General features: G+C 38.1%; 3 protein-coding genes across 6 annotated transcripts in view; 2 read left to right on the top strand and 1 right to left on the bottom strand.

Moving 5' to 3' along the window:
* Positions 1 to 4035: 4035 nt before the first annotated feature.
* park7 (parkinson protein 7) lies at positions 4036 to 10724 on the top strand. The gene is made up of 6 exons (XM_079242395.1): positions 4036 to 4224; positions 4640 to 4741; positions 4911 to 4970; positions 7110 to 7179; positions 9782 to 9868; positions 10215 to 10724. The coding sequence occupies exons 1-6, from the start codon at positions 4135 to 4137 to the stop codon at positions 10373 to 10375; spliced, it is 570 nt and encodes a 189-aa protein (XP_079098521.1). The 5' UTR covers positions 4036 to 4134; the 3' UTR covers positions 10376 to 10724.
* Positions 10725 to 10962: 238 nt separating this feature from the next.
* kcnab2a (potassium voltage-gated channel subfamily A regulatory beta subunit 2a) lies at positions 10963 to 101764 on the top strand (the record flags this gene model as incomplete). 4 transcript variants are annotated; one of them, XM_079243000.1, is made up of 16 exons in its annotated part: positions 10963 to 11058; positions 55153 to 55322; positions 57544 to 57585; positions 86723 to 86766; positions 87020 to 87057; positions 87353 to 87432; positions 92893 to 92937; positions 93470 to 93514; positions 93719 to 93762; positions 94032 to 94118; positions 95560 to 95645; positions 95792 to 95912; positions 96474 to 96568; positions 97767 to 97887; positions 99607 to 99695; positions 101523 to 101764. In XM_079243000.1, the coding sequence occupies 15 exons, from the start codon at positions 55246 to 55248 to the stop codon at positions 101610 to 101612; spliced, it is 1104 nt and encodes a 367-aa protein (XP_079099126.1). In that variant the 3' UTR covers positions 101613 to 101764. The 4 variants fall into 4 exon arrangements, with proteins under 4 accessions (XP_079099126.1, XP_079099127.1, XP_079099124.1 ...); XM_079243001.1 differs by lacking the exon at positions 57544 to 57585; XM_079242998.1 differs by lacking the exons at positions 10963 to 11058; positions 55153 to 55322; positions 57544 to 57585 and adding an exon at positions 62174 to 62544.
* A 4316-nt stretch (positions 101765 to 106080) lies between these two features.
* megf6b (multiple EGF-like-domains 6b) overlaps positions 106081 to 117500 on the bottom strand; it is a gene marked incomplete at its 5' end in the record, with an annotated part of 58526 nt that continues 47106 nt past the window's right edge. The window contains 18 exons of the mRNA XM_079242670.1: positions 106081 to 106698; positions 106979 to 107107; positions 108332 to 108460; positions 108572 to 108700; positions 111248 to 111376; positions 111467 to 111595; positions 111707 to 111835; positions 111921 to 112049; positions 112137 to 112268; positions 112455 to 112583; positions 113781 to 113909; positions 114028 to 114156; positions 115269 to 115397; positions 115482 to 115610; positions 115920 to 116048; positions 116121 to 116249; positions 116876 to 117007; positions 117122 to 117250. Of these exons, the coding sequence (XP_079098796.1) occupies positions 106634 to 106698; positions 106979 to 107107; positions 108332 to 108460; positions 108572 to 108700; positions 111248 to 111376; positions 111467 to 111595; positions 111707 to 111835; positions 111921 to 112049; positions 112137 to 112268; positions 112455 to 112583; positions 113781 to 113909; positions 114028 to 114156; positions 115269 to 115397; positions 115482 to 115610; positions 115920 to 116048; positions 116121 to 116249; positions 116876 to 117007; positions 117122 to 117250 (2264 nt within the window). The 3' untranslated portion in view covers positions 106081 to 106633. The remainder of the gene's footprint in view (positions 106699 to 106978; positions 107108 to 108331; positions 108461 to 108571; positions 108701 to 111247; positions 111377 to 111466; positions 111596 to 111706; positions 111836 to 111920; positions 112050 to 112136; positions 112269 to 112454; positions 112584 to 113780; positions 113910 to 114027; positions 114157 to 115268; positions 115398 to 115481; positions 115611 to 115919; positions 116049 to 116120; positions 116250 to 116875; positions 117008 to 117121; positions 117251 to 117500) is intronic.

Here is a 117500-nt window from a genome sequence, read left to right as displayed (position 1 = left end):
GCCCCCTCTCCTCATCCTCCTCCTTGGGTGGGGGGCATAATTTGAGAAGAGGCAGATTATTTGAAATCAGAAATGACTGTGAGGCAATTCTAGTCCATGTTGTTACATACACTCAATAAGCTAAACAACACATTAATGTGCTGCTTTAATTTATAATACACCCTCTGTGGTTGAAAACAATTTGTCATGGGTTGGATTTGCAGGAATCTCATTTTGGATACTCTAAAGCATTGAACACAAATTGTTTAATGAATGTTGTGACATACTGTAAACTTAAATGTATATGTATATGGGTTTTTTTTTTAGCTTCTGATTAGTTAGTGAATGACAAAATGCCTGGAAACTCACACTGATTTCAGCAAGAAATCACTGAGAGTTCACCTCACAAACACAACTTTTGTTTAATTTTCTTCTGATTCTTTGCAGGGAACTCTGCAGACTTGTCCTCACTCAACTGGCGCCATCTTGTGTCTGCAAGCTGTAGCTGCCTGCAGACGCAGGTGCATAAAATTCAATGTCACCTTTTCCCCTCCAGATCTCCTCACTGTCTCCCAGCTGTCACCTGAGCGCTTGGCAGCATAAGGTAATAGCATCAAGATGAGATCAAGATTATATGCTTGTCACTCATTCCATGCACTCAGAGGCTTACAGTGTGTGAAACAGACACAAGATAAAGCCTGTGCACAGATGGGAAGATAAAATGCTCCTAAATATTCATCAGTTTTCTCAGTGCAGAAATGCAAACGCTGAATGCTGCCATTAGATCACTAAGAGCGGAAACTGGTTAGAAAAGGGTAGCACGAAAATGAGCTCAAATTAAGTAGCGCAAAGAATAAAGATATTTTTTTATCTCAGTGTGTGGAGGCAAATTTTTCTCTATAACCACTTTGAAATTTGTGGCACTCCTCCGTGCCTGGGATCTGAATAGGTTTGCTGCCATATATCTCAAATGAACAGAGCTTCTGCTTGTAAGCTACATCCATATTAGCAGTTCATCTCCATGTTTACACCGTTTCATATTCTTTGCAATAGTAACAGGATTACTTTGTGACAAACGGTAATTTGTGGAATTCCCTCATTTCAGTTTGAGGATTTTCTTTTTTATCTGTACCCGTCTTATATAAATATATATAACAAAATGTTTCTGCACCCCCTCCCCCTGAGGTTTGATTCCAGAAGCCCTTCAGGTTTCTCTGCAGACCTCTGTGAAGACCCAGATAAAGCCGAGCAGAAACAGGCCTTCTGATGCAGGCGTGAGGGAGCATGGGAGAAATAATAACATGCCAAGGCATCCATTGATGAAGATGCCTTTTATTCCACAGGCTAATGATATTTCCAAACATAAAAAACATACAATACTTACACACTCTGCATACTGAGGATAATAATTTGCTGTCATGTCACAGTGAGAAGTCAAGACAGTTTACATATTTTCCCCACAGCTTCATACCTAACAACTTCTGACTGTCAAAAATCGTAGAAAGCACCACAACAAAGCTTGCTCTGTGCTACTTTAGTTTCAACATCCTTCCCAACTTTTTCACACTAAAATTTAGGAAACAGACAGCTTTATTAAAAGTTGCACTCATGGTGGGCAGTGTCATTTTGAGCTAATTGCAATACAGAAAACAAAGAGCAGAAGGTGGAAACTATTCTGCCATGGCTCAATAGTAAATAATGTGGACCACAACATGGACCAACTTTAAGAGCATGTCAGTGAAGCTCATTTATGAGTTTTCATTGTTTCAGATCAAAACATAAAGGAAACAGAAAATTGCACTCCCAGACCATTACTTTATTGTAGTTTTGGAAGTTTTGTATCCAATGTAAAAATTGGGTTTGTGGGCTGTCTTATGTAATAACCATTTGTTGTTTCCAAAGCATTGTTTTTAGTCACTTACAAAGACTTGACCCTTGATATGAGAGGATAAAACCCTGTGCAAACACTCGGAATAGTATTCATCAGATGTTAGTCAGATCGTTTCTCCTTGTTCCAGCTTCTGCGTCACAAGTCACTTTGAAACATTTTCCTAGTATAATCATGCACTTGATGATAACATACTGAAGGGAATTAGTAAATGTACATAAGTGAATTAATGTATGGAAATTAGCTCGAGTGCCATCGCGGGTCTGGTTCAGCTGATCCCCAAGCTACATATGCTGGTAATCACCGCTGCTTCTTGAATTCACTTGCAGGCACGCAATAAACAACCTGCTGCCAGCTCCCCCTACGCTTTTGTCTAATCCGCCATTTCACTGGGCTCTAGTTTGTTGTACAAATGTGACAGTGAATCTCAGTAGCAGAATGCAAGGAGGCACATTAACTAGGATGTACGCCTGCACACTAAAGCCCCAGACATGAAGTCTAGGATTTACACTGGAATATGAGTGCCTAAGTCTTTCAAAAGATTGGTGCAAAACTTTTTAGACAGATCCCAAAAGACTTTCTCATCCTGAAGATCTGTTTTCAAAACCAAACTCACTTAGTTTTCAGAGTTAGCCTTGTAAAAGTTTAAAAAAAAAAAAAAAAAAAAAAACGTGTGACAAAGTATAACTAAGGAAAAATGTAATATATATATATATATATATATATATATATATATATATATATATATATATATATATATATATATATATATATATATATATATATATATATATATATATATATGTATCTTAAGTATATTTTCCTTAGTGTCCAAGTCAAAGTTGCTTCTTAGTCCTTGTATTTCAGAACGTAGTAAAAATATTTAGATACACAAACCTTACAGAGCATTCTTTTTTCTGGTTAATGTCTCCATCTGGTTAATGTCTCCACCTACTGGAAGAAAGAGTGTATTGCCTTGTTACTAGAAGCTGATGAGCATATTGGATTAATAGAATCTTCTAGTTTTAGTCGAGTTTTTGCATTTTTCACATGTATGAAACATTTTAATATTTTTTACTGTAAAATAATGAAGCTGGATATCGTTTTTTATGAGGTTAAAAATGTTTCCAGCACAGTAAAAATTATTAACTTGAGTTGCAGACATTTATACCACTGTGGTGCACTGGCAACTTTTGGTAAATGGGTTTTGGTTAATTCTGAGGATTGGCTGGAGTTCTTATGCATGCATTTAGTTTGCATTTTCTGTACACATGTCTTAAGTTTATTGATGACTCTAAATTGAAAGTAATTATCGTCATCATAGCATTTGTTTCTCTTGGTTGATTCTCTGCTGCCTGTCCAGGTATTTACTCTGCTGGGCTCTGCTGTGTCCTCTGAACTCTTGAACAGGATAAAAAGGATGTTGATTGCATGGATTCACTTTTTTTTTTTTTTTTTTTTTTCCTTTTCTTTTTTTAACAAAGCGTGATTCCAAATGACCATTTAAAGCACAGAACTGGTTGGGAATTATTTTGATAGGAGTATGTCTCCACCATTTTCAAAATTATGTGCCCAGATTGTTTCCAATCTTGGATTCCATAATTTACAATTGACCTCAAGAATACAATGTAATGTAGAGCTCTATCAGTGTGTTATCATTTATTCAGGAGACAAATAAGATTTAAAGATTGATAAAGAAACTGATCAGAGTTTCAGGATACTGGGTCTTAAATTTGTTGCCATGATTGTGCCTCATGATTTACTCATTTAATTTAGTCACAGATTTAAAACATTCTGACAAAATGCAAAGTGGTTCAAAATGGCAACAATTAAGATATGCAATAGTGCATATTCTCAGTTAAACTAAAATTCAAGCTACACTTTTTATAGCTGATAATTTTGTATTTTCTGAGGCCAGAAACATATTCACCTCACCAAGGAGGTCATGTTTTTATTCATGTTATGTCCTCATAGTGATTGCAGTTGTATCTATTACTTATATTATTGTCATGCAATTTTAATCCAAAGATTTGTTTCATAATTTATGACAAGACTGTCATTCCTCATCTGGAAAAATGAAGATTCATGAAGTGAGTTCTGAGGGGCACGAACCTGGAGGTAGATTGTGTCCACAAAGGGGGATAGAGAGACGAAATCTGGCAAGCCACCTTGTCGGGCATGCCTGGCGCTCAGTGCCTGAATTTTCTCTCCTGCGCACTGAAGTTATAGCGTCTTTGCACCTGCAGAATCACAGGCTCAAGCTAACCATGGCAGGAAAGAGGGCATTAGTGATATTGTCTAAAGGTGCAGAAGAAATGGAAACGGTTATTCCTATCGACATAATGCGCAGAGCTGGGGTTTGTACTCGTCTGCAGCCTTGATGACATGCTATATGCTAGCAGTTAGCAACTTAGCCTGCTAGCTTTAAATAAAATAGGCTGCCCCATGGTCGCTGGATCGCTACACCATTATGATTTTAACTTTATCATTTAAATACTATTTTAATGGTGTATTTACCACACTGAAAATGGAGACAATCATGTAGAACAGTATTTGAGTTTGCAATATGCTAAAGTTACACAGTACTAGCATAACTCAACTAACGAACAATATAGTTTCAACAACCTTTTCTCTGTAGGAAAAAAGTCAGTCTGCTATTTGTTCATAGGTTTGCTAACTGCAGACGGTCTAATAACCTTTGCAGCGAGTGCAGATAGAGACCAAGTTAAATGTCAAAGTCCAGCTCAACACTATTTCTTTTTATATCCGCAGATAGCGGTGACAGTGGCAGGTCTGACGGGAAAAGAGCCAGTCCAGTGCAGCAGAAACGTCGTCATCTGTCCCGATGCTAGTCTGGAGGAAGCCAGCAAACAGGTGGGGTGAAAATAGCCACAAGCAGTGACACAATAAATCAAAACCTCAACTACTGATGTAACTAATTTGCACCATTATTATGTAGTGAGATGATAGTTTGGGGACTCTTTGGAAGAGACAAATTTCTGTGATGTCAAAGCTTGGCTGTCGTCTGTTTTGTGTTTTCAAGGGCCCATATGATGTAGTGCTTCTGCCTGGAGGGATGCCAGGGGCACAGAATCTGGCTGAGGTGAGAAATACTTATTCATGCTCTTATTTGTTGACAATGCACGTATCTGTCTTTTGACAACTTGTTCTATGGAGGAGGTTCAGGCTTTCCTCAAAAGTCCACAGTAATGAGTCCACACCAATAACAATGATAAAGTTTAAATATATAAAATAAAAATGAGTGTATGGATGGATGGATGGATGGATATAATGTGTGTGTGTGAGCTGGAACTCGATCTAAAAAATGTAGCTAATTAATTACAGATTCTGTAATTGGTGATTCTTGATTAAAGGCATTTTAATCACATAACGAAATTTGCCCTAAAAAGTAGCATTTAAATGGATTTTAAACAATTATTAAATCAAATAACTGTAAAAGATATTAATATAATAAACTCAAACTCTATTAATGTCTGGATAAATGAATTTAACTTTGAAACAGTAAAAAGAAACCCCCCCCCCTGGCCAAAAGTGAACAGACCCAACTTTAAAGTGCCATTTTCAATAACTAGCAACTGCAGCTCCAGTTATTCTCTTATTAAGAGTCTACAGCCTGTTACAGTAATTTTAACCATATAAATGTTTAATCCACACTCTTCATTAATAGACATTAATATCAGACAGTAAGCCAGGACGAATTAACCAGCGTAAACTTCAGTCTGATCATGCAACAGAGGTGATCACCTCCTGCTTTGACTGCAGCTTGGAGCTGCAAGAGGACTGAGCTACGTGTGTTCGTTAGGAGGGGGGATAGAGGGCTTCGCAGCTGCTGCTAACGGAGTAGAGAAAACTACATGTTCCTTCATTGTTACTCACCAGAGGTTCCTGAAAAGATGCTAGACTTGTTGATGCTCATTTTGTCTTTAGATAAACTCACTGAAGGGTCTGAAACATCTCTAAATATAGCACCAATGCGGTTAAGTTAATAGTGGAAGTAGTGTGTGCATCAGTATAATCGGCGTACTTGGAATTTGTGCTCTGACAAAGGTTCCGCATTTAAATGCATTATATTTTCAACACATAAATGTTTCTGTAATTGTAATTAACGCATTAAAGTCTCACCCCAATATATATATAATATATATAAAACCCTGAAATATTTGTATAGCGATTGACAGTTAAAGACCTCTGCACACTATGCACCTCAGCATCTCTTGACACCACTCTCATTTTTGCTGAGCTGCTGCTGTTTTCAATGGCTTGAGTTTGCTATAATACTGCTGACAGTTGACTGTGGAGTGTACTTACTTGACTGGGCTTGTTGCACAGAAAACATCCTTAAAAAAGCAGTTTGTAGAAGCAGTCTGTATGTCAATGTGCTTGATTTAATACACCTGTGGCCTTGGAAGCGATCAGTACATCTGAATACAATTATTTGGATAGTTGAGTGAATACTTCTGGCAATATAATGTGTGTGTTTCTGTACATGTCTGTGTGGCATCATGACAGAATGCCGCGATGGACAGAGATCATCTGTGACATGCCGTCATGTGAATCAGATAAATTTGAAGGAAAGAACACAGTATAACCCTGTTGTAGAGGAAAGGTTTCTTGAAATTACTTCTGTTGTGACTTGGTGCTGTACAGAAAACGAGATAAAGATAAATGAACTTGTCTGTGTAGAGTGGGTGGTGGGTTTTGACAGGAGACCCCACTATATGTAAAGTAATGTAGAGGAAACACTGCTGCTTTACACCCAGTGCAAAACGGGAAGAGCTACAGTCTCTCTGTCAATGCAAAACATGATTGGTTAACCGTGGATGGTTTTAAAGTAAGTTATCCTGAAGGATAAAAATGTATATGAATAATTTAAGTACATTTTCAATACTTATTTTGTACTTTTGAAGTGCAGATCTCTATCCTTTCACATTTCTACTTATAATCTTTTTAGAGTTGTATTAAATTGAATATGAAAGATTAGTAATTCAGTTAAAATATATATGTGATTGAAATAATGTTATGCATTTTATTTAATGAACCTGTTTGTACTGGAACATTTTCTCTCTCTCGTTTCATTTTTCTTATTTTCTCATCTGTGTGATGGGTATTAAACACATTGCCAGTCTGTTTATGTTAAAATTATACAGCACGTAAATGCACAGTGAAATCACGTGGCCTGCAAATGACTCGCTGTTCCTCTGATTTCCATGCTCTCTTGCAGTCTCCCGCTGTGAAGGAGGTGTTGAAGGATCAAGATGGTAGGAAAGGCCTGATTGCAGCCATCTGTGCAGGTACCATTTGCAAAAACAAACTGGTGCTAATTATGCAGAGCCAGTCTGTGTTACAGATGTCTTTATATGGAATGAAGCTTGAATAATATGACCTTTTAACTTGAACATCTTGTTTTTTAATGTGATATGATGTAGGCGGTCAAGAAAAATGCACGTTTATTGTGTTTTTTTTAAGAACATATTCAAGTTACAGTTGCATAATAAGTGTGAACATAGAAAACACACTTTTAGCTTCATTTGAGGGTAATTTCATCTAAATTTCTGGAAAAGTTTACACATTTTAGCTGTCTGTCTTTCAGTTTTTTGGGGGCTCAAATGAAATGTAATTAAAATATTTTGTGGATCAATTTGTAAATTTTGTTCAGAGTTGTAGCTGTTGGTGAACAACATGTAGTAGAAAGAAGAGCAAGTAAAACAGGTCCTTCACACAGTGAAAGAAGAAATGAAAATAGTCATTTTGGGACATTTGTTGTGATCACAAGTTTCAGACTCCTGTGTGATCCATTTTTCCATTACAGGACAAGTCAGTATAGAGAGCAGTGGTAAATAATTATGATTCTTTCCTGAAAAAAATGGTAAAGAAAACTCCATTCTCAACATCATTTTAGGTGTACAACACTGTTCAGGAGGTTTCTATTTTATTATCTGAAACAGACTGCTTGGCAGGACCAAATTCAGAGGATTTTCCACAAGTGCAAACAATTACTAACCCTGAAGATTGGGCAAAGTCTCTTAAAAAAAACAAATAGTCAAATGACATTCTATACACAGATTAATTTAATCATTTTTCATTATGATAATGCAGTGGAATGAAATGGAGGATCTCAAATGATTTTTTTGTAAACCACATGGAGATGGTGCAATGGCTTTAGTCTGCATGATGTACAATGGCCTGGATCAGCACTACTTTGATGCGGTGCAATGGAAGCAGCCAATGAATTGTGAAGTGTACAGGAGTGTACTACCTGCTCAGACTCAGCCAAATACTCCAAGGATGATTAGACAGCATCTTACTGCACAGATGGACAAAGACCCAAAACACCCTGAAAAAGCAACCCAGAGGATTGTTTGTGCTGGTGATTGATCAAGGACGTTTTCTAGTGTTTTTGTAGCTAGCTGTATTCTAAACATGCTTATCACACACCTTAAAGAGGCAGTGTGTAACCTTGCAACCTTAAAACACTACATTTGCAACTTGCTTTGTTTGCATGGTCACATAAATGTACTGCATGCATTTCTGGAGCTGTCGCTGCCCAGCAGTGTCCTAAGGCTGAGAAAGCACATGGCAGATGTAAAAGAGAAGTGTGCAGATATAAACACACCAGCTGTTTTGAATGCACAGCACTGCTGATTCAGCAAACACAAAAGGACTTTATTAGAGGAAGAGGGGAAAAAGAAAGAGCGGAAGGGACAGAGGAAGAGGTAAGACGAGAGCCAACATACGACTGACTTTCACCGGCGAGCGAGGGCTCCGTACAGGGCAGGTTACATAGGATGGATGCTGAATTAGCTATTGTTTGTGGATGTGTCATTGAGAAAATCTGCCAAAGCTCCATAGTGTCTCTAACCACATTCTGAAAATATAAGTCAATAAATGCCATGTGTGACATGTTTATGATCATTTGTGAATCCTACTTGACCCTGGAGTGAAAGATTGTTTACTTGTATGTTTGAAAAAAATAAACCCGGTAGCACTTACAGTAGATTTTATTTGACAGGTTCTGTAAGTGGAGAAAGGACATGAGAAGGACAGGTAGAATAGGGACAGGAAAACCACTGCAGCAAAGTAGATTGAAGGGTGTCCTAGAAATGACTGGAATCCTCAGAGGAATATACAATTTAATGAACCTCTATTCACAAGAGCCTAATGCAAGACCTTTCTGCCAAAACGTGAAATGTGTCATCTCCAAAGATGATATATAATAACTGAAAAAGAATTTAAATGCTGAAATTTCCCTGCATATTAATCACACCATCAGAAAAATAGTCATCACCTCCTTTATTTTCTGCATCTACCCTTCTCACTCTGAAACTGGCGTCTTCTGGGTGGGGACTTGTAACAGGAGTAGCTCGTCTTTAACCGGCAGTCTGCTGTTCTGCCAGGGAGAAGTGGGATCTTTAGACTGCTCGGGAAGACAGCCAAAGGAGCATGATCAATAACTTTCTATTTATTAACAGATTTTGGATGAGCTCACTGCAGAGCTAGGACATTACCAAAGTTAATGCAGCAGCAGTCAATGTTCTCAGCCCGAGCCCCCCCCCCTCTCTTTTTCGATCTGCTGCAGTCTTTAGAGAGAAAGTGAAACTGTATACTGTACAAGTGTATTCTTAGAAACAATGCCAGGGTTGAGAACATCTTTATGACACAGCGTTATAAGATATTTTGTACATGTGTCATTAATTTATTATTAATTGAAATCCAAAATGAAAGGTGCTTCATTTGCTGTATTTTTATTTAATTTGCTGTGTGAGCTTCAAGAAGGGCTTCCTGCTGCTGCATAAAGATGAAAACCAGCACTGACATGAGCAACGTTGCTCTTTAGTGTGCCTTTACTGCAGGAAAGTATCAAACAAAACATTTATCAGCTCTGCCCTTCTGCAGGTCCTACTGCTCTTCTTGCACATGGCATTGGCTATGGTAGTACAGTCACCACACATCCTGCCATGAAGGACAAGATGATGACTGGAGGTAAAGAAAATATACCTAATATAAAGCATGTGTTTGTAGGATTATTTATTTCTTTTTAAATTGTACACTGTTGTAATTATTTGTAAAATGCAGCAGATGGAGCTGCACTAGCTCTTCCTCTGCCTGTAGGTTAAAATGCTACTCTGCAGTAGCAGAGCACACCACTCAGAGGTGAAAAGGGATGCAGGAATTTGACAGAACATACTAGAACTGGGTCAATTGAAATGTTGATGGATAATCTGTGCATGTGCTTGCAGTGCTTTTAAATCACATATGGCTGCTAGTTAGTAGCTTTAAACTCTTAAATTGTCATTATCTTTATGGTATGCTCTTTGTCTTTTTTTAGACCACTATAAATATTCAGAGGCTCGAGTACAGAAGGATGGACATTACATCACTAGCCGTGGGCCAGGAACCAGTTTCGAGTTTGCCCTGACAATTGTAGAGGAACTTATGGGGGCTGACGTTGCAGCTCAAGTTAAGGCTCCGCTTATTATGAAAGACTGACTCCTGCGATGTTCACCGACAATCCTGCACACTGCCACCCTGCCCTCTTCACAGTTCTGGATTTACTCAGAGCTAATTATTGGATCTTGAACCAACAGTATAAATTATTATTTCAGTGACTGTCAAGTGCTGTCAGGTTATGGTTCCCTTTATTTTAGTTGCTTATCTAAGATGGTTATGAATAAAAATATAACATAGATAATTGGTTCACATTTATTTTTTTTTTTTACAATAAAGCTTAATTTTTTTTTATTTTTTTTTTGCTTATTATGGGTTATTACACAAATTGCCTCATTGATTTGACAGCTTTGCTTGCCCCACCAGTCAAAAATAAACGTGACTAAATCTGTTTGTCTTTCTCTATTGTATATTATTACTGGAGGTCACACTGACTTGTTTTCACATTCATAGGCGTTTGTTGACGTCTAATTATAGGCTGCATATTCTAATGTCTTATGAAGCGCTATCCTGGACGCGGGAACTGAAATACGAATAGATTGGCAAGTAAACTGGCCAATGAGAAGCCTCTACTCGGCTGCAGTTATGTTGTAACCAACGAATGATTGCTCATCCATAGTCAGTGGGTGGGGCCAAGGTGCGGCGCGTGGTAGCTGTGTCGGAGCAACAAAATTCGGAGGGGGTCTTCACTACAGTTGAGAAGGAAGAGAAGGATTTCGTGAAAGGTAAGCCTATTGGGCTTTCCTCATTAATTTTCGATGGTGTATAGGTCGTTTAGACTTTTATTAAGGGTTATGCTCTTCTTACATGAATTTAACTGCGCCGGGGTCTTTGTGAAAGACTGCCATTTAATGTTAACGCAAGCTTAATGACGGTAAATAGCTATCAATTGGTGCAAATTTTACACAATACGGAGACGGTAATAACACTACGGCAATCTGGACAGGTGTTGTATGATTAAAATAGTAGTTGTTTGCAAGTGGAACTCTTTGTATTAGCCATGATTAGCTTGCTAAGTGAGCTGAGTGGTGAGCCCCAAGTTCTCTGCAATCCGTGGGCATAATGAATTGACATCAGCGTCTCAAATTGGCTGGGCAGAGTAAAATTAGCCCCGAGGTAAGATTTAGTACATGCTCACTGAGAAGAGATGCGTTCACACAGAGGGCTCATGAGCGAGAGAAACCAGCGAAACATCGTATGTTAACAGTGAAAGATCGCTTTGCAGATGTGACCCGACATGGAGACGTCAGTTCTCCATCCTCAGCAACTGCAGTCAGACTGTGCTGCATACGCTGACTGTGGCTGACAGTGCGGCACAGGCCAGGTTAAGTCCTCCATCAGACCGAGATGGAAACCCTGACGACACGGAAACTCATAATATCACAATCTAAAAATCGTTTGACCTAAAATCTTAACAATGACTACTTGAAATAGTGTACTCTGAAACGGTCAATTAAGAAATCACTACTTGCTGCAGCATTTTGCAGAATGACTTTGCGTCACCGTAGTCTCTCATTGATAGATCTATCAAGATGATGCCCGACCGCATCTTAACTTTGACACTTAGAACTGGAGGTGCTATTTTCATCTTTCATTTTACATAAGCAGGAAATTGTAAAGATCTGTTCTGGTAGACCGCCTGTTAACTGCCAAGAAACTGACTCTTGAACCACTTCCAGTCAATGTTAGCAAAGGAGGAACACACGTCAGCCAAAAATGACTGATGCTTTGTTCCTAGTGCATTGCATCAGGACATTTGAACTTTTAAAATGACATATCAAAATCACATGTGCCTATATGACCATTTCTTCGAGGTGCATTTTGGGTGAAAGTCAGCCTCGTTGCATTGCTGTTTATTTTAATGATCAACCATTTAATACATAATGTTCCTGTCATTTAGAGGAAACATCATTACATGACCTGTTTGAGTTACAGAAGTAATCTTTGCCACACCCTGAAGGACAAACAACACAGCTTAAAGAGTGTCTTGATGACAATTATGTAGCACGGTCTCATTAATGTTGTTTTTCTGTTAGATATTTCTGGAACGCTAACATTTTGCGCTGTTGCACATAACATGTAAGATTTATTCTGCTTGAGCAGCTGTACAGTAAAGGGCTTGAGGCCTGACTCCCTATTTCTGGATGGGGCAGGGGAGGGTGAGGTGGGGGTAGGGTGAAGCTGAAGTCTCTGTGACTGAGTCATTGGTTTAGCTAATGATGCAATTAGGCTGCTGCACTTTGCATCTCCTGATTAGATCCTTTATTTGCTTTGGCCTGCAGACGTTGAAGATGTAAATTGATGGCCTAAGGACTTTTTTTTAAAAGATAGATTTCAAGGGGTAATAGTTTTCAACCAACAGCAGTATCGACAGGTTATATTTTTCCTGTTATCAGTAACAAATAGATATCACTGGCACTAAGATCTAAATTATAAATGTTCCTAGAGTTTGGAACCACAGTGGTTTTGGATTAATTTTAGTTTTTAAATGTTGTCACTCTATTAATATCCTAAGTATGTATACAGTCCACAATATGAGACTCATTTATGAATCTTAGGAGCTTATATTTCTGGTGCCATTGGCATAGTTTGAGTGTGTGACACAAAGATGGATTTGCATAAAAAACTACCACAGGAAGAACATGGTCCTATTTAGAAAGGAGTTACATTTAATGTAGACATGGGTACACACATATATATTTATGCACACTTCAACTTTTTTTCTTTGAAAGAAAGACAGATCCACAAAAATTACACACAGTATTGCGTAATACTGTACCAAACAGAAATGTGGCAGTATGTTATCCAGTTATATGGAGTAGCTAACTTGGTGAACCTTGCTAGGGTTAATGATGAAGTGCTACAACAGTTTATGCAAAATTTAGTTTGAAACACATATGCACCAATCAACATATGTGATGGTCACTGTGCCAACAATATGTTTTATGCCATTAAAATGTTTTATGGTTTAAAATATGGTACATCATTGAAATGGGGGAATAAATATGAAAGGTGAACTAAAGTACCATAAAACAAAAACTGGTGGACCGTGGGAATCATCCCCCCCTCATATGGCCCCCTGAACGCTCAAAACCTGCTAGAGGGACAGTGGGAACTAAACTGTATACAGGTTGTTTTCAGCTTTGCTATTCCTTAAATTCATTAAACCTCACTTTTAATGCCAAGTGTGAGAACACTGCATTTATTCCAAAGATGACTATAAATCAAGGATGCAAATCAGGTTTGCTGCTAATTCAGCAAACCCGAAAATGGCTCCCTAACTAAGCAGTGGGTATAAGATGGCCAGGACCTTCCACAAACAAGTGCTGTTCCAGTCTAAAAGGAACTGCTCCATAGACAGATTTACTATGGTGAATGAAAGTGATTGAAACAGCAGTGTGTTCATGCAATCATGAACTGTCACTACAAAAACAGTGAAGATGACCAATTGTTGAGCAAAAAAATCTGATATTGCCATGTTGGATTTTTATTTTTAATTAAATCAAGTACATTTTTTCTGCATTTTCTTCTTCTTCTTCTTATTGTTGCCATTTAGCACGCCATACCACCTGATACTGTTGTATCTCTACAGCTCATATACCAGACTCTAGATTATACAGTATGCTTTAAGTAGAACAGAAAGAGGTGTTTTTAGCAGTCATTTTTCCCAGTTAATTACTCCGGGGAACTTTGTTTGCCAGTGACACAGTTTTTAAAAAAAAAAAAAAAAAAAAAAAAACTTCCCCTGCCATTAGCTACAAAATGTGAACTACAGGCTGATGTTCACTATTTTCAGAGCAGAAAGTGACAAGGTTATTGCACAAACACGAAACATTTTTTCTCTTTTTAAATCTACAACATTCATAAATGCAAAGGTTAATGAGGAACAGTGAAGTCAGCCATCCAGACTTCCACTTATCACCATGTTGTAATTAATGTTTCTGTGCACAAATAAAGTTTAAACAACTCTGTAGGGACAAGCACATTGGCTTATCATGTACCAAAGAGAATTTTGAGTCAAACAGGAAGACCATTGTTTTTGTTAGCTTGTTTGCTGAATGGAATATTGTATTTCTTTGTGAGCTGTGTGTAAATTAAAAGAAATACACTAAATAGTGCTGATGCTGTGCATTTTCATGAACAATGACTAGTTGCGCATTTACTGTTTGTGGTTGCAGAAGTTCCTTTAGTTCCTTCCTTTTTATGGTTAGAATAAATAGTGTATTTTATCACTTGATTGATACATTCTGCCATTAAGAAAAACTTACATTGAATATGATATCATTATATCTTTCTCACCAGTACATGTCTCTTAACCTCAACAGTCTGGGCTATAATTCCTGAATTGTGTTGTCATTTTTAGATATCTGTTAAAACCATATGTTTATATTCACATTTATAAGGTCAAAAGTTGCTGAATGAGAAATTGTGGGTATTTTTGCTCATACAAAAGGGCTTAAATATAAAAGTTTACTGGCCTTCTGATTGAGTTATGATTCACCTGGTAATGATGCAAAGCATCACAATGGCTCATATACTCAAATTAATGTGTAACCATTCATCACTAATTATATCTGGGATTCCTCATAATCTATTTTTTAAGAGGACATAAGTCATGGTTAGTTGATCATTTTAATATGGGTTGTAGTAATTTCTTTAAAGGTTCTGATCTGAACTTTCTTATAGTTTCATAATCTAATATAGCTGATGAGAGCTAGACTTCTCTCTAAAATCAAATTGTTTTAGTGATTTTTTTCCCCTCCCTCTGAGTGAGATGACAACCGTAGTTGACCGTGCAGCATTAATTTTTGGCTCATTACTCAATCTGACTATGTTCCCTGAGGCTGCAGACATACAGGTCAGTGTGTGGAACACTAACGTGGTTTCTTATACCAGTCATATTCAGGAATTACATTTTTGCACAATATAATTTACATAGCTTGTAAATGTAATCCAAATTGTACTATCTGGTAAGTGTGTAGGATTTGAAATGTGATGAGATGTCCTCTTTCATAATAAATGTCCAGCTGAGTTTTGTGTTCTTCTGCCATGTCACCTCTTACACCCATAATGCTCAAACTAGAGGGAGCATGGTGACATGGCAGGGGCTTGCATTAGATGCAACAGAGAACAGACTTTACTGGAACAAACCAAATCTGTTGGTAGAAACAGGGCATAAAGCGCTGCTTACATGCTTTTTGGGCTTTAAAAAACAAATCACTCTTCAATGGTAAAAAGACTGAACACAGAAAAAGAGGGAGAAATGGGTAACTGGGATAAAAAGTGGATATCTTGTTTTTTGTTTTGCATTAAATGTGTTAAGACATTTTCTTATTATACCTAACACACATCACTAAGTGAGTCCTGTTTTGCGACCACAAAACCTGCTTGGTTACCACAAGCAGGAAGTGTAGTTAAATAAAAAGACCTGGACTAGAAAAGATGATGTGAAATTGGCTCATCTCTGCCATGTAGTTGGGATGAATTAATGAATTAATTCTGCAACTTCGGACAGAGTCCTGCATGGGTCCAATTTTTTTCAATCTGAACTTACGCGCATCTGTTATGGTAATTACCATACAATCCATTACCCACGGTTGTCTCCCAGCCAAATCTTGACATGAACAGTTGATATATAACCACTAACCCAAACTGTGGCACAGAGATAACACAGTAATGACTTTTTGGAGGTGGTTTATTATCAGTTGTATCTGCTCTTAACATACTTCATGTAACTCTAATCATGTTGCACTGAATCACATAATTCTGAAATATTGCTGTGCACAGGACGATAATCGTGAAAAGGAGGTTGTTTTGCAAAAACAAAACACCTATAGTCTTCCGGTTTAAACTGTGTTTTTTGTTCGTTAATCACAAATCCGGTTCTGTATAGGAAACCACTGCGCCAAATACTTTGGACTAAACTATTTAAATTCCCAAAACACTGCATGATTTTTTATTAATAGAGATACTTTCTTGCAAATCGGTTACATGAAGACATGCTGGCCAGATTGAACTGTAGTTTCTAGTATCAGAACTCCTTTTCAGCGGAAATGAACCCCCTGTGCCCATACTGCAGACCACAATCTGAGATACTGTCAGACTTTCTAGGGTTCCCAGATTACTACAAACATTTTATATTAGAAGTTTTCTTTTATTATTGAATTTTTTTATATATTCTTTTCTTTTTCATTCAGTCTGTCAAACCATTTCTGTGACTTAAAGAATCCAACATTTATTCAATAGAAATGGTTTTATCTTGCTTCAGCTGTAAACATGTTACAGTGAGAGACTATAAGCTGTCCCCATATCCTCGGTCTGTAATTTTGTTTACTTAATGCATTCACTTGCACTGTGTGTTTTTTCTTCTCTTTCTTTCTTTTTTTTTTTTTTTTTTTTTTTGCGGTAATCCCAGTGAGACCAGACAGACTGTAGTAATGAAAGCCTAATGGCCTTCTCCTCTGAAACACCCAAAGGACACCAGATTCAATTGCTGAAAGAATAACTAGCCTCATGGTACAGTGTTTTGAAAAAAAAAAGAAAGAAAAAAAAAACAGTTTGCAAGTATTTTTTCTCTACATACATTTTGCAGTTATTGTGAGTGTTTTTATCTATGTTCAGTGTTTTTGCTGTTAACATCAAAGACCAGTTCATGATACTTTAGGGATGGGATAATATATATGGAGCTATTTAAGAATTTTTTATTTAAATCACCAATTACCACTGTATTTATAACTATTACTGGTAATCTGCCCATACCAGTGATTCAAGTGCATCACGTGTGTTGTGACTTTATTTATTTATTTATTTATTTATTTATTTATTTATTTATTTATTTATTTATTTATTTATTTATTGGGGTGTGAAAGTCTCTGAATCTGTCAACTATGCCCCCTTTCTGCCAGTAAGGTAGTAAATTGCTACAGTAACTTATGCAGTCCTGAACTACAATGCTGGCAGGATTTTAACATCTGCATAAACACAGTGCTGCTTAAATGTATCTGCCAGGATCATAGTAGGTACAGCTTAATATGATTTGTAAAGTATTGCTCATTCTGAAGAATGCTCTAATGTATCTATAAACCAAATGAACTGTTATTACATCAAGTAGAATTTTAGCCTTTCATTCGATGACTACAGAAACTAAGCTGTAGGTTTACATTAATGGCCTGAGTGTTTCTTAAACAGCTGAGCAGGTTGAAAGAAGAGGCAGACGTGCAAGCATCTGGCATGGTTGCAGGAGAATCACTTTCTTTTCCTTATGTAATTGTCTGGCAAAGCTCCAGAGCATTTACACACAGAGTACATGCAGGCTGCACCTCCAGATGTACATAGAACAGAGCCAGTCCTTACACCACTCAGCACGATGATAGGTTAAAAGTATTTGAAGATAACTTTTGTGAGTAGTTGGGTTGTTGCAAAGCTAAAATTTTAAACTCAATGCTGACACTAATATTCAATACTATTTTTGATACTAAAGAGAGGAAAAACCAAATGCTTTTTTTTTTTTATATAAACCAAAGGAAGAACACTGCTAAAAACAATCACATCCCATATAATGAAATATATTAATAGATAACAAAAGACATTAACGTACAATAAATGTGTTAATTGAAAGCTATGGTATTTTCAAATAGCTCACGGTAGTATAAAAAATATAAAACTAAAAAATTTTAACCAATACTTAGTGTATTTGTTAACATAGATGTCCTTCTCTTCACCATACTTGTGAACAAATGAAGTAATTAGAACAAAATAGTTAAGATGACCATGCTCTTACCTTTTGCTAACATTTATTGGTCTATTTGTCTTTTTGGCAACTTCACAGAAAACTACCAGACAGACTTTCATGATTTTATTTTTGGTTGTTTTTGGTCTTTCCTAGATTCCATTAAGTTTTGGGAGTGATCTGGATCACCTTCTTCATCTGAGAATTTTTGAAGAATATCATTATCATTGCAAGATAGGAACATTTTTATTATGTATGTATATAACTCCACAGTAAATGGTCAGGGTGCTTGGCCAAAAAATACAGGAGAAGTTCCCAACAGGTTTTCATAAATGATCAAAAATATATCCGGATCCCAACAGAATTCTGGGTACTACGATGCAGAAAAATTCACTACAAGAGAACTAACTGAGATATAAACATGCACTATGGATTCAGTATCCGTGTATCTAAGAATCTAAAAATGTATACATATAAAATAAATGTATAACTATAATGTAGAAATAACAGTATGAGTGGAATTGAACCACTTGGCAGATTTCTGCATTCTTGAGTGTTTTCTAGTTAAAATTGTATTTTTCATTTATATTTTGAGGAAGCTTGAGGATAAAGTCCACATAATGTATGAGACAGAGACCTGTTCAATAGAAATGTCCTCCGCACCAGTCCTTTTAAGCTGTTGCGTGTCTGGGAATTTAGTGTCTATTTCCATTGTTCTTGGCATGGTGAGGTTGCATTTGTAGTTGTTTAGATTTGGCTGTTGGAGCCCTTCTCTCAGTCTCAACCTGAGACTATAGGAGGTTGTCAGATACCAACAACTGAGTTATGCAAGTCTGGCAGCATAGCTATATTGCTATAACTACACATGCTACAAATGCTAGCAACATAGCTTTATCATTTACTATGGATGCAAGCTGTATGACTATATCACTGTTACTACAAATTCATGCGCCATTTGAGGTACCTTACGATTCAATTATGAAACAATTTTTAGTGCATATTTTTTCACTATTCAGATTTTTTTTTCAGTCTGTGGATACTTTTTATACTACTTTGTACTCTGTTCAGTATCCAATAATTGACGTGACCAAGCAAAATTAATTAATTCGTTTATTTTCTGAACTGCTTAGTCTGATTAAGGGTTGTTGGAAGCTGGAGCCTATCCCAGCAATCTTTGGGCAAGAGGCAGGTGCACCCTGGACAGGTCACCAGTCTATTGCCGAACCCAAGCAAAATGATCTACGGTATTTTTATTTATACCAAACCATAAATACATCCAAGACATATCAAATGTATTTTTCATAGTATGTTCTAATTTTTCAATAAAATCTACCGTAGAAAAAATGTGTTATTAGTAGTTAGGAACAACAACCAACAGCCTTTTCTCTCTATGAGGTGCTGTTGCATGTTTGTTGTATTACTATTATTTTTTATTTTTGCTTTAAACATTTTAAATATGGAAGTCTTGTCCGGGCCTTGACCGTTCTCATTTCCATAAAATCATAAATATTTCCAAATGCTAGCCTTCAAACCCGATAAGTAAATTTCATTGTCAGTAACAGCGTCTGGAAGGTTAGCTGCTACCTTTTTTGTTTCTCCTGCAATTTTTGTTCCTGCTACACTTTGCAGCTGCGTTCCTGTCATTTAATTAAATTGAAAAATAGATTGACAAAAATTTATGTATCGTACTTGAATTGGCAAGTGGCATATTTATTCATTTATGGGCTGATGTCCAATTAGAGATGCTTTAAAATCACTAACTGTGATTAGATCATTGCTATAAATAAGTAAAAAATGAATGGTTTTAATTAACAAATTCTCAGTTCTCAGACATTTTTCACACTTTTGGTTATGATTTAAAATAAACCATTACTTAAATAGAGTTAAACTATATTGATATTTATACTCCTCGTACAACTTTTCAGTCGCAAATTCTTCAAATAATCCAGATATGTCTACATGAACATTTCCCACATGGGCACATTTTGGGGAGGAGGACAGTCTCATTTTAACAGATACAACATTAAAAGCTCTCATTTGAATGTAGATAAAAAAAAAAATGCAATGGCACCATCTTATTATGTCACAAATCTGCAATGGTTGGTGTCATTACTGGAGAGAACAATCTGTGGAGCTGGAGTCTAGCTGGAAGAAATTGATGCTGTGAATGGGCTTGAGTGCACAGAGAAAGGCCAGAGACAGTGGTGCGCAACAGTGAAGCTGTAGCTGTTCCCTCAGGCTCTAGGGAACAGAACTGCTACATATATATCTATATACATTGGGGGAGGCAGATCCTTAACATAAATTAAAAGGAAGCTGGTCTGAATCAAACTGAAAACAAACCCAAAACTGAGCAGGGCTCTAGAGTGCAACCATTTTGTTGAGTGTGACTAACCTTTTTTCTTGGTTGTTCTGCTGCGCCTTATATTTCAAAGATCTAGGAGGAGAACTTTTATTATCATGCTATTGGTCACACCTTACCCATGGAAGTTCACAGAAGAATAACACAGTGACAAAAAAACTATAATAAAGTATGGGTCTTGACCTCCGATTGGCTCTGATCCAAAGTTGTATATGGTGTTGTGTGTTGGTTTGAAATTAAGATCCTAGACATCCTGTGTGGAGAAGAACAACAGGTGAAATTTGCGGACTGGAATTAGTTGTCAGACATGGAATAGGGTGGAATTTGCTTGTACCTGAGAAAAATGAACAGAAAGGTTTACTGCGTTAAGAGCTCCACAGCCTCCCCGTCTGTGTATGTCACCTGAACTGACTGGGATCAAGTCTCCCCAGAAGAGGTTATATACATTTTTAAAAAAAATTGTAACTATTTGTAGCTCAAGAAAAACTAAGAAAGTGGAATCTGTTTCTGTTGAAGCGTTGGTGATCCTATCCTGGCGAATAAACATGGCCAAACAACAATGACAACTTTCCTAGAATATAAATGTAAATTGGTGGACTCTGCCAAGGCTGCCGTTTATCACCAATTCTGTTCATAACTTATATGGCACAACCTTAAACATTTTAAGAGTTTGAAATGTTCACTTTCAGTAAAGCTAGCACTTTGATTTTCTTTTTCTATTTAACATTCATGCTTCAAAAAAAATTTTTTTTCTAAACCTTGTTAAATTAGATCTATTAACACTGTGGTGGAAGAACCGCAACTCCCTTCAGATCTAATTTCTAGGTCAAGTCTCTGTTGTATGGTTTTACTGAGTGCACTAAAGGAAATTATATTTATATATATATATATATATATATATATATATATATATATATATATATATATATATATATATATAATCTTGTACAGCATCAGCCTTTTCAGATCTCTGATAGCAGAATGATTACATGATTTCACACAGCAGCTGATAGTTTCCTTCTACTGATCTATAAAGTGAAATAAAAGGATTTAAGTAGAATAAAAATTCCACAGCGTTCTAAACCACCGTTATTGAATGGTATCTAGACGTGGACACACAGCAGTTACCTCACTCCAATCGATCTCAGTGGCAATGTGTCCAGGCAAAGACACACACAAACAGCGCAAGCGTGAAGTAATTCAACATATCAGACCTTCACGCACAGGGGAAAACTGGCTTGGGTAATACAAGAAAGAAGGTTACTACATTATAGTAGGGCTGGGCGATTAATTGGATTTTAATCTCAATTACGATCTGGGTTTTCAACAATCATGAAAATAAATGGTGCGATTATTTTTTTTTCTTTGCAGTTCACTCTTATGCTGTCTTCAGTTGCTAATCGAGTGTTACTGGCATTTCAGCGCTGTGCTGTAAACTCCTCTCACTGCCACTTTGGTTTCATTCAGCCACTGTTGCAAATTTTGCGACTTTCCAAACCCCCTTGGAAACTTTTTTTTTGTTGTTGAAAGCGACTAGTGACTTTTACTGAACTTATTAGAGACTTTTCTGGTGTTTTGGCGACTGACTTAAAGACACCTATTGTTCTGCAGTTACTGTAACGAATGAGCAGCGAGAGTCCCTCCCGTCCTAAAGCACTCCCAGGCGGCCAGTCTCAGTCGGCTCCGGCTGCAGGTCAATGTAGAATAACTGCAGTAGGTTGTGAAAGTTCGCTACAACATACCATGGTCAGTGACAACTGGCTGCATTATTTTTGTGTAAACACACATGTATTTTGGCAAGTTAAATCACTATAATATCCCTACCTTGTGGGGCATCACCGTAGCAACCCGTTAATCAGCTGTTTCAGATCAGCTGTCTTTCAACAGGTGAATCAGAGAAACGCGCTATAGCCAGACAGCGGTTGTTTGGCATAAAACCTACATCCAGGCCAACATGAAATAGTTTGTATAATTTAGTATATCTAGCAAATGTTGTAAAAAAATGAATACAAATTTGTTATATGTTTACTTTGTGGTATAAGTGGATTAAACAACTTGGAACCGTGCATTGGACGGATATAATGCCCAACGCCATGACGCACAACATTGCTTAATCCTTACTTATATTTATCTATTCAGTTTACATTAGTATTTGCACTTTGTCAAGACAAAGCTTCATGTTATTTGTTTGTTTTCTAAAATTTGTGGAATCATAAATGCATTGTTTAAAAGCCACAGTTTTATGTTAACTATATTCATGTTGTTAAAGATAATGGATAATCGTGTTAGATAATCAAGATCTCAATTTCAGTCAAAATAATCGTGATTATAATATTTGCCATAATCGAGCAGCCCTACATTATAGTAAAGTAATTTTGTTACTAATATTCTAAGTGTAATTCATTACTTTACTTAATTACCCAAAAAGGTAAAGTAGTGTTTGGGGTAATGCATTAAATTAAGTTAAATTGGAGTAAGACCCAAACACCATTTGTCACTATAACTAAAATAACCGTTAATGTCTTTGTGTAATCCTTGTGTAACAGTCCTTAAAATATATCAAAATGAGCTGCAGAGATTGAAACAGTAAAAAATTGGGAGAACTTGATTTAAAAAGTCAAGTTCATTGGGAGAACAAAATTTAAGTTTGATGCAGCCAATGCAAAGATGTTAGTCTGGAACCCTGCAGACGTATCTGGAACCCTATCTTCCTAGTAGCATGGGGGGAATCTTGGGTTGCTATTAACCTTAATGCCAGAATACCTCCTTTGCACGTTCATTTACGCTTTCATCTTTTTATAAAGAGTTGTTAGGTTGTCAGTTTCATAAACATTGTTTTAAACATCAACACAATCAAGTTCAGTCTCCTTTGGCTGTGTGGGAGCTGTGGTTTTATAAGCCATTGATTTATGCTAGCATTACTTACAAATGCTATCAGTAAAGTGGAATCACTTTCTTTGAAAGTGTAGTTGTTAAAATTTGCTTTCTGCTTCAAACAATGTCCAGGAGAAAAAATACATTTGATATTCAGAAGTATATATTATAAGAAATGATTGATTATTGTGGGAAGCTAACGAATTACTTGGCGTCTGTGTAAAGTTGAGTGGCCTGGCCAAAAAAAAAAGATGCTGGACCTGAAATGGATTGATGGTTTAAAGACATTTTTAGCAAGCAGGGGGATGCATAGAGGATTTTTGGTTGGATGGCAGGTTTGGCCTATCTTACTTTTTTTGTTCTAGAGCTTGCCAACACCTGTAAACCTCCTTCTCCCTGAGTTAGTTATCTTGCAAAGCTTTCTTCACAAACTACTCGTTCAATTAAACATGAACCAACTTTAGCCTAAAACCTGAAAATTATCTTGTCAGCATGTAAAGAATTAATATTCAGGTTTGCTTGTGATCATCCTGTCCACCCTTAATTTCACTTACCTCTTACATGGCGGTCTGATTCACTGAATGCATACTTTTCAAATGCTGAAAGTGCAAATGGAGGTGTGTGTGTGAGAGTGTGTGTAACACTGACAAGAGGAATAAGGGAGGGACATTTCCTTTATCTACTCTGTTCAGTGACTCCAAGCCTGCACATTTATTTTGTCATTTTCCATCCTTGTAACCTTGGTTACATTGGATCTTGCATTTTCCAGTCTTTTGTCATCCCTCTCTTCTCTCTGTTCTCTGTTTTCCTGCCCGTCTCAGATTTAGACTGCTGGTCCAAACTGTGTTCTGCATTTTAGCCCCAATTTCTGCTCACTGCGTCAGGAATCAGCCATAGTCTGAGGTGGGTGTGTTTGAGAGCATTGTCGCTCGCTCTGATTCTACATGTCTTTGGCATCTTTATTTCTCCTCTCCTCTCCTCTCCTCTCCTCTCCTCTCCTCTCCTCTCCTCTCCTCTCCTCTCCTCTCCTCTCCTCTCCTCTCCTCTTGTTCCATCAGAGTGAGGTTCCATCAGAGTGAGTCAGGATGATCATGCTCGTCTCTTCCAACAGGCGAGCAAGTACCCTACTATCTGTTTGCAGCAGCAGGATTTAACATCGTCTCACATTATGCTAGTGAGGTAGCATATCTAACTCTCCAGATTTTTGTCTGAGAACTGTCAATGCGATTGATAGTGCCACTGCAATGAAAACCATCTTTGCATACCTTATTATACTGGCTAGTATTTTTGCTCTTCTCTCTTTTCTGTCTGTACTCCATTACTCTCCTTTGTCTGCGTGTCTGTCATGTTTTATGCATGCTCTGTCCTTTTGAGTATTTGCCTAAGACTTGGCAATGCCCAAAGATTGATAAAGAACTATCTTTGGAATGGTTAGGTTGAAAGACCTTGTTTCAGGCTTCTGCTAAAATACACACGCACAGTCTCGCAGTAGGTTTGGCTGTGTTTCACCTTACCTGCCCTGCTGCTGCAGCAGTTCCATCTGTTGCAGTTGTCACCAAGAGCAACACCACGAAAAAAAGCTTAAACTGTTGTCCTAGCATTGTGATGTATGTTGCTGAGAGATTGTGACAGTCATCTGTGGCTGGCCGAACATGTTATCATGTGCTTGTGTGGGTGTTCATGCTGAGTCTGATCATTGTAGGCTCGTATCTTTGCATGCGTATGTGTGCTTGAACATGTGTGTAGGTGTGTGCGTGTTGCATTCTCATACAGTGTGTGCATTTGAATACCCGTGGGCTCTAGTCCAAGAAGAAAGCACAAGAGAGGGATGCTGCAGGGATGCAGTTTGGTGCAGTAAGCTGTTGAATGCTCCGTATCGAGCAGAAAAACACAGACCTAGGCAAAAAAGAAGTTGCGATACTGCCGGCTTCCGCAAGGAGCATAGCAAATGATGATACACGTGGCGGGCTCGATGCCAAGCCGTAGAAGATTAAACAAACAAGAGGGGGAATACATGATGGAGAGATTACTGAAGAAGTCCTCAAGAAGTTCCAGGTGGAGCTATTTTAAAAAAAAACAAAAAACAAAAAAACGGGTGAAACAGAGGTATAGTGTAAACTCTGAGGCAAAGTTTACTTATCACAGGTCAATGACAACCATGCACTCTCATTTGAGGGTGAAAACGGCAGGCCGTCGTCACATCAACTGTCAATTGCCAGCTTTGCCATTAGAAAATGTGCATGTAATAACAGACGTGCGGAGCAAATGGCGTCCCTCATCTCACATATTATTGCAAAAGTCATGCTCCCCATCATCTTCATTGAAAGTGAGGGTTTTTGGAGTTTGAAGGCATTTGTTGAGCCAGAGTTCTCATAATATAGTTGTTATGCTAAATTATGCTAAAAACAAAGTCAATGTTGCTTCGCTGACATTGCGTCAGTTCTGCTGGACCTGCAAGTTTCTGACTCTAAAGTAAACTATTTAAAGCAGTTACAGAATGAATAAACCAATTAGAAATGAAATGCAAATTTTTAGTCCATGCTTCATTCATGCCAGCCACTTCTTAAACTGCAGTGTTAAATGCATGGGATATCTAAAAAGGTATCTTTGAGGTTATTGATAGCACTTTTAACAGAACTTGGCGAACAACTGATGTCCAGTAAAGACTGCACAAAAGACAGAGTTTACATGCAACTTGATTTGGGTAACTTGCATTATGTAATATTCAAATGAAGTGCAACTCACTGCAGTAAGTTGTCAGAATGTGCCAAAGAAATATTGATGAAAATGTGAGCTATGTAAGGGATGTTAGGGAAGAAGTTTTGATGTTGACCAGTGGAAAAACATTGATGTCATTTAGCCTGATCCATAATTTTGGAACAGTTTTTAATACTAAGATGCTGGTTACACCAGTAGGGATGTTTTTGTAAATTGAGCTTAGTAATTATTTCAGATTTAGTGGTCTGTCTAGCGTCATTAGCCTAATTTTTTGGAACTCCCAGGAGGCAGTGCATTCCAGACACACATGTACACAAGAATTTTATGATGCTGTACAATTACAGGATACAGCTATGGAGCAGGTATGTTGGCATCATCAATCCCATGGTTCTTATGTACTTTAGAAAAAGAGGAGACAGACTACTGTGTTTTATTTACCTGTGGTGAAATCTAAATTAAAAATAAAAAAGACCACCTTTTTATTTGTAGAGGGTACAGTCAAGACTTTTAAACATATTTGGTAACCACCGATTTAGATGTGTATAACGATAGCTGTTGCTAAAGTTTAATTCATTGCTGTGTGTAGATGTGTTACTATTTTTCCAAGGAGGCAACTTTATCATAATATTGTAATACCACAGTAATTTGATATTTGAAATTAAATTATTCAGTAACATTAAAATAATTGTAACATATTTGACTTTTGTAAAATAAATAGATTGACCATGTTTTCATTTGACTACAAGGTTTTGGTTGGCTTCCATGTTACCCTTGAAATTAACAAGCGTGTATCTCAGAGAACTAACATGACGCAGCAGTACACAGCTGGATTTTTGCTGCCAATACAAGGCTAAGGTGAAGTGTTGCTCCTATACAAACTGCTTCTATTCTCTTTTCTGGTCACTGTCACTCAAACTCAGATGGCCTGATATATTTCAGTTCCAATCTTCAATTTTTTTTTTCTTCGTCATAATACATAACTCTATTTCCAAATTTTTGCTTTATTATTATGATATTAAAGCCACATAATTCCTGAAAATAATAAGTGTTTTTTATGTTTATTCGAAATATTCTTTTGAAACATTGTTTTTAAAGTATAGCTTATTTTTTTAAGTTCTATTCATATTTATAAAACTTCATTTTTAACAACTTTATAAATCCCATTGGATTATGGGAAAGTTCGTTCAAACTTTTGACTGATCAATCAGTTTTACTCCCCTTTATCGAGAGTCATGATTTCTGAACATTCATTTCATTTTAAGAAATCAAATTTTTTTTAAACCACTGTCTCGATAAGTGCTTATCTTATAACATGCACCTATCAGTAATGGACAGAGTGCATGGGGTGGACGACAAGTTAACAAACTGAAAATCCAACTAACGTATTAGTTTATTAAGAAATTCTATCAGGGAAGTGAAGATGGACACACTTTTGCTCTAGTAAGGAGCCGGACTGTTTCTTCTGCTCCATTGTAACACCAGTAGTAACACTGGACAGTGTCCACCCTGAGAATGCACACAGCTAAACAAGCTTAATCTACTGTCATTGAAGGTATTTCTGAGTCGGATTATGTTTTAACATTAATCCGAAAATCTTTATCGGTTTTGCAAATGCAAAACTGTTATATGAGATCGGAACATTAATAAGATTTAGTGACTCAGATAAATGAAACGGTTTTATCAGAATATTTTAAATAACTTGTTTTCTGTGCAAAGTGTTTTTTCTTTCTTTCTTTCTTTCTTTATCTAAGCATTTCTAGCTGTGAATCCATAAGAATAAACTGAAAATCTTTGAAAGTTGAGGCATAAATGCCAAAATATGGGACCTTGTTATTAATAGTAAAACAAAGAACATTTAAATATTAATGTAGGGAAGATGTGCTTTACCATTGTTATTTTTCAGTTTACTCACACCAAAATAGCACCATTAGATCAATGCTCTTGATGGATAAAGAGGCTCAGATTACTCAGCCTTGTGCAGTTGTAAATTCCCCCCTGTTGATTTGGGTCCTTTGGCAGGCTTTTTAAAGCTAATAGTCTCAAAGTTGGGTTTTAATATGGACAGTGATTTTAAATTGGAACGGCAAATAAGCTCTGTAGTGAAGTCAAGCTTTTTCCAAATTAGACACCTGGCTAAAGTCAAACCTATTCCTGCACAACAGCGCTTTGAAACAGTAATCCATACCTTCATTCATTTTGGCTGGATTATTTTGGGGTGAGGTAGTACACCCTTGCACGTCTCCACTTGGTGTAAAATGCTATCCTAACTGGAATATGTAAGAGGGAGCACATTACACCTGTTCTGGCCTCCCGCCATTGGCTGCCAGTGCACTATAGAATTAATTTTAAAACTCTTTTATATGTTTTTAAACCTTTAAATGTTTGGCCTCTCCTTAACTCTCTGAGCTTCTCCATCTCCACACTCCTGCTTGGTGCCTCAGGTCAGCTGACATGCTTCTCCTGGACATACTGAGGTCCAAATGGAAGCTCAAAGGGGACACAGCTTTTTCAGTTGCTGGTCCAAAACTGTGGAATGAGCTCCCCCTTCACATTAGACAAGCTTCCTCACGGTCCATTTTTAAAACTTATCTTAAAACCATTTTTATTCCTTGGCTTTTAGCCCAGTGTGACACTGCCTCTGTTCAATGTGCTATTGTTTGGTTTTAGTTATTAGTTTTACTGGTTTTATTAACTATTTATTTTATTTTTGTTTCTTATTCCTTAGAAATGCTTATTGTTTGTAAACTGTTTTAGAAGTACTATCAATTGTTTTACTGTGTTATTTATCTCTCTTTTAATTGCTTTATTCTCTTGTATTTTTTGGCTGGTTGTGTACGTTGTTTTGAACAGCTTATAGATAAAGTTTAGTTGATTTGTGAAAAATATCTACAATTGAAGCTTTGTATCTCGTCTAAAAATCCTTGTCAGTAACCATCCAAGTGTATCTATGTTAATGTGAACTCCTGACAGAATTTGATTTTCATTATTCAGCTTCTCTTTGGCTGAATTGCTCTACACAACCTCTCTGCACGTATTGTAATAGATTTCTCACACAATGTAAAAAATATTCATGCAGTCTCATAAATTACTTCCTTCTGCTGTTGCCTAGCAACCAGGGTAACTTTCCTTCCTCATATGGTAGCATCTATATTCTATTTTTCAATAATAATTTCTTCTTACAAGTTATAATTTAAAACAAAAAATTTAACTGAATAATGAAAAAGCTGTTTTAACACCTGTTGGTTCAACAATACAGAAACACCTTTTGTAGAAATATAGCCTTTTATTATGAAGTAATCTATTTTATCAATACTAAAATCTTGAAATGAATAAATATCCCATAAAATGAATACAATTTAAATAAAATGTAATAAAATGTATTATTGGCACTTAATTATTTGCTAAATGTTATCTATTTGATAGGTTTTATGGTATTGACACTTCTCAGAGAGCTTTCAACTGTCTAGCAATTACTTTGTCATTCTTAAGCAGCAAGTGAACAAAAAAAAAAAATTCTCAGTGTAAATGTGACTGTGGTTGGATATTTTAGCAATTGTAACCTTTACCATGGTGTAAATGTGAAATAATGTGAGCAGTACTGAAAAGTTACATACTTCAATTTTTATCTGAAAACTTGCAAGCTTTTAAATATCCCATGAAGTGTGACTATCACTTGACTAAGTAAAAAAATGCTGTATATATGTATAATGTGTGTGTGTGTGTGTGTGTGTGTGTATATATATATATATATATATATATATACATATATAAAATGTGTATAAATATTTTTTTTATTTTGTTTTCTTTTTGAGGCAAATTCTGTATAGTTTGGGTATGACAATATAGCTAAATTTGAATGTTTCAATAGAAATTTTTATGAAGCTGTAAAGCTTAAATTTTATATCCAACTGGTTCAGGAGTCATTCTTTTAACTTACTAAAGGACATTGATGCAAATGAAAAGAGTGAGGTAAAACATACTGGAATCTCTTTAAAAAAAAAAAAAAAAAAAAAAATCTGCGCCAACCAGGAACAGATTAGTTGACTATCAAAATAATCATTACTTGCAGCCCTATTATATATACCTATCTATACTTATCTCCAGCTTTTTTTTTATAGCTACTTTTTTTTTTTTTTTTAATCTATCCCAAAAAAAGTCCATATTTCAGATTGGTCTGTTTCTCAGCTCTTTATATGCACTTGTATTAGAGTTGTTAATGTAAAGTGGAGTTGTTTTTCTACTAGATTTTGTCTTCTATATCTGGTCTTAGAGATTTAGTGTGATAACAGTGAATAACGGTGCTATGTTTGGCAGAGGTTTAGGTAAATTGCATGCATGAAATTTGATTTGTGAGTGTAGATGCAATTGACAAAGACAAAGCCATATTAATCATGATAAAGTGCTACTATGTGTATACCTTCCATGTGAATAATGGCAGTGACCTCGCGGGTGTAAATAACAGCTTAGTGCTTATTGTTATGGTTGATATGTGCATGTGATTTATGAGACATCATCTTGTATGCAATGGTTGAGCTACTGGGGTCATGTCTATGTTTGCTGTAAATTTTTTAGATTGATGTGTCCCAAGATTGAACACCGTATGCGGCTTTGTGCTAATTCTTGGCTGCTACTTATCTAGTGGACCTCCAGCTTTCAGTGGCCTGTTTAGCATACAAATCACTTATATGTCCTTGATTGTGTTATGTATTTATCTTAGGGTAACATAATCCATTTTAGGTAAAACCACATTTTTTTCAGCTTCTGTTTCTTTTGGACACTACTGGAAGTGTTTGGAGAGGGCAGATTCATTGATTGGTGTTACAACTTTTTTATTCCTTACTATTTCTGACCAGCACTTTGTGTTCCTTCTGCTGCTTCTTTTACACGTGTTGCTGACTAAATAAAGGCCTCGTGTTATTTTTCTGTTGATAAATGAGATTATAGGAATCAAAGTTATTTGATTTTGCTCTTACAAGACAAAGGTGATGTGGATGAATAAGCACAAGTGTAATGTTGTAAGATCAGGCTCACATGAGTAAAGTTCTATTATTAATGGAAACAGCAGCTAAAGATGAATAAATTAAATGTCCTTCTGTTAGAGGTTTGTCTGTTCTAATGTGCATATGCTGCAATGAGAAAAGAGGCATGGCAGACCTGGCACTTTATTCTGAGTCTAAGGGAAGAGAGTAAAAATGGATCACTGGAAAGAAAATTGTAGAGAAAAAGAACAAAAAAGATGAGGCAAGTCTTCCAATCAGCAAAATGTTGAGCACTTAAAGTGCCCCCATTAAATGGTGGCCTTACAAGTCCAGAATGGATTCATTTGCAGAAAGAAATACTTAAAAACCCACTAGGTTTAGGTTATAAATTGATCAGTGCCTCTTTAAAAAATCTATTTTGAAGGCCTGCCCTATTCAACACAAGACTGGTTGTGTTTATAAAATATAGGTATCACCATGCCCAGATTTAGAGAGGAGAGGAAAAATTAACTTGACCCTCTTAAGAGGGTGTGGGTTGTCATTTGGGGTGGCAGGGCACCCCCTAATATGATGGTAGGAAGAACACTGGATTAAGATTATGAAGCAGCTAAATTTCCTTCAAATAAAGCTGCAACGATTTGTCAACAAAGTCGACAACGTTGACAATGAAAATTCATAGACGTGAAATTTCATTTTTGATGCATTGCATTATAAACGTCTTTAACGGCTTTGCTAATAAAACACTGTGCCAGGCAACTTAACGCCATTTACCAACCACAGATTTTCAAATTACGCAAAGCACCATAGGAAGTGCTGGGGGCAGTATTGTCATTTTGTGCAGTGTCTTTGTTAAAACAACAAAGACTAAACTGACAGTGGTGGGACCTATATCCAAAGTTTGAGGATATTTCACGCTAAACAAAGTATCAAACAGGTAAAATTTGTAGTCTGCCATGTAGAGTTGGCATACCACGGCAGCACGACAGTCATGCATGAGCATCTGAAATGAAAGCATCCCAGGGTCATGGTTTCCAGCATTACGGATGACAAGTTAGCATTACCGAGTAGTGATGTGCTGATGTTACCTCTGCCAAAGAGGTTATGTTTTTCTTTTTACCAGCGTTTATCTGTTCATTTGTGTTCAAGATAACTCAAAAGGTGATTGATAGATTTTCATGAAATTTTCAGGAGTTGGTGGAAATGTGAAAAGAAAGAAGTGATTTAATTTTGATGGTGATCCGGATCACCATTTGGATTCAGGATTTTTTTAAAAAAAGGATATTTGCCCTTGTTTACCTTACAAAATGGGCTTTTTCAAGATGTAAATAATCATTTTAATGCAATTCTACGAAAATTAAGATGTTAAAATATTTAGTATATTTTGTTTTTCTTTTGAGGCTAATTCTGTATAGCATGGATATGACACTATAGATAAGTTTGAATGTTTAAAAAAAATGGTAGTAAGCTGTTAAGCTTAAATTTAATATTCAACTGGTTCAGGAGTCATTCTTTTGACTTACTAAAGGACATTATGTTGTGACTGACTGGGACTCAGGGTGACATTCATATGATGCAATTAAAGAGAGTGGGATAAAAACATACTGGAGCCTGTAAAATGAGCTGCGTCAACTGGAAGCACAGATGGTGGTTGTGAGAGAAATAATCGTGACTAATCGACTAATCAAAAAAATTATTTACAGGTTAGTCAACAATTAAAATAATTGTTAGTTGCAGCCCTGCCTTCAAAGGTTTTTTGTCATGTATATGTATAGGTCACACACAACCGGTGAAAGGAACAAACCAGAGGAGAAAAAAAAGTAGAAGAGAAGCAGAGGTCACGGAATTTGGGAAAAATTAAAACGGTATTGGGGAAAATGATAAAAATGGATTTTGTAGGACCTTACAAGTTACATGCTTAGCTTGATTGAAATCAGGTCACTTATTCAGGCAATTGGAGATATTATTCTCTTGAATAATAATTTTGGTGTTTTAAAAGTATGGTAATGTGGAGTAGTGTATAGAGAGAGTCATCCTAGACACCTGCGATCTTACTTATGGTAGACAGCAGTCTGAGGTCCCTGTTTAGGAAATCAGAAGAGTTTTTGATGGATAACTGGTCAGATGGGACATGAAGTCTACTGCCAATAAGACAATCACTACCCATAAGTACACAAACCTACTCTTCTAGGAAAAAAAGTTCTCTAGCTGCCTCCATCTCAAATAAATGGCCAATGTGGCAGTGTGTTCAGGAAAGTTATAATGTATTGAATTAAAAAACAAAACAAATTTATTTTTCTGTTTAGATTTTATTTTAGGTTGTATAGCTAGCAAACTAAAACATACAAAGAAAAAGAGTTTTTTAACTTCATCAAGTATTCTTTACACTCCGTCATCCTGTCACTGGTCTGGTTGATCATACAGTATGGTACTTGAGGTGTGCTTTAATTATTCACCTTTATTTTCTTTTTTGTCAAGGCCTTTACAACTATGGCAATTAGTATTATTAACAATTGCTATGAACAGCTTTTCTGTTGTATCAGTAAGGGTTTCTTTAGATCCATTTTATCCAATTTGTTGTGTATTTTATCATGCTACTGGGGCCTCTGTTGTTAATGCAAAAAAACAAAAAAACAAAACATCTACAGTAGAATATACTTGACACGTTTGATCCTCAACAACAGGAGAAGTTTAATTGAAAACATCAATAGTAGAAAGTACTTGACTTGTTTGATCACCGACAACAGGAGAAGCTTAATTAAAAAAAATCTTTTTTGTAACAAAATTTCAGTTATCCCAATAAGCAAGCAAAGCGTCATTCATTGGAGCAATAAATCAGTACATACATTTGTATATTACTACCAAAGAAATGTAGAAGCAGCTAAAGCAGCTTGAGAGACAGATGGACTGCACTGTGGGAGGCAATGCGACAGTCCATAAGAGATGCATACACATTCCGATATCAGGTATGTAGGTAATAAATTTGCAAAATGTGACACTTTGATCCATTATTTGTTTTTTTTTAAACAGTATTAACACATAAAGATAATAATAGATGGAGTGAAGTGAATGGTGAATGGACTAAAATTGTATGGCATCTTTCTAGTATTGTTGACAATTCAAAGTACTTTTACATAACATTCCATTTGGACATTTACAAAACACTCCATTGTATGTTTTATTTTTATAAACTTACACAGTGCTTTTTATCTATCATATTAGTCTCTGGCCCCTCAAATTGAATTTCAAACTGTCTGTCAGATGACAATGGGGGTCAAATCTAGAGCAATGGCAATGCCAGTTATGTGCTGTAAAACCAGCCTTGCTAAGTAGTTGCTAGTTTAGCATCATTACCATAGCAACATGATGATGGGTTAGTTGTGTTCACAAGCACAAATCAAATTTAGTTATTTGCAATTAATTAAGATCCATGACCTGCTTTACTGAAGCTTAACGATGACATAATAATACACAAGAGGCTTTCCTATCAGATTACATATAAATTTACATTATCCTGAACTTTTAAATCAATGTGTTTATGAGCTTGTGTCAGTCATCTTCCATGAGCAATGTTTCAATTGTAAAACATAGATACCTAATCAAATGCTAAAACAGATCTGAATTTCATACGCACCTCTCTCTCACACCATCGGCCCCTGAGTGAAAAGGACAGACCGGGACTAAAAGGACGGACACGTCACAAAATGATCATTCTGCTAATTTTGAAATGCATAATGTTGCTGTGATGTTGCAGGATTCAGGAAATTTTGGCTAAACAAATATTCAGTTATCAAAATTGGTCAATGTCAAACATGATATGAGCCATGATTGAAGAATTTCTGATCAGATAATCAATGTCATAGCTCTTCACATGGAGCACATTGTAGATACCTCGCTGGCTGCTTAGCACTAGAACCGCCTTGGGGGTGATTTTTTACAATTTTGCATTTTCAACCTCATGTAACTCTAAATTTGACTTTATAGTTTACGGTATCACAATTTTTGTTCTACTGTAAAATTTTGAGGCATCTGTGATTCAGAATATAAAGGTTATGATAATTTGTGCCTAGAACATCTGAGGTGGTCATTTTTATCCCATAAAAAACAATGTCAAACTCTGAGACTAGCCACAGTATCTCAGCGTCAGTGTTGCTTGGTGACTGTGCTCTGGCACCAGAGGACAGATAGAACATGACTTATTTAATTCAGCCTTGTGTTATAACTTGCAAATCCAGACAGATAAAATGATTTATCAACATAAACTTTTAAGAACTGGATAAAACTATAATAGCATATTATATAGTTTAGTCCCAGATAGATTGTACTTATTGAATAATGTTATAGAGTATCTAGTACGAATGAAGAGTAAACAAAGAAAAATGAATGCAAAAGAAAGTTTGCTACTCTTCAACAAATGAATGAGGAAGTGGAATATGTGGGAAAATGATCTTTTCCTCCTACTAGAACATCACCAACCATGGAGATCATTGACAAGAAGCCGAGGCGGTTTATATCTCGAGCTGCAACTAGAAGATGGTCTGTTCGGTGCTTTATGGTGTTTTGGACATTGCTGCACTGAATGCGCTGGTCCTTTACTGGAGCTGCATCAATGATATGACTGTGTGTTCATTATTCAGATCTGTCAGCAGCTGTGCAGCGTGTGCGTCCCAAAGCCATCACCGCCACTAAGTAGGTTCAGTGTGCCAATGATGCTGAGTCATGGAAAGACAGCAAACTGTGGCCACACACTGAATTGTGCAAACAGAAAAACTAAAATAATATTTATGAAATGCTAGCATGCAGTGTGGGCATCATACAGTGTGTGTCTGTGGAGCATGTGTGTACAGCGTATGTGCGAAGGAGAGGAGTAAATCAGTGCTCCACGTTTTCCTTATTCATTTGAAATATTTTGTCAAACACACCACATTAATTAGTGTTAATTAAGTATTATTTAATTGATTCTCAGTCATAGTTTAAATGTAAGGTTTTCACTGCATTTTTGTCTCTCATTTTCTCATGTGCAATACAACAAATCACTCTGCTAATTGATGTGCTTCAGTGTTACACAATTTCTTTTTTGTTTGATTTTGGCTGATTTGTGAATGTAAGATGGCTTAAATTTAACATTTAGTCATTCATAAAAAAGCTCAACGACCTGCTAATCAAGTAATTAATTTACTGCGGCTTCTTCAACTTCTGAATGATATTCAAAAGAAAAAAAAGACTTCTGTAAACATCACCTTTTACACTTTTGATTGTGTGTTAGCAGGTGGTAAAATGATCTCATCTGCTGGTTTTAGGGGTACTGGAATGTTGTTCCACCTACTCCAGCCAGCTCATCAATCAAAATTAATAATCAACCTTATACAGACGAAGGGAATTAACAAAGTCCAGATATAAGTAGTTTAGCAGCTCTTGAACAATAATTATACTCTGTCTTCACATTTGGAGTGCTCAAAATACAAGGCTATCTTTCAACCATTTTTTATCTATGTGTGTCTTAGCTAAATGTTTTTTTTTTTTAAAGAAGTTGATTGTTTAAACATGATAAATAACTAAAGAGTTGTAAGGGATCAATGCTTCTTAGACTACTTCCTACCATAAAGAATTACTGAGATACTTTCAATTGAGCAGTCAGAGTTGAATGTAGGTATGTTGATGGTCAGATGTTTTGCTGTTTCTTTTCTGTCCAGACAGAGTGATTTATTGAGAAAACTTTGCCTAAGTATGTTTGTAGTGTATTTTTGTGCTCACTGTTTTCAGCCGTAAAGGCCTGTTTTAGATCTAACAGACAATTTTATTATAAAGATCCTGATTTCAGACAGAAATCTTAAAATATTGCCTGCAGTATGAACATAGACATATAATGAAATGACAAGGGAGCAGAAACCCAACAGAAACCATAAGTGAAATCTCTTGAAGAAAGTGGTCACATATTTGAGTTTTGAGCAATAAAAGGGTTATAAAAAGATCAAAACTAACCCCAGATTAACACACACAAATTACTGTTGTTGTTAGACGTTTTTTAAATCTTCATGGAAGCAATTAGCTTCACTGTTTACCACAGCTAATATAAGAGTACAGATGGCATGTTGATTTACTGCAGCACTTGAACACATTTCACTGACATACAGGATCAAAACAGGAGTTTTCACATCCACCAAATCTTCTCTCTTTAGAGTGTAGCTGCTGTTGCCTGAGGGCCGCAGTGAACCAGCATTTGAACTTCAGCAATTATTGCCTGTGACACAGACTTAGGGCAGATATGTGGAACTAAATAAGGTGTATGTTAACCATTTGTGCTTCAGGAAACCTCACATTAGGGATATGCTTGATGGTGCAAGTACTATGCATTTTTTATGTACAGGATAAGAAAGAGGATTGACATTGGTATTAAACATCTTTCTGTATAAGCGTCTCTAGATGGATTCATACACTACCATACAGTCATTGTGTGGACACTTGCATATGGCCATTAAGGTTGTCCTACTTTCAGAAGCAAGCTTAGTATGTTTTATACGTCCTCTGCAATGCAAGTCTTGCAATGGCCCTCAGAGCAGTTGTCTTTTTCCACAATATTAAAGAAAAAGAGGACAACAACCAGATGTGTAAGCTCTCTGATTTTGCTTTACAATAAACATATTCAATTATATGTGAACATTGGCAACTTTTTCAAGCAATTAGTTGCAGTGTCTTCTGCAGTTCAAATGCTCTAGTCATAAAGTGAATGATGTGTCCACTCTGAAACAACAATAAGGAGCAGTATGTTGTTATTAAAGTGCAGATGCCCTTGTGCCCTGAGGTGGTCTGTGTATGAGGAAAGTGACCTTGCCAAGTCATCCATGAGTGTGTCAGGTCTGTGCACATGTATGTCATTAGACGGATGGAAGCCTGGGCACTTAAAGCTGATCTGAAGAAGGATTTTATCTGCAGTCCGCTTCTGATCCTGGAGTTACAATTATGGCCAGGAACATAATGGTGCAGACTGTTTTTGTCTCACAGCTGATAGCCACAGCAGAGGTCATAACCTCCCTCAGCTGGCATTTAAAGCATGTTTGAATCAAAAGCATTATGTCAGACAGGGGGATTGTTTATGTTCCAGAAATCTTCAGGCTTTGACTGCCAGCACAGTATAATGGAGTTCAGCTCCACTTCACTAGTCTTAATTCCTTGTCTGTGCCAGCAGCTTTTCTTGCAGTTCCTTGTGTTGACATTAGTCTATTTTATTTTTAAAAGAATGTTTTCATCATTAGGGTTCTTTCCAAACAGCAACCCCTGAGTGTTGCTACAGCCATAGTCAACATTTGTCTAAATAAAACAAAACAGTTTAAAGTGGATTTTCCAAATCCAGTTTGTTCCAGAATAGAATTGGAGTGGACATAAAAAAGAAAAGGGGGGAAAACATAACCCCACCTCAAGAATGTGCAATTTGTTGGAAATTTCCAACTTGATTTTTTAACCATTTCACACTTTTTGGAATTAGATGTTACAAAAAAAAGTAGCACAGATATGCCCAGCAATGAAGTGCTGTGTCCTTAAGTAATCCCTCACATTTTCATGAATGATTGCATTGTGCACGATACAAAATATCACTGGTAAAACAAAGCTTCTTGCCCTGAGCAGCAATCTCTATTAAGATGAAAGCTTAACTGCGAATCTGCCTTAAGCATAGTAACAAAACAAATTCAGCTTTTTTCTGTAATAGAATATATCACTTGAGTGGGGAAAACAGGTTTGCCACACTATCCAAAAAACTGTTAATTATCCAAGATTTTATTTTGTGCTTAACGATTGTAGCACTTTATCTACCAGTTTTTAAAATCCTGAATATTTTCTTCTGATTAATACCAACTAAAACATTGTCTCACTGGGATGCTGTGTTAAATATTTAACATAAAAAACAATTTAACATTGTGCACATGTAGTTCGAAACATCCTGTTTGAATGTAGTTCAAAAGGGATGTTGTTGGCTTTGCAATGCTTCAGTTGGTCAGTAATTTTTATAGTTACAACTGTTTTTCCGAGTTTTATAACCACAGCCACCTTGTATGTTTGTATCTTAGACTTTGCTGCTAAAACCAGAGAAAAATAAAGACATGATTCACTGAATTTAAAGTTCATTGTACAGAAATGGTCCACGTGAACATAATTTTATTCTTACCTGAACCTTTTGATCAAAAATGGTTTATGAATGCACATTTTAACAGCTAGAGGGTCACTTCTAAGACTCAAATTGAAACGGTATAGTCTGAGCAGGTCAGCAATTAAAATATGAGCTGAATTGGTCATAGTCAGTATATTTGTTAACTTTATGTTTTTGGATCTGAATATTTGGAATAACTAAACCAGTGTTTACCAATGCTGATCTTCAAGTACAACTGCACTCCATGTTTTAGACATGTTCCTACTTCAACACAACAGATTCAGATTAATGAACTTCCTCATTAAGTTCTTAGTAAACCTGTTAATTGGCCATTGATTTCATTTAGGTATGTTAAAGTAGAGTTGCCTCAAAAACATGCAGGGCAGCAGCACTGGAATTCTGGGAAGCACTGATAACATTATGAATGAGAATAAACCATTTATAATAACATACAAAATATTTTGTTAATTTCTGTCGTAAATTATATTTCAGTATTTCTTATCAGTAGTGTTTAGACCCAAAGAAATTGACATATCCTTTTGTGTTTTTTGTTTTTCTGTGTGTTTGTGTGTGTTATGAAAATTGCCTATAGCACATTCATCAACACATTTAATTAATTGAATCCATATATTGGAAACTGCTCGTTATCAATTTGCAAGATGCACACTTTGATTTGTGTGCGGCTGAGTGTACAGATTGTCCTTGTCAAAGTATCATGGACTCTCTCTGTGAGTGAGGAATGCTGCTGAGTGGGTGGTTAGACTGTACTTGTAGTTTGTTTGTCACTATGTCTCAGAACAATGCTGTGATATCTTGACAGCATGGAGGGGACACTGTAGCTGTGACAGAAGATGTTACGAATTAGCTCAGGTAGGGGTTGTGACAATATACATGTCTGACCAATACAAAATAATTATCCACTTATTTATCTGTTGTCTGGTTTTTTACCCTTGTGACAATTGAATTTCAGCAGATTTATTGTACTGTATCATCTTCAGAAAAAGTCACACAGTGTTCTCTGTACACTAGAGTTAACTACATTTTGTAACCAAGTTAAGATTGTTTAAAAAATTAAAAGTAAAACTACTGAAAGTTGGCACAGTCTCTTCCTCTTAACAATTTTGTAGAGAAGAAAGAGAAGGATGTCAATTTTTTATTTTTTTTATTTTTTGTAGTTGTTTTAATTTATTTTTCAAATATGAATCATATAAATAACCTTCTTTGTGTTGAGTACACTAATGTCGAAGGAACAAAATACGATTTAAAATGTAAATTGAACATAGTATGAAAATAAATGTGAATTTTTTTTTTTAATTGTTTGACAAAGTTCATATGTAGTCAAAACAAAAGCTCTCAGCCAAATGCAAATATAAATTGCGTTAGTAATCATCACCAGTGTTCCAGGAAACCATATGATAGGCATCTGATTGGCACTCTAAACCAAAAGCACAAATGTACACACAATGTTCAGTACATGACCGTGGTTCACAAAGGGCTTTATGCAGGAAGAAGGGTGGAGAGGGTGGGGGAGTTCCCTCTTGTGCAATGCTCAATCACATTAACGCCATAGCAGGACTAGAAATGTGTGAAAGCACATTTACCACAGTTTGAAATGTTGGTGCAAGATAACACCCCAGACACATCACCTCCCTCGGTTCTTTAGTCAGACTGACCCACAGAAGAAAAGTAAAGTCATGTTTTGTTCAAGCACAAGCCATCATCTTGTTATTTGCTTAAACAATGCACTTCTGATTATTAAAAAGGATTATGTAATATAATTTAAGTAGGTTATTTTCATAATTTATATTATAATTGTCAAATGCCTAAAGGTTATATTTAGTGATGCACGATAATGCATTTTTCAGCCAATTTTGATAATCAATCATTTTCTCCTTCTAGAGGCCGATAGCCAATAATGTCTAATTGATATTTGCAATACTGTGTACACTGTGTAAAGCACTGTACATATAGCTTAACAAAACAAGTTGAATCTGTAAAAAAAAAAACAGAATTTCATTTTTAATTAATTTTTCATATCAATAAATATCTGGAAGTCGGCATAACCAACAGATTGTGATCGGGGAAGTTCTTGTGAATGTAGAGTTGTTTTGTGCATGTTGAAATCTTTTAACCATTTCGCAGTCAGACTCAGCATGCTGACTTGGCTGACATCACTTGTCCATATGTCTGTGGTAAAACTAATGTAGTCTGCTAGCTTTTCACTGAGAAACGTGCGAATGTAGTTTGCAATGTGATCATACAGCGCAGGTAAGCACGAGTCTGAAAAATAACGTTAGTGTTAGCATTTGACTTTGCGCCAGCTGCCGCTTGAAAGTCTTTCCACAGTTCCTGATGGTGAAGCTTTAAATGGCTTCTCAGGTTTGTAGTATTAAAGCATTTTGACTTCCTTCCTCCCCGCGAACTTCTATAGAGCAGGATTTGCAAATGGCAAGTGAATTGTCAGTCTCCGACACTGAAAAGTATGCCCAAACTGGTGACTGCCCCGCCATGTCTTCTTCATTGTCGCCGTGTATGTTTTACATCACAGGTGCGCGACAAGAGATTCTGATAGGGGAGAGGGTTCCAGCACCAGGATGGGTGCTTAGCTGCGTTTGCATGTGTGATGAAATTGGGAAAAAAACTATGCGTTTTATTATCGGAAAAAACTATCGGTAGATTTCTTAATCATCAGATTTATCGGCACAACATCATAATGTTGTAATAATAATCGCCCACCAATATTATTGGGCATCACTAGTTATATTAGAAATTTTAGATATATATCCTTTAATTCTACAAAGAGATACAGACACACACATTTTAAAATCTTTATATTATTGGTAATGGTAAACTACATATGTAGCCTCAGATGTCCCAGGATACGCAGAAACATGGCAGCCAATCCACACGAATAGCCTATTTTACCACCACCTAACATTCATACACATTAATATACCAGCAATGCCAGCACTTGAAGCAAGGTGGGGGAAATCTCTTTCCAAATGACATAAGGACAGATTGACTGAAATCAAGCAGGATTCAAACTGCCGTCTGATTATTGGATGTCATTCTACCAGCTGAGCCATTGCCATATTGTCTGATAGACCAACATTTGTATTTGTGAAAGCTTTGCTGCCTTAAATAACCAGGATATTTCTTCTTCTGCTTAGAAGATGAATGTGGTGACAGAACTGCAAGACAGCATCTATTTTAAATTCACCACTGACAAAAAATATGAAACGACAAGTCACTGTTGATGACCCCTCTTCAATTCCGAGTGAGCCATTCTAATTAGCTTCTTAAGGAGTTCAGGCAGTAGCAACAAACACACAGGGATTTTTGTTGAAAACACACTCTATTCACTTGTGATGGATGAAAAGCCAAACACACAGGATGGCACAAAAGTCAGTGTGGCCATTTTTAAGTCACATGTCAAAGGACTAAACACTGAAAAGACAGAGTCTATTAGATATTTTTATTAGGTATTAGGCATTATGATATTAGGTATAGCATTTTGATGATAAGAGAAAAATCAAATCTTAACATGCACATTAGTCTGCGAAATAGAGTTAATTGTTTTTTAGTCATAGTGTAAATGGTAGGATAACTATTGCTCGATGAAGCTAAATGTTATTATCCACCTTAAGTTAACTGAAGAGCACTTTGACACTTGAATTGTATTGGATGGATTAAACTGATAGGAAGCTGCTGTGGGAAAAGCATACAAATCTGTGTACTGGCTTGAGAACATCTCAACACTAACATACATTTTGAATTTGGGCTGCTTTGCTGCGTCATGATTGGACAGTTTTTCACTGTCACGAGTTCGAAAGATAATGAGACTAATCATTAGATAACTTGAATACGGCTGCTCCACAGTTAAGTGATGCAGCAACCCACTAAAGCCTTTTTCCACATATAAACACAGGAGACTGTGCAGATCTGGACTTTTCCTGTGTTCTGTTTTCATACAGGCATATGCAGTGTAAGAGTTAGCTTAAGAAGCACTCTCACAACTGGAAATGCAATGGAGTGGAGTGGATCTTCAGAGCAAAAGAAATACAACCTGATGCAATAAGTGTACAATGGAAATTACTGTTTTCTTTACATCATATTGGAAATAGCTTATGAGGCTCTGAGATGATCGTTATTATTATTATGATCATTATTATGTGTCTAATGTACCGATTAGAAAAGAGCATGTGAAAAACATGTCAGCAAAAAAGGAAAACGAAGCAGCAACTTAAATTAGTATGCACAGTTGCTAAAGTTGCTCTGTAGCAGCAAATTCTCCAGAATATTCACAGCTTACTTTGCACATTATCTTACCTGCTGATGTTCCAGGGGCCTGGCTAGAAAATATTAGCAAGAAGTCATCTCACATGCCAATACACATTTTACATTTCTCTAAAACATTGCATTTTTAGACCTTTATTGACAAAAGATACAGTGGAATGACTTCAAGTAAGAATAATGCTAAACTGACGCGTCGCTTCTTGTCTCACTGTTGGTTGCTTAATGAATTGGTAACCTTAGAGCATACCCTGCTTTTCACCTAGGAAACATTCCATCTCTCACCACCCTGCATTAAGTGGGTATGGTAAACAGATGAATGGGTGACGTAGATGAATTGTCCAAATTTCCTCATGCTCAATCATCTATGAATATTTCCAATTGTTGGGACTCGATTAAAAAATGTATCAAATTAATTACAGACTTTGTAATTGATTAATTTTGATTAATTACATCAAATTTGCCTCAAAAGCATTTGTTTAGTATTTTAGTAGGCTTCTAAAACAAATAAGACACAGACATTAATATTGTAAACTCAAGCTCTAGAAATGTCTGAAAAAATGCATTTGTTTTAAAATGGTAAGAAAGAAATAGAAAACATCCCTGGCCAAGTTTAAAGGTTAATTGAAATATTTTAAGTAACTGCACCAGTTGTCCTCTTGTTTTCATCCAAACTCTCCATTGATAGACATCATTATCTTACAGTAATCCTGGGTTGGATCAGCCAGTAGCATTTTCTGCTCACAGAGCGATGGTGATCACCTCCTGCTTTGAGTACAGCTTGAAGCTGGGTGCTGCATGAGGACCCAGAGTTTTGTGTGTTCTTCCGCATGGGGGTGCTGCTGTTGTTAAAGGAGAAGAGCTAAACTAAATTATACTTTCACTTTATATTTTAACTTTAAGCACCAAGAGCCCACTACCAAAAAAGTCACTAAACTGTTTGATAATTACTTCTTTCTTAAAATAGACTCACTAGAGGGGTCTTAAAAACCATTAACTACAGCGCCAATGTTGCTAAGTTAGTAGCGTCTACCATGTACATCAGTGTATTTGGCGTGCCAGGAATTTGGGTACTGACAAATGTTCCACAATTAAATTTATTTATTTATTTTTTTAAAAATTTTTCTATAATAATGAATTGTAATTAATTATGATAAATTCCCACCCCTAACACTTTTATTTCTTGCCAAGGGTGTTCCTGTCAAACAAGATTTTGAGTACATACAATAAGTGCTAATCAAGCATGGATCACACAGCATATACCAGGAGTGAAGTAAGAAAGAGAGGAGCCAAACTGCTGTTAGGCAGTATTAAGTCTCTCTGGACATACTTGCTTTCAACTTCTTACTCAGCTTTTAAACCACATTTCTACTCAGCAGCAGTTTTTCAATGTATCACACTCTCCTCTTTTTTTTTTTTAAATTTATAATTATTAAGCAATAATTTTCTTTTTTTTTTTTTTTTCCTCCTTCCCGAAATATGTGCATTTCATTCTTGTTCAGTTTAGACCTTATTCTCCTGGGGCCACTTGGAGTATGTGCAGCCAATTGCTGTATTTGTACCGAATTAGTTTCAAACTCAGGTCCATACTTGTATACTTTATTTTCCCTGTCAGTTATTAAAACGATGAGTGGCATGGTCGTTTGTTGAGGGAGAAGGTTGAATCTGATTGGCTGGGAAAAATGAAAGGTTTGATGTGCTAAGTTAATACTTGTGTTATGTAAATGCAGTACAAAACAGTGCATTAACAAAAATATTGGTATTTTTAACGATATATTTAAATGACCATTTTAAGTGTCTAAATGGAAAACCACCAAGCAGAAGATAAGTACTGGACAAATCTTATCTGCTGCAGTGGCTCTGTGCCATCTGTACAGACTCCAGTTCCCATGCACATAAGCAAAATTTAGGGATCTGTTTGATGTGTTTAAGGAAGGCTGGTAATAAGGCAGTGAAAATCAGTGGACATTTTATTTAGATTTTTTTTTTTTCCAGAAAAGCACATATCCTTTTAGTCAAGTTTCTGATTGGATTCTGATCCAGTTCTTATTAGAACTGAGCTTTCTGCTAATACTGGTGAAGGAGCTAAGTCTAATCAAAGCTATTGAGATATCTTGGCCCGAGAGTGTTTTGATGCGCCGCGTTACCGTGATTGACTTCACTCAGATTGCTTAATTCCAGGGTCATCCATCTTTATTCCATCTGCAATAATCTTGTGGCATTTACACGTCGCGCCCTGCAGTCAAAAACCATTTGCCCTTCCGAGCCAAACATCTGCCAAACTAGTTACAAATTCCCCCTATATGCGTCACTTGCCCAGGTAACAATACAGCGCCCTCTAACAGCACCAATGAGAATGCAGTTAAAGAAATCGGCTCCTATAACTGCCACATTCTGATTCCTGTGCTTTTTATCATTCCAACTTTAATAAAGTAGCTGCTATTGTTGGTAACAGTAGTGTTTGTATGGTTACATAAAGTTGTGGGAAACCACATAGCCTTGTCAGCTGTTATGTTGTAATTTCACCATATACTGTATTTATAGTAATGTTTACCTCAAACATGATGACATTTAAGGTGACAGAATTATTCAGTTTGATGTCCTTGTCAGCTCCAGAGCTTATCTGTCCTTTCTGGTATTCTGAAATGACTGAAATCACATCGGAAGCCTATGGGATTTCAGGCATTTCAAAAACATACATTTTAATTCCCTTTGAGCAAATTTGGAGCCTATCCAACAGTATGTTGATTATGGTACTGTAGAGTGATGACATATTACTTTCCTTAACATGTGGTGCAGGAAAGCTTGATTAATTTTAAATTAAATTTAGCTACTTTTCTGTCGTCCCTTTAGCTTTTATGTTGTCTTCTGAATGTCAACACTCCAGAAAGTTACTGCTGTAACTGCTGCATGTAGATGTTTTTTCTGTTGTTAATGATGCCCAATATAACACAATTTTTCTTCCTTAGAATATTAGCTTACTTACATGACAAGCTGCTGTCTAATGTTTCTTATTTTTGACACTAAAATGTTTCAAAAGACTTTGTGAGCTTGCAGATTGCTGACTTTAACAAGCTTTCTTTTGGGGAACACATACATTATGGTGAGATTTGTTTGCGTCAAAATTGGGAGAAATCTAGGAAACAAATTTATATGAAAATAATTAATCAATTGTTTACTAACAGCATGTGGTTGCAAGTTGGTGTCAGTGGCTAATATACTGGTGTAGATGATAGCCTATATTGTTTAAGCCAACCATTGTTAGATTCATTAGCCTTCTGTAGCATTAGGACTAATTACATATTATAACATAGCATCGGGTTTGCTGTTCATCATCAGTATCTTTATTGGTATCCATGCGAAACGATCTCATTCTTGTTATTTTAAGGCATAGTGCTAATAATATAGCCGTGGCAGTAGGGCTGAGCGATATGACCTTTTAGTAATATCCCGATATTTTTATGGCATGTCACGATATACGATATATATCTCGATATTTACCTTAGCCTTAAATGAATGCTTTGGTGCATACAATCACATCAGTAAGATGATTTTGTGTCTCCATTAAAACATAATTGTTCATACTGAATTAAGATATGCTGATTTTAAACATTCATGCTAAAAGGATGAAATTGTAACAAAGCAAATTGATCAAAACCGTATTTATTGAACAGTTAAAGCAGTGGCAGAAACATGTCATATTAAAACAAAGTAAAGTGCCTTTTCATGATGTAATAAATACAACATATGAAAATAGGTGCTCTAGAGGGGAACTTTTCAAATGATGAACTATTATAAGGCGTTGCTTTATGGATACGTTTTTGAGTTGTCGTGTATTTTTTTTAATCGCAGAGTTTAGCGTAGAAATCAGTCTTATAATACAGGCAGAATGTCCTCGTATCGTCTCCAATAAACGGCTTCAGCCAGTTTTTAATTCAGGGTTTGATTCCCACTCCTTTCTGTACTTTCTAGAGACATGACGAGTTACATAAATATGCTTGTGTCACACACAGTGGATGAGGTGAGTAAGTGACAGAGGCTGTGAATGTAATCAAATAGAATTAATTATTTTTGCGTGACATGAAAAACTTTGTAATTTACGTCCCACTCTGTAATCCAGAGCGGGATCAGTGGCAGATTTGGCTGTTCATTGTGACGGTGGAGTCGTGCAGGTGTCCTCTCTGCTCCTCTGACTGGCTGCAGCTGCAGCCGGAGCGACTGAGTGCTTTAGGATAGGGGAGAGACTCTCGTTCTGACAATAACTTTACAATATGCGCTTTAAAGTCAGTCGCCAAAACACCAGGAAAGTCTCCAATAACTCCAGTAAAAGTCGCTAGATTTGTTGCTTTTCACAAAAAAAATTGCCAGATTTAGCAAGAAAGTTGCCAAGTTGGCAACAGTGGCTACACGCTGCCTCTCATGACGTAGCACGTAACTCACGTTATGTACGTAACGAGGTGCGCTTGCTTTAACTCTCTGTGCAAAGCGGTGCAGTCGAGGAAGAGTGAGGAAACCCCGCCCACAGCTAAAAACACCTGCGTGACAACAGGATACTCGAATATGACGAATATAGGCATTTTCTATATCGCACTAGGACTAGCCACGATATCTTGAGTATATTCGATATATCGCCCAGCCGAGTCAATGTAGAGGAAATGCTGTTATGGATCTGTGACATAAGACTAATATTTGCTTGGTGAATGACATTATTTTTGATTCCCTATGAAATATTGGATCTGAATTGTTTCAACTTGGACTTGTTTTTTAATTTTCACCCAGAACGGGAAGCTTGCGCTTCTCAAAAATGATAACTTCTCAGCTTAGGTAAAGTAGGTAAATATTTAGCAGAAATATTATAACATAATTTGTTTCACTATACTGACAAAGGGTTAGGCCAATGCGTATGTGTCGAGTTTCTGGATAAATATTGGAACACACTGCATTAAGGTACTGAATGTCTCACACAGTAATTGAGTGTTATAAAAGTTTGTTTTGTATTTGTTTTTACTAACCCTCATGGTCTTCTCTTATGACTGATTTAGGTGTCAAGTTCTGCTATTCTACGTCTCTCTTCCCAGCTATGTGGTGTTGATGTCATTTTTTTTTTTTTTTTTTAGATTAACTTAAAGCTTTCTGCTCACCTATGCAGAACTAAATATGAAACTCCTCTGTGTAGCCTGTTCATGCCCATGTGTAATTTTATGTGCAGTGATGCGAATACCACTGATATGTGGTACTTTGACAAGGATGAAAAATGGGCTGAACTATACATAGCTTTTTTTTTTAATAAAGTTAAAACCCAATGTACTCTAGGGTTAGGGATGTAAGGCATAAAAGTAAATGGCTTACTAAAAAAAGACTACTGTCAATAACACTGTAAATGTCTAAGTGACTGCCTATGTATGTAATTTTTAACAGGCTTTAAAACCTAACAAGTACCTAAAGTTTATTTAAACATATTGGTACCCATAAGTGTCTTAGCCTTGGTCTGATAATCTTAACAGCCTAGTTTTAGCATGTCTAGCTATATACTAGAAGTTTGAAGTTTAAATATGCTAACTGATACTATCTGAAACGGTATGAGAAGATACTAGTCCTTCAAAATGCACTTTTCTTTTTGGCCAAGATATATTTTGTCTTTGACTTATGAAGAATTGCTTTGATAGACTAGGAACAAAAGAAAGATGGTTTCATATTTCTACTGCAGTGTGCTCCTCTGTGCTCTTTGCTTACTGCAGTGTGCTCTTTCCCTGCAGTGCCAACAAATGCTTCATTTCAGCTTAACAGGCCCAAGTTGGTGTGCCAACTCTTCATATTTAGAAGCAGTCTGTAAACCAAATATAAGTTTGTGGTAAAAACCATTGATGTAGAAGCTTTATTTTTTTTAGGTCTTTGCTTTAATGTCAGGGATCACCTACAAGCCAGCACAAGAGTGTAAAGAAAATGTTTAGTTAAGACGTGCAGAATGCTAGCTCATGCCTGTTATGTCTTTAATACAGGTATCTTGGGACCATACATCTCGTGCTATGTAACAATAAGGTAGGGAAGGCGATATTGTGCACTTCAGTGTGATAGTTTGTGGCTTGTTTTTGTTAAATGACACTGATGGAAGTGCAGTGTTTGATCAGTTTTTGCATTAACTTTTGTCATGTTGTCACAAAATGTTGTTTTGTTTTTTTTCCAGGTAATATATTTGACCTAAATCTGTTGTTTTACAATTTACATGCCAAGCCCAGAGGGGGAAAACATTGTGATGTTCAGAAATGCAGTTATAGAATGCAAGCAAAGTGTATGAATTATGCACATGCCTCATAAGAAGTATAAGAAATGAGCTTTGATATAATTGAGATATTGAGGATTATAAGACCAGTGTGTGAGCTCTACATGAGACAGTTGCAGCTGAACTCTAATCCGTGCTGGCCCTGCCACTGCTACTTATGATAGGCATGGCTTAAAGTTCGACCAAAACATGGAGCAAACGTCTGTATGTCTGTGTGTACAACAGCTGCAGCTGTCATATAGTTTAATGACTCCTGACAGCACAGCGCACCATAGTGCTTTTAAAGTCTTGCTGAGGAGTAGGATTTGGATCAAAAGTCTGCTGAATAAAAAGGCAATATATGCAGAGTGCTATTAAATTTTTTCCCCCTTTTTCTCAGTTGGCAGTCAGTGACCTGCATAGTTTTCTGTGATTAAGAGCTTGACAAAGAGGATACCACGAAGAAGAAAAAAGAAAAAACACAAACTGTCAGAGTAAAACAGTGCTCTTGCTCAGTCTTATCTTTACATGCGCTTAACTTTCTTCTTATAAATGTCACTGTAGATGAAGAGGAGATTCCTTCTGAGTCTTTCCATCTTTGTAGCTCAACAGAGAAAAGGTTCGCTTTCTGTCTCTCCCTCTGCTTGACTGAACTCCCATGTAGGATATCCCCGGCAGTTCTCGTCTGTTAGCTTGTCTCCCTCTTCCGCAGCCATCTGCTCGGATCTGTGTGTGTTTTCTGCAGCTGCCAACATACTACACGAGACCATGCTATGCTTTCCAGGCCAGCCATGCTTGCTTGCTTGCCTTGCTCACGTAAGCTTTGTCTCAAGAGGGAATTTACTCAGGCTGGGTGTAGGTGGATTTATGGATGGAAACCATGAAGAGCAACCCTTTCTGACTCAGTTTTGCATTTTTTGTAGAGTTTATATGAGAAAAGCTTAAGTGAAGCCACAAAGATGGATGCCTGCTTTTTTATCACCTTCTCTCCCTCTTTAGTCATACTTCTCTGACCACTACCTCTCTCTCTATTTGTAATGTATTAAGTCACTGGGGTGCTATTCACATTTTGTTTTCCTAAAAGCCCATATATTGATCCCCCTCTACTACTGTGTATTTAGGTTGAGGGTATTAAAGTTTAAAATAATGGATTAGCTCTTCATAATTGAAAAGCTTCTTCATCCCAGTCTGAGCTCACTGTCATTTAATACATTAAAGTCAGTTTATCTGATCATCAGTACAAAGTACTTGTTTTTGTTTTTAAAGACATTCTTCAATAATAATTTAAATAAAAAGTACTAACTTGTAAGTCAAATCGGTAAATTTATGATTACATATGACTAATTATTTAATGTGTTGTGTAAAATGAAATTATCTACAGGCTGAATTTGTTGGTGCTGTAACAGATTCAGATGACATCAAAACTAATTCAGAAAGCTTCAGATGTGTTGAGATGAACATTAACACTGCAGCAAAACTCAGGAGGGCTGTTTTCATGTGGGTGTTTTGCTTGTTTCTAAAGGATACTTGTAAGCAAGAAGAATACACTAAAGCCAATTTTGAATGGTTACTGTACATCTAGACTGTATTTATTGTGTCTTTCTTAAAAAAGAAAAAAGAAACTATTAACTACTACATACTTTGCTAACTTCATGAAAGTATTTACCATTGGGAAAGGAATATTTATTATTATTATTATTATTATTATTATTATTATTATTATTATTATTATTATGAAAGGAATATTTATTTTTTGTGAAGACCCCATATTGTTTTTATTAGACGTTGATTCATAACAGCATTAATGTCTAAAATGTTTTATTTGTCACAGTTGCTTAAGTTCTGATTTCTTACACCTTTAAATCATGATCCAAAGGGTGGTGTGCATATAGCAAATAGAGTGGTTGTTCTTCCATATCAGCCAATTTTTCCTCTCCTCTCTTGCTCTGTCTGCAGTTTTAATCTGCAAAGTGCACCTTTGCCCATTAGTGCAGTAAATCTGAGCCCTCTAACTTGAGCCAGGATGTGTCTGTAGTGTACCGCATTGCTGCAGTCAGCAGCAGCATCCTCTCCAACTGCAGCCCTCTACAGGCATCTCTGCTGCATTGCTCTGCAATGTTCTACCGTAAGGTCTGAACATACAAGTATTTTTTAAGGTGTTCAAATAGAATAACTGATATCCATCTACACTAGGACTTCATAGAGAGCAAAAATTAGAAGTGTGGCTACTTTTGCTACAGCATTCATTTGTATGTTAAATTTTTTTGGATGTATTTTTACTTTTTCAAAAATTTGTCCTGTCCCATATCATAACAAGGAAAATGGAGGTCTAAACAGGAAAAACTCATCAACCAGCTGCTACACCTGAAAGAAAACAAAAAACAACCTGCACCATCTGCAAAAAAGCAAAGCTGACAATCATTGGGAGCACCTATAAAAAGACAGACAAGCTGGGAAAAAAGCCTCATGAATCACAACAACAAAATGATCAATATCTCAAAGAAAATCATGTAACATGAACTTGTACGCTGTTATTGTGGTTTTCGAATTTTGGATAAAATGAGTGACAGTCCAAGCATTTCTTTCCTTTTGGATTTTCCTTTATTTCTCTCTTTTTGTAAGGAATGCCTCAAAGTTGCTGGTTGTAGAAGTAAAACTTGAATTTGGTATAATCTAAAGATCTGTACCAATAGAAGTCTTTTTGATGTTCATTTTGGCTGTGATGGTAGGTTCAGCCTTCACAGACCATATGGTCTCTGCTGTCATTTGAACTCAGCACAATCTTCTGTTGGTTTTGCTCACTTTTAGCATGAAATGGTTAACTAACAGGTAGAGATGATTAGGGTAACTTTATTTTACAAACTTTTAATAAGATTATGATGAAACTGTGGAGAAGTACTTTAAATCCTCGGTAATTACCTTTTGTAAAAGAATGTTTAAAGCTGAATTAAACTCAAAACTAAAACAACAAAAGTTACTCGCCTTTTATATTGAACTTGCTGTGTTACATTCCAAAAATCTGTGTAGAAATAGAAAAGCATTCACCCAACCACAATATGTTTCACATGTCTGTGATAAATTTCTTTTGTTTCTGTTCAGTTTTAAAGGTTTTGTTGTGAGAGCTGGAAAATGAACAAAGATGTGACAGTGATGATTTGATAAATAGCTTAAAATAAAAGTAAAATTTCAGTTTTAAAAAATGCAACCAAAAAGTCTAAGAGGATGCAATCACGCTGCCCATTTTGTTTGAATTCCCAAAGATGTTCAGTTTGCTGCAAAAAAAAACAAAAAAAACAAAAGGCATCTCTTCACTCTGGATGCCATGGCATCTCAGGATTAGCATTTGACCAATCTTGGCCTTTCCTAATACAAGTTTTTTAAGACATTTTAGAACTCAGACCTGTTTCTGACGTTGGCTCCACAAAAGGCAGACATGTGTGATCTCATGTTTGTACATTTGGGATATCCTAAATTCTCCTTGGAACAAACAAGTTAAAGTTCTGCAAGAACAGGCACTTAAAATCCTCCCATCCAACACACAGTGCCCTCTGTTTCTCATCTGTGACAAATGATCCACAAGGACTTTGCTGCCCTGTGTAGTAAATCTAATGTCATGCCTTTTGCCCATCAGGGTCATGCTATCATCATCATCTGATAGCAGGAATGACCTGTGATCCATAGTGCCATGATTGAAATTAGGGGGCAGGGAACGTTTAATGTGTCCTTGGGAACATGGGATACGTATTCGCTGCCTGGGAAATTGATGGGAGGAGAAAGTGACCTTCGCGTTATCATCTCGATGTCGGTTACAAGCCATGACTTACGTGAGTGCAGTCAGTGGTGAAATGGAGTAGCATGATGTTCTCACCTTATATCTTTGTCAGAATGACACACTATAGATGCCACTTTGTCTTTTGATTGATTTTTCATCCACAACCGTAAACTAGAGTTAAAAAAGTCAGCGTACTGCTCTCCTCTCTCAATGGAGTTGGTGTTTAAACTTATTTCAAAAAGGGTTGTTTTAAATTTGTGTTAATGGCATAAAAGTAGCTATAGGTACCTGCTCAAGCTTGGCTCAGCTCTTGTAGAGATAAATCTACAGCAATGGCCTGCTTCTTGGGCAGACACATTGAATAATTCATAGGATGAAGTTGCTTTCAGCACTGGATCAGCTGTGGTTTGCTGTAGTGAATGCACATAGGTGCAGTACTTGGCCACCATAGTTGATAAATTTAAGAACTGGGTTCTTTTTATTTGTTATTCTGTGATACATTTTTTTCATTTCTTCCTTCTGTGTAAGTGCCTTCCCCAGTAAAAAAAAAAAAAAATAAATAAAAAAAGTTCTGTTTTGATGTATTAGTCTTTGATTTGTTTTATTTAGGAATAGGTTGTGTCCTGGTTAGACTTTATCTTGTAGTAGTGGAAATCCAGAAAGATCAAATTGGTCTAAAGGTTTAATCATTCTGCAATAATGTAGAATGAGGACATGTCTCCATCTAGTGGTGAAGAGAGAAAAGAGTCTTTGAAAAGCGACTCCCTATACTTACATTTTTCTAGTTCAGCAACTTCTCAAACATAAATAATAAACCTACAAGAGGCGTGTTTTTTATGGCAGTCTGATGTGGTTTAGGCCACTAGTTAACAATTCATGTCAACACTGCAGAGTTGTCACAAAGTTCTTTTCACTCTGGATATGCTGCTGTACTAACTGGTCTCCCCCCAGTTTATCTGAGAAACTTTGTTTCAAAATATATCACACTCCTTCCAAAGTCTCCTGTCTTGACCATAAAGCCTTGTTTCCACTCTTGTTATCTACATTTACAGTATGTCCGCAATGCAACAGTGTATTAAAACTGTAAGCTTTGATGTCTACATAATGTACAGATGTAATAACTCCACAGCTGATAGATTATTATAGCATAGTGAGATTGTATTTCGACTCTGACAGTATTTTTCTTAAGAATTCCAAAAACCCTCTGACATGGAGCCTTGTTTTTCGTCAACTTCAAAGAAAATTGTTTGAAATTGTTGGAACATTTTGTTCTAAGAATGAAACAGCCTTTCATTATTGTGTGCCAATTTTGTCCCTAGACTGGTAATATTTATTATATTATAAGCCAGATAGTGATAGTAGACCATGCCTGTCTTTAAAACAAGTTGTTACAGATTGTGGGAGAAATTGGCTGCCTTTACTATGTGTATGTTGGAGTGTGTTTGGCATTTTAAACATACAAATGTCTGTGTAACACATCTGATACTCTTTCTGTATTCCCGCTATGATAAAAATCTGCATGTAGGTGCCAGATTTGTCATATCTTGCCTTTAAACACCTTTATCCTTGTGAACAAAACATTTTAATTTTTCCATGAGACAGACATGTAAGAATAATGTTTAACTGTTTGGATTGAAATTATTCTTATGAATATGAACCACTGAATCTATATATGCTTTTTTTTCATTTTCAGAGCCCCTGATCAGAGTCCCTGACTGTACCCTGTGGTCCCAGAGAAAGAGAACCACCCCCGGCAGGCTGGCCTCTTCCCCTCCCACCTGCCTCCATGTATCCTGAATCTACCACGGACTCCCCTGCCCGCCTTTCCCTCCGACAGACTGGCTCACCTGGAATGATCTACAGGTGAGTTGATGGACACTTGCTATGTAAATGTCTGCAGACATAGTCACATTTCTTTACATATATAGTGTGTGTATGTCCATATGTAAATAATGGGAACCTATTTGCAGGAATGGAAGTTAACCCACCCCTCAAAAAAGCCCAATCTGCTTTGATTTGTTAGTGTTAGTCATTTATTAGACCCTTTCCATTAATGCAAATTAGCTTGACACATAAAAATCACTCTGCATTGAAAGGTATCTTGTCAGTATTTTCAGATTGTTTTCTGAACAATTTTCAAAAATATGAAATGTCCTCAGTGGTACTTTTAATCTTTCTTGGATCTGCCACTCATGTATAGATGTCATATAGTGAAAGACAAATCATAGGCATGCAATCTTTGTTGTTTGAGATAATATTTTGGCTAGATTATTTTGATATATTTTTTATGGTTCAATTTTATTTCACAAAATCATTTATTACTTATATTTGTTTGCCCTTTGGAAAAATACAGTTATGTGTATGCCTAATCTTTGCTGATTAATCTCATATTTATTGTCTTTACCAGGGATGTCAAAATTATGCCCTGACGGTATAACTGTGTAGACACTCTAATCCAAAAAAAAAAAGAATTTTAGTTTTTACTTGTTGTTTACTTAGTAAGGACAACCAGATAGTGGGAACAGCTGAAATAGCCTAAAGAAAATTTCTTTTTAAAACAGTTTTCAGTGACCATATTGAAAAAAATTATGTTGTTAAGAGAAGATTGTAGGAGAAATTTATAAGGACTTGGGTAAAAGTAGACTGTGATTAAAGAAAAAAAAAAAAAAAGTTTTAATATGGTTTTCACAGAAATACTCAAAGTTAAAATCTTTTAAAGAAAAAAAACTGACCATTTAGTTAAACTCCTAGTGTGCCCAGATTGTCCTGCATGCTTAGAAATCACCAGCATGTGGCACCAGAGATCCATCAAAGTACAGCTTGAAAAGATATCGTTTCCACACTTTTTAAAGGTAGCTTGATGACTCTTTCTCACATCGCTGCTATTATGGATGAAGCATTTTGTAATAAATCAGTAAAGTCACTGGATAGGTTATTGAACCTCCTTCTTTAAGACACGAGCAATACGCCTGTTACAGTGTACGGAGGGGGATTTTGGCAGATCACATTGACATACATTGACAGACAGTTGTGTAACTAGAAGATCTAGTGTGATACAGCTCCTTGCCAACAAAAAACCATCACTCAGAATTTCATAGCTTATTTCCTCTGTTTTACAATTTTACAATTTTCTGTCTGATTATGGTTTCAACCAAAAACTTAAAACTGACAAGAAAATTGCTTCATTAAATTTGATATAGCAATGTGTTTCTTTCTATGAGGTGAACAACTTTATTGCAGTCAGGTTACTCATATAAAAATATATGGTAATTAATGGAAAAAGAACTCACAGTAAATGATAAACAAATTCATTCTGTTTAGTGTTACCAAGCATTCATTCATCATTCATTCATTTTCCGAACCGCTTATTCCAATTCAGGGTCGCGGGGAAGCTGGAGCCTATCCCAGCCGGCTTTGGGCGACAGGCAGGGTACACCCTGGACAGCTCGCCAGTCCATCGCAGTGTTACCAAGCAGTGTTGGGAAATATGTCTTCTAACAAAGAATATTTGTATTAAATATATATTCTGATGCATGGTATAGTTTTTGTCACTTTGACATAAAGGAGTTTGCAGTAGTTAGTTACTTTTTTGTAAACTATAAAATGTATCTGTAGTAGCAATTTTTATCTTTTTATGTTCGGAGTTATTTGGAATATTGGAATTATTCTTGTAAAATTAAGAAAAATTAATTAAGTCTTGTATGTATCAATAACTTTTCTTCAGGCAGCATGTTTGTTTTGATTATCAGTCTTGCAGGTCATGGTCATCTTAAAAAAAACAAAACAAAGAAAAGATTAAAAAAAAAAAAATTTTTTTTTTAAAAAGTGAAGTCCAGTTGCCTTTAGGTCTATTCGGACAACCTATTGAACAAACTTCACTGAGCATTGTTCCACAACTACAGTTCGTTTTTGCATCACTGAGCTTTTTTCTGTTTCCTGCCTTCAAATTTTCTTTTGTCTTTGACTTCCGTTTCATATCCTTTATCACCTTTTTGTCTGTCCAACTTCTTACCACTGATTTTTCTCTTCTGCCTTTTACTAATCAAAGCTTTCCTTTTTTCCTCCTTTCCCTTGATGCCTTCAGTGCTCGTTATGGGAGCCCCAAACGACAGCTGCAGTTCTACAGGTATCTGTCTGTCTCTGATCCGAATCTCACCGTTTCTCACCCTTTATTTTATCTGAGCTGTGTTTGTTTGATTGTGAAGTTTGTATTGCTTGGTGTGTACAGTTTACGTTTAGAACTTTTAGTATTTCTTTGATTTAATTTCACCATAGTAACCTTGTCGTAAAGACTTGCTGTTCTGTCATTTAAAACCATGCATCCATCCTCTGCAGCATAGATAGCTTATCATCTACTATTTAGCTGCCTGTGCACATCGAGCCTAAACCTGATAGGGGTGACGATGGATTTTGTTGCAAGGTTGCTCACAAAACCTTTGAATCAACAATATTTCTCTCTGTGTAAATTTGTTGTTTTTTTTTTTTTCCCCCATTTCTGTTTTCTGTTTCTTTTTTCCTGTAGTGACACTTGAGACTCCCACTGTCGTACTTGTCAGACTTTACATGGGATTCAGGCTCTCGTGTTTTACTGAACTGCCTTTTCAACACTTTTTTGACACAACTAAGCAGATAATCAGTTTCTTCAGTCATCGTTTGTCCTCCAAAATTGATCTTTCAGACCTCTTGAGAGTTAAATATGATGCTTCTACTTAAAATCAGAGAGACCATTTTGAGCCTTTCTGGGAACGAGAAGATTCCTTTATGGAGTTGGCCACACAGTGAGCATTTAGATGCTGGATCTTTCAGACGCTTTAGAGAAGGGATCATATTTTATTAACCTAATATCAGGCCTTATTCTGCTGATCCAGGATTAAAAAGCACTGACTATGTGGATGTGCTTTCAATGAACTCACTATCTGATTTTTATTTTGGCACCTTGCACATTTCTGTCCTTTTATAGTGCAAACCATTCTACTAGCTGTACCCCAACAATGTAAAGGGTTATTGATCGAGCCCCTTATCTGTCTATTACTTTCTAACAGCCAAGCGACACAATACTGGTAACAAAAGTTTGATTCCTTTCAGTCAAGTCATCCCAGTAACACACAAACTGGAACCATCATAGTTAATACAGCTTTCATTTGAGTTCAAAGGTACTCTGCCATCATATAAATATACTGAACGTTGAACACATTCTGACTGACGTTCTTTTATGTCAGACCAGAACAAATGAGAATCTAACTTTGTTTTTTTTTTTACAATGCCAAGGAAATCTGGAAGGACTTGTACATTTCTTGGTTGTTCAGATAGAAATGTAAAACATAGATCACAAATATTTACTTCATGAAGATTGCCGCACACAGAGGAGGTCAGTGGTTAACAACATCTTTTGATGGCAGTGTATTCACATCGGAGAAGAACATCAGAAATACAGAGAGCAGAGGAGGACTCACATGTTGTCATGGCAGAGGAAACTACAGTAAAATGCTGCAAATTGAAGAGAACAGTTGTTAATCTGACACTAAATGTGCAAATATGATGTTGTCTAGCTGAACAAGAAACAGCAGGTAACGTTATGCTACTAAGTGGATTAAGAGACAAGGGGCTGCGGTGCTAAGAGTAAATTACAAATTTGTGAAATATTGCATTTTTTCATTTGAGAAAATAATTTAAAAAATGAAATTGGTAACACAAACAGGTCACTTACACACAGCCTAAAGACATGCTATGAAGAAAGTTATTCTTATCTGTTGGCTATAATGCAGTTTTTCTTTTAAGTAGCACAACATAACTTTTTGACTTTATAACTGTGTTTTTGGCTCATTTGATGATGCAGAGAAATTTATTTTGTCAGATAGTAAATTACATATTTTAGCGATATGGGGGCACGATGGTAGAGGAAGCGATATTCCCCTCAAACAAATGGATTAAGTCATCCATGTCAAACTTTTTTTTTTTTTTTTTTTTAATAAAGAAAAAGATCAAGGAAACATCGTAGAGGACAGCTCACAAAACATAAATATATAACATAAAACTCCAACAGAGGTGCCTGTACTCAGCCAAAGCATCTTAGATTGTATTCACATCAGCATAGTCCAATTAGGGACTCTGCTTAGTTGTAGGGGATCAAACGAGCCAAACCATTAGAATAATATAATCCCCATTTCCACCAAAGGTGGCGCTGCACTAGTATTTAGCAATACTAAGTCATATCATCGCTGTTCTTACATATTTTGAAACAAAATGTTATAATGGCTCCTTACGTAGACTGTGTCTTGTTGTCTTTTTGTGTACTCGGTTTATGCTTGCAGACTTACCAGTAACAATTACTTTGATCCTTATTGCACTGCAGTCGTTTACATAAATAGCTCATAGCTGTAAAATGAATGCTGCTTTGGAACCAATATGGCTAATACGGTGCAGCAACACTGAAGTAATTGTGTCTGTGAGCCTCATGGTGATGAAGCAGTCTGACATTAACACTGACCTCAACATAAGACAATCGACGTGTGGAGAGATGCTGGACCCCTGCTTACTGGTGTACTTTTGATATATATATATATATATATATATATATATATATATATATATATATATATATATATATATATACTCACTGTATGATGCAGTGTGTGTGGCTGGTGCTTCATGTGCACACAACTTTCATCCACTAGTCATTGTCCATCTCTTTCCTGTGGAACAACAATCAGAGGCTTTTAGCGCAAAAGCTTTAGTGAATAATTCAGAGCTGATATTATTTGCTGCGGTTAGCAAAAACAAGACCGGCCACTAAACGACATAAATGGATTTCTTCCATGAGATCTCACAGGAAGGGGAGGAGGAGAGGTGTTGGTTCTGGTGATAAGAGTATTGTCCGAGTGGTGAGGGGAGGGATGCACTCTCTCATTCACTAATTGGTTTAGACATTTCCTAGTAAGACACTCCCAGTTTGGGTGGACCTGCTTCATGACTGTCCGCAGTCTGTGTTTATAAGCGCAAACTGACACCCCACAGCCTCGCTCATGAGCCGGCCTCCAAGAAATCGGGTGAGTTTGAAGAAACATTTGCGCTGATGACGAGTTGAGTGTGTTTTCTTAGTGTATCTTAGTGTATTTGTAAGGAGACTGTGTTGTCTGCATGCAGCCTAGCCTGAAGTCTTCTGCATTTGTGCCTTCTGTGTTTACCAGGATGAGATTTGTTTTAAGTTTTTCATGAAGACAGAATTTTTTTACATAATTGTAATAACTTCAGTAATAATAATAGTCACCAGTAACCAGCAGGTTTAATCAATGGTAAAATCTTGAACCAAACATTAATGATGATGATTTTAGTTTGAATTATCTTTTAAGTTTTAATAAGAGATTTATTGCTGGTTTTCTATCACTAGAATTTGAACTTTTTGGTGGTTTAATTTCTGTCTTGTTGTTTCTCTCTGAGATGATTTGCTTAGATACAAAAATAAGTGCTGTTCAAGTGTTTGTTGTCGATAGACATTTAAAAGATCAATATAGTCTGGAGCTTAAACTACATTTCAGATCACAAGTAAAGTGTAATTTGATGTTCAGGGCTCAGATAATACCATGCGCTGTGACCTAATAGTATTATTTAGTAACTGTTGCAATTGTCTTGGATAATCGCGGTTTTAATTATTTTTATTATTAATTAGTTATTAGTTATTATTAATCAGTAATACATAATCGTTCAATTTGTAATCCTTGATAAATAGTTAACCAGTGAGAAGGATGTAGAATCTTTGTAATTTTAGTATAATTTCAGAACTTTTTTTATGTCATTATGAACTGTTTCTCTTTATTTCATTAGACGCTATATAGAGCATGTATGCATTTACGATCTACTGTTGAAAATAGAGTTGCTTGGTCGGTTTGGGTGTTGTGTATCAACAGTGTGTAAAATGTACAGTTGCTGTCTTTAATGTGATGTACTGCCTTTAGTTTGTGGTCAGTGTGTACTGGTGCATTTGGCATTGAATTGCATTCTTGTACTGTAGTGCAGTGACTGTGCTGCCCTCTGTTGATTCATTTCTGCGTCTTTTCTTTCTATAAAGATGAAATTCATGGAGAAATTGGGGACTTTGTGAAAGTGACATACTTTTAAATCAAACATCTAGAGAAATACTGTTCTTAAAGGTAAATAACTGGCTGAAATACACCCAAGTTTTGCATTGATTTGTGGCAAGTGCATATTTTAACGTTGTTGGATCACTTTGCTGCACCTTACTTTACTGATATCTAATTTTTCAGTTTACACAGTCAAATTGCACATTTACTGCGCCATTTACTATTTTCACCGATTTGCCTTCTAAATCATGTTAACTGGTTTGAGAGGTGATGCAAGGAATATGTCGCCTCCTGATGCTCCGTGCATGTTTGAATGCTTCCCCTTTTTAGAGCGCATGTGCCCTTTTTTTGTCCTGCTCCTTGATGACCAACAAGTCACCTGGATGCTCCCTGTCACTGTAACCCTGCTGTTGTGTACCTGTAAGGGGAGGGTAGTGCTGGGCTATGTTGTGCGACTCTGATTACAGGATGCATGGCCGTGTGCTGCCCCAAGCAGGAGAGCTTTTTTGTTTTTTTTGTGTGGGAGCAGGTGCTATTTAAGGAGGTGGCTGTACCCTGTCGGTTCCTCGCTTCACTACTTTACTTTTACTGCACGGGTCAACCCAGCATCACAAGAAGAAGGAGGGAGGGAGGGGCATGTTTGCGGGTGGGTATGCTGGAGGGCCCCGGGGGCCTCCCGGCAGGCGCAGGTCCAGTTATTGTCCTCCTGAAAATCTGCAGATTCCCAAACCGCCAGCGCCAAGCAGTGGTGTTCGGAAGAGCAGCAGCAGCGGCAGCGGCAAGATGCTGTCTATGTCATACAGCGAGAGTATCCGGAGCGGGATCAACCGCTACCATTCGGACCAGGGGCTTAATCAGCCTCCGTCCAGGCCCACCGACCAGGCTGAGCTGCAGAGACTGCGAGAGCAGAGAATCGCTGCTCAGATTAAGAACATGGAAGACTTCCTGAAGATGAATGGCTTGGCCTTGGAGGAGTGTGTGTCTTTTCAGACAGGCATGAAGTACAGGTAAGAGAGAGGCAGAGCTGGACCAGGACCGAGTTGCTCCACGGACTTGGACAGGGGTGGGGGCTGAGAAGCAGCAGACTAAATCAGTTTTGTGGTTGGAGATCTCAGAGGCTCAAATATTTGCTGAACAGGTGTGTGCGCTTGTCTGGATGTGTTCATAAGTTTGTCTCGAACTTGTTGATTTTGTTCAGGTAAACCCACTTTAATATAGTTGCAGAAAAGTATTTCTTTGCGTCTTCTCTGCTAATATCACCTGAGCTTTGTTCTTTTCTCTGGTCAGACTGCACTTGTGCAAAGGTACCGGGGCCGGGTTTTATTTTAATCATCTAGGTCGGTGGCATATTTGCCAAACTACAGGGGAAGGACAGACTGCTCCGTAAGGAGTTATCTGGCCCCTTAAATTCACCGACTTTTCATTCTCTTATTCTTGTCCTCTTAATCAGATTATGTTTCTTCCCTTTTGAAGGGCCAAAATGTTGCCTCATAATCATAAAACAGAAATTTAAAGTGAGTCTGAAATATTTTGAAATTTTTAATACAATACATTATATTGTTAGGTTAGATATGTGGCATTATTTAGACTTTTTTCATGTTATAATTATTATTTTGCGAGACTGTTTTCTGAATCGGTATCACTATTAGAACTGATAAAAGATAAATGAATATTTCTTGGCCAGTGAAAATCTGAACCATAATCTTCTTTTGTGCAGTTATTTTTACAACTTCTTTGTCTTTAAAGCAAACTAAATCTTGGACATTTTGTAAAGGGCAAGGATCTAAAAAGTTAACTTTGTATATGTTTTAGTGATGGGTTGTTACAGTAATGTGTGTTGGTAAAATATTTTTAATAGTGTATGAAAAAATGTTAAAAATGAATCGGTCAGTGTGCTGTTTTAACACCAAAATAGAATATTAAGACTTAAGTTTTAATGTTTGTGTTTATTAAGTTTTTCCACACAGCACTAGTACTTATACATGCACTATGTAGTGTGTGTGATCTAAACCGAAGCTGTTGCTAAAGGTTTACAGGCTTTGTCTATCATGGGTAACCAGACAAATAATAGACTGTTGAAGTGACAGAGCAGCAGGCGCAGCATCTGTTATGTTGGCTGATAGGCCCAGCTGATCCGATGTTGTTATTGTCCCAGACATGGATAACTTTCATCACACAAAGGCACGGCTGCTGTTGTTTTTTTACTCGGACCAGTGACTAGAACGCAGGTATGTCTGGCTTGTTTTACCAGTTATATCTGTCTTCAGCAGACCGTGTTGTATGTCACTACTTGTAGTTACTTTCCTGCTGTGTAAAGCTCAGTCACCGGCCCGTGACGGCATCTGGTGTGGCTTTGCGAACACACATGAAGGAGAGTTAATATTACTGAGATAATGTACTTATCTCAGTGTCCATCCATCCATCCATTTTCCTTACTGCTTAGTCTAATTCAGGGTCACGGGAAGCTGGCGCCCATCCCAGCAATCATTGGGTGTATCACAGTGTCCTACTGTACAAAAAAAATCTAGTTATAAGTTCTTATCTGACAACACATTTTAGCATGGTTGTTGGTTTTTTTTCTCATGTTGCTGTATTATTATTTATAAGTATTAGGTCTTCTGGCAGCGGAAATTCTGTCAGGTTCTTGTTGTACTGGGATCGCCTTCAATTCTGTAATTAGGGCTGTAACTAGGTCAGCAAGTACATGTAACCTCTGAGTCAAACTCATCATTATTTCAGGTGTGTGGTCAGGAGGATGGGCCAGCAGTGCTACTAGTTCCTTTTTACTGAAACTATTATTTTCCAGTAATTGGAGAATGCCTTTTCCAGTTATTAAAGAAATAGGAAAATATTTATGAGCAAACATCAACAGGGATCTTATTTGCATGGTGAAATACTTTCTGCTCTAAGGGGATGTTTTTTCCACCAGCAGAAAAAAGGGACTAATATTTATAGTTCTAAATTGATGATGCTGACAGTACATCAAATATGATAAACTATCGTTAAAATATCTCTGGGATATGTGTACTTGCCTGCTGGCCAAACTTTATCTGACATCTCTGATCCTGCTTAATGGTATTTTATTAATGTTATAAATTTGAGAAAGTTCATATTATTGAGGACTTCCTTTATTTCCATTATGTTGCCCTTGAAACGAAATACTACCACTCAGCAGACTCATTTAAACAGCAGTAAACTTTCCCTTCATGTCCTCTGAATAAAAGAGCCAGGCAGCGGTTAAAGGAGCCAGCTTGAGTTTACTGAGGCGAGACAGGAAGCCTCATGTCTCCTGTACTATATGGAGGAACACTGAGTGAGTATAGATTTCTGGAGTGACTTCACAGTAATGGATGTGCTAATGATCCCCATTTGGGTGTTTACTGATAGAAAGTTATGTTTTATGTTTCTTTATATATAGTAATGGTTTTCGGGTCATTATGAAAAGCTCTGATGTACAGCTTTGCTTGACCTATTAAAAATTAATATTCTTTAACCTACGTTTGAGTTTTATTTAGGTTACATTTATTTCTGATCAGGTCCTGACTGTGCTCCGTTTTTAGTTATATTAATGCAGGATTGATCATCCTCCACTAGGGGGCAAAATACACTAATGCTAGGATAAACAAAAACATTATACTGTTTTATTGTTAAAATTGTTGCAAAACACCCTCCTGTTTATTTATAGTTTGCTGATTAACAGTTTTTCTTTCTCAGTCCTCTTGTCTCTTCTGTTTCATGTTACAATGTCTTCAGATACTCCAATACTTCGGACCACTTCTTCGTGTTTCTGCCATTCAGCAGTTTACTCAGTACAATATTTAATGGAACATCAAAGTGATTTTTTCAGTCTTTGTGTTCTGGATTAATTTATCCTTCTTTCTGCAGCACTGTGAGCCTAGTGTACTATTTTTTACTTATTTATTTATTTATTTATTTAGTAATTAATTATTAAATTTGTTATTATTTGAAATATCAATGGATAAAAATGAGCAATGCAATTTTTTTTTAATTTTTTAACATTTTGTTATAACTTGGCATGCTGATGCCAGTTTCTAACTCATAATGATTTATCACGGATCTTCACATGAGAGAGGCTGTGGTTAGAATTTAAAACGATTTTGCTCATGAGTTAATGATACAGGTAATGATGGATTTGATTAGTTTCATGCTACTTTTCTACTGATTAGTTGACTAACCAACAAGTTAATTATTTCAGATGTGATTCTTTTAAAGAAATAATAGAGAATTGTCTGAAAAAACACCTCATATCTATAATTACAATTCAACCATCTGTTAAGCAAACTGAAGGAACTTTTCAATATGTCATGTTTATTGTCTAATACAGCGGTTGGCAACTCTGGTCCTTGAGAGTCGCTGTCCTGTACGTGTTGGGGGTTTCGATGCTGTGACACATCCGACTCGAATCAATGGATAATTAGCAGACTTGTGCAGAGTTTGATGTCAAGTTCTGCTAATGAAGTCTGATGTATGTCAGATGTGTTACTGCAGAGAAATTCCCAACATTTGCAGGACAGCTGAAGTTGCCCACACCTGATGTAACAAACAGCTGCCACTGTTATGTCATAAACTGCTCAGCCAAATTACAGCTAATTAATCTGCAACATTAATACATTCAGTGTTGTTGGGGGGGCAGACCTAGCTGTGTTTTAAATTTTTTGTGTTGAATATTTTTACGTGGTTCTTGAACAAAATTAAAATTAGTTCAAAATCACAACCAAAGAAACAAAACAAAACAATTATAATTCAGATTAGCTCATGAGGAATGATAACAGCAACTACAAATAAAAGAAAACAAACAAACATTTTACCCATATGTAAATTACAGTTGTCAGTTCTTCACTGTGGTCAAGTGATACTTTCCGGTAAGCTTTGCTTGTAGTGATGAGCTAACACTTAGTTTCCACTGGGTGGTGCAGATGCTCCACTTCAGCATCTTAACTGAAACTGAGACTCGTACCTAACACACCTCCCACTGTACTTCATGACTTAGTGCAGTCACTAAATGCAGCCAAAGCCTGATCCCTTGTACTCCTACACTGTGGAAATTTCTGTCTTTCTTTTAAGCATGGTATGTTGTTAAAACCTGGACAAGCAGTCACCCAATCCTTTTGAAATGACAACTGATAATGTGGTAGTGCAGAGGAATTGACATTTCTTTGCCTTTTCAGAAGCGTTTTGCTTCGTCTTTGCAATTGTGTCTTTACTTCTTCCTTTCATCTATTGCACCAGCCTGTTTCTCAGCCACTTCATTTCCTCTTATCTTCACACAAACCTTTTGTAAAGATTGAACGACAAGTGTGCTTTGGGCCGCTCTAGGCTGTTATTATTCTTTTTTCTTTTTTTCTAGTCTCTGTAGCACTATGGCATGTGTATCAGTCTGGGCTACGATGACGTTTTTCTTCAGGCAATCCCCCACTCATAGGCTAAATTTAGCTAACTCCTCGTATCCACAGCTGCAGCTGGATACAGCTGGATACATTTATTTTTTATATATATATATATATATATATGTATATATGTGTGTGTATATATATATATATGTGTGTGTGTATATATATATATGTGTGTGTGTATATATATATGTGTGTGTGTGTATATATATATATATATATATATATATATATATATATATGTGTGTGTGTATATATATATGTGTGTGTATATATATATATATATATATATATATATATATATATATATATATATATATATATATATATATATATGTGTGTGTATATATATATATATATATATATATATATATATATATATATATATATATATATATATATATATATATATATATATATATAATTTTTTTTGATAATCTCATACTGTTCTCATGTGTGGGATGGTGTTTAAGTATTGGGAGTGATATCAATTTTATCTTGTGTGGTGACATATTAAAGTTCTCTCATAGCTAACTTCTGCTAGTTAGTCTGACAGCTTGTCAAAATGTTCTTGTCAAACTGCAGCGTAGGCACAAGAAGTGGAACTTTACGAGCATAAAGATTTCTATAGTTGGAACCTATTGAATGTGTTTTAACTAACTGACCTTGCTTTACAACTGTGCTACCTTTCATTTTTCCCTTTCTACTTTCATTCCTTTGTGCCATAGCTATATCTTTAAGTCTGTATGCACACTTCTTAGAAAATAAACTGTATTTGTTTACAGCTTTAGGGTTTTAATGCTAGTTACTTAGACAACCTAAAAAATAGTTTCAGTCTTCAGCAAGCGTGTGATTCAGTAGCTGTGGGGCTGACTCTCATTCATTGATAAGCAATTATATTCACGTAAAGAGATTCTTTACTGATGCTTTTCATCAAGTCTATAGTTTGTTTGGGGGATGGTGGGTGGTGACACATATGTAATGCTGAGGGATTTTTTTTTTCTTTAGCACATGACTGACTTTTGAGAAAGCCATCAAAAGATACTGTTGGCAGTTTATTTAGAATTGCAGTCAGCCTAAATTTGCTTTTGGTAAACCATTAAGATATATTTTCTTTTATTTTGGCATTCCTGGTGCTTTTTGTTATTGTATTTTGGATTTATCAGTGAGAACACACTGTTATTACTGATTTCAGTGCTCTAACATCTATTGCACGAGCAAACTATCAGATTGTTGTAGTTCCTCTTGTTTGCTGTTAAGGAATAACATCTGTGTACATTGTGATCAGTATTGTCTGAGATTATCAAAGTACCCTTTATTGGTTTCTTGTGTTTGCACAGATTGAAATCTCTGGCAGAAAAGGGTTTTTCTCTCCAAGATCAGGGATTTAGTAACAGCCCTCTGACCATGTTATAGCTGCCTTGTTTCTGTGCTCTACAGGTAGAGGCCATTCAGGTTCACAGAATCAGCAGCTAAGAATAAAATGGAACCATCTGCTCCCTAAGCTCAGTTTAACCCTCTCCATTTGGTCTATGTTCACATGACCATCAAAAGCTTTGTTCAAATGACATATGCTGTATGGTAGTGGGTCAATGTACACAGTCTTGGTTTGCTTTTAGTACTCAGTAACAGATTTGTTTAGTCAACCTTTACTTATCCTGGCTCTATAGTGTTATTATTTTAAAGCAAATTTCATTTACAAAAACTTTGAGACCAAAGTGCTGCAAGAAATTCCCTCATCTTTTGTCTGATATACACGCATTAGAAAGCAATTGCGTCTTGCAAAGTTTCTCTATGTGAACGATTCCTCAGCTATGATAAATGTAGGCAGACAGGCGGGAGGATCTGCCTTTGAACAGGATGTATTATTCTGTTTCTTCCACTCTCTCTTTCTTTTCTTCAGATAAGTGAATTTGCTCCCTGTGTCTGTGCAAATCAGCTCCGTGTGGTTTAACCCTACCTTGTTATTGGAGTTGTGATGCTGAAATGGCTGCATGAATGTGAATTGCAACTGTACTGCAGTGGTCAGCATATCTACTTACACAATGTTTTTACTGCACCACAAATACGGTATTAGAAACACAATTGTGGATACTGCTGTGAGCTTATGTAAATGTAAAAGGAACAGTGTAAATGTACTGGAATAGCACCATTTCCAATATTGGCGAACCATGTTTGTTTGAAAACAGAGCGCCTTAATCTCAAGCAAAAAAAATGATTTGTTACATAAATACAGGGGTTTCCTGTTCTCTCTTTTTTGATTGTCTCAGCTCTCTTGCTCTGTTGGATGTGTTAGCGGGGACAGCTGAACTGACAACTCCTCCTGAGCCCGGCTGTCTGCAGGGAATCTGCCATGTTCACTGGAGAGTTAAGAATTGCAGGACTCTGTGCTCACAGATGTGACCTGTGTCTCTCTTCGCTCTTTTATGTCCTCAGGAGTTCCCAGAATGTCTGAAGAGCTGCACCTCATTTTCTAAATATCTTTGTTTTAATTATTGTCATTTAAATCTTCCAGTTGCTTTTTTGTTCCAGTTGAGAGGCTTCAGATCAGTATTTACTGCCGGTCCATGTACAGAAGTGTACAAAAGCTAACATAACCTGTAAACAGTAATACTCTAATTACTCATTCCAGTGGTTTAAGAGTCAGCACTTAGAAATATTAAGACACACCCTCCGGATGTATTAAGCTGCTAGAAAGGCATTACCTCATCTGTTGATCGTCACTGGCAATCTGTCTGACCTCACATCTCTTTCCATTAACTCTCTTAAGCTCCTTCACCCACTCATACACACTCCTGTCTCTCCATCACATCTCAGACATGTTTTCACCCAGTTGTTTAAATCTTTATCATTAAATCTGTCAGTAAGTGGTATTTAGATAAGTTAATGGACAACTGGCTGACAGTTAGACATGATGCATCTGTGGTCTGGGTATGCAGTGTACAAACAGTTGTTGCCTGTAACAAATTGTCCTGGCTCAAAAGCTCTGAGCTCGATCAGTCACATATTCACAAACAGGAAGTTTAAACAAAAATGGCATGAAGAATGTGAACTGTCTGAATTAATATTAATAGGTATACATTTTTCTTGTTAAGTGGCAGTGGTCCATATTTTGTGCTGGCAAGGGATTCCTTATTCTTGCTGTAGTCAGTGGACAGAAATACAGAAGTCATAAGTTTGACAGAATAGGCTTAGTATCCTGCAGCACCCTTAGATGCCAGTTGATGTGACAAACCCAGATCGATGGAGTCCCCCGTCTGCCCCTGTAGCTGGATACGCAAAGGACATAGTGTGACACACACTGTGGTGAAAAATGTAAATTTCCTTTTCTCAATGTAATGAGGACGTTTTTTTTATTTTGTAATGTGCCTAATTATGTTGAATTTAAAGCAGCAGATTTTATTACTGTGACTGTGAGGTAAGATTACAGCTTATGACACCACACAACAGTACTTCCACAGTAGTTTCTGTGGATCTTTGATTAAAGTTGTTGTCTTCTCCTCCTCACTGTGTTCCTCTGTCACTGTATGTGGGCAATAGTGTAGCGGATGCCGTTGGTCTGAGCTGAAAGTCCAGTACAAGCATGAAAGACTCTTGAGGCCTCGTTATAGCATGGTATCATCAGTGGCTTTATTCCCTCTCTGACTTGGGATGTAAGGATGAGCAGAACAATAGCTTGTATGAGTGTGTGTTCTGTAACTTTCTGTTCAAGTACCTAAAATAAAGGATGTAGAAATATCAATAAGTTGAATACAAATGTCTTGCTCTCTTTTTTTTTTTTTTTTTTTTTTTTTTTAATAACCATTTAATATTATCTGCTTAGTTGCATGTTGGCGTTGATTGCCTTCCTCTAGTCATTTGTTTTTTCATCTGCAATTTTCCTGAAAACAGAGCTGTTTGTTTGGTTTCTTTTACTCTGCCACAGTCGTGATCATGGAAACACACAAGTTCTGCTGTGAATCTTCAGCTTCTTTCTCCTCTACCTCCCCCACAGATTGAACGAGGTAAAGGGCTCTATCAGTTCCCTACATTCACTCACTGTGATTGAGTGTCTAAAGGATTTTCGAAGCTCAGATCTTGGGATAACAACAAATCAGGCATTTAATCAAAGCAAGTAGGCGAAGGCCTCGACACATGGGAGGACATTGTGATAATATGTGGAGTGGGAGGAGGTTTTTTTTTTTCTTTTTTTTTTCCCAGTTCTGCAATCTCACAACCAGTTACTGAATCTAACAATGGAAACTAATATGAATTCGTTTTTAGGTATTGTTTAGTTGCTTTCTACTGCGTTAGTATTAAAAATAACTCTAAAAATATCCCATTTAGACAGTGACACTTGCAGTGGTTATTATTTTCAGTTCATGACAGATTTATCTTGTGACAAACAATGAATGGAAGTTAATTCCAAATGTTCTCCAGCACACTTTGATGCATGATCATGGAGTAGCTCATAGATCAAGCCATTATTTGCTCAATAACAATGTCGGGAAAGGAAATCAAAATGAAAGTGTTTATTTAAAAGACTGCAGAGGTTGATAAAACTGTGTATTAGTCCCGATCAGTCAATGCATCCATTGGAGTCTTATTCAATGTATCATTAAAGTAAAAACTCAATTAATCAATCAAAAAGGCCATTAAAACACAAGGGGTGAATCTACTTCTGATTTGTACATTTTTCAGTATTACATATTGACTAATGATCAAAGGCTGGGATTTTTCTCAAAGTAATTTCTTTCTGAGAATCGTGCTTGTGATGAGGTGTCAGTCATGTTTAATGATCGACGCTTCTGTTTATCTCCTTCTTTGGTTTAGCTTTTGTTTTCTAGATGTAGTGTATGAAGGAAAAGCATGCTGTCAAGCAGAGTTGGCAGATGTGCCCGTTGTGAGTTATTAAATCATAGCAAGTGTGACAGGCAGGATTTAAAGGAGAGCAAGGATTGAGCTTGTTTATTTGCTCACCGGTTTAAAGCATGTTTTTGTGGCAGTTAATAGCTCCTGTTGTTTTTTGTTAATTGATTGAAATGTTTATAAATGGGTGGATATTTTTCATGATTAAAGTGGGTGTTGGTTAGCTGTACAACATGCCTAAAATGGGGAAAAAGTGGTGCTTTTTTAAATTTGTTTCTTTGATGGATCACTTGCTGGTGAAATTATGTTTATATTGATTATGTTGTCTTGCAGTGCACACTGCAGTCAATAAATTTGCAGTTTCCACTATAAATAAATCAAAGGTCAATAATGCTTTTTTTGTAATAATGACCAGAAATAATTGCTACTGCAAACATGCATTTGTGGGGAAAAAAAAACTTCTGTAGGATTAAAGCTTCCACTGAATTCTTGATTTAGTTGTTGATCTTTTCTTCGAATGTCATTAGCTGCACACTTAAGCTGGATTTTGATAGCATGTCCTCATATGTAGCTGTGGGATTTTTGTCAGGTTTGTAATGTGTATATGCATAGCACAGATCACAAGGCTGTCACTGTATCTGCATGGGCTGAATCCCTGTCCATGGCCTCTTCTTAGTACTTCCCCATGTCACGATTTCTGGAGGGGGGGCTGGAGCAGAGCCCTGTGAATTGCGGCATCATGTTTCCACAGCAGTAGTGGTGAGTGCTTGGACCATACCTTGTGCTAAAAAGATGTCACTTCATGCTTATCAGCTCTGCAAGAAGTGAGCAGAGGTGTCAAAATGAGCCCTCATCAATTCCAATTGTCCTGCACAACATCAGCCTGCACTTTTACAACTCTTTACTTTATATTTGTGTCAGAAAAGGAGCTGGAACAAAGCAGTCAGAGAGCTTGGCTTATCCATTCTTTGAACACAGTGTCAGATAGAAATTAGATTTCAGTTCAATTAAAAGCACCTTTCCCTTCAGGGTTCTGTTCAAGAGCAGGAAACCAAAAGGTCGTTGCTCCAAGAATAGGCCTGTCAGAAAGCAACAGCTCCTTTTCGTTTGATGCAGGTCACTTCCTTGACTGCTTCACTATACTATAACGTCTGCTCCTGATGGCATCTCTTTTAATTATCTCCTAAGCACACAGCTGGTCCACTCAGATAAGCTTCAGTATTATATTACTGTGTGCGCCTCATCTATTGTCTCATCAATCTGCAGCCAGTGTTGCGTTGAATCCAGCTTCTGTGGTGTTTACTTTCAACCTCTAGCTGTTATGGTATTTTTCTCTTTTCTGTTTACTGTTAGTGCTTTATACCCTGTTCACTAAGATAAGTTATTATTTATAATCATATTAATTTCTGAAAAATAAAAATATTGCCAGATGATACTGTAGATTATAATTTATTTTGCATCGCATTATTTTCTCTCTTTGATTATTCTGTTCGTGATAAAACAGAATATGGCCTCATGCCTGTGACATCCATCTTAATATTATAACACAGAAAGTTACATAATCAATATTTCATGGGCAGTTGAACAAACCCACGTGAGATCCCCCTTTTTTTTTTTCTTTTTTTTTTTGAGGCCAAAGGCTGCAGACTCCTGAGCACCCAGCCTCCCCATTTTCTCCAGACAGAATAAACCAAACCCCACTGCAGGGCAACAGACGGACAAAGACGGGCTCAAAAATGCACTTTCTGCTGTAAACACCAGATTTCAATGCTTGCTTTGCGCTCACACTGCTGTGACTCTTTGAATATTTCTCCTCATAGCTTCTCTTCATATCCCTCCCACCACATTCCCTCCCTCCCTCTCACTCTCTCCCCCTCTCTCCTCCCATCTCTCGCCTGTGCACTCCGTGCCTCTTTATGCTGAGCACAAGGCATACAGATGTAAGTTTAATCCAGGCTACAGTCAAAGCTGAGAAGTGAATCTGAGGTTGCCCTTTTACAAGCATGCAGTAGTAGTCAGTGGAATATGCATCAGCCAGCGCAAGTGTCAAGGCGGACTTATAGGGGGAGATGAAAACCTACTGGAACTGTGTGCTGTGTTTCATTCTCTCTATCTCTTGGTGTGGATATATTCGTTGCCACTTTTAAAGCGTGACTACAGGCGGCGTTATCTGCGGCACTCTCGAATGAATCAAGGAAAAACTTAAAGGGAAGTTCATACAACTTGTTTTTTATTTTCATTTTTGTTTTGTCCATTCCATTGAATTGGACCTGCTTTTCATGCTTTTAAAGCCTGCAGTTGTTAGATTTTTTTTCCCCTACCAGCTAAAGAAGAGGACGTGTGATAATGTAGCTCCTGGGTTTGGACTTTGTTGACAGGACTTTCACCTGACCATCACTCTTTGCACACATTTCCATCAGCCCTCCCACCCTGTTACACGTCTGTCTTTTTTTAACTTGTCATTGTGAGCTTGTCAGTCACTTTAGAGACTGGGCTGTGATTTTGTTGTGCGCAGCTCAGTTTGGACTAACAGCATCCTTTGGACTGTACTGTCTCAGGCATTTTGAGAAGATCCTCGAACTCTTCACCTCGGGGACTTTTTCCTGTCTGATTTATCTGAAGGGGAATTGAATTATCGAACTCCTTCTTAGGATAGTCTGGTAAAAGCCAGAATGCAGGTGTCATTAGTTTGCACGGACCATCGTGGAGGTGTCAGCCGCAACACAGAGGACCGACTAAACCGACAGAATGCCAACAGCCCTAACACGGGCACCCGCAGCAAGTTCAGAGCAGTGGCAATGGTGGCCCGTAGTCTTGGCCAGCTATCTGTTCAGAGTGTGCCTTCCTCCAGCGAGCAAAGTGTGAAAACTGGCATGAAATACAGGTATGGTATGTCCAAAATGTTAACTTTTACCTGTGATATCTGGCCCCAGCCTGTTAAGGTGCTTTAAGCTGGCCTCTCTCAAAATTTACAATCAATGAGATGATGATTACTTCTCTCTGTCAAAACAGCCAAATTCCAGCTGTTTGTGACAGCCAGTAAAAAATATTCCTGTTTATGAAAGAAACTGGATATTTTAACTTCCCTAAATTTGTGTTTATAAAAACAGAAGTGACCTTTGATTTTTATTTTATTTAAAATTTTTGCAAATGTTTGCGTTTAAGTGATCTCAATTTAATTCAGTAATAAACAAGCCCTCCTAAAACAAAGCTCAATAAGCCACCTTTGTTCAGGATTTTAGGGATTTGATTGGTAGGTTTGCAGATTACACTTTTTAGTGTAAGACTGCCTCACAGTTGTCATTCATTCACTTTATACTGGGTAAATATTGAGCCAGTTTATGTTGAAAAGATGTAATCATTTGTATGAACAACCTCTAAATCAAAATATTCATGTGGCCACTTAGTATTTGGTTTATATATCAGTGTAACATCCCGGATGTGTAAATAAAAACTAAGAGCACTTTGCTAACATAGGAGCTTGAATGCAGAGGATGATGTAACAACAATGTTATAGTTGTATTAATTCTATTGCTTCAAGTCTGATGTGCTTAGAAGGCTTTTTATTTTTTCATGAGAAGATACTGAGCCTGTTTACCTCAAGGGACATAAAGACAGAGTTTTATCTCTCACCTCCTATTTTGGGCTTTTAGGCACATGTTTATTACATAAATGCATTTATATCAAAATGCAAATGTTTTCCATTTGTGTGCTGAATTATTCAGATTAACTCAGCTCTTACACAAGGCTTGAGAAAGGAGCTGTAAACTAAAGATAAAATGCAATATCTTTAAATGCACATTTAAAGCGCTGAGGCTTTAGGAATGAGCGGCAGATTGAGAAATGGTACAGAACAAAAAATCTGTGCAGAATCAGCACAGTGAGGTACAGTACATTATGATCTGCTACAAGCTGGCCAGTATACAGCATCTCTGCTTTGAATGACATTTCAATCAGTTCTGGCATTTTATTTCACAATTATAACCTACTCAGTGGATATTCTCCTGCCTGTGATGAAGCCCGCTGTTTGATGGTTTAAGGATAAAAAAAAAAACTCATAAAAGACTAAATCAAAGAGAATTATACAAATATTTCTATTTTCTCATCATCTTTTCTTTATCCAACAATTAGACATAATGTAGAAATAAAGCCTAATGTTATTGTGGTTTTTCATGCCCATAACCTCATTATAAGCAGGCCAAATACTGCCAGAGGTGTTTTTTGTTATCTTTAGTAAAAGAAATTATAATCAAGTTTTTCTTGACATTAGAGTGACATTACATATGACATACTATGGTTTCTTTTCCATTAGTTTAAAATCTGCAACAAAGATTTCATAAAAGAAAGTAATGGATAAATTGTGTTAATATGCTGAATTCAATTATCCAGTTTATGTTGGCTTTTTTTCTGCACAAATAATTTGGAGACCGTATTATGGTCTATATTTGTATAATCCTGTTACATGATTGTTGTAGCGTGCTTTAGTGGTGATAACAAACCTACTACAACATTACAGTTTCCCTCTGGGATAAACAAAGTATTTTTCTTTTCATTTCATTTTCATTCATTTCATTTGCATGTCATAGTAAAATGAAACATTTCTGCATTTCAGTCCCGCAACATGAAGACAGAGAGAACGAACGGGCACGAGTCTTTTTAAACTAAAATCGAGTGTAGTTGAAACAAATGGAGATCCAAGGCTTGATTAGAAGAACATTACTCTTCCTCTGTGGTGTTGTCTTAAGTCACATCACAATCCTTTGCATCTGATTTGCTAGCGGCAGCCTCATTGTGTTGGCACACTGTCATTATTGAGGCTAATGATATTGAATGAGAAAAATCATTTTCAGCTTGGGGGGGCTAGCGGCTGTTTATGTTCTCTGCTCTTTGCAGTGTAGTACAAAGTACATAATGGGATGTGTGTTTGGGAGCCGGGCTTGCATCTGATGTAAACCGAAGGTAATGCACGCCTTGATGCAGTGTGAAGCAGAGATTCATGCACTGAGGGCATGACATAGTGTTTGTGGTTTTGTTTTGAAGAGATAGGAATGAAAGGGGAAGGAAGGAGAGAGTGAAAGAAGGGAAGGGAAATGGCTATGGTTAATGCTGGTGCAGCCACTATGCCCAAGAGGAAGTACAGTGTGCTGGGGTGATCTGTTCTCATGTCACTGTGAATCTCTCAAACATGCCTCTTGGAGTTAAAGCTGGCAAACCCTTTAACATGGCCGTCCATTTTTCTTTTCATCCTGAAGCTTTTCTCTCTCTCTCTCTTTTTTTTTTTTTTTTTTTTTTTTTTTAGTTGAAGTGAAAGGAAACTTTTAATTTTGCCATTTTGACAGCAAAGAAGGTTAGTGGTTTTATAACTGTGCCCCAGAAGAATGTAGTTAAAGCCGCCTTATCCACCAAACAAAACTTCCTCTGATGATCCACACTACAGAATAGCCGTGTGAAATTCAAATTAGACTCATTTGCATACAGTCTTCTCTGTATCCTTGAATGGCAGCCTTGAATCAAGTCTGTCTGCATCTATGAGCAAGCATGTAGGTTAGGTAGTGAGTGACCTCTCCCCGCAAGGCCACGAAAACCATTAAAAGTAAGTGTCTCCTCCAACATGGAGGGATTGTGGAAGCTTTATGAAAGTGCCTGTCGTTCTGAAACGGGACTCTGCGCCTGACTGATACCACTGGTTAAAATCATCATGCTAGACTGTGAGCCCGCACCTCTTCCAAGGAATGATTAAATGCTTTCACTCAGGACTGAATTAATGAAGCACACAAAACTGCTTGTGATTATGTAAAGTAGTCTCTCTCAGGAAACGACAGAATGACTCTCAGATTGGGCAAGCAGTGCAGGTGAGGCATCAGTCTTCTGCAGTTCAGTCTAGTATTAGCGCCTTTGGCCCCAGCCAAACTCTGCTGATTGAGAATTTTATCCGCTGAGGTTTAGCAAATTTTCAAAGTACTGCTGAGGTAGATGGGTTTGAGTATTACATTTCAGCTGGACTGCCCTTTTTCAGCTTTGCGTTGACAAAAGTGCAAAATTTTGCCTTAACTGTGTGGTAATTTATATGTTTTCAAAGCAAAGTATCTCCAGCTGCAAGCCACCTTTGTTGGTGTTGCAGTCAGTGTCGTTTACCACAGCAGGCATGCAAGTCAGCGCTGACTCACCTCCTCCTCTGGTGTAAATCTTCAAGTTGCTCGCCTTAACATTCCTCTCATCACTGGAGATTCACTTGTAGTTGTAAAGTTAACATTGAGTCACAGCCTGAGTAGATGGCCACCGGCAGTGTTGTATAAGGGGGTGGTATTTAAATCCCACCATCGTGTTGTGTGAAGTTGTCCTGTGTCATTATTAGCAACATTGCTTAAATGCTGTCCCCTATGGTTTTCTTGGTTTTGTGCACCTTAAAGTGACTTGATAAGTAACAAGAGAAACGTGAGAAACACATTTGTAGTGTTTAATCATCACTATGCCGCCTTAATTGTACTGGCTCTGACTGCAGAGTAAAAGTTGATGTAGGCCTAATGGAGCTCAGTTATTGGAATGGTTTCATGTTTGCTCCAGAAGATAGTAGATTAGTGAAACAATCACTCTTTAGTCACACAAGTGGAGAACATGCATCGCTTTGGCTCGGGTGACAAAAGCTGTGGGTGTGAGATTTGGGGCGTAGTGAGTGTGGGTGCCTGCTGGGACAATTTCCTGCATTCTGAGGGCTCTCATCATCAGGGAGCCTGCTTTCCACTGCCTCAACTCCCTCTTGAAATATGAATCATACATAGACCGTGATAGTTGAGCAGATCGCATGTATTGCAATACACTTTGACCCCTTTGAAGTCAATATGAAGACTCAGCCACAGCACAGATTTCACACTACAGCATCCTCTTAGGTACCATCTTAAATGGGCACACAATGTTTGCCATCTGTTTGCTTTTGGCATTCTGGGAGAAACTGCCAAACAGAGGAATGGTTCATTTTATCGATGCAGGATTTTCATGCAGCAAGATTTTTTTTTTTTTTCTGTGTTGGGAGAGAGTGAGTCGGAGAGATTGTTGAGAAATAAGTCGGCTGCGTGTTTATAAGCTTGTCTGCATGTGATGCACACATTGAAGAAGAAATCTAAGACAGCTGTTCTTTTTTCGCCTCACTGATAAGTTTTAATTAGAGCCTCGATGTTTGTCTTATTGTATCACCACTCTTCTCTCTGCATGTTTTTGTCATAGGTGGTCCAGAAATAGCTAAGAATAATACACCCATAAGAAGTTTTTCTTTCTTTTAAAAACTGCAGTTTAGTTGAACAAAAATGACTCATTACTGATGTTTGGTTTTGTAAATAGGAAGTGAAGTAACAGATTTTGTCAAAAAAAACATAGTATACACTGGTATACAGTGAATATATGTTTATTTTCATAAGCTTATAAAAAGAAAAGCTGCTAACAGTATGTTGTGTTAAAGTGTGAAGTAAAGTGAACACTGAGAAAACATGCAGTCCACAATCAAATTTCATGCAGCATTAGTTTCTGCATGAAAGACATTTGAGTTGCTTGTTATGCAATGAGTAAGGCAGTGATTGAAGGAAAAAATGCAGTTCGCACTGGATTAAAGCTGCACTACGGTAGGAGGCCAAAGCGTCAGCTCATACGACATCTTGATCAGTGATGTGTATTATAAATATGTAAATCCAAGGTTTTTTTTTAAACTTTTTGCCAGTCTCTGTCTGGTATATTGCTTTTGTTTCTAGTTATTGGATTGTTGGGGTTATTTATGTAAAAGTCTCGTTAGCTTGTTTTGTGATTTCAGCTGAAATAACATTTCATTCAATTTTGCTGATAAATTCTTTTCCATAGTCAATATTTAAATGTATGAAATGCTAGAATATTTTTTTGGTCTGTTTTTGACAGACCAAAAAAAAAAAAAAAACCTCACTGACTGGAGGGCGCAGGGCTTTCAACATTGCTCCAGGCCAAGATTGTGTTCATGCTGCACTTCCCAAACAAGTCAGATGTTTTAAAAAGCATGTGTCGCTCTGAACCAGCAGCAATATATGGAGCTGCATTAGATCCTAGCGCTCTTGGTTGATCACATTTTTATAAGGAGTTTGACCAAATTCTTCCACGTCTTCCTCCTGAGCCATTTCTCCAACTTTGTTCCGTAGTCTGCTTCCTGTATTTGTTTCCGCTTGAAACAGACTGAGACCTGCTTTTTAGACGGACCGAGTTTGTTTCTTTCTTCTGAAAAAGAATTTGTCTGCACATTCACATTATCCCCAAAGCAGTGGACTTTACGAGCAAACGGACTATCGTAGGTTTTGAATCAAAAAAGCTTTTGGGAATCTCTCTTCTTATTTAAACCTAATGCAAACTGATACCAACTCAGTTTAGTTAACAAACTCATTAATCCAATAATTATTGGGGACCTCTGGGAAAGAATATCATGAGATTCTTCAACCAGAGCTGTATTATGATTATTGTGAATTTTGTTATGCACAAAAATGGAGAAAAAAAAAAAAACTGTGCCAGGATGGCTAAACCAACGACTGGAATGCAGCTGAAGTAAGACATGCAAAGCACCCGGACTTTGCAAATATCTCTGATTTTTATTGTGTCTGACAGCATTATTGCAAAGAAGACAGGGAAAGGCCTTTTTGTTTATGCATGCTTGTGTTCGGCCGTAGCTTCACCATCCCCTTCAGTAGCTGTGCAATTTGTATGGGCCTGATAATATGTGTTGAGTACAAAATAAATCGATTGTAATCAGATCCAAGTTTGTGTTTGAGCAATCATAGCCTCAGACACAGATGAAGTGCTGGTACTAGCTAATTTCCCCATGTCAGTCCCGTCTAGGAGATTTTCAATTATTTGAACGAGGTGTCTAAATTAGATTCTCATGCCCTTATTTATTTAAATCAAAGTTAACAGAAAAAAGAGCTCATAGGAATTGAATACATGAGGAGGAAGGGGATAAAGCATTAAAAGCCACAGGAGGGAGTGAACTTAACTTTCTGAAATGACCTCCTAGCATTTTGCAGCAGTTCTTTCCATACTTGCAACAGCTTGTCATACAGTGAACACAAGCTCCTTGTTGACTGATCCTTTTTCCCAATGTTCACTGGAAACACCAGCATCTGCAAAGTACACTGTGTGAACAAGGGTACAATTCATTGTTGCATTTAGTAACCTTTTAATTAACCAGGAAAAAAAAACTCTTAAATTTTAAAATCTCTTGTATAAATTTCATGGTTACAATAGAAATGTACACATCACAGTTTGTTTGTAGTTTCTCATTTTTCTAAAAGATTGTTTAGAAAAAATACATAAAGAACCACTGTTTTTCAGTCTGAACCTAAACTTTTTACGTATGCAGACTCCATAGCATCGCTTTGTTTTTTCTAGACATTTCCCACAGCCGCACATCTCTTGTGATACTTGAGTGCTCCTTTGTTGAATTTCACTAGAGCTCTTTACTATAATGTTTGCAAACTCTTGATAGCACTATATTTATATTGTTTGTTTTTGATGCAGTTGCACTTTCAGCTTAGGCACACACTTTAACAGCTGTGGCATAATCTATTGCGCCCTTATTATATTGCAGCTGTCAAGTGTTTGATGGGTGAATCAATAATTTACACACAAGTATGAAGAAAATTCAGATAAGGTTAAAAAATATATTATTTTTTTATGCTTAAGTAATTTGAAGCTTTAAAAGACTGTTTTTGCATTAAACTAGGAAATTGCAAACATAATATTGGGGCAGTCAGTAAATTAAACATCAGCATTCTTCCTGTGATTTCATGTTACATCTGAGCACGTGTGCGCCTAAAGATGATGTCTAAGAGTCATTGCTTAAATTTAGAAGTTTCCAGTCCGTTCCTCTGCACCATACTGCAGATGATTTTCCATTTCTGTGGGCTCTGGCAGATTTATCCCCCGACAAGTGCTTCGAAAATGCTTGAGTTAGATGAAAAACAAATTCAGCCTCAGGAAAAAACCTCTGAGTCTGCAATCTGTTAATGCCAGACTAAAGAAAAATACAATGAAATAAACTGCCATTGACAGCTGTCTTGAAGTGCCTTAATGCCAGTGGCTCTATCTATGTTTCTGGCTTCCGAAGCCAAATTAAATCACATTTGACATCTTCTTGTGCTTCTTTAACATGTGGGACTGGAAGCAAATAGCAGAGCATGGTGTGTAGCAATATTTAATGATATATATCTTGAAAGTCAAAGTCAGCATAACAAAAGTAGCATAAACACTAGTAAAGCTACACAACTTTTTTTTTTTTTTCTTCAAGCTAGACTTTTATCATAGATGCCCAGTTTAAAGGAACATTATGCTAGATGTCGCCAACAAATTCATTAGCAAAACAAGAATGAGTGACTGTTAAAAAACTAAAGATCCTTGTGAGTGTTATGGAGTTATTGATTGTAGGCTAATGAGCCTAAAGGGTGGAAAAGGAGGACTATTTGGGAAAATAACTGTGTTGCAGTGAACTGTTCAGCATTCAGGGAATTGCAAGGCCATGTTCTTGCTGAAAGTTGGGTAAAATAGTTGGTCCTGTTGACAATAATTACAAAATTAATTTTTTCCGCTTCAGATGAGTTCAATAAAGAGGTATGCTGAGGTTTTTAATGACCTTTAGACACTTATTCTAGAGTTAACAAAACCTGGCGGCCTGCTTCACCTTTTTTCCAGAATAATTTTGAGGTTAAGCTTATCGTGTCCTTTGTGCCGCTTCATACCCGTCACACAAATATGAAAGTGTTTTCAATCTGACTCTTTGTAGAGACAGATTAGCATATTTCCAAAAATGTCAAATTATTCCTCTCTATTCAAGTCTAGAAAATCTGTCTATTCATTGAGCTCTAGTCAAGGCTGACCCGTGCAAATTATTCTTGGTCTTTTAACGGAGCTACAAAAGAAGGTCATTCGGCAGAGAGAAATGAATAAAACTTCAAGGTGGAAAGCAGTGAGATGTACACAATGGAGAGCTCAGCTATTCTGAGCTCTCCTACCGGAGAGGTAACTGGATAACTGGGGCTGGCATACTGTTTGATTTCAATGTTACAGCTCATTTAAAGAGGAGTAAATTAGGATGAAATGTTTGCATTTAGCTCAACTTTTCATTTTATTTTTTTAATAGCTACAATTAATTTGAATGCCTTTTGTAATTGTTAAGGTTTATTTAAAAAAAAAAAAAGTATCTGAATTTCACTGCCATCTCTTCCTTCCCCCTTCCCTCTAAGTTGACATTATATAAACCTGAATGGAGGAGGAAACCACATGCAAATGGCATTAGCTATGTGTGTTTTTCAGAAGTTAAAGCCACGGGTGAAGTTATATTAATAGTTGTGCTCGGTGCATGTATCTCTCAACACATTCCAGGTCTGTGACCTTGTTTCCTCGTTCATCATCCTGTCCACTGACTGCTTGGCTTCTCTCCAACTCAACCATCTTCACTTCATGCCTACAGCTCTAACCAGTGCACGCTTCTCCATACAGAGCTGTATATCAGCCACTTACAATGCTCTCAGCAATGACTCTAAGACACACATTTACAATGTATTTAACATTGTAGATATTTAGCCGATACTTTGGACCAATTAAGATGCAATAGAAACAATAAAAGGCAAATCTCAAAGGTGATGAAATGTGCAAGATTATTGTCAAAATAGTCTGAGTTATTTTTAAAGGGCTATGTGTCTGTTGTCTAATAATTGCTATCCACCCCATTTACAGCACACATCACTGGCTCTCATCTATGTGGAGCCGAACTGTGCAGTGAGCATGAGTAGTTGATGGGTTTGTGCAATACAGATTCACTGTGAATTATAGAGAAAATAGAACATTATGATAATATAAGTAATAGAACAACAATAGGCAGAGCAATAGAATCAGTATATATGCAGACTGAACTCTATAATACAGGCTGAGTCATGAATCAAGAATCAGCCAAAGTTATTAACAGCCAGACATTTCTGTGTGCTTTCTTAAACACCTTCCAGTTGATAGAAGTGAGGTCTTCCAGCTCACTCTGGTGTGGAAAAACAAAACCCAGACCAGTGTGAAATTGTTCTGAAATAAGTCTGATCTGTGGCAACTCCATCTGTTTTTCAAAGGGCCATTTGAATCGCAAGCTATTATAGTAAAGGTGTTTAAGATTGTGGGCCCAGTGAAACTGTATAAGTGTGTAAAATATTTTCATGATGCAGTGAGTAATTTAGATTGCTTTCAGTTAGCTGACTACCCTGAAAGAAGATCTTGGGATTCATAGAAGATTAAATACTTGCCCCTGTGTGTGATGTTTTGGATTGGACCTTTGTCATGCTGATGTGTTGTGTGTTTTGAGTGTTGTAATTCTGTAGAATGAGAATTCAGTAATGGATAACTGGATAGATAACCACCCATATCTCCTGCTTTAAAGGGTTAACGAAGAAAAGAGCACATAATATTAATAATAACAAATAACAAAACTGTGGTGGAAATCTGAAATAGTCAGCCACTGATTGTCAGTGTGACAGTAGAAAGAAAGACCAACAGCAGGCTAGAAGATTCTGACTGACTAAAATCATGCAAGTTTCATTTCATATCCTATGTTTGTATGAAGACAGCATGGACACAGTTGTACTTTGCACCTCTAAGGTTGTTAGATGCTTCAAAGGGCTTTGGCTTACAGAAAAGCCTCCAAACAGGTATGTTGTGTATCAGGACATACAGCGATACAACATTAGAACTGAAAGGACTTATTAGTCATATTAACAGCTCTTGCCTTTCACTTTGTGCTGTTTTTAGAGAGTTGATGTTAACAGATGCTCAAACAACACTCTGGTCTTCCAAAGAAAACCATATGACATTCTTCATGATCATTATATGCATGGTTTACAGAAGCCCCTCCAGCTTTGTCCTGCAGCTGTTGTGGTGTTACTGTCCTCTACTGTATCAGTCTCCTTCATTATTGAGGAGGGTGTTAGAGGGATGACTTTACTGTTGGGGTTCATGTCTGCTGAGACTCAGCTGGAACCTGACCCCACCTGCTCACTAGCCCTGGCAGAGGGTCGTTGCAGCACTGCGCAAAGCAGTACTCAAGGCCAGCCTAGTAAAATATTGAAGAGAACAATGTGCTGACAATAGAACATCCTTACAATGGGAAGAATGGCAAGGGCAGAGCTGTGTATTCTGATACTGTGGTTTGATAACTTTATTTTTAGGTTTTGGTGTGGGTTGAATGTACAGCTACTGTATGTGCAGTTTTCATGGTTAAAGTCTGCTTTTGCACACTTTGCACTTAAAGTTTTGCCTTGTCATGAACTCTAATACAAACTGGTAAAAAAAAAAAAAATAGTGCAACTTTAGTGGCATCCAAGTTTGTTGCACATCTCAGTTTCTTACCATACCAATGACTCATTGAAGTTTGAAGCCATAAGATTGAGATGAACCAATATGAATGTTTGACAGTGTTTATTTTATTTAAAGTGAGATGCAGCCTTGTGAAAACAGAGAAATCTTGCTTGAATACTGACAAATGTCCCAGTCCATCATTAAAAACACCCCAGCAAAAATGCCCCACTAACAGTTCTGGCCAGATCGCTGCTTTTGGTTTCAGTGATGTCTGTGAAACTGCACAGCAGTCAGCCCCCTAAGGGGCAGTTTTACTCATGCAATTAAGAGCCAGTTATTTGTTGATCAGCCCCACTGTAACATGATTACAGAACTCACTGACCAAAGAAGGATAATTTTAATGAGGCTCTTTGTAGGAACAAGTTGAATGAGAAGAGCATGATGAGAAATTATTTATTCTGTTTGTGGACTTTGCGCTCAGAAAACTCTGAAGGTGCTTTTGTTATTCACTGCAGCAGCTCAGCAATCTTTTCATAGCTTCATAACACACCCACGCTCAAACACACACTGTCCCACTCAGACCTGTAGTCCCAAGCAATCATTTAGCGTACACATCCTCACACAGGCACGTACTTCTGTCTCCCTCTTTACTCTGTTTCATTTGAACCACTCTGTACATCTCAGTCTTACAAAGGTATATTAGACCCTCCCACACACTCAGTCTGAATCCTGCATGTTACATCATCACTGATGGCACATTTATATTTTTTTACACAGATAAACCAAATGTGCAGTTGACCAGGAGTAGCACGCTCAGTTTTGTCCATCTAATCTTTTTGTAGTTATGCGATGGTTTCTTGCAGATGAGAGGATAACATTTGAGTTCATTTGGATACAACCTGAAACCGATTTTAGTGCCTCTGCATTCCAGCAGACAACATCTTACAAACTTCATAAAGCTGGCTGAAATCAAAGATCGAACCAAAAGCTGTAATTGTCAGCAGAGGGGTTGATCTGGACTGTGATTGGCTCAGAGATGCTGGCTTTAGAAGCCAGTTGTGAGCAGAAAAGCTTCCGCATTGCTGCAGGGGATTTTAGTCAGAAGGAGGCGGAGGGATCCTGGTGTGCTGTGAGAAATTTCAGTGGATGTCATGGTGGGACTGCTTAAGACCTACTTCCTGTCTCTGATTTTCACTGACATTAAATGCACACACGTACGTTCGCGCACACACACACACACACACGCACATACACGGACTCATCAGCTCACGTGTTACTGTCTTTTCTTCACCCATCCACTCTACATGTGTCAGTGCTGCAGTGGATGCAGGCGGACTCCAAATCCATACAAAGCCTCATTCGTCTCAGTTTCCACGACTGTAAGCCTCCTTTGCAGCAAAAACCTGAGGAACAGAGGGGCTAATGTTACACGAGTCTGATAGGCTTATTTATTTATTTATTTAATAGGCAACCATTGTAAAATAACAAAAATGAGGCTTATGATGGGAGCAGGCCAGTCACAGCTGGAGAGCAAAAGCATCACAAATCACTGCCAACTCTGCATTAATGTAAATGTATTTCTCTGTGTTGACAGAAACCTTGGGAAGTCGGGCCTGCGGGTATCCTGCCTTGGATTAGGTAAAAACATGACACACACTGAGAAGTTTGCTGCACCCAGAATGGAACACACAACCTTGCTGTCCTTTCTCTGTAACCCGGAGAAAGTTCCTCTAACTATGTCTTTTTGTTTATCTGTGTTATTTTATTTAGCCAGATCTTGTTTTTTGTACACTCTGTGTTGTAATACTCGTCCAGAACATATTGCATCACTGCTCAACTGCCTATCTTTGCACACGTGTGTATAACCCCGCCTACGTGTCATCCTCTGCAGGAACATGGGTGACGTTCGGGGGACAGATAACAGATGAGGTGAGAGCAGATGGATTTTGTCATCCTACATCAGTCAAAACTTGGGAATGGACACCCTCCATATGATCTGGCCTATCTGGGGTTGCTCAGGAAGACTATTTTTACCTGTAGTGAAAACATAACGGTGAAAGAGCCTGCAGTCAAAGAACGAAATGTGTAAAAAAGCCACCACAGCCTACTTAAGTCCTGTGAGGACAGATACATTTTTAAAAGAGAAAAAACACTTCACGTCAGTGCTCTCACCCCAAACTCTCCATCCCAAATCTGTGTTCCTCACCCCTTATTCTTTCAACAGATGGCAGAGCAGCTGATGACTCTGGCCTATGAAAATGGCATCAATCTGTTTGACACAGCGGAGGTCTATGCTGCTGGGAAGTAAGTATATCCTGTTCTGTAGCTCTTTTATAAGTGAGGACTAATGCTAGGTATGACCAGGTATCTGACTGATTGTAAATCTGCTCACTGTGAATGTGATCCACTGTGGTGTTGTTAAATGTGCCTGGCATTATGGATGTAAATCCTACCATACAGCATCTTGACACCTGGAAATTAAACTCTTCATGTATGTGTGGTAATCCCTCCGCAGATACAGCCAGTATCTCATTGTATAGTCTATTATTTTTCTTTTTCAGTTAAATTTGCTGAAACCATCTTGAACATCTTTCACAGCCGTGGTTTGTGTGACAGGAATTTGCCTTTTCATAGTTGTCCCACTCACAAGCAGACAGCTACCCCTGGTATTAGAGCGCATCTTGCTTTTAATTAAACTTTTTATTTCATCTATTTTTTTTTTTAAGACCCACTGTTCCCTTTAAATTTTCCACTTTCATCAGTAAGAGAACAGTGAAAGTGGGCTTAAAAAAAGCTGTCTTTCTCTAATCTGCCTTTGACATGTGTCTTTAATGTTCTAATCATAAATGGACAACTGAATAAATATTAAAATGTGCTAAAAATTCACATCAGATCCCTCTGACCCTCTTTGGAGTCGGACAAGCATATGGCCACATTCTTACAGCAGCATGAACATGAACGCCTACTCAGCTCACATGCGTCACACCAATAAGAAACAACAACGCATTTGGCAGTGTGTATTGTGTCAGGTACCCGCAGCTATTTTTAGTCATTTCTTGTAAATAAGGCAGTTGCCCAACTGCCTAAGTTAAAAAAAAAAAAAAAAAAAAAAGATAGTGAGCATAAAGTGTTACATAGATGTCAATTGAAACTCAATCATTAGTGGTGAGATTAAAAATTCCTGCTGATTTTAAAACCCCTCATCTGTAAAACTAACTTAAATGCTACCATACTGGCACATTTCCCATCATTTCAGTTTATTTGAAGTGAAACAGCTGCTTAGACATTTCTTTTAACTTAACTACGGTGTTAAACCGTGAATTTATGACAACGAGCTTGGAAACTGGCCTCACTTTGTGTTTTTATTGATGGCCTCTTCATTTTAGTAGACTGGTGTCAATGAATGTAAACCTGTCAATACTCATATAAGATTACTGTCTTCCTGCTGAAATCAGATCAGATATGAATGACTTCAATTTGGAGTTGTGTCACTGATGATATTTTAACCTTTGAGAACGGTCCCGTGTTTATGTACATCTAGATGTAGCCGCGGTTATAAATTCCATTGTGGATTAATCTGGCTTTGTTGTAACTTGGGTGCTTTAAAATAATCCAAGGGATTATCCTTTGCAAACAGCATATCTGATTAACTGCTGTAAATCCTCCTTTTAATCCTCCCTAGAATATTCTACTTTACTCATTATGTTTTGAGAGGTGCATTAGAGCGTCTCAGAAGACAACAAAGAGGAAGTGAAAGCAGTTTTTAGTGGTTGTCTTCATGTCTCACATCTGCCTTGGTTCATTTCGGGGCCAGGAAAATGAGCACAAGTTTGATCTTTGACAACTGTGTGTTTGATGAGCATGCCTCCCTAAACCACAGTTAAACAGGAAGACAAATCTGTTCTGTGTCTGATGTGCTGCACACAGGTGTTAATCCTGACAGCTTCTACTGCAGAGACGTACCGAGGAGCTTATATTACACACATACTTTCACTTCACTTTCATGTGAAGTCCTTCTTTTTTTCAAGCTTTTGATTCTTTTATCTGTCAGACTCGGAGGATGTGTGGTGTTGGCGTCACGTGCAGGAAGCTAAGTTGTGAATACGGACAGAAAAATATGATATTTAAGCTGTTTGTTGTAGCTTTGCTCTATAAAACATTCACAAAGCAAAACATTCAACACAGCAATATTAAATATTGATTGTACTGCTTGACTATCACATAGCGAAGTGCAGGCCAACGTGTCTCAGAAATGTAACTAAATATGCACCAACAAACATGTCTGTTTATCTTATGTCCTGTAGCCGCTGTAATCTATCATACAGAACGTGTCTGTTTTAATCTGGTAGGTTTCACAGTATCAAAGAAATTTCAGTCTCCATTTTCTTTAAAGCTCAGGAATTTTGCTCTAAATGTGTTGCAAATGCCTCATGGGAAACCAGTGAGCACAAATACAGAGAAATCTGGACGTAATATGGTCTTTATTAATGCTTAAATAATGCACCATTATATTAAGGCTTTCACCATAAGTCGTAGCATCAACTGTGCAGCATTAAGACCTAATTAATGGGTGGAAAAAGAAAGTCAGCCTGCTCAAGGCGCCTTGCACCTTCTGTTTGGACACTTGAATTACTCACATTTAAGAATGGCAATACTCAAGCTTCACGTGGGTGTTTGAAAAAAACACACACATACAGTTATTGTAAGCTGGCAAACATGTTATTGCTCTCAGGGGAAAACTTCAGTCCTTATTTAAAAATATGTGAGTCCAGCTGGCAAGGTTTGGTTCGTTACTTGCACTTCTGTATTCACTCTGATGGTTGAATATGCAGGAGGGCGTACCAGGCAAAAATACAAGAATCACAGGGGTGTTAAATATTTCATTAAATTTATCTTGGATAAGGAACAAACAAAGCAGGAAGGATATAAATAATTTAATGCAGGAACATTCAGTAAAAACAAAATATACAAATCAACTAAAAAGAAGCTAAATTTAGAATAATTTGTTTATCACAAAATTCAGTTGATGAGAACGTAATATGACCAGTGGAGTGTTTGGCAATTTCATTTCCATCTCCAATACATGCGTTTCATATTTAAATATCCAAATGCATTGCAACGTGTATGCAATCTCCTAATTATTATATATGGTACACTGCCTGCTGCAAAAAAAAGTCAGTAATCTCTTGTTTGAGTCCCTTATGCTGTTATTACAGCACACATTTGCCAAGGCATCATCTTGTTCTGCGTATGGATTCATTTCTCTTTGAGATCTTGTAACGATGGTTAGAAAGTTAGATCACTGCATAAAGTTTTCTCCAGTACCTCACAATGATTCTTCGTGGTTAGAAGATGTGAACTCTGCTGTGGTCAGTCCATCTTTAAATCTTCTGTTTCACACTTTCTGAACTGCTCTTATGCAATCTGAGCCTAAGATATCTTCAGATCATCATATTAAACTTTGCCAATGAAAAAAATCTGTTGATGGGGAAAACATGGTCATTCAGTATACTGATGTAGTGAGCACATATTTGTACGGATAGCATTGTTGAACCTGGACCTGCTCAGCTGAGGCAACCTTAGATCACAGCAGTGTTACCAGAGCTCCGTAAAGTTTGCACCAAGCCTTGAGCTCTTCCTATAACAATGCCCCATCATTCTGGATTAAAGTGATTGGCATATAAAGACTCATCAGTCTGAATTTATCAGACCACATGACCTATTTTACCTCTTCCAGACCCCAGTCTTTGTGCTCTTTAGCAAATTCTCCTCACATTGTGCATGTGAAAGTTATCCTACTCAAATATACTCTATGACACCCCTGATGACAATAGAAAGAGCAAAAGTCATCTTTTTAACAGTAACAAACCTCCATCACATCCAGATCGGGTAGGGCAGCTGTCTGCCTGGATGGATGAGGGGCAGCAAGAGAGAAAGAAACCTCAATAAATAAACAACTGACCGGATGGTCGGGCCCGTAACCGCAGAACAGAAACATGCAGCTCACGAGGCAGAAATCTATGCAGAAACATGCAAGGAAAGATTCCAAACAACCAGAGGGAGACAGAGTTAATGATATGCAGTAATGGCATATAAATGCACTGAGAGAGAGAGAAGAGCATAGGTGAAGTGCTGGGTGCATCCTGAGAGAGCCTCAGCAGCCTGAGCCTTTAGCAGCATAAGTAAGCAGTGGTTCACTGTCACATGAGCCAGCACCACATATAAGCTTTAGCAAAAGACAGTCTGAATCCTAGTCTTGAAGGCAGAGGGGTTGTCAGCATCCTGAACCTGAACTGGTGTGTAGCTCCACAGGAGAGGAAGCCTGTAGTCTGAGAATGAAGTGCTCTGTTGAGATAAGAAACGGTGAAGTCTTCAAGGTGAAACGGAGCTGCTTCAGTTGGCAACACTACCTGATATTTGACTTGTTAAAAGAAAGCATGTAACAGTTTATAGGGTAATACTAACTTGTTAACTCAAACCCATTTTGATACAGAGATGTTTTCAGCATTTGACGGCTGGATGTGTTCAGTTCAGGAGAAGGTTTGCATGCTTGCATTTTCAGATTTCATTTCCAGTTATCTTGACTCCTTGGGTAAAGTCATTATAATTTTGCTCGCACTACCTTTTGATATGATCAAGATCAAGGTCATAAATGTACTAAAATCAGGTATCATATATCAACTTTTACAAACTTTGAATGAAACAGTTGTTTTGGCTGAAAGAAAACAGCAGTTGTAGCTGTTGTAAATAAATGCGATAGGCCAGGCATATTTCATCGTTCCAACCATGCAGTGATGTTTAAATAACATCTGTATAGGCACTGTTTTTGATGAGCATTGTAAATAATGATGTAGATAAAAATGAGACAGCACCTCTTGACTTTGCAGGTTAAATGTTCCAATCATATTGGGAAACTTTCCACACTTTTCCTCAGGATTTCTCCTCTTCTGTTGTCATTACATCTCACACTGATAATGCATGACATCAGGCTTAGTGAGTGCAGCAAACTATGTTGCAGGACTTCTTGTGTCTGAAGACATTTCTGTGTGACATATCACCCTGCTGCAGAATAAAACTGAGAATGTTCCATCAAATGTCAGTCTGTGATTGATAAGAGTCTACACATCCAAAGATTTACACATCACCAAACATGTGACATGCAATCTTGTCGGAATATATCACTGCTCAGTGTGTGACAAACACAGGTCTGAAGCTGGAGTGTGCTGTGTTGTAGGCGATGTGTACTCCTCAACGTAGTTTTGAAACTTGCCAGTAAAACAAGTAAAGCAGCTAACATTATTTATGACTGTAGCCAAAGCAAATACAAACCAAGTCTCATAAATGACTTATTGTTTTAATTCCTGTTTGAAGCCATTTTTATCTAAAACTGCACAAGGAGCTGTATGGTGATTTGTTAGAGTAAGCAGACTATGGAGACATGCTACTGACAGCTTTCTGCCCAGTCCTAATGAGCCCCATGTTGAACGTAATGTCACTCATTAGCACCCCTTCAGCTGCTAACGAGCGACATAGCGGTGGTTTGACAGCACAGCTGGGCTAAGGCCCTGCTGACTCTGACCTGGCAGCTCATTCATACCCACCAATCACAAACAGGTGCTCTTTTGCTTGAAAGCTCCCCTATGAAATATACAGTGTGCGCAGATTCAGTCGCATTCTTTAATCAGTCCTCGGTCAGTTGCGTGTAAATGCTTGTATCATTTCAAAGCTATCTTTATATAATCTTCCTCTGTGTCTCCTTTGCAGGGCCGAGGTGGTGCTTGGAAACATCATAAAGAAGAAAGGATGGAGGTATGTGGCACACTTTAATTGAGCTTGGTGTTTTTTTAATTTCCGTTCAAGCCAACCTGCTCAATCTTGTATCATCTTTCTCCTCAGCTGTGTGTTGTGAACTGGAACAGTAAAGGTTCCAGTTCATAACACACAAGATTAATGCGGGAGGCCATGCTGTGCCCTCACTCGAGCGTCCCTCCTCAAAGATGCTGAATAATGGATGAACTTCTAGTGACTCATCTCCTGTCTTATTCCTGGATTGACATTTTTAGGTTATATGAGATCAGGTTCTACATTTCCTCTCGTTCAGTGACAGTCGCACTTAATACAGGATGCGGGTGACTTTAACACCGATGGAATGAGGTCCTAATGATGGGTGTGAGGTTTCCATTGTTGTTTGTGCACCTACAATTATTGAAATATAGAACCTGTGTTGGGGGGGGGGGGGGGGGGGATCGTCAACTGCAAAGCATCAGCTTTGTTTTGTTGTAATTTATAATATTTGTTTGCCAGGTGTTCTTACAGATGTGCTGTCATTCTGTATTTTTAGACGTTCGAGTCTGGTGATAACAACAAAGATCTTCTGGGGTGGAAAGTAAGTTTCATCTGATTGCAAAATCTAAATCTTTCCTGTCGTATTTCAGGTTATTCCATCTTTTAAAAAATGAAAATAAACAAAGCTATTAAACACATTATAATCAAAAAAAGGATGAAATGATGTTATGCAACACTGAAGTGCAGGTTTAGTCATGTTTAAATAATTTTTTCATAACACAAATTCCCTGTTTTGTTTTTGCAGAGCGGAGACTGAAAGAGGTTTATCCCGGAAACACATTATAGAAGGTGGGTAGCAGTGCAGCATGTTAATGGATTAAATGTTGATGCTGCAACAACAAATTACTTCCTAATTAGTTGCTATGGGGTCGAGGGAATCAAAGCTACTCTTTAATAGTCAAATTTCTCTTGAGGTTATTGCAGTTGCATAGAAAACTTTTGGGGACATTAACCCAGTTAAACTGAGAATCCTCTGTGCTAATTTTGATCACACACTTAATTACTTTAGCAGCCACAGCAGAGCTTTCCTCTTACCAGCTTGTGCTGCATGTTTTCAGGTTTAAAAGCCTCTCTAGAAAGACTGCAGCTAGACTATGTCGATGTGGTGTTTGCGAACAGACCGGACCCCAACACGCCCATGGAAGGTAACTAAGAGTTTCTGTTTTGTCAGCTTTATGAAAACATCTCTTGTGCATCTCTATGACTACTGCGGTGTGAAGACTCGGATAGTCAAACCTCTTGTAACTGAAACATCTATTTTTAAAATGCTGCATGCTGTCCTGGTGCTTCCACCTCCACAGTCAGAATGATAGATACTGATGCTAGAGACCTTTAAATGGCAGAGTGTTAACCGCGTGTGGGCTCAGCTGGTCGCGCAGTAGCCATCTGCTCCAGTGGTAGAGTTCTTCTTCAGGTTAGGGTTGAATCAGAGGTCATCTTCCTGCCTCCTGTTTGATGTTTCATTGGCTCTGGCTCTTTCACAATTCTTCATTGTCTTGTTGGCACAAGTAGCCGGTGGTGCTAAAGTCGAGGTGATTCTTTCGCCCATCCGCGTTTTTAACGACCGCAATCCGCTCACATGGACAGCTTTGAGGTTATATCTTTAAATCTAGGGTGGTTAAGCCATCTGCTGTATATTTTTTTTGGCAGTAGCTTACTGAGTGAACGGGGTGAAGAGGAGGGGAACTGCTACTCTGTCACTAAAGAGACAACCTTTTAAGTCAAACACCCACTCGATGAATAACAGGGTTGATGTGTCAGGAGCATCAGTAAAGTTAATAGATGGATGCAGGATTACTGAGGGCTCACACAACCCGGTTTTATTACACTCCTGTCCTGATTATTATCTGTCCTGATGATTATCTGACATGCACATGTTTTGTTCTACAGTTGCACAAAAACAGATTGTACCTCTAACCAATGGAAAGACTTATATTAAAACTGGAAGATGGGAGGTTTCTTATGACAGCACAGGCATATCAGATGTGGTTGTAAATTAAATTCTTTATATGAAATGAGAACAAATACACAGATGTATAAATGCAATACCATGGGATAATCTTTTAAACATTCACCCAGAATTTTAAAGGGAGAAAAAAACCAAAATCATCCCTAACATATTTTTAACCCTCAGTGCTTAAAATACTTAAGCTGTCATCCAGTGTGTCAACCCACTTTGTGTGTGATTAAAGATTTGAACTGGTGTACATATGGTTGTCATCTCTTATTTATTTAGCTCGGGTCCTTTTTCATGTAGCATGTTGCAGATCAAACAAAAAAAAAAAAAGAATCATGTGAATTTTAACATGAATGTCATTCAAGTGTGCCGTGTTGTGAAAAGATGTCATCCTCATCAGGACGTCAGCTTTATGATTAACATAATCAGCTTTTCCACCTCCCTTTTCAATAGCCCAGGCAATTTGGATTTCAAATGATAACAGATATGTCTTTTGTGACATTAAATAGCAAGCAGATTCACATGTAGGGACGTTTCAGGCAACATACAGTGGCGTGTTGAAGAGAATACAGGAGGGTTACACTGGAACTGAAGGTGTTTTTAGCATTTATATGTATATATCTTTACAGAAACGGTTCGAGCTATGACCCATGTGATAAATCAAGGCATGGCCATGTACTGGGGGACATCCCGTTGGAGCCCGATGGAAATAATGGTAAGACAAATTATGTCTGTTGTTGAGTCACTGCTGTTGTAAATGCATTACAGAATTACAAGCTACAGTTTTTATCTGTAAAAATGTAGATTAAAAATGTAAAACAATTCCCTTACCTGAACCTAATTGTCTGTCTTTTTCTTCAGGAAGCGTACTCTGTTGCCCGACAGTTTAACCAGATTCCTCCCATCTGTGAGCAGGCTGAGTATCACATGTTCCAGAGGGAGAAGGTAGAGGTACAGCTGCCCGAGCTCTTCCATAAGATCGGTGAGCAGCGATGCATTTGTAGCTGCTGGTGGAAAAGTAGTAGATGAACCTCACTTTCATGGAACCTTCCCTAAGGTTTACAAAAAAGCTCTACATTGTGTTACTTTTTCATATATTGTTTCTATCTGTATGTGCCGCACTTTTCTCCCTACTATACACACTCTTACACACCCATGATCAACGCAGTGTTCAGCATCACTTCAACATATGGATGTGTCAGGGATCAAACCACAGACCTGATTATATGAGTCATGGCTGCTTCCAAGAAATGCAGTTGAAACAGAAATGTTTTGCAATAATCTGCAATATGTTAATGGAAAGATTTGTGTAGTATAAGAACAAACTTATCATTTGTACACAAAATAGATATATAGAATATTTTCTCATTGTTATTTTTGTGAGTTTCTAATCCTGAAAATATGACCAGATCAGTGTCACAGTCCATCTTTTACGAACTCGTTCAATATGAGACTGACTGAAGTCATTACCGAGACGCATCAGCTCCTTGAAAAGGTGAGCTGCTGTTTGTCTCGGATGATTTTGACACTTTTCTGTTCTCAGGTGTGGGGGCCATGACATGGTCTCCGTTGGCCTGTGGGATCATCTCAGGGAAATACGACGGCAGGGTGCCTCCCTACTCTCGGGCATCTCTGAAGGTAGATGACACCCCGCGCGCTGTTTCCCGCCTTTTACCTCCACTGCGATTATCTGTGCCGCTCACACCGTTGTGTGTATCCCCTTCTGGTTGCTGGTTGTTTGTTTTTATTGTGCCTTTGTGTCTTTCAGGTTGTGTGACTGCGCAGCACCTGTGTGCTTTCAGTGCTATGCTGATACCATGCACTGTGCACCTCTTCACAAGCTGTGTTGTTCAAGCCTGTTTGTAAACCGGTGTTGGCTTAATGCATCTTAAAACACACACATGAGCCAGTAAAAACACGTGTACAGTACAAACAAATAGCTTTAATTTGATGCTACGGACAGAAACTCCTTTTAGCACAAGGAAATAAAAAGCTCATTTAAACTGAACATTAACAGAGTGAAAGCTGTCAGGGTTTAAGTGAGTAAACACAAAGAAACCTGGTAGAATATTCTGCTGTGACGAGATCACACTGGATCTACTTTACCATGTCGTGTTGTTGAAATAAGATTCAGCATTTGGCATCCAACCTCTCATCAGGAATCCTCAATCCCGGTCCTCGACGGCCAGCATCCTGCAGGGTTTAGTAGTGCGCTTGCTGCGTCACACCTGACTCAAATCAGTGTGTATTTAGCAGGCTAATGCAGAGCTTGGTGTCTAGCTTTGCACAAGCCTGATTCAGAATCAGATGTGTTGCAGCGGTGGCACTTCTAAAACCTGCAGGGCCTTCAAGCACCAGGATTGTGGGTCCCCGCGCTAAGCTAACATCTGATTTTGTGCGGTGTTGTGTCCCACTGTGGTGAAGTGGCATGTTGTGTTTCTGTTTGTGTGTCAGTGACTGTCGGTTAGACCTCCTCTGGTGAAACTAGCTCCTTGTGTTGGTGTTGTGCAGTGACTTCTTCCTGTTTGGCTCAGTGTTGTCTGTGGATGTTTCTTGTTTTGGCTCTTCGGTCGACTGCTTATTCTCACTAGTCATAATATGTTTAATTAGCATCCTTTGTTGCTTTTTATTTGGAATAGATGCTGTATTCATTCATTGTAGTCATCTATTTTGTGTATATTTCCATCTTTGGAGTTATAACGGCATAAACTTGGCTGATACGTTGACAGCAGGAGACAGTCACGTGTTGAAAAACGGGCCCTGGTGACATGGGAGCTGCAGCGCAGCGGTGTGAGCAGGGCTGTGTTTTTGAGCAGGTGTGCTGTGTTTTCGACAGGGCTACCAGTGGTTGAAGGACAAGATCTTGAGCGAGGAGGGCCGACGTCAGCAGGCGAAGTTGAAAGAGCTGCAGGCAATCGCGGAGCGGCTGGGCTGCACTCTGCCCCAACTCGCCATCGGTACGCAGATACTCTCTGCTGCTCTCTCTCTTTCTGTCTGTCTGTCCGTCCCTCTGCCTCGGATTGGCCGGGGTCAGGAGCGCTCACGCAGCTGTTTGGTTCGACCGTTGTGCTGTCACGTGTGTGTGTGTGTGTGTGTGTGTGTGTGTGTGTGTGTCTTGTGTTAAAATAGCTGTGGTGTGAAATGCATTGTTGACAAAAAAAAGTCAACTAAGCTTGGATCTGACTAATTCCTGTGGAAAAATGAAGACGTCAACCTAATAGATATAAAGGCAAGGAATGCAAACAGGCTTACGGTATATATGTGTGTCTGCAGGTGTGAGGTTCTCTGTGGTGTTTACATGTATTTAGCAGTTTCAAGTGTCAGCATCAAAATAGCATCCCACAAATAAATCCAGTGGCTGACAGATATCGATTCACTGCCAGGCAGCGAATGGAGAATGTGAAAACCCCAAAGATGCACAGTCCTGCGAGGGCAGTTAAAGCGCCTGATATGACATTGTGAATAAATCTGGGGGTCTGTCTTTGATCTCAGAGCAGATTACTGCAGTTTTTCACCCTCACAGTAATACAGTGTCATAGATTAGGTTTCACGGCCCATTAGTGGACAGCCTCAACTCTCCCAATTTCCATAAATCTTTTCTGCACTCCTGAAGGCAGCACAGGAGATTTATTTATACCATGTAGCCCTCTATATCACAGTGGTACTGCAGTATTGAATAAGAACTAGATAACAATGACAGAACCTTCCCTGCCTTTTGCTTGAGGCCGTTGGTGCTGGTGCTAAATTCAGGTTTCAGACTGTGACTCTGAGCAGAGAAACAGTTAATAGATGTTGTGGTAGTTACTGCCATAAGGGACACTTTACTCCTGTGTCTAACTAGGGGAAAACCTTCAAGAGTTGCCTTTTCTCTTTTTTTCTTCATTCTCATTTTGGTGGAAGATTTGTGTAGAGTCATAATCCTACTATTTTCATATCAACATACTCATTTCTATTATACTGTAATCTGCTTACAAGTGTATCTTCCTCAATTGCAAAAAGGATGCAGTTGCATTGCATAATACAGCTCACAAAAATTATCCACATGGAGCCGGCGATGTGTTATTTTTGTGTCAGTTTGTTCAGAGGAATCACAGAAAGGCAGGTTTCCTGCTTGTCCTCAGACTGCAGCGGTGGAATCCAAAAGGCATGTATACAACCAGCGTACTTCGTGTTGAGCCACTTATAATCACATCTCTGTCAGATCTCAGTGATCTGATGAGGAGCCGATCAAAACGGATCAATGTCAAACATTTGTTTGTCAGTGGTTCGTTCATTCAGCTTCGGACCGTTATTTCCTGCAAGTATGATCCAGTGAACTCCAAAAATCAAAGTCCATTTGATTTTGGCTTCAATTAGCAGGTAAAGTTGCTACTTCACTTTGCAGATTGGGGAAATTATCAACAGAAAACTATCAATTTAACGTAAAGTTGACTCTCTTGGGCAGCACTGTGTGATGTGTGTGAGGTTTGTGGCCAGATAGAATGTTGTCACATTTTGTTCGTGGATGTTTTTATCAGGATGGTTTAACCATTTAAACGTTAAAAAGAAAAAAACAAAACAGCCTTATTGTACGTCTTGTTGTGCATTGTGTGTGTTTGAATGTGAATCATGGATATCGCCAGATTGTGTGTGTTGTCATGATGGGAGTGTCACGGCTGTTAACTGGTCTCCTGCAGCATGGTGCCTCCGGAACGAGGGGGTGAGCTCTGTCCTTTTAGGGGCGTCCAACACCGACCAGCTGATGGAGAACATAGGAGCGATTCAGGTAAGGCAGTAGAATTAGTGTGTGTGAGTGTGTGTGAGTGCGTGCGTGCTCGCCGCCTTTCCTTTTTCTGTCACAGAGCAAATAATGAGTTCTGACTAAAAATGCGACAAGGCCATTTAATCAGGCCCGGCTTTGTGCCTTCTAGGGCGTAGCAGCAGATTCTACTCCTGAGTACAGCTTGGCCTCATGGGCAGTTTGCTGTGGCACGCTTGGCTGCTTTACTGTACCATGTTAATAAGGTCAGCTGAGTATCAGTTGCCATGGGGGATTGGAGACGAGCTCATGGCCACTTCTTCCTCTGCTGATAAGACGCATTCTTTAATGGGGTTCTCAGACTGGTGGGGCTTTACATCCTCTCTTCACATAATGTGTGGCCGGCAGTAAAGAGCATCCCTACTCTCCACTATCTCCTCTCCACTGTGGACACTCCTGTTCTCTTCTGTGCATGTGCATACTTTAAGTCTCCTCTCCCTCAGTACATTTCATGTTCTTTCCAAAATGTTATGCTCACATTTCCCAAGGGCTCTTTGGTTTTTTCTTTTAGCCTGCATTTCATATCACACACACTGAAATAAATCTGTCCCTCCGTGTGAAACAGTTTTTCTCAGGAAATCCAGAAGAATTGCATTTTATTTTTACATTTTTTTTGGTGGAGCAATTATTTATTGTCCACATAATCTATGAAGCAAATAGACTTTAGTTTGATGGATGGATGAATTGATCCCTGGAAAGGAATTAGATTATTGTAGCAGCTGTGTACATTGAAAACAGTAAAAACATAATACAAACAAATTGCAGGGAAAAAGCTATTCAAGAAAGTCAAATATTCAAGAAAGACAAGATGCAATACACAATTAATTGGCATTAGGATGAGACTGGTTTGACACTAAAACAAGTCACAAAAGTCACATTATTTCAGTGATCATATTGTTTATTATTTTAACAAGCATGTAATTGTTTTGGGCAAAAACATTGTTAAAAAATTATAAACATGTGAAAAACTTGACTATGACTTTTAACTAGTTTAAACCAGCAAATGTAAAACAAGAAGCCCAGTGGTCAAAAGCCTCATTTTATTCTCTTTTTCAGTGTTTGTACTCTAATGCCATGGCAAGTTCCTTGATGGAGAGAAAAGAAAAAAGATTTCATCTTTTTTCTTTTTAAGCTCTCATAAAGACCCTGATAAAACACACCATAAGAAAAGGAAAGATGTTTGAGGACGTGAAAAGCCAACAGTGCTGTAATGAGAATCTGGTGGTGCGTAACATCGCTCTGCAACACTGACAATATAAATGTTCAATATAAACTTCAGAAAGAGTTTGATACGTCACCTGTAGCATATTATCATTTATCTATTACATTATTTATTTTGTTATAATAAGATGCAAAATGTAACTTAACTAATAAAGGTTGGTAATTAAAGAGTAAGAGAAAGAAGTCATCACAGGCTGCCCCTTTACTGTCCTCATTTTTATTCATTCAAAACAGTGAAACAGGATAAATATAAAAATGTCTCTGAAAGCTGCAGCTATGAGGACCTGCATAAGAAAAAAAATCTCTTTCCTAAAGGATGCTTCAGTGTTCCTTTGCTAAAGGACGTACTACAGAAAGTACTGATGGCTCTTTGTGCTTGCAGGATTTGTTTAGACATTGCAAAGGCTGCTACTTTGTAATGTCTGAGTTATTTCCCTCTGTTAGGAATCCGTCACCAGACACCTCAGTGAAAACTACAAAACCACACATGCAAACTCAGTTTGTGCAGATTTTACCTCAAGGATGGGACGACAGTAAACATGCAAAAAACTCATTCATCTTCTGTGTTCACAGGTTCTTCCAAAGTTGTCGTCATCTATCACACATGAGGTGGACAGCATCCTGGGGAACAAGCCCTACAGTAAAAAAGACTACCGCTCCTAACGCGCGGCGCAGCAGGGCCCCGCCCGGCAGGGCTGCAGCCGCAGCGCCACCTTTGCCTGATCCTCTGTTTGCTTGAGCTTTTACTGAGTGAGACCCTGGCGCATGAGTCTGGCCACACCACGGCCACGCAGGGCACCTCATTTAGAGTTACAGGGAAGAAAAGAAAAGGGGTGGGGGGGGGGATACAGTCACCTCTACAGTACAAGACAGGATTAACAAAGAAAGTCAGATGTGGAAGAGAGGTTAGGGATATGCGCTCATACGTAATCAGTTACACATTCAATTCAGCTGAACGTATTTTAAACCATAGAGAAAAATTAGGAAATTATCTTTTTTTTTTTTTTTTTTTAAAAAAAAAAAAAAGCACATGCTTGCTTTGCAGCCAGACTTCTCAGTTCTTTTGTATAATTTCTCTGTTTTTAAATAAAAAAAGAAGAAAACGAATGCAACTACAAGGTAGATGACGTTCATACGAGTAGATGAGAACTACTGTTGCACATGTACCATAGCCATGTATTGGTTCCAGAGACGTTCTGTTTACAAACACTTGTGTACTGTAAAAGTCCGTCACGGTTTCTCTGAAAGGAAGTTTGTGTGTTTGACATTGCCGGCCCTCTTGTGGGCTTCAACAATCAGCACTTTAATACTGTCAGTAAAGGTGTTGGAGGGTAGTTTTCAAAGAAGGGAGTGGATGGGTATTAATGTTGTCTTATCTCACAACCATTGCACTATAGAATCACATCGCCTATTGATAATTCCCTCTCTTCGTCCTCCCTCTGTGTCTTCACTGGCAGTGTGTTTGTCCAGCCTCAAACTCTGACGGTCCGTTGTGTGTGTGTGTGTGTGTGTGTGTGTGTGTATGGCGCAGTCGTGAACTAAACAGGAATGACTGCCCTCTGCAGGAGAAGTCTCACCATCCTGACCAGTAAATGCTCTGCTGTGATGGCGGTCAGGAGCTTTGGCCGATGTGTTAGGGCAACTTGTCTGCCACTGAGGAGAGGAGCTGTTTTATTTAATCCTCCTAACAACAGGAGCTGCAGCCATCGGGCCTTGCTTCACTGCGGTTCCCTGCAGCTGTCCTCCACTCTCCAGGCTTAGGATTGGCTGCATGGGGAGCGATCAACATCTCACAGAAACCACTCCTTAATCAAGTTTGGTTTGAGAGGTTTTTTTTTTTTTGCCTTATTTACAGTTACATCAAACTGTGCTTCAGGCTTCTGGTGCAGACGAACAGCTTGACAGCCGCCTATTTGGCTCACATGTCCACGGTAAATGCTGACTGGTGGAAGTGGTGTTTGTTGCTCGCTTACTGACAGGAAGGAGTTGCGTGTCCAGTGAATCAGCGAGTGGTGGCAGCTCAGGGAATGCAGAAGGTGGTTTTAGTCGTGTGTTGGTGGTCAGAAGGTTGCATTTACTCATCTTTTGTCTCTTATGTGTGGACACTGGACAAGACCAGTGACTATTTAAGTGTGGCTCGAGCCAAAGATCTACTTATCTTTTACCCATCACACTCCAGTGTTTCACTCTCACGTCCTGCAAGATTATAGAAGTCATCTTGAAGCATGTGCAGCTTGTTATCTATTTATGGTATGGACTTTACTCCATAAAGTATATATCTTTACCCAACCAAGCTGTTATACTCGTTAACAAGTATGTCCTAACAAGTATGAATACATAGTACGGCTAAGTGCTTTAGGATCTGTAAGGTTTGTTTCAGGCAGCACACGGCCTGACATATCAAAAAGTATTAATACAGACATTATGATGCCACCATGTACCATTCTTTGTCCTTTGGGTGCTCTTAGTGTGATTAAAGCACAAGTGGATAGCATGTGATACATCCTCTCAGCATGGACCTTCTTCACCCAGCCTACAGTACCTATGGGACAAGAACGGTGATGCTTTTCAGCTTACTAACACATGTAGATATTAAATCCTAACTAACAGCTGATAAACTGTTGATTCTTAGCGTGAAAAGAAAAAAAAAATAGTGCAGATGAAGAAAACTACCTGAGATGTAGGAACTTCTCAGTTTAAGTGGAGGGGATAATGAACACTCTGTGAACGTCACTGTGTGGGATTTGTGTGGATGAGGTTTACAGACTGCTTCGATCCTACTTGTATGTTATTTTTAATAGCAGCAAAGTCATTTACGGTGTCTACTGTTAATCTTGTGTGTGTGTGTGTGTGGGAACAGGACAACTAAACTAATCCCACGCTTTAGCCTGTTGTATTAGTTGATCCCTGTTAGGTTTGATTTGCTGTGTCTTGTATGTCTGAGTGAATAAAACTGGTGCAAGCCGGCATTGTTTTTCTTAAAATGAGGGGGGAAAAAAGACGAACCAAGAACTTTTAGTTAATTTGTCTGTAGAGTCTTGATATTTTCATCTGCAGGGAACGAAGAAGTCTGAGACTTTAAAGTAAAGTCTGATATTTTGGAAATGAATGCTTATTTATGTTCTTGCTGAGAAAGAAAGCGAGGCTGATGCTCTATTAAAATCTGTCTGCTAAAGATGAGCACCGTACAGCTCAGCACAACGACTGGAAACAGCTGATTCAACTCAGTCCTGCAGTCACAAAATTCCCCTGCTAGCTTCTGGAACACTATTTGACATACCAGAACATGCATGTTTCACTTGTATGAAAAGAGCTAAACAACTATTTGCAGTTTGCTGAGGGTGTTATTCAAGATTTATTTATGTCATTATGCAACCTCAGATTGTATAACTTAATAGGAACTGCAGTCCCCTTTAGTGTCCTATTCAAAAAACACAGTTATATAAGAACAAATTGTCAACTCTGAGTCTTCTGAATAATGGGCAGTTTCTCCAACAGTCCAGCTGTAGTAGCAAACGCGTTCTTTTCAGGCCTCTCAGGTTTGCTGTTGGCTGAAGGATTTCTGAATGTAAGAAGTGAAACTTTGAAAAGGAGGCAATCGTTCAAATAGTTTTAAATCTAACATCCTGACCTAATACAAAAGCATATTTTCATGTTGAGGTTACTTGAACATCAACACCTTTCTTACAGAGAACTCTCTTTAGACTCAGACATTAGGGAAACAAAGAATGGGAGATGCTGGTCTACAGTAAAGCTTCACACAGATCAGAATCTGTGAAAATGTTGTGATTTTGGAAGCTTAAAGCCAGTGTTAAGTTAGTTAAACTTTAATGTCTTGCTTCAACATTAGTTGATCAAAAACAAGTGCTTTGGTGAAACAGATTGACCACATATTGGTTCCCAAGAAGCAACCAGGATGCATCGTTTGGTTACTTTGATCAGTGCAATAAGACAATCCTGAATAGTTCCTTCTTTATCTGATTGTAAAGTGCTCTTTAAAGTGTTTATGTGATTTCAGTCTCGCACATTTATCTCTCAAACAAAATATAACCTGAACCTTAACAGTGATAACACACTGGAAGGACGCTGATCACACCATCCCACTGCTTCCTGTTAGTCGCTGTGGATGTGCAGAAGCACATAAGATTTCTGTTGGCCCTTAAATGAGGATCTTTCATTGTTTTGTGAATTTGTGCAAATCTGTTTTCGTGGCACGAGTTTTAACATGCTGTTAGACAGATTGTGCTTTAGGCAGTCTGGTTCCAGTCTTTATGCCAAGCTAATCCAGCAGACTGTATGTAACGTCATATTGAGCAGCCAGATGTTGGTGGCATCAATCTTACTCTCATATGGCAAGAAATTCAAGCCGCTGTTTCCCGCTGTGCTCACCTGCTCCACAAAGATCTTATGGTTCATAAAGGTTGATGCACACTGTAGGAATAACTTGGAGATTGAGGCCTGTGAGCTGATGTGTGTCTGTGTGTGTGTGGTGCTTTCACCTGTGCAGGAGAATTAATGCTTTAAGAGGTTCTAGTTTTAACATGAAACAGACCCATAGAGGATATATTTTTATGTTTTAGCCTTTAATGCTGTAGAGAACTTTTTATTTTCTCCATCATGCTGCATTTTCCTGTCAGTATTGTATCAACTTTAAGACTGACAAAAAAAAAGAAGCAATTTAGTTTTTTCTGCATTGTGTATGAATTATGAATGCAGCATTGTTCTGAATTCACTGAGGACAATATTGTGAGTCTGTACATACTGACCTTTGTACATATTTCTGGTTATGATCACCTCTGCCTTTTCTCTTTTCTTTTGGATTTTCTTTTGCAGGCGTTGCTATCTGCACTGTGCTTGAATCAGAAATTTAGAAAGGATGTACAGCTTCAATCTACAATGAAAAGATAAATAAGAATGGCAAACAAAACCTGGGTGTGTATGTCTTTATTTGACTTTCAGTAGGTTGGTGGGAAAAAAAAAAAAAAAAAGTATCAAACTTGATGTGTGTTTCAAATATAAACAACCAATATGAAATATAAATATGAAGCAATTTATACAGAAAATCTGTTCAAAGAACATTAAGGCACATAATCTGTTCTGAAGCTGCACATTAATTCTAACTTGTCAGGACAAAAGGAGCTTCACCATGATCATCTGAACAGTGAAGCATCTTAGCACCATCAGACAGTCGTACTTCGTTGACTCGACAACCAAAAAAATAATGGTGAAATTTCCAAGAGTCTTGGTGTCCAGTTTGATCAGATTCTGTCACTTTTGACTGCATTAAATGACCAGAGGGGAGATATATACGGTACCTGTAAAAGGTCTGTAGAAGGAATAAAAACAAAAAAAAGGAGGGGGATGTGGGGAAAGTGCAGTGAAAGCAACCAGTCTGTTGTTGCTGCACTCTGGATGTGGTCATATGGATGTTTTCATCTTGAACATTTCTCCTTCCACAGGTTGCCACCAACTCGCTGTCCAAAGTGCTCTTGGGCACATGTTTGTTTTATTTCTATAAAATGCAACTCAGACATTTTGGAGCGGAACTTCTCATCAGTGAGTCTGTTTCCATGAAATTTTCCAGCAGCTGCAGCTTCCCGTCACAAGTTTTCACTCACTTGGGTCCCTTCAGTGAAAACTTGCTTGTCACATCCCAGTCCGAGTTTTCCAGCTACGTGGAGCTGCTATAATGAGTTGTCATGTTGTGAGTTTCCTCTGCGGCTCTCAGGGGTGTAACTTGGAGGTCCTCCTGGGGGAAACAAAGAGATGACTCCTGCTCAACAAGCGCACAACACTCATATTTGACACAAACCACAGCTATGCAAAGTGCAGCGGCTGCAGTTCTGCCCCACAAAGACTGTAACACAGAACACTGTCAGCACTTATTCTAGTTATTTACTCTCATTTCACCAAGTCAGCGAGAATGCCTGCTTGCTTCTGACTCGAAGGACCAAAGGATGTCACCTGCCGTCAGCGTGATGTAGTCATGAGATGAGGGTTGCTGCAGTGTGTGTTAGTCACTACTGTACCTTCCTGACAGGAGAGTCCGATCCAGCTGTGCAGACAGCGGCAGCGGCCACTGCGATGGTCACACTGTGCCCCGTTCTCACATGAGCAGGTCTCTGCACAGTCAGGCCCGTAGCGATCGCCTCTGCAGTCTGACACAAAACAGAAATCCAGAGTGGTGACTTATTAAAACAGCAGCTCAACAGAAGGAGGATGTCACCCTTCTCCAATCTCACCTGCTTTTTCAAAAGGTTTTACAAAGTTCACTATCCGAGGAGGCGGGAGATTGTAAATTATTTTACAGATGCAAAGTGATGCACAAACTGTATCCTATAATTATATAAAGCACTTAAATAATAACTTTATAAAAAGTAACTACACAGTAATGTAGATCTGTAAGATTGGTTGCCTTCAACAGTAACTTGAAGCAACAGCTAGGAGGTGAAATGAACCTCTGACTTCAGCTAATTTTGTCCTGTTCAGGTAACTGTTTCTTATTGTCTTGTTATAAATTAAATGATGTCTTCATTTGACCACATCTGAATTTTGTTGTAAAAACAGAGGAGATCCATAAATGTTTATTATTGTTATTTGTTGTAGTTGAATTATTAGAACCAAAAACATCTTCTACTTTGCAAAGTTTATACAACTGAACTACCGCCAGCTCTCCGCTTCAGCCAGCAGCTGTTCAGGGAAAACCTAACGGCAGATGTAACAGCTGAAGACATCTGACATTTTCAGCTTCAGTCAGTTGTTTAGATGCCATTTATGTATGCTGACACGGCATGATTACCATAGCAAGAGTTTTCTTCTTTCAACAGAACAAATCTACATTTTATGTGGTGATAAAGAGAAACGAACGAAGCAGATAACAGTGCAGTTACAAATAAGACATTTTTTATTTCCATCAGACAATGAAAATAAAAGACCAATTTTCCTGGTGGAGTTTCTTAAAAGGATTTGTGAAATGTGCATAAAACTAGATTTAATAATGAACATTTATGCATTTAATTTATAATTGGAGAAATTTACTATATTTTTAAATGTAATGTCAGCAACACGATGTGTGTGTGTGTGTGTGTGTGTGTGTGTGTGTGTGTGTGTGTGTCAGTTTTGTAATGTTGTCAGAGCAGTTTTTTTTTAACACTGAATGTGTCTGTGTGTAAAAGGTTTAAAATCCCAAAAACTTGTCTCTTAAAGCTTAAACTATCAGCTCATCTTCAATCATTTGGAGTTTCTTCACCTCTCCGTGTTTTTGGATTTTTTCCACCACTGCTGTTTGAGATTAGTTATAATCCAGTGGGAAAAGTGTCCTTCATGGGATGAAATGAAATTAAACTCAGTAAAATCGTATTTGAGAAAGGATCAGAGCTTACCAATGTCACATCTGGGTCCAGTCTTTCCTGAGGGGCAGAGGCATCTTCCCATCACAGGATCACATGCAGCTCCGTCTTCACAGTCGCACGCCTCAGCACAGTCTTGACCGTAGCTGCCCTGCTCGCATGCTAGGAAAAAGTTTGAGGACATGGGGAGAAAGAGGGAAAAAAAGAATATAATGCCTGTAATCCTATTATGCCTTCATAATATTGTGAAGAGGACGAGCAGATCTGACTGACCTCTGTGACAACGAGCTCCATGATATCCTGGAGGACAGATGCACTGGCCCGACACGGGGTGACAGAAAGCACTGTTCATGCAGTCGCACTGCAGCTGGCACAGCGAGCCATAGAGACCAGGAGGGCAGGCTGGGGGGAGAAGATTTACAGTCAACCTTTAATGAGCTTGAAATTAAGCTCAGTTCATAATCAAATATAAACTTAAGTTTGAATCCCGCTAAGATGGAGCTCAGGGTGAAGACCCTGAAAGAAAACACAACTGAAAAGCAGCTGGATGCTGAACCTCAAAGAGCTTTTTTAAATACATATTAAAATGTGGCATTGAATGTCAGACCAGACTTCTGACATCCAGCCAGGCAACTTCTGCCCTGATCAGATTGAACTAAAGGTTATTGTCCCAACTTTAGTTTAGTTTACAAAAATAGAAGGCCAGTTTAAGACTACTTATGATCATAATAACATTATAATTGTAAAGTATAAAGGTGGAGAGTAATGTTGCTCATTCCAACACACATCAACCTGACCTAATGAACCATATAAAAGTTATGTGGAGAACCTTCAGCAAAATGTCTTCAACATTGAGTTTAAATGACATGAGATATGTATCACATGCTGGTGGATGGATTTAACAGAAAATATCACTTTAAATGTTTAAGCTCTCAAAAAAAAACTAAAGTAAACCTGCTGTAGTCTTTTGCATTTAAAACAACACTTCACTTAAAGACAGTCTTTACATTGCCACGGCTGATTGTCAGAAAACAAACTGGACAACTTCACCAAGTCAGCTTGTTCCTCATAACCCAGTTTAAACCCAGAGGCTGTTGGACTGGCCAGCTGTGGCCATGCAATACACAGATCCAGTCTTTTAACCAGTAGAACAGCTGAAAATACCAATAAATGATCAGAAAACACAAGCTTCAGCTACACCTTAAGCACCTCCCTCTTTCCTTCATCTGGTGCAGACGTTGAGTAGGAAAATATCTGTTTTCTAGTTAAAACATGTGAAGATCTGTACGTATGTTGTACACATTTCTGTACTTTATCACCACTTCAATCAGCTGCTAATTAAAACTACATGTTTAACCTGAGCAAAAATGCAGAAGGGACAACATTCTGCTTCATGCTTTTCCATGTTAACCACGCCCACCTCAACTGTCTGAACAAAATGGCCTCATTTTGATCTTGCAGACATTAGGAGCACCTTGCGGCTTGTTCTTGATGCAGCAGCTTAGCTTTCTTCTTGTGAGGCTCCGGGAGGTGGTGCGGTATTAGTCAGACATTTGAGGAGGGCGTCTTTAACACTAATATGAGCTCAGTTTAAAGTAAAATATTTTTCAGCTATAAATGGAGGTTTGCAAATAATGTCAAAGTTTATAAATGAAAATCAAGTTCACGAATGTGCAGAAAAGGATTTGTATGATTATAAAAGGGTTTGCAATTGTGGAAAAAAATACCAGATGTTTTGCAAATATCCTGTCCAGAAATGCAAAGCATAAAACTGCGCGCAAGACACTGAGCTTACAGATGCAAATTTTGTTCTTTTCTTCATGCCTCTATCTGATTGGACTGTTTGATTAGTCACCATCCAATCAGAGAACAGGCATCTTCCTGTTCTTCTGCACCGCTGCAGGCTTTTAAAGGGCAGCTTTCCTGTCAAACCACCACTCTGTCATCCTGCAACTCATGGACCTTTACGCAGTCTCATCTTCCTCCACATCTACTGAGACCTCTGACTCCATTTCTGGCCTGTCTGTCTCCTGAAGTCAGGTAAAGAAAAACTGGAGAAACTAAACCGGAACAAGGCTGCAGGTCCAGATGGTCTGAGAACCTGCACAGAACAATTTAGGATTCTTCAGCACCTTTTCAAGTCAGAAAAGTTCCCATGCTGCAGAAAACATCCTGTCTTGTTCCAGTGTCTAAACACTCGAACAATCTCCCAACCATTCGAACAAAATGACTACAGACCAGTTGCCCTAACATCTCACATCATGTAATTCCTTGAGAGACTTGTTGGCTTACCTCCATACACTTCTGAACATCTTTCCATATCCGTTCCAGTTTGCTGACCATAATGGGCTTGAAGATGGCATCATTTACCACTAGAGCCCACTCTCCTCTGGACAAATCCGGCAGCACTTTTTAAAGATCTACATCATACTATTCCCCAAAGCAACTCGCTCATTTACATTCCAATAAACCAACTAAAAAGTGAGTTTGATCAAATGAATATTATTGGGATAAAAAAGATTGGAATGACAGAAATCCATGAGTACATAGTCAAGAAATCTTTTTCTTGATTAATGATTTATCCACAGCTGCTTCTAGTGGGATTTTCTTCACTGGAGTACATATTCAGGCCACTCTTGAACTGGCTTTAATTCATGCAAAACTGAGTCATGCACTCAGCTTTGGAAGCAAGTGAACAACAGAAGAGCCTGAATTAAACATGCAGCTCTTACGAAGAATATTCAGAAGCAGGATGTTGCTGCAGTGTCCACATTCATCTGAATCACAACACATCAGCCAGTTTGACTTTGTGACTCACTGATGTGTTTCTGGGCAAACGTGGAAGCCCGTGGGACACGGGGATGCATGAGGTTGGTGTATGTGCACACAGATCTAAGATACATCATATTTGTTTTTATCTTATTTTTAGAGATAAAACAAAATTCTCACCGTGTTCACACAGATGTCCGTAGTAGCCTGGTCCACACTGACACGTCCCCATCACTCTGTCACAAGATCCATTGTTTTGACAGCTACATTTCAGCTGACAGTTGGCGCCAAATCGGCCTGCAGGACACTCTGGATGAACAAGATGGGGACGCAGAAACATTAACCTCATTCAGCCCTGTATGTAATACAAAGCAGATGCAGTAAATAAAATGCTGCCACCTGTGTCGCAGTGAGCTCCAGTCCATCCCAGACCACAGGTGCAGTTGCCCGTCTTAGAATCACACACTCCTCCGTTACTGCAGTTACAGCGTTGGGTGCAATCTGCCCCAAACCAGCCGGGGGGGCAACCTGAGGCCAAAGACACGCATATTAAACTGCCAAAAACATCCACAGAGGTCCATGTGATTCAGGAAAATCTCTAATCAGACAAGACAAAGAGAACCAGTAATAAAAACTCACCTTTTCCACAGTCCTCTCCTCTGTGTGCAGAGATGCACATGCACTGACCAGTGACCGGGTCACTCTGGGCTCCATCTCCACATATAGATATCTGGGTGCAGTCCATACCATAACGCCCAGCTGGACACGCTGTCATCACACACAAACACGCCACACTCATCTCACGCCCTAACACTCATTTATTATTTATTTCTGAAGTTTGGGAAACGCTCACTGATGTTGCAACGTGGTCCAATATATCCTGGCAGACATTCACAGGCTCCAGTTGAAGGTACGCACTCCCCTCCATTCTCACACTGACACGGTCGTTCACAGTCAGGACCGTAACGACCCTCCCCACAGACTGAAACCAAAGTCAGAAAATGTCACTCACTCTAATCTGCTTCCTAGTTGCGATTGTTTATGTGCTTCTTTGGCTGTTTACGCTGACCTTGGTCACATTTGGGGCCATGAAACCCTGGAGCGCAGTAACACGCTCCAGACACCGGGTGGCAGAGCTGGTTCGTCTCCGAGCACTGGCAGACCTGGTTACAGTTTTGTCCAAATGTTCCTGGGAGACAAGCTGACAGAAAAAAAAAAGTTTACCTGAACCACGTGCTCGGAGGAGATTTTTTGTTTTCTAACGGAACAAGAGTTTGTTTTTGAATGTTTGCATGAATGAGCATGTGATAAGAAAGAAGCTGCCTCTTATTCAGAACTAGATGAAGCAGAGGATTTAACGTGTACAAGTGACTGCTGCAAGACTCACTCTGCTCACAGCCGTTCCCAGTGAATCCAGGAGGACAGCCGCACTCTCCAGAGATGTGGTGGCAGGACGTGCCCGGTGGACAGCTACAGCGCTGCCTGCAACTCTCTCCATATGTACCAGGCAAGCATGCTGGAAGACATGGAGGCGGAATAATTCCATGTTTACTACTGCATATTCTACCTTTTTTGTCTTACATCTTAAAAAGTATAAAACCTTTTCAAGTCTGAGAGAGAATTTGACAGCAACTGTAAGCATTTTCCCTGATGTTCGGATTATTTTCACATTTTTTACACTTTTCATTATGCAACAGTATATTACCTGCCTGACAAACATTGAGATGATTTAAAATAGTAAAATACAAACAGAGAGAAGCTTCAAGAATAACAGCAAATAGAGATCATTCTTCTTGATCGGAAATGCATGAAACAAATTCCCAAGATATTTGTGTGTTGAAAGAGCAACATTAATGGCAGCTGCATTAGAGATCAACGGTCTGTACTACAAAGCTGGCTTAACATCTTAGGGATATCTTCACGTCATCTAGTTCTACAAACTCCATCAACGGACATGTCACTAAGTAGTATGGTACTCGTCAACTCAGTAAGTCAATTTAGGCTTCCAACTCTGGGTGTACCCATATTATTTATGTAATAATCCCAGGGACTGCAGATGGAAACTAGCTAAAGCTAAATCTGGTGTAAGGCATCCTTTGATAATGTTTTTACACATGGTCCCTGACAAATAAAAACTAATAAAAAACAAACAATTTAAATGAAGAAAAGTCAGCTTAAGCTGAACAATCGCATTGCAGCCAGAGCAAGAAGGAAAGCAACAAAAGAGAAAAACTGTTGACAGTATAAATCTGATCAGTATAGTTGCCACATCAATAAAAACCATTTTTAGATATGTTGATGTACAATTGTATATTTTATTATGTGAATGTAAAAGGTTTGGTTGTGGAATACCACGTGAGATGTTACTGATGATCTTTGCCCCGACTAAAATGCAATATAGAAAATTAATGTTTTATCATCCAGGGTTTTAACGGTCTATAAATAAAGCTAATGAAGATATAGTTAGAAAGTATCTTCTGATTAAGGTCTTCGTGTACTTAAATAATTTCATAACTGATTGCATAAAAACATCAGAACATATAATGGTAACTTTGAGCACAAACAATCTGTAGCTTTGTACGTTTCCTTGAGGTGAGTTGGGAACATTGACAAAACATTTAACTGTAACTAAACACCGGATTGGTCTATTGGAAAATCTGGCTCGTATGAAGCTGCAAATCAGGAAACGTCTTCATCGGCAGCAGGTTTGTACCTTTGTCACAGAGTTTGCCCCTCCACCCTGGCAGACACTGGCATTCTCCAGTCACATGATGACACGAGGCCCCGTGCACACACTGGCATTGCTCCTCACAGCCCACACCAAACAGTCCTGTTTCACAAGCTGCTCATAGGAAGGTGCAGATTAGAGATTACAAAGGAAAAAAACACACCTAATTGCCATCATGGCAGCTTGGCTTCCACAGTGCAGTGGTTTGCATAAGGTCGCCATTCACTCTCACCTTTCTCACAGCGCTCTCCCATCCAGCCTGCGCTGCAGCTGCAGAGTCCCATCTGCCTGTCACACTGGCCACCGTTCTCACATTCACACTGCTGCTGGCAGTCCGCCCCGAATCGACCCGGTACACACTCTGTGGAAACATGCAGCACATACGACGACACACACATCTGAGAGAGAACTCAGAGACATCGTGATGTGAATGACAAGGTAACTCGCTGTTATTTTCTGCATTGTCAACTTTTCCGACAACATTTTCAAACCAAACCAAGAACCAAGTAGATAATCATGGTTAGTGGCCTCAGCGTTTGGAGAGGAAAGACATTCCTGAGACCAGATTAGAGGTTTCCTCAGCATGAGGACAGGGCTCGCCTGGCAAGACTCGATGTGGAAAGGTTGTAACAGGCACAGAGGGAGGATAGTATGCGATGAGGAGCTCGGAGGGAGAAGGAGCTGGAACATCATCACTGAGTTGACTTTTGCTGAGCAAACTGCTGCGGTGCAGAAGCTCTCTCATTGCCAGCAAATAAGCAGACTTGAGGCAAAAACAAATGAGCTCAGGCTACAAATTAATCTCAGAAAGATACATTTCCTGAGTACAGTAAAGAGAAACCACAAGTTTACTTCAGGGTTCAGGTGATGTGATTCTCAACATCACCATAATTACGGCAGCGAAAAAAAATAAAAATCTGCCGTCTTTCTGGTTATACAAGATGGTTTTGAAAAACAAAAGGATGAATTCAGCATGACTGAAATTATCTCAAAGTACAGCAGATCCCATTAATAATGCTGCTCTGCTGATTGGTGGCTGATCTTATTAGTTGCCACTGGCGGTCAAAACTCACATCAGTTCCTAGAAACTTTGAGACATTTAGGATGAAATTTTTACATATATGAAGAAGAAACAATGATACATTTAATCTGTCTGGAAAAATAAAAATACCTCTTAAAAATATCCAAAATAGCATGACGGGTATTTATATTTTAAATGATGCTCAGCATTTGAAGGGAAAACAAAGAAAGAAAGGAAAATCTATACAGCTGCAAACATTAGCTGTTGCTGGGTGTGTACAGTTTTGCAAAATTTTTAGGACATATGTTTTTATTTTCATTTTCCAAACAAAGAATAAATACATGAAGTGGGTAAAGCTTATTGGGTTTCATGGAAAACATCAACATTTTCCAGAATTTACATTGGTGTGCTGAGTAAGATGTCATTAAAAATGACAGACTCTTGAGTCTTACCCAGTTCGCAGGCTGTGCCCATCCATCCACTAGCACATGTACATTTTCCATCGGTCTTGTTACAGGTGGCTCCGTTCTGGCACAAGCAGCGCTGCTGACAGTCAGCGCCATAAAACCCAGCGGGGCAATCTGAGAGAGGAAACCGACAAGCCGTTTTGTGACCTCTTCTTTACCTGTAGCATAAATGATCTCTTGTCTGTTGTGTGAACTCACCCTCTTTGCAGTTGGGTCCAGTCCAGCCGGGTGTGCACACACACTGCCCGCTGGCAGGGTGGCAGATGCCGCCATTGCTGCACCTACAGGTTTGGTTACATCCTTCCCCAAAGAAACCAGCTGGGCATGCTGCCAAGAGATAGACAAACAATATCATTACCTCCTGATGAACTCTGCTGATCAAAAGTGGGAATTCCAGTGTTTGATAAGTAATACAGGTCTGAGCATGGGGACCGTCAAGTAGGTACTTTCTCATGTGTGACTGGGCTAAGCTTCCCCAAATAACTCTAAAAATGTAAGTGCTTTTTTTGTCTACTCTGAGTCCGGCTTTGAAGTGTGTTCTCACTGATGGGAGGCTGCTACTGAAATGGCCTGATACAAAAACAATCTGAGTCTCTGATTTCAGTCTTTTTTACAAAACCTGCAGACGTCACTCACTCATGTTGCAGAATGGACCGATCCAGCCAGCTGGGCAGGAACACACACCGCTGATGTGATTGCAGCTTCCACCATTCAGACACAAACACTTCTCCTGGCAGTCCAGGCCGTAGAAACCCTGAGGACAAGCTGAAACACAGACATGTTTTACTTCACATTAATTGTGTAGGTTTTACTTCATGGTCCAGAAACTTCTCTTACGTTTTTCACAGAAGGTGCCGGTCCATCCCACCTGGCAGGTACAAGCTCCACTCACATGGTCGCACAATGCTTCATTTTCACACTGACATCGATGGCGGCAACCAAGACCAAACATACCTGATGGACACTCTGAGAAAATATCACACACACCAGCAACAAGATTATAAAATGATGCAAATACACAATATAATCAAGATGCATTAAAATCACAACAGTAAAAACTTGCTGCTGATTATTTGAACGTTTGTCTTTAACGCCCTCTGGTGGTAGCTTTTATAATAACACCTATTACACAAAAGAATTGAAACAATTTGCTTTACAACTTCCCCCATTAATTTAAAACTGTTAAGTCTTATTTTTACAAGGTGTGATAATAATGTTAGCTTTGTTTTCCCATGTGAGTGATTATGTTTGTCGCTGTAACAAAATACGGCCACTGGAGATGCTAACTGTAATTAGGAAATATTTCTGTTTCCTTGAGTGTCTGTGACTTTGTAAGTGTGATTGTGTCACAAATGTGGAAGATGTTGTTGTAACTGGTTTGCATCAAGGTGTTACCAAAGATCCTCCTGCTTACTAAATGCTACTGCAGCCCAGATCATCACCTCTGACCTGGTTTTAATGGCTGACTTTCAGGTTTAATTTTTCTACTAGTAACACTTGAAGGGAAGTTAAAACGGTATAAAATGATTACAGTAACATCACAGCAGAATAAACCTTGTGATGTTGAAAGCTCAATCAGCAGCACAACATACTCTGATGACAGTGTGCTCCAGTGTAACCAGCCTCACAGCTGCACAGCCCCGTCACAGCATCGCAGCTGCTGTCTCCGTTTCTGCAGTCACAGGTTTCTGCACAGTCAGCTCCCCAGTGTCCTGCATCACAAGCTGCAGCACAAGGTTGCAAGTATATGACACATAAGACATTTTTGATCGCTCATTTTAAAAAAAGAAAAGAAAGAAAGTAAGAGCTTATCTCTACTGCCACTTGGACATCTTTACCTTTCCTGCAGTTGTGTCCGGTCCAGCCAGGAGCACAGCTACACCTCCCACTCACTGGGTTGCAGCGAGCATTGTTCTCGCAAACACACCGCATCTGGCATCTTTGACCAAAACGTCCACTTGGGCATGCTGTATACAGGGGGGAAAAAAGTCCCAAACATCAAAACTAATCTACCATAACCAACTCCACCAGACTGCATGAGAAACACAACAACTTCCCATGACCGTTGTCGCGGAGTGCGGCTTGCAGAACCAGCAGCTGACTGAGAAGGACGTAATGACTCTTCCCATAAAAACATCAGAGGCAGCCAAAAAATTTTAAGCAATGATCTCTGAGAAGAAGTAATCCTCTGTTTTCTAGCCTGTCGCTTCATTTCAC

Source organism: Telmatherina bonti (assembly GCF_933228915.1).
Source record: "Telmatherina bonti genome assembly, chromosome: 6".
In the NCBI taxonomy this organism is placed as follows: Eukaryota; Metazoa; Chordata; class Actinopteri; order Atheriniformes; family Telmatherinidae; genus Telmatherina; species Telmatherina bonti.
This window is presented reverse-complemented; position numbering and strand designations above follow the sequence as displayed.

What these genes read in the sequence shown, in the direction of transcription:
- park7 (XM_079242395.1), top strand. Translation starts at nt 4,135, where the DNA reads ATGGCAGGAAAGAGGGCATTAGTGATATTGTCTAAAGGTGCAGAAGAA. An exon ending in TGGAGGAAGCCAGCAAACAG is followed by an intron (nt 4,742 to 4,910) that starts GTGGGGTGAAAA and finishes TGTGTTTTCAAG; the next exon opens with GGCCCATATGATGTAGTGCT. An exon ending in GGGCACAGAATCTGGCTGAG is followed by an intron (nt 4,971 to 7,109) that starts GTGAGAAATACT and finishes GCTCTCTTGCAG; the next exon opens with TCTCCCGCTGTGAAGGAGGT.